This window comes from Sus scrofa, chromosome 14 (genome assembly GCF_054392235.1).
Source record: "Sus scrofa isolate SSC_HxYL_T2T_F1_AM1 chromosome 14, Sscrofa_HxYL_maternal_Yorkshire_Landrace_v2.0, whole genome shotgun sequence".
Classification (NCBI taxonomy): domain Eukaryota; kingdom Metazoa; phylum Chordata; class Mammalia; order Artiodactyla; family Suidae; genus Sus; species Sus scrofa.
The window spans coordinates 44,063,848-44,203,208 of record NC_139396.1 but is presented as its reverse complement, the minus strand read 5'-3'; the positions used below and the strand labels follow the sequence as shown (position 1 = coordinate 44,203,208).

Below are 139,361 nucleotides of genomic sequence, written 5' to 3'. Positions count from 1 at the left end.
AGTCCGGACTGAAGGTCGTTCTGGCCTGAGACCCGGAGGAGGGAGCATGGTGGCTACAGGGCAACAGGGAGGAGGATGCCCTCAGAGAGGATGCAGGAAGGACTGGGATCGCTGCAGACAGACAACAAGATAGGGAAAGACAAACAGAAGGTGAACAGGAGCTGGAGGGGGAGCGGGATTGAGGGAGTGTGTACACAGCAGACCCCCTAGAGACTGCTGGCTGGGGGGCCGTGGGGTCAAGGTGAGGGATTTCAGGGCCAGTGCAGGAAGCCCAGAGGAGCCTGGCAGCTGGCCCCTCGAGGCCAGGTGGGCTCATGGTGAATCAGGAAATGGGTGGTTGCAGTGTGTGGGCTGGGGAAGTCCTCTTCCAACGGCCCAAATAGGAACAAGGTCATGAGAGGAGAGCAAAGATGGGCCAGGAGGTACTTGACACTGGAGAGGAGAAAGGAGACAATGCGGTCATAGCTAGGGGTGGGGTGGGGGGGAACTGGGGCAGAGAGAATAGATCTGGGAAATGCAGGGCCCCTGGACACTTGGCATTGTTTTCATCTGCCCACAGCCTACTGCAGCTGAATGTTGCAAAGAGCGGGCAAAGGGTTGCATTTAACCAGAATTCTGGATGTTCAGCAATGCAAGATGAAGGGAGAGAGCGCTAGGAACTCGAGACATCTCTGCAGGAGTGACCATGCAATTTACCCAGGGACAAGGACGAAGAGCAGCACTGGCCGGGAGAGGAGGGGGAGAGGGACGTGGGGTCCTGGGTGAGGATGGAGGGTTGTAACTGGTGCAACAGAGGCAGCAGGGATACAGGACGAGGGATTGGAGACAGGTGCTTGAAACAGGAGCTTAAAAGAAGATGAGGTAGAGAACAGGAGGAGGTCTGGACACTGGAGTATATTCTGGAAGGGTCACCTCTGTGGTCCCTGAAATGCCCAACGGGGGTGACTGAAGTATAGTAAACAAGTGTGGGGAAGCCAGAAGCTGAACGCCCTAGTGAGGGGAAGCCTGAGTCGGTGGGCAGCCCAGATGTGGGGGGCGGGGGGCAGGGGCAGTAGGCCATTCCAGATGTGGGGGAGGCTTCATTCAGGAGGAGGGAGCACAGAGCCACACCGTCACACCAGTCACTTTGATTATGTCCAGTTGCCAGGGACCCAAGATGCTGCCCTGCCCCAGCCCCTTCCACCAGGGAGACCCACGACACCAAGAGCAGCAGACAGACACCTGGAGGGTGCCAGAGCCCACGCGGCAAAGGCTCCAGGCTCCAATGAGCCCAGGCCTCCAAACCTGGAGGAGTCTGAGGTCACTGCTACCCACATGGATGGCGGAGAAGTGGTGAGGAACTGGAGTGTCCCCAAAGCCTGGTTCTCTGAGGCCAGAACCAGGGGAAGACAGATCCCACTCACTGAAGACCAGGGGCCCCACACTCCACAATGCGAAAGATTCTAGATCCATTATGGAATGGTGGCTGCACCTTTCATGAAACAGAGAAGCGGGTGCTATTAGCCCCTGAAGCACCCTTCTGTGCCTGGGCAAGTCCCCATTCCAGAGTGCAGGTGGTGAGGCGCAGCGCCTGTCTCCCACTATTTACACTGACAGGTCCTGATGCCACCTCTCAACCCCCCTAGGACTCAGCTCTACCACCTTGATGTGTCTATGCCAAGCTTTGAAGCAGAGCAGAAGCTGTGCTTTATAGCAGTTGTGGGCAGTAAATGGTTAACGCCGAAGGTCCAACTAGTCCCTACCCTGCAAGTTCCCCAAGGTCCTCAGGACTGGCCCTTGCCAGCTCTGGGGAGGTGACCTCTGAGCCCCAGGGAGGTCCTGCCTGCTAAGAGAGTCTGTTTACCTGGGGCCTTGGGCCACTCCCGACTGTCTCTGCTGCAAAGTGACTTATGCTCAGGCCTTTGGCCACATGGCATATGTTTGACCTCTGGAGGGGCAGGAGGCTAAGGTCAGCCATGTGAGCAGGCAGCTGTGTCTACTTGACCAAACCCAAGGAGAACCCTGGACCCCAAGGCTCGATGACCCTCCCTGGTCAGCAACACCACACACTGTCACCCCACACGGCTGGGAGAATCTTCCCTTTGCAGATTCTAACCTGTGCCCTTTGCTGCAATAAACGGTAACACTGAGTATAACAGAGTCCTGTGAGTCCTAGCAAATCATCAAACCTGAGGTTGCTATTGGGGACCCCCCCCAAACCTGAAGTGGGTTCCAGAAGTGAGGTTGTCAGCATTCCCACTGTGGCACAGCAGGTTAAAGAGTTGGCATTGTTTCTGCAGGGGTGCAGGTTTGATCCCCAGCCCCACGCAGTGGGTTGAGGATCTGGAGTTGCCGCAATTGCGGCCTAGGTTGCAGCTGCAGCTCAAATTTAACCCCTGGCCCAGGAACTTCCATACCCCGTGGATACAGCCAAAAAAAAAAAAGAAAAGAAAAGAAAAAGGAAGTAATGTTGTCTTGGGGACCCCACACAAGTAGGAAATGCTGTTGCCAGGTGTGTGGCATCCAGAGCCAGCGGCAGGGGGGCAGCCGAGAGCTCTGCCTTCAGAGGCAGCCATGGCCACTCCACACCAGCCTGTCCCTGGAGCACAAGGAACATGCCATGGTCCAGCTTCTGACCTCCCTATGTGTCTTCAGCACCTGTGAGCTAACCAACATTCATTGTACTAAGTTAATTTCCTGCATTGGAGTTCCCATTGGAATCCAACAAGTATCCATGAGGATACGGGTTTGATCCCTGGCTCTGCTCGGTGGGTTAAGGATCCAGCGTTGCTGTGAGCTGTGGTGTAGGTCATGGACATGGTTCAGATCCCATGTTGCTATATGGCTGTGGCATAGGAAAAACAACAACAACAACAACAACAAAAAAAAACCTTATTTCCTGAATAGATGATCCAGAGTCTATTTCTGCTGCTCCAAATCCAGATTGTTGACTGGATCCAAAGGACGCAGTGCTCACTGGACCCGAGACAGGACAGCTGCAAAGGGTCAGTGTCACACCAACTGCCATGCCACCTGCAGACCAGGAAGCCAGTAGATGAGCAGCCCCTGAGTGGGAACATGTGTGCTGAGGCAGCGATCAGCACCCAGGTGAGCCAGACAGTCTTGCTCTTTGAGACGCAAGAGGGGAGAGACATGAGGTCCAGAATGGGCTTTCTCACAGAAACACCGGGAGGTTCAAGGGCTAGTCAGGCCCCCCGCAGCAATGCTCAGATGAAGGCTGCGCAGTGCGACTTCATCCCAGGTCAGGTCAGTTATTTTATCTAAACCCTCCCTTGTCACCTGCAGTTTGGGGGTCCCCGGGACCACCCCCACTGTGACAATCCCACATACTGTGCCTTCGCTTACTTGTCTGTCTCCTGCAGGAGCAGCCGCAGGGGGTGGGCGGGGATGCCCTGGGTCGCTGAGCTGCTGGTCCTAAGCACCTGGAACTGCCCATTCCTATTGTGGAGTGATGCAGGGAGGGAGAGAGGGCTTGGTGAGGACTGGGGAAGGTGGGGCAAGGAGATCCCATAGTTCAGACCTCCCTGACTCCAGGCTGGTAAGGAGACAGAGCTCAGCCAGAGAAAGTTCTGGAAGGTGCACACCATCACCTGGGGACTTGCTAAAGGCCCATGTGACCAGCAGGTGTGGGGTGGGGCCGGGTCTGCCTTGCTACCACGTGGCCATGGGCAAATGTTCCCACCCAGCATCCCATACCCCAGGATGAGGTTGCCCCAGATTTCCTGTCAGCCGCATAGTCTGGGTGAGGCACCTTGGGCACTAACCCAGGTCTAAGGCATTGGCATGTGGCAGAGCTTGTAGCACTAACCCAGGTCTGAGGCACAGCACATGGCACATCCCACCACATGACCAGCCCTGGGATGGGCACCACTGGAGCCAGTCTGAGATGAATGAACCAACCACAGCAATTAGGAGGCTGCTGGGACAAGAGCTTCCTCTTCTAGGACCAATCTGGGCTGGCAGGGCCAATGCCTCCTCTCTGCTCCCTGCTCCTCCACCAGGCAAGGCTGGGGGCCTGCAGCTGTTAATCACAGGTACCTCCCCCTTCCCTTTGCTGCCCTGAGCCCTCCCAGGGCTCTGTGACTGGCTCCCTGAATTCAGCTCCTCTGTTTGGATCCCAGGAGGCTCCTGAGTGATACAGATTCCAGCTGCAGCTCCGGCGAGAAGCCTTGCAAAGATCCACCTCTTAGCAGCCAGCCCCCTTCCCACCCACCACCAGGGCCACCACCTTTGTCCTGGAAATGCAGCCTGGAAGGGCTACAGAGGATCACTCAGTGCTCAGCTCCCAAGAGAAGAGCTCCTCCACCAGCTCTGACAGAAAGAATTGATCAGATCAAATCAGAATTGATCTGCTGAAGAGAATCCATCGAATCAGTAACAAGACATTAACTCACTGGCCGATGCCCAGAGCACATTCAGAGGTAGGCGCCCCCATCAGCCCAGGCAATCTTTCCAGCTACATCCTGGTACCCACTGCATCCACTGTGGGCCCCGGGGCTGCTGGTGACTGAGAAGCCAGCCGAACCTTGAGGCAGGGGCCACAGCTGCTGAGCATGGCTGAGCATGGCCAAGTGTGGCCAACCTCGGCCAGGGGTCCCTTCACAGAATCAAACACCTGGTAAGTCCTCAAAAGTTGAAGTGCAGCTTGTTTGTTCTCAGCTTAGAAAGGCATCAGGAGGTCTCTGGGAGGTGACAAATGATATCCTCCAAGCTCACGGCCCAGGAAGCCGGACCACCCAGCAGGGCCACCCAAAGGGGAGGCTGGTCCTAGGGCCCCCTTGGCTGACTAAGGGATGCAGATGTCTGGGTCTGGGAGGTCAGACTGTCTGTTCCCAGTGTGTGGACACATCCCAGCAGGGAGGGTGCTCAAGGCAGGCCCTGCGGGTATAATCACAGATGCCCCGAGTGGCCCCCCCCAGAAGGCCCCCCAAGAGGGTTCCTAGGAGGCCAGGCAGGGCTGAGCAATCCTACTGAGAAGGAGGGTTAGCTCAACTGGCTCGGGGTGCAAGGGACAGTGAGGGCCACCCTGGACCCCCTGGAGCCAGCATCCCTCCTCCAGGAGTCTCCAGAGTCTCCCCCCGCCACTGCCCCCTGACCCCAAGACCTGTCCTTTCCCTCCTCCTCCTGGCACTGGTCAGAGTATCTGAATAAAGAGCACTTCATGCTCACTGCAGCACCGCATGTACTAAAACTGGAACATGCAGAGAAGATGAGCGTGAACAGTGCACCAGGATGACAAGCAAATTTGTGAAGCATTCCATATTTTTTGCAATTTTTTTTTTCTTTTTTGGCTGCCCCACAGCATATGGAGTTCCCAGGCCAGGGATCAGATCTGAGCCACAGTTTCAACCAGCACTGCAGCTGTGGCAATAATGAATTCTTAACCCACTGTGCCAGGCTTGGGATGGAACCTGCATCCCAGTGCTCCAAAGACGCTGCCAATGCCTTTGAACCACAGGGGGAACTCCTGCACATTTTTTTTCTTTTTAGGGCCACACCCACAGCATATGGAAGTTCCCAGGTTAGTGGTAAAGTCTGAGCTGAAGCTGCCAGCCTACCCCACAGCTCACAGCAACGCAGGATCCTTAACCCACTGAGCAAGGCCAGGGATTGAACCTGCATCGTCATGGATACTAGTCAGGTTCTCAACTGGCTAAGCCACAGCAGGAACTCCTCTATATTTTTAAAGTATATGTATACATGTGGATGACTGGGTCACTTTGCTACGCAGCAGAAAATGGAACAACATTGTCAACTATCTATACTTTAATAATAAATAAACAAACGAATAAACCCTTGCGGGGGGGATTCTCTGAGGATTTCATTGGTTTTCTTTCTATAGCATAAGGAGTGAGTAGAACACTCTAAAACAGGAGAGATTGCAACTGCTGAACATGCACTGGGGGAGGTGGGGTGGGGTTGGGGCGGTGCTGACAGGTGCCTGGGGTCCACCCCACCCGCTTCTGGTGGATGAGCAAGGGCCAAGGGTCAAGAGCAGGGCAGGCTTATGTCGATGGCTCTGGGCTCACTGAAGACCCGGCCCCACCCCTCAAGGGCAACCTCATAGACCAGGCCAGGGTCCCCACAGCCTGCTGAGCACAGAGGCCAGATGGATGATGGCCTTGAAGGCCAGGCCCACAGGTCAAAGGGCAGGATGTTCACAGCTGGCGAGGAGCCACAGGGCCTGGAAGGGGGTGATTCCAGTACCCAGGAGAGGGGGCTGAGCTCTCCCAATGGCGCCTCCATCCCCTCCTCGCATCCTTCAGGGAAGGTTTTCAGGGCTTCGGACCCCCAACTCCATGAGATGTCAGGGGGCAGGTGTGGAGGGTGGAGGATGTGAATGTGGCCGGGCTCCAGGGGGGGTAACCTCAAGCTGCTCCCACTTTGGGGGCTGCAAGCCTGCTCTGACTTCCAGGCTGGGACCAGCGTGTGCTGGGGTCTGTCCAGTGACTGGGGAACATGCAGGCCTGAGGGTGTGTGTGTGTGAGAGAGAGAGAGAGAGAAAGATGGTGCTCCACTCCTGACCACCTGCCCCCAGGCTGACCCGAAGCTCCAGTCAGCTCACCACCCCTCTCTGTAGGGCTACTGGCTCACCCTCTTCAGCCATGGAGCCCATGCTGGCTCTACCTCTTCCAGAAACGTCTAGAATATGGACACATTTACCCATAAGGAAAGAGCTATGAAGATAACTTCAAAAAGTGAAACCACCAAATCAGAAGGGTCTGAACCATTGCCAAGTTGCTCCCAAGAAGGGCCATTTCCAAGTAATTTATCTGCTGACTTCTGTCTTGGGCCCCCATGCTGAGTGAGCGGCCCCAGGTTACCACCCATCAAAGTGGCCTGTTTCCCTCAGTCACAGAGCCCGACTTGTCCCTCCATGGATGGCAGCTGTTACATACACATACACATACATATATGTATGTGTATGTATATTGTCTTTTTAGGGCTGCAAGTTCGGCATATGGAAGCTCCCAGTCTAGGGTTCGAATTAGAGCTGAAGCTGCCAGCCTACACCACAGACACAGCCACACGGGATCCAAGCCACTTCCAGCAACCTACACCACAGCCACAGCAACGCCAGATCTGAGCCACATCTGTGATCTACACACAGCACATGGCCACACTGGATCCATAACCCACTTAGAGAGGCCAGGGATCAAACCCACGTCCTCATGGGTACCAGTCAGGTTCATAACCTGCTGAGCCACAACAGGAACTCCTCTCCTCTTCTTATAAAGACCCCAGTCATTGGATTCAGGACCCAACCTAGTTCCTATGACCTCATCTTAACTTTGCTACATCTTTGAAGACCCCATTTTCCAATAAGGCCACATTCTGAAGTCCTGGGGGACACTGTCCCACCCAGCACATTGTCTCCCGGAATAATAGCCGGAGTCCTTTTTTTTTTTTTTTTTTCCTGTCTTTTTGCCTTTTCTAGGGCCGCTCCCACAGCATATGGAGGTTCCCAGGCTAGGGGTCTAATCAGAGCTGTAGGGATCCGAGCCGCGTCTGCAACGTACACCACAGCTCATGGCAACACCGGATCCTTAACCAACTGAGCGAGGCCAGGGATCAAACCTGCAACCTCATGGTTCCTAGTCAGGTTCATTAACCACTTAGCCACGACGGGAACTCCAAAATTGGAGTCCTTATAAATGGTCTCGGAGGCCTGTTCCCTCAGCCGCCCCCACCTCAGCATCCCCCCCACCCAACACTGTGCTCCAGCCTTGGGGTGTGGCCAACACTCAAGCTCATGTCCACAGACCTTTGCACTGGCTATTCCTGATGATCTCTGCGCTCCCTGTTCCCAAGGCTTGCTCCTCACCGAATTCTCATATCAGCTTCCCTGATCACCCATAAAACATGACAAACCAGCCGTCCTGAGTATCCTCAGCCCCATTGCAAGGCCCTGGCCACCACTGGCAAACTACCAACTTTTGTCCTCTGACTGGAAGGCACCCCCATGGTAGGCTTTATCTCTGCTCACTGGGGAACCCCAAGTACCTGAATAACGTCTGGCACAGGGTACTTGGTGGGTCCCCCAGAGCAGGTCTCAGCAGCCGGGGCCTCTCCTGCACCAGGCAGCAGGAGGATGGCTGATTTAATGGAATCCAGAATCCCCGCCACAAGCCAGGCAATTTACACCTGCAATTTGCTGAGCTGAGCAGGAAGATTTTTTTGGAAGTCCCCAGGCTAGGGGTCAAATTGGAGCTACAGCTGCCGGCCCATGCCACAGCCACAGCAACACAGGATCCAAGCCCAGTCTGCAACCTACAGCACAGCTCACGGCAACGCCAGATCCTTAATCCGCTGAGCAAGGCCAGGGATCGAACCCACATTCTCTTGGATACTAGTCGGGTCTGTTACTGTTGAGCTACAACAGGAACTCCCAAATGGGAGGACTTTTTTGTGGTCAAAGGCACACTGCCAGCAGCGGCTTGATTCTAGCTGACTGGCTCACCCTGGCAGTCTGCACTGCAGGTTTGGGGGCGCCCGCTCCACCCTGCCCTGCTCCAGTCCCAGCAGACCTCGAGGGTTAGGACAAGCAGCCAGCCAGTCTTGGCTGTTCTCTCAGGCCTGGTCCTTGGCCTGAATAGGAAGGGTTTAAGAAAAAAGCTGTCTTGATACTCAGTTGTTTCAAGTTCATCCAAGGGACTGAGCAGAGACAGGCCCGCCAGTTGGCTGAAACAGGGCTCTGTCTGCAGAGTAACTGGCGTCCCCAGATGGGTGTGTCAGAGCCCCCAGCGCGGGCACCAGGCAGCCATGAGGCTGGCACCTGCCTTCAGAAGGCTCTCTCCCAGCTCCCGTGCCCAGAAGTACCAGATACTCAGGCCCCCACCCCCAGCGGGGAAAGAGTACTTGGCAGAGGGAACAGCAGCATAAAAGCCCAGGGAGGCCACGTGGCAGGAGTTCAGGGCAATGGGGACCGAGGAGGCGAGAGAGAGCTAGGGCCTCCCAGGCTGTTTATAAAGACGGCCTTTTGTTCTGGGAGAGGGTGTGCTGGGTGAATGGGGCCCCAGAGCTGCCTACTTGTCTGACTCCCAACTTCGACAGATACACCCTCTGGTCTCTGCTCCCTCCTCATTGAAATCAGTAGTGGGAGGCAGGGGTCTGGGTAGGACCCCCAGAGGAGCAGGTCGGGCAGGAAGTAGCGGGGGTGCTGCTCAAAAGAAAGGGAGGGAAGCTGACCAGTGCAGGGTCTCTGTGCAAAGGCTGAGGGCCAAGGACAGAGGGCAGGGATGCGCCTGGGGGCGGGGGTGATCAGCCAAGAGCAGCCTGAAGAGCTTGCTGCCCTTGGCATTGCACCAGCACTCTGACAGACTGCGAGAGGGAAGACAGCCATTTATTTGGAATAAATACGGGTGTTTGGGGCTTTATAGGTTATGGCTTCATTTTGATTTTGATTTTTTTGTTTTTTAGGGCTGTACCCGCCACATATGGAAGTTCCCAGTCTAGGGGTTGAATTAGAACTACAGTCACTGGCCACAGCCACAGAAACACCAGATCCAATCCACGTCTGCGACCCACACCACAGCTCATGGCAATGACGGATCCTTAACCCATTGAGTGGCACCAGGGATCGAACCCACATCTTCATGGATACTAGCAGGGTTCGTTTCCACTGAGCCATAATGGGAATTCCAGGTTATGGCTTTTTAAAGAAAATTCTGGACGTGTGTTTTCACAGGTACATGCCTCTGTGAATGGTATGTGTGTGTGTGTTTGTGTATGTGTGAATGGTGGTAATAGTGTGTGATGTGCGGCGGGGGGGGGGGGCTAAGATTACGGGGTGTGGCACACCCTTCCTGAAGTTCAGGACAATAGAACAATCAAGGAGTTCCCATCGTGGCTCAGAGCATTACCAGCCAGACTAATATCCATGAGAATGCGGGTTCAAGCCCTGGCCTTGCTCAGTGGGTTCAGGATCCAGCATTGCCATGAGGGGCGGCAACTAAACACTGCAGCTAAACACCTGAAAGACAGCTAAACTCTGTCGTCAGACTCCAGACACCAGAAGCTCTCCTGCTGTGGTTGCCGAGGCCTCCCCTCCCGACACCCTCATCCCCACTGTGCCTTCCTCTCCAGCTCCCAGACCCCAGGAGGATGAGGCTTATGAGCTGCCAGCCTGACCCCATCATGTCACCCCACAGAGGCTCTGGAGCACCCCATCTTTGTGAGGCCTTAGCAGGAGGACTGTAGTTCTCCCTCTGTGTGAGGCTAGACATTCTTAGGGACAGAGGGCAGGGCCATGTCCTTCTGCCCCCTTGGCAGCCACTCCAAGAGCCCTGGAACAGGCAACTTTCCCTGTCTGGGTTCTGCCTGCTGTCAGCACCCCAGAACAGGGCCCCACACACAGCAGTCCACAGCTGACACTTGCCAGGTGGGGAATGAATGAATGAGTGACCAAGTGAATGAGCAAATGTGTGAATGAGTGAACGAATGAGTGAGTGAACACACAAATGAGTGAACGTGTGGATGAGTGAATGCATGAATGCATAAACACAAGAATGAGTGAACAAAGGAATGAGTGAACGCCTGACTGAAGGCATCAGCCCCGCCACCAGGGGATGCTGTCTGTGGTGGACACGGACCTCTCAAGGCCACTGAGAAAATACGTCTTAGCTCTTTTCATGTCAATGCTGGTGTCGTTCCAGCAGAGTAAATATGACCAGCCACCAGCTGAAGGCTGGCCTCCTGCCTGCTGCCCCGTGGAGCTGGCTGGCCTCTGCTAAGCGCTGCTCTGGCCCCCGTCCCCTCCCCTTTGCCATATGGCCTGGAAGGAGGACGCAAGCCTCTTTGGACCTTGGCACCACAACCTCCCACTGAGAGATCTCAGCCAGTCGCTCTGCCTCTCTGGCTCCCATCTTCATCCTAAGATGGGTGCCAACCTCAGGGGCGTCTCAAGAGTCAGGGGAGGAGTTCCCACTGTGGCTCAGCAGCATAAGAACCAGACATTGTCTCTGTGAGGATGAGAGTTTGATCCCTGACCTCGCTCAGTGGGTTAAGATCCAGCATTGCTGCAAGCTGCGGTATATACAGGTTGCAGATGCTGCATGGATCCTGCGTTGCTATAGCTGTGGTATAGGCCAGCAGCTCCAGCTTCAACCCCTAGCTGCAGGTGCATCCCTAAAAAGAAAAAAGAAAAGAGCCAGGGGACATTCGGATTAAGTGCCCACAGAGCACCAGCAACCAGTCAGCAGCTTTGTCGCTGCTGTTACTCGGATACCTGGCGTGAGACCTTTCCTCCTTGAATCAAGTCCACATGCAGGACATGAAGGAGGGGACGTCCCATTCACTCACACAGACAGATCCCTTGTCTTATGCCTGAGCCCTGGGAAGGTAAGCAAGATGGGTGTGGCCTGCACCCTGGGGAGGAAGAAGGGGGGAAAGGGCTGGGCAGAGGAAGAGGTCCAGCTGGGAGCAGGTCAGAGATGGGAGTGATGTGGCCACAAGCCAAGGGACACCTGGAGCCTCCAGAACCAGGAAGAGGCAGGAAGGACCTCCCCCGCCAAGACTCTGGAAGGAGCAGGGCCCTGCACACTCCCTGACTTCAGACTTTCAGCCTCCAGGATGGTAAGAAAACTTTATTTATTTATTTTTATTTTTTGGTTTTTAGGGCTGCACCTGTGGCATATGGAGGTTCCCAGGCTAGGGGCTGAATCGGAGCTGTAGAGCTGGCCTACACCACAGCACAGCAACATGGGATCCAAGCAATGTCTTCAACCTATACCACAGCTCAAGGCAATGCTGGATCCTTAACCCATTGAGCGAAGCCAGGGATCAAACCCGTGTCCTCATGGATACTAGTCAGGTTCATTAACCACTGAACTACAAAGGGAACTCCAGAATTTCATTTATTTATTTATTTATTTATTTTGCTGTTTAGGGCTGCATGTGCAGCATGTGGAAGTTCCCAGGCTAGCCATGCCCCAGCCACAGTAGCTTGAGAGCTGAGCCTGCATCTGCAACCTACACCACAGCCCACAGCAATGCCAGTTCCTTAACTCACCGAGCAAACCCACGTCCTCAAGGGTAGTAGTTGGGTTCAGTTCCGCTGAACCACAACAGGATATCCCATTCCTGCTGTTTTAAGCCACCAAGTTTGTGGCTCTTTTTTACAGCAGCTCCAGGAAATAAATGCAATACTCCAAATCTACCCCTCCCTAGCAGCCTCTCCTTGAGAAATGAGAGCTCCTTCTCCCTTCACCCCACCCCAGCCCCGCCTTCTGCTGCCTGAGTTTGTAGCGGCTTGGGCTGGCTTCTGGCCTGTATTCCTTCCTTCCTTCATTATAGGAATTAGGTCGTGTGATCACGGAGGCTGAGAAATCCCAAGCAAGCTGGAGCCCAGGACAGCAGTAAGGCAGATCAGCCCGAGCTCTAAGGCCTGAGAAGTCGAGACACCAGAGGTATAAACCCCATCAGGGCAGGCAGAGGTGAGATGCGATGCTCTGGTCACCAGTGAGGCAGGAAAAAGGGGCGCCATCCCCTCTGCACCTTTGGTTTTATTAAGGGCCCCCTGGACTGGGGGCGGGGGGGGGGTGGCAGCCCACACGGGAGGCATCTGTGGCAGAGGCTGCCATTCATATGCTAACCTTGTCTGGAAATGCCCTCACTGACCTTGAACAATGTTGCCACTGGGCACCTAGTAGCCAGTCAAGCTGACACCTCTCCTGCATCAGGGACTGGACAGGCGGCATCCAGGGTGTGCTTCCGAAGGGTCACTCATCTCACATCCTCCAGGCACCCACTGGGCATAGAGGTGGTGTCACAGTAGTGACTGGTAGTCACATGCCCCACCATGTCCCACCATGTCCCACACACATGCCCCGCCATGTCCCCTCCAGCCCCTCCCCCCACTGCCCACCCAGGAGACACACAGCTTACCTCCCTGACCTTCCCCAGGAGGCATACAGCTTACCTCCTACAGGAAAGGCCCTTTCTCTGCTGGCCCTACCTTACCCTTTAAATACCCTTATTTCTCTCCGTGGCACCTGACATGACCCACAGCGGGCCAGCGGCGAGCAGCTGCAGCCTAGGCCCAAGGGCGCCGCACCCAGTAGAAACCCCAGCCCTGTGGTTGAGTGAGTCTGAGTAGGAACATGCGTCCCAGCACTGGGGCATTGTGGGAGCCCAACAACCTGTGGTCACTTCATGTGTCCCCCACCCCTACCCTGGCCTGGAACACAGTGACCGGACCCAGATGGCACTGTTGGCAGTCATAGCTGTGAGTCTCTTTCTCCTGGAATGACTTTGTATGGCAGATGGTGTGTTCTGACCCCTGCCACGGGGACTCTCCATGAGAGATGCCCAGGAAAGGAAGCCAGCTTTGCAGAGGGTGTGGGGAAAAGTTAACCCTACTCAGAGTGAGGGCTGGCCTTTGTCTGGCTCCAGGAGGGAGTACTGTCTGCTGGGCTGGGCCATCAGAGTCCCTGAGGGTGTTTAGAGCCAGGTTTTGGGCCACGTAGCATCTGTTCCACCTCCGGAGAGGCTGGACCCTGGGGGCAGCCATGCAGCCCCGAAGCCTAGTAAAGACTGGAGGCTGAGGTGTCCCCTTGGTTTTGCAGCAGTAACAAACCTCACTAGTATTCAGGAGGATGCAGGTTCAGTCTTGCTCAGTGGGTTGCTCAGGTCTTGCTCCATGGGTTAAGGATCTGGCATTGCCATGAGCAGTGGTGCAGCTGGCAGACATGGCTCGGATCCCAAGTTGTTGTGGCTGTGATGTAGGCCAGCAGCTGCAGCTCTGATTTGACCCCTAGCCTGGGAACTTCTATATGCTGCAGGTATGGGCCTAAAAAGGAAGGAAAGAAAGAAAGAAAGAAAGAAAGAAAGAAAGAAAGAAAGAAAGAAAGAAAGAAAGAAGGAAGGAAGGAAGGAAGGAAGGAAGGAAGGAAGGAAGGAAGGAAGGAAGGAAGGAAGGAAGGAAAAGAAAGAAAGAAAGAAAGAAAGAAAGAAAGAAAGAAAGAAAGAAAGAAAGAAAGAAAGAAAGAAAGAAAGGAAGGAAGGAAGGAAGGAAGGAAAGAAAGAAAAGAAAGAAAGAAACAACAGACAGACTGGAGGCCAAGGCAGGGAACCTCGGGCCAGCTGCACCCTGTGTGTGCTGTCGCATGTCATCGGAGCCAGGGAGTCATCTCTGTCTGCAGCCCCACAGGGAGGACACTGAAGGCTCATGTTTGGGGATCTGCTGGGTCTGTCCCTCCCCTCCAGTAGGCCTTGACCCTGAGAACAGAGCTGGTGGGGGAGGGCAGGAGGGGGTCCTCCAGGGGGGTTGTCCAACCCGAGGGGATCTCGGAGACCCTGGCCTTGCAGTCAGTGTCAGAAGTAGGGGTCTTGTGTGTACCGGGCTCCCAGAACTTTGCAGATGGCTAATTCTCACAGAGTAACCAGAACAACTGCTCCCCAAACTCAGCAGGGGCACCTTCTGTGTCTCGCCATATCCCAGTAACTACAACAGCACCCGGCACAGAGCAGGTGCTTAACTAATATTGTTTGGAATCAGTGAATTGCCTGGTTTGCTGTGGTGATGGGAGAGAAGCGGGGGTGCCTTCCAGATTCCAGGGCTGCTACATGGGCCTAAGGATCTGGGCGCTGGGTCACAGTGACAGAGAGAAAGCCTGGGAACAGGCTGACCCTCTTGCTGCTAGCATCTGAACCCGCCCCCCCTCCCCTGCCCCGCTGCCTCCCTGGGAAAGTGTTTGCTCTGTGGGAATCAGAGGTGACCTTCTGGATCACCCATGTGGATGGTGGATCCTTCCCAGGCTGCAGGAGATCCTGTTCCAAGAGTTCTATCCTGGTCCTAAGTGTGCCAGGTGGCCTTTATGAGCCAAGGGCCCCTCGGTGCACAGAACTGCCCTTGACCGAGGCCACCGATCACACCCAGGGGACCTACACCCAGCCCACTGGATACTGGACTGTACCCTTGTTCTCACAGCCTCTGCCTTCACCCAGTGCCACTTGTGGGGTCCCCTCCTCTAGCCTTCACCCAGGCCTCTGTTTGCCTTTTCTGGGGGGCGGGGGCACACCTGCTGTATGTGGAAGTTCCCAGGCTAGGAGTCAAATTGGAGCTGTAGTTGCTGGCCACAGCCACAGCCACAGCCACAGCAACCGTGGGATCCGAGCCACATCTGGACCTACACCACAGTTCATGGCAACGCCAGATGATCCTTAACCAACTGAGCAAGGCTAGGGATCAAACTCGCATCCTCATGGCTAATAGTAGGGTTCATTACTGCTGAGCCACAACAGGAACTCCCCAGGACTCTGTTTAAAGACATGCCACTCCCCACCCCCTCTTATTTAACAGTGACCTAACCCCTCTACCCCAGCCCTGCCTTTGCCAGTCCTCTCTACTGACGCTCACCCTCATGGGGTGGGAGTTGGGCTGCCTGCCTAGGACTCCAAACAGGGCCCACCAGCTGCCTGAGGCCATGGGAGAGACGCCCACCTGGAGTGCTGCCCCCACTCCCACCCCCATGGGCCCCTTCACTGGGCTCCTGGCCTCCAGACTGAAGCCAGGAGACCACATGCCCTGTGGCAGCTGTGAAAGTACCTCCACCCTACAGGCTTTGCCAAAATCAATCTTGTTTGAGGAATTCCTGTAGTGGCTCTGCAGTATCGAAAAGCCCGACCAGTATCCATGAGGACCAAGGTTTAACCCCTGGCATTGCTCAGTGGGTTAAGACCCAGCATTGTCATGAGCTGTGGTTTAGGTCACAGATGTGGCTCGGTTCTGGCGTTGCTGTAGCTATGGCATGGGCTGGCAGCTGCAGCTCCGATTTGACCCCGGGCCTGGGAACTTCCATATGCTGCAGGTACAGCAACCCCCCCATCCCCCCAAGAAAAAAGGCAAAAAAATCTTGTTTGAAAAATAACACAAGTTGAGTTCACCTACTGGCAGAGGTGCCGCGCCTCCCCCCCTCCCCACCCCGCCTCCGGAGGTGGGGGTGGCTCCAGGAAGGCAGGAGCCTCTGTCAGCAGCTGCCCTTCCCCGCCCCCTCCCCCGCCGGCAGGCCCCAGAAAGGCCCCAGGGTCAGCCCCCCCCACTGCTGCTTCCCCGCCCACACATGGTGGCCCCGAGGCTGTTGGGTGGAGAAGGATTGGATTTGTCAGATGAGTAACATTGCTGATTAAATTTGCTGGGCTGGCTGTTGGCACAGCGCCGCTGTATCTCCCTGGTGGGCAGAGAATCTGTTTGAGGTCGTTAAAAAGACGGTAATTGAAACGTTCCGAGGATGAGATCCAGCTATGAGAGTGCGCAGCCTCCAAGGACAAAATTCAGCTCCAGACCCCGCCCCCCCCCAGGGGGAGGGGGGTCATTACAGCCCAGGAGTAGACGACTAGGGCATCCTAACAGCTCCCTTTGTGTTTTCCCTGGAATTTCTCTGCTCCACCCTCAACATCCTGCTAAGGGTAAGGGTGGGGGCCTCTGACTGCCACTGAGTCCTACCCAAGGGAGCACCAGCAGGACTGCAGGGACAGATGAGAGCGGGACGGGTGTTGGTTCTCAGTGTCCCCTGCCTCAGCCCTCGACCTACCTGGGCCACAGATCCTGCAGGTGCTGTGCCCACACGGGGGCCTTGCCTTTCCCGCCCCTCGAGTCTGTCCTCCACACTTTGTGCCCGTGTACCCTTCCCTCTGCGCTTCGGCCCCAGGTGGAAAGGGCTCCTTCCTGTGCTAGTTCTGTACCACCTGTGGACTCACGGTGCTCCAAATACACCTGCCTCCCTTTTCAACAGAGCAATCACACTTCTCAAAAAATGAAAAACTGTGTTGGAGTTCCTATCTTGGCTCAGGGAGAATGAATCTGACTAGTATCCAGTGAGGTTGCAGGTTCGATCCCTGGCCTTTCTCAGTGGGGTTAAGGATCTAGCGTTGCCGTGAGCTGTTGTGTAGGTCTCAGACATGGCTCAGATCCCACGTTGCTGTGTGTAGGCCAGCAGCTCCAGCTCTAATTCAGCCCCTAGACGGGGAACTTCCATATGCTGCAGGTGCAGCCCTTAAAAAGGAAAAAAAAAAAAAAAAAAAGTTTCGTCGCCGCCCTAGAGTTTGCAATATGCATTCATAATGATGCCAAGTCCACTTTCAATCATACTGAAGGGCCTCAAAGAGAGTGTCAGCCCCTTGGGACAAAATGTTGTTAGTTCCCCCCTCTTCTCCAAATGCTTCCTTCACTTACCCACCAGTTATAATCACCCAGTACCTTGTTTCTGTATCTTTTGAAGGAATCATTATCTGTTAGGACAATTAGAATAAGCAAAAGAATGAAGTTCCCATCGTAGCTCAGCGGTAGCAAACCCAGCTAGTATCCATGAGGATGCAGATTTGATCCTTGGCCCCATTCAGTGGGTTAAGGATCCGGCGTTGTTGTGAGCTGTGGTTTAGGTCACAGATGTGGCTTAGATCTGGTGTTGCTGTGTAGCTGTGGCGTCAGCCAGCAGCAGCAGCTCTGATTCGACCCCTGCCTGGGAACTTCCATGTGCCACAGGTGCAGCCCTAAAAAGGAAAAAAAGAAAAGAAAAAGAAAGAAAGGAAAAGAGAGACAAGAATATTTTTATGGACGATTAGAATAAGATAAAGGAAACATTTTATTCTGCCTTCTTGAGCTCCTTCTAGAACACTCTTCTCTTCTGCAGATCTGAGTTCTGACCTAAATCATTCTCCATCAGCCTGAAGAAACTCTTCCAAAATATCTTTCAAGGCAGCTTCCTGGTGCCCGTGTCTCTTTTTCACACCATCCTCAGAGGGCCCAGTTGAAGGGTGCCCGCCTGATTCCATTTCACTTAAACCTATGATTTCCAACAACCCCATGACATGGGCAGGATTATTCCTGCCCTCCAGATGAGGAAACTGAGGCCAGGACTGCTGCATGCATGGCATTTGAGCTCATTCACCCCCACAACAGGGCAGGCTGACGTCAAAGCTGAGCTCTGAACCTATGCCCAGGTTCAGAACACCAGGGATCTGTGAAAACAGAGCTTCAGCTGGTTCCAGCCCCACCCCACCCTCTGGGGGATTTGGGAATCCTCCTGCCTCCTGGCTGTACTGCAGCCCCGCCCTCAAGCCTGGCTCCTTTCTTCATCAGGATGCAGGACGTGGCCTCTGGTCCTCTGAGAGGCCGGTAAAGTGCCTGCCTAGCTGCCAGCTGGCCCAGCTGTTGCCATGGAAAAGCCCAGAGCGCGTGGGCTGCCTGGCAGCCTTACACCTGCTCCCCTGGGACCCCTCAGCCAGGCTGCTGGCCCAGTGCCCAGAGCACACATGTGGCAGGAGACCTGCTCCCAGTGGGCCTCAGTGAGAAGCCAGAGGCCTTCCCTGGGGGAGGGATATACTGAGAACCACCCCACCCAACTCCTGCCTCTGCTCCCCTCCCCCCCATTTGTCAGAGCCACTGGAGCCCCACTGTCGGGGGATGGGCTCTTTCTGCCTGCTCACCTCCCTCCCCTTTTTGCGAATGGCACTTCAATCTGTTTTGAGGAGCACCCTCCCCCTGTAAGTACAGTCTCAGGGGCCCTACCCTCACCTCGGTCAAATCCAGGACTGGCCAGTCAGCTGTGCCATTCCCCATCCCTCCACCCGTGTCATAGGTTGATCCAGGTAACCTTAGCCAAACTAGTGACACTCCTGGATCTGGGCAAACACTCAATAAAGACAAACAGCTGGTCACAGAGCCAGGGAAACCCAGATGTGTTGGCCTGGATTGACCTCTGTATCAAGCCATACCTGAAGCCAGAATCCCTGATATCTCCAATTGCCTGAGGTAACAATTGCATTTTTACTCATGCCTGATGAGTGGAGTCTTTGTCCCTTTGGGTGAGAGTCACTTTTGTCACTTTTGGTGAGTTTACTGACAGCCTTTGGGTCCTAAAGAGATTGCTTCTGGTGGGCTGTATCCTGTCTCAATACTGTGTGACTTTGAACAAATCACACACACTTACACCCCAACTATCATCACCACTCCCAGGAGCTTTGGTCTTTATGCGTCATGGGGGCTGATACACGCAGTGGCCCCTCACTCCGAGCATCCTCCACTTTGGGGCCATAATGAGGACCCCAAAAGAATTTCCTTGTGATGTCAGCCTCTCCTTATCTTCAGAAAAAGGTCAGGACACACAGGGAAACAAGAAGGGCTGGTCACCAGCTTTTCAACAGAGGTTTGAGACTTCTGCTTCTATGAGGCAAGCAGAGCCTGTCTGTGTGCATAGCCAAGAAGGTCTTTCTTATGTCCTTGCTTGTGTTCCAACTTGTGTCCAACTGTTTGCCCTGAGACTCACTCCTTGTCCAATCTTGACCAAGCAGGTGGAGCCTCCCAGGCTGGCTTCTGCCTGGGCTTGGCTGGAGGGAGTCTCTGGTGGGGGACTGTGTGTCCATCACCCTGGATAGGAACTCTCATGCCCCTCAGGGCTTCCTGCAAGGCCTGGTGTGGGTGTTCAAAATGGGGCTCAGGGGCTGGGAAGGGATCACCCCACATCCAACTCTGCCTTCTTGGAGGAAAATTCTGCAACTTACTCTAACTGTGAGCAAGTTCCCCATCACGTCTCATCTATGAAAAGTGACCCACCAGAGATGGTGAAGACAAGATATGGATCCTTCAGCAAAGGCTTGTCCTAGCTCTGATGTTTTCAACATGTTCCCCTGACACTCCCCCCACAGGTAAGCATTCTTGCCTGACATCTGGGCTGGAGACCCCTGTGGCCAGAGAAATCTTCCCCTCACCCCTCCCCGCTATCACCACCTCCGTCTCCACTTTCACTCTTAGGATGTTGATGTTGGTGGTAGTGACAATGATGAGGAAGATGAGGATGAGGACGGGGAAGATGGTGAAATAGGTGATGATAAAAATGATGGTGATGATGGTGATTTGGGAACAATAATGCCTGGGTTCAGGCCTTGTTCACATAAAGCAATGTGATTTGGGTAAAGTTATTCAACCTCTATGTGCTTCAGTGTCCTAATTTATAAAATGAGGATTTAAAAAATTGATCTTATTGGGTTGTTATGACAAATATCTAGATAGAAAGATAGTTGGCAATTGATGAGCCCTCAATAAATGCTAATTGGAGTTCTTGTTGTGGCTCAGTGGATAAAGATCCCAACGTGGTCTCTGTGAGGATATGGGTTCTATCCCTGGCCTCATTCAGTGGGTTAAGGATCTGGCATTGCCACAAGATGCTGTGTAGGTCATAGGTATGGCTCAGATCCGATATTGCTGTGGCTGTGGTATAGGCCTGCACCTGAAGCTCTGACTCAACCTCTGGCCCAGGAACTTCCATGTGCCACAGGTGCAGCCCTAAAAAAAATAATAATAATAATAATTGCTAACCATTATTATCATTGTCATCATCCCCCTGGTCACAGTGTTTGATCAAGGATGGGCAAAAAAACCAAGTGAATCCAATCAGAGTGAATCCTGGGATTCTACTAGGATGGTCTTGCTGGGGTCACTAATCTGGAGGAGTGTGATGCGGGAGCTTTAGTTCCAGGCCATTTTGCCACCCCCTGAGCCTCAGGGCCAACAGAGAGGACAGCAGAACTGATGGAGGGAGACAGGGTCCTGGCAGGTTATCTGAAACCCTAGGTCAAGCTGTGTCTGCCTTTACAGCTACATGAATAAAATCCTTTCTTTTTGGTAAGCCACTTGGGTTGGGTTTGGGTCCTTCACAACAGAAAGGGCCCTGGTGGGGTCTTGTGAGCCTTTACAGAGCCCTGAGGACAGATGATAACTGAAGCATGAGCCATGCAAAGTCTGAAGAGTGTGATAAGGAAGGAGAGCAAGACCTGGCCATGGGCAGTGGCTTGAGCTTCCTCACAGCATGGTGGCTGGGTTCCAGAACTGGCCCATGTCTTATTCTCCGCCAGATCAGGGTCTCCATGGACAGTTACATAAGTTGCACACTGCACAACTCCAGCAGGCACCAACCTTCAGCACTCAGGCTTTCCAGCCTGTATTTAGAGTGATAACTTGTGACCTAAATCTCTAAATGTTGGCTGGGATTGTTATCAATTCCTTGGAATTATCTGAAACTAGGCTTAAAGAGTAACCCAAACAACTGGATAAGGAAATCCAGAGGCAACAAATATCTGTGGAGACAGACAGAAAATGGATGAGTGAAGCATATGGTGGAAGGGAATAGGGAGTGTTGGGGGCTATGGCAGGGAAGGGCGAACTCTGCTTAAAAGGGTTCAAAGGGGGATTTCCTGTCGTGGCACAGAGGAAACGAACCATAGTATCCATGAGGATGCAGGTTCTACCCCTGGCCTCATTAGGTGGGTTAAGGACCCAGTGCTGCTGTGAGCTGTGGTGTAGGTCACAGGCACAGCTCAGATCTGGGGTTGCTGTGGCTGTGGCGTAGGCTGGCAGCTTGCAGCTTCAATTAGGCCCCTAGCCTGGGAACTTCCATATGCTGCTGGTTGGGTTCAAATGCCTTGTCCTGCCAAAAAAGTGAGCCCACAGCAGAATTCAGGTCAAGTTTGGAATCTTTGAAATAGAGACTTTGGGTCTTAAGCAGGGATGGTGTCTTGTGTCTCCCACTGAGAGCCTGGCATGGGTGCTCAGGAAATAATGCCAACCTGGATTAACCTGAGACTCAAGACCTCACATGATCTCTGAAGACCGGAAACTAGGGCTTCTGTGTACGAGCCCAGAGAGCCATAAACATAACAGCTGGTGAGTATTGAGTCCTGTCTACACTCCAGTACTCTTTTTTCTTTTTCTTTTCCCTCTTGCTCTTTTTTTTTTTTTTTCTTTTTATAGCCATACCTGCGGCATATGGAAGTTCTCTGGCCAGGGATTGAATCAGAGCTGCAGCTGCCAGCCTACACCACTGCCACAGCAATACCAGATCCAAGCCACATCTGCAACCTATGCTGCAGCTCATGGCAACACCAGATCCTTAATCCACTGAGCGAGGCCAGAGATTGAATCTGCATCCTCACAGAGCCAACATCAGGTTCTTAATCTGCTGAGCTACAATAGGAACTCCTACGCTCTAGTACTCTTAAACACTGTTGGGAAGACATCTACTGCTGACAAAAAAACCTGTGTGCCCTGCTCTTGCATTTTGGAGACCCATGTGGTCATTCTACCCTGTGTCACTTTAGGGCCACTGTGTGACAAGTAGGGACATCGTCTCCCAGTTCCCAGCTCCCTCTTACACTGTTGGGGCAGCCAATAACATTCCAGAAAGTAGACCCTCCACCAGCCTGGATCCCTGAATGACCACATGGAGCAGAACCTCAACACCATCCCTACCAGGTGGCATGGCAAGGAATAAAATAATATTGTGGACTTCCAGAGATTGTTATTTACAGCATAACCTAACCTGTCATGACTAAGGCCTGAGGGTTTTCCAAAGAGCAGAAGGCAACACAGAAGGAAAGGGTTCTGAGACCAGCAGCAGCCCCCGTGGAGCATGGAAGTGGTTTGAGCCCACATCCCAGTGGCTCCTGAGGCCCTCCCCCACCCCATCCCACTCAGCAAATGTCTGAGTGAAGGAAGCTGAAGTCAGGTGTCTGCCATTTGCAACAACAGCCAAAGAAAACCTGACAGAGCCAACGATATCCTGCTTATCTCTGGGTTTTCCATACCGAAGATAAAGTCTGGAGTACCAAGGAGCTCAGGAAGTGTTTGCTGAATAAAGAAACATGTCAGGCAGCATGGTGCCTGACAGCTGCCAGGGCCAGACTCCTCAGGGGCCATTTTCTGCTGGAGCAGGTGGTTGGGGGCATCAGCCCTGACTGAGGGGCAGCCAGGGGTCTGGGAGGGAGCATTAGCTTCAAGGCACAGGGAACCAGAGAATTTGGGCCCCAGCCCCTCCTCTGTGACTTTCACGGGCTTTTGACCCATAAAGGGGTCATTTCAGAGGCACTCTTTCAGTAAGATGTGGCTTGTAGCAAAAGATTCAAAGTAGACTAAGCAAAAAGGGAGTATAGTGAATTGTGTGATGTGAAGTGCACTCATAGATCTTATCCAGAAGTTAAAAACATCCCTAGGTCTTAGTGCCCTTAGTTTCCTTGTCCAGTTGTCCTCCACGTAGGATCCATTCTCTGGCAGACACTCGCCTTGTGATGGAAAGACCCCAGCTGACACCTGCCTGCCCCCAAGACCTGAAGGAAAAAAGAAGCCTCCCCTCCATGGTTATCACCAGGGCCCTGGGTCATGTGCCCACCCCTGGACCAATCAGCGGGGATAGAAATGAGATGTCCCAATTGGCAAAGCTGGATTGGCACTCTCGTACCTGGAGCCAGAGATGGACTTAACACCTCCCCTGTGTTTCATGGACTGAAATAGAGAGGAGGGAGTCCCAGAGGAAAATCACGGTGCTGTTACCAAACACACGATGCACCATGTATGATGGACAAGGCTCCCTGTCCATCACATAGCCATCCATGTCCTTCTTCCCAGCTCACAGAGCCCCATTTTGTTCCAGGAGAGTCAGAAACTCCTGGCCACGGGAAAGACACCCCTAACCTCTAGCCTTATGATGAATCATATTTGGTCTAAGACAGTCTTTTTTTTTTTTTTTTTTTTTTGGCTTTTCTAGGGCCACTACCATGGCATATGGAGGTTCCCAGGCTAGGGGTCTAATCAGAACTATAGCTGCCAGCCTACGCCAGAGCTACAACAACAGGAGATCCAAACCGCATCTGCAACCTACACCACAGTTCACAGCAACACTGGATCCTTAACCCACTGAGCAAGGCCTCATGGTTCCTAGTCAGATTCATTAACCACTGAGCCATGACGGGAACTCCAAGACAGTCATTTTTAAATCCATCCCCTTTGTCAGATTTTCACTTTTCCAGCCTCCTTTACAACAATTAATGGACATGAGACACTGTTCTGGTCAGAACTCCTGGGGCTGGTACCACTGTTGCTTTCCTCTCCGCATGGGGCTCTGGAGTGAGAATATGATAGCTGGAGCTGCAGCAACCTTGTTGTATCTATAAAACATTAGTAAATGGAATAAAAGCCAAAGCTGTGGGTAACATGGAACACAACATTTTGCGAGAATTCATTGAGTCCTGAATTTTTCTACCTGGGGACAGTTAAGAATTGCAATTAAAAGAGTTCCTATCCTGGATTGCTCAGTGTGTCAGGGATCCGGCGTTGCCATGAGCTGTGGTATAGGTTGCAGACACAGCTCAGATCCTGCGTGGCTGTGGCTTGGTGTAAACCAGCAACTACAATTTGACCCCTAGCCTGGAACCTCCATATGCAGCTGGTGCAGCCCTAAAAAGACAAAAAAAAAAAAAAAGGAATTTCAATTAAGAGATGGTATCTTGTATCAAGAACACTTACCAACTAAGAGTCTTACATGAGCTCAACTAAAGATTAAATGAGGTAACACAGGAAAGGTGTTTGGAACCACATCTGATAGATAAGTTCTCAAAAAGTGAGCCAGTTTCCTATTGTGGCTCAGTGCATTAAGGACCCGATGTTGTCTCTGTGAGGTTGTGGGTTCGATCTCTGGCCTCACTCAGTGGGTTAAGGCTATCCAGTGCTGCCAAGAGCTGCTGCTTAGGTCACAGATGCAGCTTGGATCCAGTGTGGCTGTGGCTGAGGCATAGGCCAGCAGCTATAGCTCCAATTCGACACCTGGCCTGGGAAATTCTATATGTCATAGGTGTGGTCGTAAAAAGAAAAAGCAAAACAGTGAGGGCTATTAGTATCCTCCTCCTTATCATCATCACTATTGCTGTACATCGTGCTTCCTCTATGGGAAATTCTCTTGGCTCTATATTCCTCTCCAGATACCATCCCACCCCATGTTCCCCTTCACCATCACACTTGTTGCAAGAGATGTCTATGCTTCCTAAGCTCACACCCACAGCCAATCAGCTATGGCTTCCACCTCCTTATATGGCAGAAACTGGTAACTTGGAGCATAATGTCTTGCTAACTACCCACCACCACGTGCTGACTACAGGCCCCAGGGGGCCAGATCTGTGCCTCTCGAGGTCACGACTACCTCTGCTGCACACCGTAGTTATTCCAAAAAGTCACTGCAAAACTAACAGCTTGTTCCCGCAGGCTGGCAGAGCAGAAAGATTTCCATTCCTAACTGGTGGGTGCATCCCAGTCTGTGCCCGAGGCACCCAGCCATAGCTGAGGAGCTATGCAAGGTCTTCTCTGAGCCTAGCTGCATGGCCCCTCCACCCTCTTCATCCCCATCTGCATCAGTCAGCTAGTGCACAAAGTGCTGTGTAACAGACAGCCCCAAGATCCTAGCCTCTTCAAATAATAAGTATTTATGGCTCTAGTATTTGGAGATTGACTAGACTGCTCATTTCTTTTTTTTTTTTTTTTTCACTTTTAAAAGTTTTATTGAAATGGCGTTGCTTTATCACTTTGTGATAACTTCTGTACATACGGCAATGTGATTCAGTTATACACATACACACATCCATTCTTCTTCTTCTTCTTTTTTTTCCCATATAGGTTATTACAGAACACTGAGTAGAGTTCTCTGTGCTATACAGCAGGTCCCTGTTGACCAGGCTTTCCGCTGACCTGCTCATTCCGAGTGGACTCACTCTTGGATGGGCATGCCTAGAACCATAGCCAGAGCACTCATTCCCAGGTGTGTCTCTTGGGTCCAGTGGGTTAGCCCAGGCATGGGCAGAAGGGAGCAAGTGTCTCTTTACTCCAAGCTCAGAAAGGGAACTTGGTCACTTCCATCCCTCCCATGGACCAAGGTGAGGTGTAGGGGCCCAGGAAAGGGTGCTGGTAGGGGCAAAGTAGCAGTCTGTAGTCATTTCCTGAGGCCACAAACTGGGTGGCTTAAAGGGTCAGAAACTCATTCTCTTACAGTTATGGAGGCCAGAGAGCCTAGATCCTATGCTCCCTCTGAAGACTCTGTAAAGACTGCATGGAGTTCACTGGTGGCTCAGCAGATTAAGGATCTGGCATTGTCACTGTCAGGGCAGGCACAGGTTCAGTACTTGGCCTGAGAACTTCTGAATGCGGTGGGCAATGCCAAAAAAAAAAAAAAAAAAAAAAAAAAGAAGACACCATCTTTACTGTGAACCTGAACTTAGCAGACTGACAGGGCTGCACCCCTCACGTCCCCAGGTAAAGCCAGGCTGAGTCCAGCCCCACCTGAAGCCCAGGTGGACATCTGAAGTTCCACAGCAAAATAAGCCAGTCCAGGTGTGGGTTTTTGTCAGCTTCAAGTGGAAGAGCCCCAGTTGTCCTGTGGCCCGCCCCTCCTTCCCTCAGGCTGCCCCCTACCAGCTGGACATACTGTTTAGGGCCAGCTGGTGGTGGAGGGAACCACTCAGACTGGACCACCCCGTCTTGCAAACACTCCTGTCTTGCATGAGCCTCCATTCCTCCCCCAGGCTAGACCTGCTAGAAGACACCCTCCAAGGAAAGTCAGGAAGTCAGAACGCCTGTGATGCCCCAGCCAGTGTTCTCAGCCCCCACTGTGTGCCAGCACAGAGTCAGGCCCAGAGCTGCACTTCTGGAGCTGATGTGCCCGTGAAGGAGAGGGGACCACGAGGGCAGGTGGGTACCCATGCTTGGAGAAGCCTCGGGCCCAGGCAGGTGACTGTCAGTGGGACTGTACAAAAAGCCTGATTTTCCATGATAGGCCAGTAGCGGTAGTGGGGACAGCCCTTCTGGGCATTGCCTGTGTGTCTGTAGGGTGGCAAGGGGGCTGGGTGGCAGCTGTAAAGTCACAGAAGCTGGACAAACTGTGCCTGCAGGATGCAGCCATCCCACGGAGCTGAGCCCCTCCCTCCTCAGGGCTGGCAGGGGACAGGCAGAAGCCCCCAGGGTTGCAGTCTGGAACTGCCTGAGCCTGTCGGGGGATGGGGGTGGGGCTGTGGATCATCATTCTGATGGGCACCTTGCAGGGGGTGGGGTGGGGGGGTCCTGGAGGTGAATTGACCACTCTTGCTCTCACTTCTGCCTGCTGAGCGCACACGGATTGGCCACGGGGTGAGGGGAATTCTGAGAAACACTCCCATTCTGTTGAGTCAACCCAGCACAAAGCCACCAACAGTACTCCAGGGAGAAGTGACATCTGAGTTAGGGCTGTTGAAGAGGGAGGGTGTGGACAGAGGAGGGTGATGGCGGTGGGGGTGGGGGTGTCGGGACAGTTGGGCAGATCCCAGCGGGAGTGGGTGGAGACCAACCACAGAGCAGATCCCCAAGGAGCAGAAATCAGGGCAAGGGGCACATTGGGGTTGAGTACACCCCAAATTTCAATCCCTCAAGACAGACTCTAACTTCAGGCACAAGCCAGTGAATTGGCATAGGCTGGGCCACCTGAATCTAGTTCCCAAATCTTTACTTCCTGGGAGTTCCCTTGTGGCGTAGCAGAAATGAATCCTACTAGTATCCATGAGGATGAGGGTTCGATCTCCAGACTCACTTAGTGAGTGGGTCAGAGATCCGACATTGCTGTGAGTTGTGGTGTGTAGGTGGCAGATGTGGTTTGGATCTGGTGTTGTTGTGGATGTGGCATACATCAGCAGCTGCAGCTCCAGCTCCATTTAGACCCCTAATGTGGGAACTTCCATATGCCTGCCACAGGTGTGGCCCTAAAAAGCAAAAAAAAAAAAAACAAAAACCTCTTTGCTTCCTCTTTACAGTAGGACCACACCCCCACTCCCACCATGTGACTAGGGTGCCACCCTCCCCCTCCCCTCCCCCCAGAGAGGAAGAGATCAACTTCTTGCCCCGTGAGGGTGATAGTCTTGGCCGAGTGACTTGCTCTGGATGTGATGTGAGCAGAAATGATGATGATGAGGTTTAAAGCCCAGGCCTTCATCAGGCCTGTGTGGTGTGGCTCAACCCCATAGTTGTATTTTTTTTTTTTTTTTGGTCTTTTTAGGGCTGCACCCACAGCATATGGAAGTTCCCAGATTAGGGGTCAAATCGGAGCTGTACCTGCTGGTCTCCACTACAGCCATAGCAATGTGATCTGAGCTGTGTCTGCAACTTATACCACAGCTCACAGCAACGGCCAGATTGTTAACCCACTGAGCAAGGCCAGATATCAAGCCCACATCCTCATGGATACTAGTCAGGTTTGTTTCCCCTGCGCCACAGAGGAACTCCCTGGCCCCTTGAGTTTTGCCAAGAAAATGCCTCAGGTGGTTCACCTCTTGCAGCCTAGTTCCCAGAGAGAGATCCTTTTTTTTTTTTTTTTTTTTTTTTTGCCATGCCTGCAGCATGCAGAAGTTCCTGGGCCAGGGATCAAACCTGCACCACAGCACTGACCCAAGCTGCTGTCATGACAATGCCAGATCCTTAACCCATTGAGCCACCAGGGAACTCTGAGAGATCCTGGAAACAGACTGGAACCTGACCCACAGTCTGAAGCAGGACCCTCCAGTAGCCTGCAGCGTGACGAACAAGAAAGAAATAGATGATGTTCTAAGTCACAGAGATTCTGGGGCTGTATGTCATAAAGCATCACCGCAGTGGGAGCTAGGACACCTGCCCACTCCTTGGCTGGGAGCTGTCCACCCCTCCTAGACTGCATCCACGGAAGTAGGCTGCGTCCAAAATACACTGAGCTGCCATTGCCAGAAGAAGGTAGCAGAGATACTGGGAAGGCTGAAACCAATAGACATTTCTCACCATGGCAGAAAAAAAAAACACCAGCTCATAAATATGGCACCAGGGGCTGGCCAGTTAGCCAGCGCTCATTTTCTGGCTGTCACCCTACAAGCCAAAAGGATGTTTGAACCCCAAAGGAGCAGCTGGCTTCAAGGATTTATAGGGCCTGAATCGGATCTGTGAGAGCAAATTGAATTTTGAATACAATTCCATGTCAATTAACTTTGCTCAGAGCCTTACAGAAAAGCAATGACTCGAAAGCTGCCGGGGCTGCTGGGCTAGCCTGAAAGTAAACAATTTTTAGCAATGCCTCTCAGGGGGGCTGCTGGGGAGGACCTGGCTGGGCAGCAGGGGGGGGGGGTTAATTAGGTGAGGCCCTGGCTCTGGGATGGATGGCAACCCCAGGTGAGTGCCTGAGCTGCAGTTGGTGACCAGGTAATGGCTGGGCTTCAAGCTACACAGCAATAGCCCAGCAATTGCAAGGCAGCTTGGGGGTGGGGAGAGGTTTCTCCGGCAGCATCCTGCCCTTGGGAAGGGATCCCATGTCCCCTACTGGATTGGGAAGGATGAGTCCTCTGGGCTGGCATGAGGCACAAGGAGCCACCTAGGCTGGCTGTAGACCAGAGAGCAGAGCCCCAGGGGCCTGGGAGGGAGCAAGTGGGAGGGTGGGAAAAGAGGGAGGGGAGCAAGGTCACCAAGAGCCGGGGCGAGCATCTCCAGCATCTTGCTGCAGGAGGCAGAGCAAAGCCCTAAGGAGCCCGTTCTTAGGGACCCTGGTTGATGCACTTGAAGTGGGGCACTGTTGGGGCACCCAAACTGTTGTCCCCAGACTCAGAGGCCAGGCTTGTCCGAAATGCAAATTCTCAAGCCCTGAGCAGGAGGAGAACATCTCTGGTATGTTAAGAAGCCTCCTGCCCATGGGAGACTCTAGGCCAAGGTTCAGACTACTCCCCACGGAGCTGCATCATCACAGCCTGCCCCATCATTCTCTGTTTTATGGAAGGGACAGCTGATGCAGAGAAGTTAGATCATTTGCCCACAGTCCAGGCAATGTGGTCCTAGAACTGCCTTGCCCAGCACGTTAGCCACCAGCCACAAGAGGCTATTTCATTTCAGGTGAAAGTTAATAAGTAAAATGGACAATTCAGTTCTTCCTTTGCATGAGCCACACCTCAAGGACTCCAGAGCCTTGTGAGGCTGGGAGCCACCGGACTGGACAGCGTAGATCTAGAAAGTTCCCACTGCTAGTGTGAACGTCTAACCCCGCCTTGTCCACTGGTGGTGTCCACTCCCCAAAGCCCCACATGCCCTGCCGGGGAGAAGAGGGCAAATGTGTGTGCAAAAGAACAAGTCAAAACAAGAAGCACAGTGGCCCTGCCACCCCGTAAACCAGCAGGAAGTGGAGGAAGCAGAGGATCCGTTGCACAGGCTCCCGCACACCCTGGGGAAAACGTTCAGAGCTCTGGGAGGGGTAACCCATCATTCTCTGCATAGTTGGTGGGGGATGAGCACAAGGCAGGTAATCAGGCTTCTGCCTCAGATCACTCCACCCTGCCTCTCTGCAGAGAGGAGTTTCCCTGTGGCCAGAATCCTGAGGATATGGTGGCTGGTCCCTAAAGCACTGGCCAGCCACCAGGAAATGAATCAAAGGAGGGAAAAAAGGGAGTTTCCCTTGTGGCTCAGTGGGTTAAGAACCCAGCTAGTATCCACGAGGATGCAGGTTAGATCCCTGACTCCCCTCAGTGGGTTAAGGATCCAGTGCTGCTGTGGGCTGTGGAGTAGTTTGCAGATGCAGCTTGGATCCTGAGCTGCTGTGGCTGTGGCTGTGGCCGTGGCTGTGGCTGTGGCCGGCAGCTGCAGCTTCGATTCTGTCCCTAGTTTGGGAACTTCCATATACCACAGGTGCGGACCTAAAAAAAGGAACAGACGAGTAGACACAGTTGTACTTGAAAACTCCCAAGCATTGTTCTAGGAGGGTGGGGAATGGGTGACAGAAAAGGGCCCATAGGAACCCCCCTGCAGTCCTCACGATCAGCTCAGTGACCCAGGCTGCAGGTCTTTGAGACCTTAGCAGGCATGGAGCCTGGAGGCCCCTCTGGGTCCTGGCAGGGCAGGCCCAAGGGCCTGTATCCAAATGACATCCTAAAGTATGACCTCTGGGGTTCCCCTCCCCCGCAGCTTACACAGTTTCTGGCCTCTGTCCTCAGAGGCGAATTAGGGTAGCAGGAATGCAGAGAAAGTTTTCTGTCTTCCTAACAAGGCTCTTTAAAAATCAAGAGATGCTGCTGCTGGCAGAGTCAGAGAGAGTTATAACAAAATCTGGAATGGGAAGAGGAGGAGCGGAACCCTGCTCCCAGACAGGGGTGGGGGGGGTTGTGGGGGGTTGTGGGGGGTCCGGGAGGGTGGGAGGGCCCAGAGCAGAGAGAGCGCCTGATAGGATGGGCCTGGGTGGGCTGGAGGTCCAACTGCTTTGGGGGCTGGAGCTCTCTACCCCTTGTATCCAGAAGTTTGTAGAACTGCCTTCCCAGGTACCCCCAGGGACAACCCTGCCAAGAGCCTTTGACAACCCAGACCACACACCTCCTTGCCCTGCATGCATGGGGCCCTGGGGTGGCTGGCTCCTTCTCATCTGGCAGGTCTCAGCTCAAATCACCACTACTTGGAGTGGCCTTCCGAGACCACATCTGGCCCACTTCCACACCTCCCTGTTCAGTTTTCTTGTCATTCTTTGATATTGCTATTTGGCTCTGCATTCATGTTCTCTCTCACTTCTTAAAGGGCCATCTGTCTCCCTAGTGACTGCCTCACAAACAGTGCTTGGATGTAGGGCATTTGGTAAATATGTGTTAAATGAATTGATGACCTTTAAGATTTGAGGAAGACAGCCTGCGGATCCCCACCTGCAGTCCATCCTTACTGCAGTCTCCTGTGGGTGAAAGAGGAAGTTCCTCTTTATAGCTAGCTTTCAATTCTCCAGGTGCCCTGTCTCATAGGTTCCTGCCCTGATGAGCCCAAAATGCCCAGCGGCCCCTGCAGTCCAAACGGGGCTGTCTCTATACAAACCAGGCACCCCCTACCCCAACCTCCCCAGGACCTCCCACCAGAGTGGTGAGGTGGGGAACTTGACCCAGGAGAAGGGAGAAGGGATGAACTTCCCTGTAGAACTCGGAACCAGCCTGCAGGGTGAGGGGGGCAGGAGACAGGTGACGAAGTCCTGGATAGAGATGCAGGGTAATGGGGGGCTGAGAAACCTTCACCCAGCTTTCACACACACCCACTCCGGGTGTAGGAGGTCTGTCCCCCTTCACGACCGAGTAATACCTTTATGTCCCTGTATCAGGAGTGAGTACCCCCACCCATGACCCCCTCATCAGGGATGGGGACGAGGACCCCCATCGGTACTTCCTCGCTCCCAAAAACGGGCGGGAGGGGGTGATGGTGAGCATGCCCCCTCTGCCCATGTTTGGCTGGAGATGCCCACTTTCCTGCTCATGGGCTCCCATTTAAAGATTCTTCCGTAATGAGGCCGAGGCTGGGGAGGCTCAAAGACTCCCCCCAAGCCCGCAACGGAAAGAGAGCAGAGTTCCAGCACCCCCAAACCGCCCACGTGCAGGGACTCGAGCCCAGGTGCGAGCCTAGGGGCGGGAAGAGGCGCGGCCTCCCAGCTCCCTCCCCCGAGGGGCGGAGCGGGGGGGGGGGCAAGGCCGGGGCTGTAGAGAGCGGCCGGGGCGGGGCCAGGAGGGGCGGGGCCGGGGGGGAGTGGGTGGGACTCGCATCGGCTCCGCTGGAGCGCCCACTTCCTCTGGCGCTGGCTGCCTGGCGGAAGTACGTCAGTTGTTATCCGCTCGGGGCGCCGCTGCCGCCGCCACCGTCGCCTCACGAGCCCAGGCTCCTCAGCTCCGGTCCGCGCCGCGCCCGCCCGCTCGCTGGGCCTCTTCCCAGCCTTTGCCCGCCGCCAGTCGCCCATGGGGCGTGCCCGCGGGTCCGCGGCCGAGAGCCGCTGAGCGCTGGCCGTCACGCTGATGTGCGCGGCTGCTCGCGCCCGGGAGCCCAGGCCGCGCCGGGCCCGGGGCTGAGGCCACCCTCGCGGCATGTCCGGCCCGGCCCGCCGCCCGCCGCCGCCCAGGGCCCGAGTCCGCGCGGTCCGCACCGAGCCCGGCGGTGCCGCGTAGCACAGCGGCAGCGGAGCGGGAGCCCGACGGCACGGCCGCAAGGTCACCGCGCGCCATGGAGGCCAAGGTCCGTCAGAGCCGGCGCTCACGCGCGCAGCGGGACCGCGGCCGGCGCCGGGAGGCGGCCCGCGAAGCCCGCGACCAGAGCGCGTCGTCGGGTGACGAGCCAGAGCCCGGGCCGGGCAAGGAGAACACGGGCCTGCCCCGCGCACCCCCACCCCGCGCCGCCGCCGCGCGCCCCCCGCGCCGCCGCCGTCGTGAGTCCAGCTCGCAGGAGGAAGAGGTCATCGACGGCTTCGCCATCGCCAGCTTCAGCACGCTAGAGGCCTTGGAGGTAGGTGGGCCTCCACGAGCATGCTGCCGCCCGAGTCGCGAGCGGGCCGCCGCTGGGGCATGGGCACACCCACCCCTTAGAGCTGCCGGGGCTGTGTGGGCCCCGCGCGCCTTGTGGGTTGCTGGTGGCGGACCCAGCAGTCTGCGGTGGGTTCAGGGGTGTGAGTGTCTTGAGGTTTTTGGAAGAAAAACCTCTAAATTACATTGTGCAAACTGGCTACTCAGTCGGCCTTTTGTCAATTGCGTTTCTGTTGCCAAAATATCACTTGATTCGGCTCAGGATGTACTCGGGAGGTGGACACTGCCGGACTTGGTAGAGGCGTGATTAAATAGATACTTGGGAATTCTTCCTGTTTCACTCCTCCCCCTTGAGGTTTCTGTTTAGACGGGGAGAGGGAGGGTCGCATTTTAGTCCCTTCTCTGCCGCCGCTGTTTACTGCGTGCTTAGTAGCTTGGCAAAAAATATTGCTTGTCTGATTGAGTTATTGTGGACAATATTGGTTGAGCAAATACTTCCCTTCTCGCCTGAAAACAAGGGAGTGGAGAGGGAAATGAATGCTGTCAGGGTTGGCAAGTGGACTGGATTGGGAAGCTGCTGTCTCCTAGAATTGGCCTGGGTAGAAATGCCAGTCAGGCTCCAGAGTCCTGTGAGCCTCAGCCTGGCCACCCTCTGGGAGCCCCATGCAGCACTTATTTTAGGGGGGCTGGCATCTGCCGAGTTGGGGGTCCCAGTTCCCCTTCCTTTTCCTGGGGCTTGGGGGCCAGTGGCCTAGGACTCCACAGTCTCAGAGACTGAGCCTTGGGGGAGGGGAAGTCCCCACACTGCAGGTCTCTGTGGTGAGCCCCCTCCCAGGGGTACACCGAGTCTGTGAGGAGCCTTGGGGTCAGGTGCTGGCAGCAAGGGGGAGGTGGCCGGGGGACACGTTTGCTGCTTTTTGTCTGGGCATGTGGATGCGCAGAAGTGAGGCAGCTGTACCAGGGTTTGCGCTCGGACACAGTGCCAGGATCCGCTGTTGTGCACATCTGGTGGGGCCTGAGATGACCCCTAGGCCAAGGGGTCCTCGTCTAGCACTGGTGGGAAGGAGTGGCCCCAGGGCCGAGTTTCTGCCTTTATAAAAGCCAGGTCCTGTCCTGCAGCCTCTGAGAGTGGCTACACCACCCACCTTCCGGATATGTAACTTCCCTGTCAGGTGGGGAAAGACAGAACCCAAACTGAGGCCTCCAAGGCTCTGTGCCCCATGAGCTGGCCTCTCCCATTGGACATCTTGTCACACTGGCACATCACCCACTTTCAGGTTCTGCCTCAGGGTCTGCGTACTTGCTGTTCCTTCTGCCTGGGTCACTTGGCAACTTTGCGTCTCAGCGCAGATGTCATTCAGAGAGGGCCTCTCCTCCGTGGCCTGAAGCAGCTCCCTTTCCCCTAGCTGCCCATCTCCCCGTGTTACTCTACATACTTGCTTTGCTGTCAATTACCTCTCTTTCTGAAGCTGTCTTATAATTTACTCATCCTGTTTCAGTGCTCTCCTCACCAGAATTTGTAGCTGAAAAAAGGCAGGTGCCATGTCTGTGTGTGTGTCCTCTGTGGGGTCCTAGTGCCCCATCCATGTTTGTGGAGTGAACGAGTAAGAGGAGCAGCTGAGGTTCAGGCAGGCTGCGCTCAAGGTCACTCACCACGCCCTGGTGAAACAGACCTGTCTACGCACTGCCTGCAGTGACTTGGGCTATACCCATCCCGCGTCAGGGGACACAAAGTGCAGTGGTTTTGGGGGACATCTGCAAGCTAAGACCAGCCCTGGTGGGCGATAGTGAGACAGCTTGCTTTCTGCCTGGCATTTGCACAGTTGCATCACCCCAGGGCACTCCATGCATCTTTCTCTGCCCTTCTGAGCCAGGGAGGGGTCTGCCTGCCTTGGAAAGTACGGGGCTTCTGGAGGAATTGTAAATCAACCCACTTGTTTGGCCTCCGTTCTTACTAAAGTGTAGTGGTTTTCCCCCAGAGTTAAGATAATTTATATTGAGTCGTTAGCGATGGCTACCGTGCAGTGAAAGAGAGCTCTACCAGGTGCTGTTCTGAGCCTTCTTGTCTCCACTGCATAGTTGGGGAGACTGAGGCCCAGCACCCTGAGTGTCATGGCCCAGCCTGCCCAGTCTCAGAGCTCTGCCTAGCCCTCAGGAGTTTGCCTCAGCCTCCACATGGATACAAGCTGCCACCCCTGGAGCTTCAGCAACCAAATGTCAGGTGTAGACCTTCTCAGGAGGTGGGACCTGTGCAGAGTGCCAGTGTCCCTAGGGTGCAACCCCCACCCCAACATCCCAATGGGCTCCCTACTCCCTGTGCCCTGGGAAGGCCTTCCTGTCCCTGTGCCCCAGCCCACCTCCCAACCCTATGTCCCAGGCAGGTCCCAGGCCCCCTTAGCCTCCACTTGGTGTACCTGTGTCTGCCAGGAGGGAGGATGAGACACTCCCTGCCCTAGGGCAGCTGAGGCTCACTGGTTCTATTGAGTGTGGCAGACACTGGCAAGCACTCCATAATGTGGCAAGGGCGTAGTCAACCAAGGAGGGACCCCAGGTCTGGCCTGGCTCAGGGAATAGTCACAGTCCTAGCGATAGACTTGTCTCCACTGGAATCCTGGGTCAAATGGCTGGAGTCCAGTGTCTGAGCCAAGGGTGTGTGGAGGCCACAGTCCCAGCATGGGGTTGCACACCTGAGCTCTGGTCCCCCATCGACTTTCCGATTCTACATGTATTTTGTGGGGGGCAGTGGGACAGTCTTGTGGTTTGGGTGGGACAGGGACTCTTTCTACTGTTCTCATTTGGGACAGACCATTGGATAGCTTTTGCTATCCCTCTGGTTCCTGTGATGTCTATGCCTCCCAGTGTGTTGACCAGAGGTGATGGGAAGACCCTTGGGGGACAGGCGAGAGCAGCGCTGTGGCTCTCTACCCAGGTCCTTCTGCCCCTCCTTCCCTATGACAAAGGATGCCCTCTGCCGCAGGGTCCTGGGGGAGATCCACCTTGCAGGCAGAGTCAGGATGTGCCTGGCAGACCTACTGTGTGCCTCCTGGCCATGCACCAGCCCCTGCCTTCAGTGCTCTGTCTCTGCAGTTCTGGGAAGAGAACAGGTCTGGAAACCACCCTTCTGGTTTGGCATCCACATGATTTTTTTTGTTAATTTGCTTTTCAAACAGTAAAACACTTTTACCTGGTTCAGAAGTCAAGCTTTATGAAAAGGTGTATTTTGGAAAAAGTCAGCTCAAAACTCAACCTCCCTCAGTAAAGTATTCTCACCAGCTCCTGGCCTCCTCAGCATGTTACACAGCTATAACCACACAGACTTACCATCTTGTCTCTCTCCTTTTTTGCAGAAGGAAAAATTATTCACTATATATGTACACAAGTCTGGGAGGTGTGTACCTGGGAATAGAGATGGAAAGGAAAACACCCAAAATTTTACCTGTGGTCACAAGTGACTTCCTTTCTCTAATTCTCAGTTTCCCACATTCTGATCAACATGTGTTACTTTTACAGTCTGCAAAACACACATCTGAAACCATATGTGCCCTGATCTGCAGAGAGTTGAGCTTGAGAAGCTGTGCTCCTGCTCCCCACACCATGTCAGCAAGTGGATATGGTATGTGGGTAGGTGGTCCTGGCCCAGCCACCCCTATCTGGGGGCTTGCTGTGCATTTCTGCTGAAAACAGTGGAGCTCTTCCCAGCTTTGAATGTGCGTCTCAAGTCTGCTGACCGTGGCTGAGGGGTGGGTTCAGGTCTGGACATGGCCTCACGGTGAGTGGGCTTGTCTGTGAAGGGTGCCAAGACTCCCCCTACTGTGGGCCACACCCAAGAGGCTCGGTAGTGGTGGGCTGTCTGTGAGCCAGGTTCAGTGTTCCTCAGGGGCCGGGGGCACATGATCTGTGCTGGCTCTGGGTGCTCGTGACCGGGGGGCGGGGGGGGGCCTATGACACAGACCTACCAGCCCTTGTACGGAAGCCCATGCTGTTGATTGGCCTTGGGTGGGGGGCATGTGCCCATGCATCCCTGACAGAGGGGGAACAGATCTGAGACCACGCAAGGGATGGCACTCAGTGAGGTGGGCCAGCAGCAAATAGGTCTTCAGCTAGAAAGCATCTGAGCCTCCAGGCCAGGGCACCTCTTCCAGGCTGCCTTCTGCTCTTCAGATGTGGGACACTGAAGCCCACAGAGGGGGTGCTCTGCCTACTATCAGAGGCTGGAATTGTGGTGCTGAGCTTGGAACCTTCCTAGACAGTGTCAGGCTGCTCCCCTTTGCCCCACAAGGGCCCAGAGCTGGGGACAGGGGGGCTCTGCTCCCTCTAGGGGGGGACCTTGCCCACAAAAGAAAGCAAAGCTATTGCCAAACCTGTTGGGCCCACCTGGGTGTCTACCACCTCAAGGCAGCAGCAATTTTGCTAATTGTGGGAGGGCTCTGGGCCCAACTCGAGCCAGCACTGAGGTCCCTGTACTGTCACCATCTCCTGTCATGAGGAGACAAGCGTTGTGGGAGAGCAGTGTGACAGCAGCTTCTGAGGGCATGTCTTGAGGACTCGTTGTGCTCACATACCCACTTCGTGGATGAGGATGAGGCCCGGGATGGCGAAGTCCTTGCAGTACCAGTCCGCAGGAACCACAGGTTGTCACCTGAACTTGGGCTTATCTTTCAGACTTTCTTGGGGAAAAATCTGAGCTTGAGCAGAGGGTGGCCTTGCGCGACATCTGCAGCCTTGTCACCCTGGGCTGACTGAGCAGTATTGTGGCCCTGGGCTGACTTCCTGACCTGGGAAGGGCCTTCCTCTCTGGGAAGAGCACCAAGGGTATTGATGCTGGCTTGCAGAGCCTGCGGCTGCATGCATCTGGGCAATATCTACTGCATCACCTGCCACATGTCCATTGTAGACAGTAGAGTCACAGGGTGAATGCTCAGAGGTGACACACAGCAGTGGAGGCAGCCACAGCCCTGATGGACAGTGGCCCTGTCTCTGCTGGCCAGCCTCCTTATCCTCAGCCTCCCTGAGCTCCATGTGGTCAGAGGTTGGCAGGGGGGACGTCTCCTGGGTTCTGACCCTCTAAGGTGTCCCCTGCCCCCTCATGGCTGGGGGTTGTATGCATGGCACTTGAGGCCTCTGGTCTCAGTTTCCCTGTGTGTCCCACCCACACTGTGCCCCAGGCCCAGTGAAGGCCATGATAGCAGTGAGGGTGGCAGACCATCTGTCTTCCCGACTTGTACCCCTCTACTGAGCACCTGGAGGCTGCACCAGTTGTTGGAGGTGGGGCGGCGTGGGCCATGGGGGCTCCCTCGTGGCAAGCAGCGCCTGTTTTCCCTCTGCCCCTGCTCTAATTTCTGGGCAGAGATGCGGGTCCATAGTGTGTGCAGGTATGCACCATACATGGGGTGGGGGCTCCTTATCCCAGGTAGGTGCATACATATGTGTGTACACACTCACAAGTGTTATGTGTGGTGGGGCCCTGTCTGGGTATGCATGTGAACCCCCGTACGTGTCTGTGTGCTCAGGACCTATGTAGGTCCAGGTAATAATCAAGGGAACTATGGGCCCCGCTGACTGGAAGCCCAGTCAGCAAGGTACCCCCCGCCCCAGCAGGGCAGCCTGTGTGCTGGCAGGGGCTCACTCCCCAAACACTGTCCCATTGGGTTCTGCTCCAGTGATGGTGGTGGCCCTCTGGAGGAAGGATGCTGGAGTCTGGAAACCACAGAATCATTGTGGGGGGGAGCTGGGGGCAGCCAGGGTAAAAACAATGGCACACAGTGATTGGGCAAGACGCCTGCTAGGGGACACCACCATCCTAGCATTGACCTGTGCTGTTCACATGTTCTGTGGAGAGCCCTGAGAGGAGGAGACCAAGGTCAGCCCTGGGCAGATGGAGAAGCCAAGGCCTGGGCCTCTGCTACTGGTCTAGGGCAGAAGTCCTACTGGTCAGGAACAGGGCCCTGGTGCCCTGCTATGCTGTCTGCCTCCACTCCTCTGCCTCTTTTTCTGCCCAGCTTGGTGACTGGGATACCTGCTGGCCCTAGCACCCCTTGAGGATATATCCCTGGGTGCAGTCTTCATGAAGCCTTGGGGCTGCTGGGTCAGAGGTCTCGACGCCATAGGGGGTTGCACAACTGAGCTGTGGCCTCCCTCATCCAGCCCTTGGCAGCCCCCTCTCGCCTGGACTATTGCTCCAGACAGTTTCCTGTTGCTCTCACTCATTGGGGCCCAGGCAGTGGTGGCCCCGGGCAGGCCAGGCCAGGCTTGCATGGAGCTGCCAGGACTCTCAAAGTGACAGCTGATCTGGGAGGGTGCTGATCCTTCCTCCCTGACTCACTGAGCCCTGGCTGTGTGCTGCCCCGTGCCGCCTATGGGCCTTGTTCCAGCTGGAGGCGACAGACTGGTAACTAGATGAGCGCAGGCTGAAAGGAGATGACTGGGCAGGTACTGAGGAGGAGCGGGCCAGGTGGGGCTTGCAGGTTGAGATCCCTGGGGAAGGTCAGTGAGGCCTGGAGGGGTGGCTGGGCAGGGGCGGGGCAGTCACTGAGGTTACCCGAGGCACTTTCTCCCTCGGAGTTGGAATCTGAAACCTGCATGCAATCAAGTGCTTTGAGGACTTGGGGCAAATGTGGTATTTAGTTGTAGTTCTGTGTGGAGACTTCCACTGCCCCCGTTTGCCACAGTAGTTCAGAAAGGAACACTCCTCGAGTTGCCCCCTTTATTCAGCACACCAGGACTCTGTGTATGGGGGGAGAGCTGACTCGACCCTGATGCCAGCCCATGCTGTTAGTGTGCACACATGGTAGGGATGTTGGGAGGCACCCAGCCTGGGGAAGCCCCGGCTCCATGTCTTCCTTGGAGCAGCCGTTTGGGGTGGTCACTGCCCTCTGGACTCTGCACAGAGCTGTACACAGTGACCCAGCCCCAGACAAGGGAGCATCCTCTGATGAGAGCTTAGTGTCAGCAGGCGATTGTGGGGAGCAGAGCAGCCATCTGTGCAAGGCACACATGTGGCCCTGGTGGCTGCCACTCACACACCATTGCCAGGGAGGAGTGGGAGGCCAGAGCACGGCCTGATAGGTGCAGATGCTGAAAGTCACAGAAATAAGAATGATGTCATTCAGGGCCTCAACTTGATTCTTCCTCACAGCAGCCCCTGCAGCGGGCGCTTGCAGGTCCCATTGTGTAGATGCTAAGACACGAGGGTTAAGTCACTTTTCGAATCTCTATGGCTGGCAAGTCACAGAGCAGGATTGGAGCAAGGTGTGGGATCTGTGCTGTGTGGGGGCATGGGAGCCAGGTTGGAAGCCATGTGACCAGAGAGCCGCAGGGCTCCCACCTGTCCAGCCTGGGCTTCACCTCTCTGGCCTGGGGCTGCATGTCTGGCCACCCTGCCTTTCCTGTCCTTGGCAGGGCTTCACAGTTTCACAGTTTCAGAAGTTTGCCCTGTGAGCTCTGATCCCCCCTGGGCTTCAGGTTCCTGGTGGGACATCCAGACCAGCCTCCATGGAACCTCCAGCCCTGTGTGGCCATCAGCCTTGTCCTGACTCCCTTCCCCCTGCCCCCACTCCACTGGTCACCCCAAATCTGACATTGTGCCACCTTGAGTGCCTGGCAGCTGGCACTCTCCCTACATACACACTCCAGCCTTGAGGGGGTATGTGTGTGTCATGCTCATGTGGCCCCAGGGCTCGTGCTTTTCAGTGAGAGCCAGTCCCCACAGGGCACTTATCCAACCTGACACACCACAGCTGTGCCCTTTGACCCCAGCCCCAGCCCCACACGTTGTTCCTCTGACCCTGGCAGGCCCCCAACCAGTGCTTTTCCCACTTGCTCCATGGCCCTTAGCACTTGGCTCCCTCCAACCACGGCCCTAGTGAAAATTTGTCAGACATAACATTCATTGTCTCATCTCCTGGATAACGCCTGGGGCCCCCTGGCTCCTGAGATCACATCTCTGCCTGACCCATATCCCCCAGGGTCTCCTGTCTGTCATCTGTGAAATGATCCCATATTCCCCTCGAGGCCTGGCCCTGCCCACCTTCTCGCCTCAGGGCTTGTGCTCTTGCCATCTCCCAGGAGCAAGTTCCTCCCAGCCAGCTGAGGTGGCCGGTGAAGCTAGCCAGTATCTCCCCCTCCTCACATGAGGCCCCAGTTTCCTGTCTAGGGGTGACAAAGCAAAAGTGCTGGTCGTGTGCCCTCCCCATCTTCTCTTCAAGGCCCTTCTTCCAGCTGATCCTGTGGCTTGTTTCTCCTCATCCCCCGCCTGGACAGAAGGCAGACACAAGATGCCTCAGCCACAGCAGCTCTGGCTCCCAGCCTCCCTGGGCAGCTCCCCCGGGTGGGGGTTGCAGGAATTGAGGGGCAACTCCCAGCGTGGCGGGCATGGGACATGCTGCCTGGATGTGGAGGAGCTGGCAGGCTGGGCCTCTGGAGTCAGAGCTGTGCTGCTTCACTCAGTGTTGTAGCCAAGGGTGACTGGACAGAGACTCATCTCACAACGTAACGGTCAGGGCAGTGGTTGTGAACCTTAAATCTCAGTTAGTGTGGCTCAGAGGGTTGCCCAGGCAGTCACTGTGGGGTCGCAGTGGGGGACCCTTGTGTGGACATAGTATTAGGCAGTGGCTCAAATGGATCCACTGGATGCAAACCTGGACAGGTGGCCCAGGCCTGGCTCGGATGCTGCACCTGCGTCTTCCTCCACCTTCAAGCCACCTCCTCAGCAGGGGCCTCCGCTTTCTCCTAAGTCCTTGGCCCACATCAGCCATCTGTCTGATTTGTCTTCAGCCACAGGGTGGGTCTGTCTGTTTTGTTTCCAGGTGACTCTTCCCTTTGGGGGCAGCACATGGCAGGGGCTCGATGGACTGAGCCTGGGAGGGGCATTCCTCTGGGAGGGGGGCCCCCCAACTCACATGCTGGGGGCTAGGGACTTGGGAAGCACTGCTGGTGCTGGCAAAGCCTGTGCCTGTCCTGCTGGAGGTCGCCCTGCAGCTGACTCCCTGGTCTCTGACCATCTGCCCTCCAGTCTTGCTGGCCCCACCAGGTGTCCCAGTGCCTGGAGTGCACTGGGGGCGGGTGCTTGGTGTCAGGGTACTGAGGAGGGCTGCAGCGAGGCCTGTGTTGGTGAGGCCTTTAGAAGGTTCTCAAGGGCAGTGTGACACTCAGGCTGCCATGGTACTGGTGGGCTGTGCTGGGCCAGGAAGTAAGAGACCTCTCAGGCTGGATGCTTTGCCAGGGGGGTTGGCAACCTGGCCATAGGGTAGGGGAGAAGACGAGTAGGGCCTGGGTAGTGTGAGTGTGAACTTAGGAGGCAGACAGGTCAGGGAGGACAGTCCATCCCAGCAGCATAGCTACAGGAGGTGACTGGACCAGTCCCCATTCTAGGGTGCAGGCAGCCAGGCCAGCTCCCAGTTCAGCATTTAACCTGGACAGTGGTCAGTGGCAGGCCTTAGAGGTGCCCCAGGCCTTCCTGCACCTGGATCAGAGCCTGGGGTGGGGGTTCAGCCAGGCAGAGGGACCTTCCCACCAACTCCAGCCTTCAGTACGGGCAGCCAGGGGGGCTGTCTAAATGGAGGAAGATACTGTTGCGGTTCATGGGGTCTCCCTAGTTTCTTTGGGGCTTCTCTAATTTTAGCACTGAAGCCCCACACCCCAAGAACCCTCTTTAGTTCAGGCAGACAGGGAGAGTTAGTCACTTGGGGTGGGGAAGCACCAGTTGCTGGTGGGCAGTGCAGAAGCTACCTCCTTTCTGGCCATGGGGCTAAGGGGAGAGGGAACCTCTTGGGAAGAGACCCTGCGCTAAGCCATGTGTCCCTTGGCCTGCACATGTAGTCTCTGCCCCAGGGTACACGCCACAGCTACACAGAGCAGGTAATGAGCGGAGAAGGTGGGGCAGGGCATGGGGGCTGCGTTTTTATTCTAGTTGGGGTGAGGTGGGGGTGGGGGAGAAGTTGAGCCAAAACTTGCAGGTAAGTAGTGCTCTGAAGGGCATCCAGGTTGGGGGATGACAGCCTGCCAGGTGAGCCACAGGTGAGGCTCTGAAGGTAGAATGGGTGGAATCCACACTCAGACTGGACATGGGTGGGATTTGGCCTGAGCCCCTGGAACCATGGAGAGTGGGTGTCTGAACCATGAGTCAGGGAGGGCTGCTGGGCCTTTGGGCCCAGGAGGTTCTGAGAGTCAGGCAACCTCTACCACCCATAGCCTCCTGGCCCCTGATGGGGAGGGGGCTCCAAGCCTGACCCTGTCCACTAGTGACATGGTCATGCCACAGGCCTCCCTCCCACACAGGGCAGGAAGTGGAGGGGCAGGTGCGAGGGGAGCGGTGATGGGGTCTCAGATGGGCTGTCTGCTGGGGCCAGGCCTTCTCGTCCTGTTAGGGGGACCAGCAAGAGCCACCCTTGTTTGATGACAAGCAGCTGGGGCCCAGGTATCAGGGAGAAGGCCCAGTGTGGTTGTCAGTGGACCCCCCACCCCCGCACCTGGTCATAGGGGTGTGGCCACGCCTTTGCCTGCAGTCTGGGGACCTGGAAGGGCCTGACCCATGTGGGAGCAAGCAGCTTTGGTCCCTGTCAAGGGAATGGTTCTGTCTCTATGTTTGCTTGTTATAATTACCTTCATATCTCCACGGTTGGTTTACTGAAGTGAAGTTAGAAATTTCATTGGTGCTGGATAGTAATGATGTTTAGGGAAGCTAAAAATAGTTACGTAAAATTGCTACAGGAAAATCTTATCTGTGACTTCGAAACAGCACGCACCTGCCCCCCAGGGAGGCTCCAAGGGCCTGGCCACTGCTGGGGGTGCCAGGGCAGTACCTGCTCCATAGGGCCCCCTGCATGCGGATGTGGGTGCCAGGGGTCTGCGCATGTTCACAGGTGTATCTGTACCTGCACATGCACAGGTAGATCTGTCAGGAGGAGTAGCCCAGGGCTCTGTGTGACTGAGGCCCTGCCTGGATGCCCCCTCAGGTCTCCTCGTTTGTGCATGGACACCCTTTGGTGACAGCAGGAGCCGGCCATCCCTGGGAATGGTGGGAGGATCCTGGGGCACCAGTGGACATGTCCTCAGACCCTGGACTAGAGCACTCAGCCTTGTTCACCCAGAATCACTGCAGCCTGGGCAGCGCTTTAGTTTCCTCATTCGCATACTGGAACACTTATGGCACCAACTTTGTGGGCTCCCAGTGTGGTTCCACAGGCAGCTGTTGGTGAGCCCCCACACACCTCAGCCTCGCTTCTCCCTGAAGTTCCAACCAAGGCTTTCCGACCAGAGCTCTACTTTCACTTCCTGAGCACCCAGCCCAGGCACAACTGCCACCCGGTTCACAGATGAGAAAACAGAGGCATAGCAGGACCAGTACTGCCAGTGCCGGCTCAGCAGGCACAGAACTGTGGCACTGCAGGACAGGTCAAACACGCCCTCAGAGCTGGCATCACAGGCGAAGGCAGCCCTGGCCTTGGGTGACAGGTGAAGGGCTGGCTTGTGCTCACCAGCTCTGTGGTGCACAAAAGTCCCAAGTCACCAACGCCCTGGGGTAGGAGTTGTTCAGTCCCCTGCCGAAGGCCAGGTCTGTTCCATGAAGCCCAGGAGCTCAGGTCATTCTCAGGACAGTGACTTTGTGTGGGAGTGGCTACATCTGGGCCCTGGCAAGCTCTGCTCCAGAGAAACCCTGCTGAGATGGTGATTCTCCTTCCAGGAGAGTAAACTAGTGGGGCCTCTGGCTTAGAGTTTGTCCTCTGGAACCTTCAGGCAGGAAACACTGTGGGCCTGTCTTGGAGCCAGGATGTGTGCTACATGAGGCCTCCTGCCTGCATGAGCCAGGAGTTGAGGAGAGAGCCTGTGGCCTTGCCATTCCCCGCTGGCCCCTCTGTCCACACGAGGTCCACGCCTGCCACGCACTGGCTCACCTTTGGCCTGGTCAGGGCGGGCGGCTTTCCTGCTCCCCTACTTCTTCCAGATGCAGTTGCACCCTGGGGCCCCACCTGCCACCTGGGCTGTGGTCAGGATGGAGCTGGACTGACTCCAGTCTAGGGAAGAGGCACTGATGTTTTAAGGATTCTGATAATCTAGTTGTTTTGAACGAAAAAAACAAAGAATGCCCAAAACAGGTTCATGGGAAGTATGACAAATGAAAACAGTTTGTGGTTGACAAATGCATCCTTTTTACCACATGAGCGATGCAGTGGCTGGATGTGTCTGGAGAGATGGCCTGGCATTTTCTTGGGGCCCTTCTAGAACCTGTGGAAGGGCCAGGGTGGGTCTTAAGAGGGAGGGTCCGTCTGCATTGCCCACCATGTAAGTCACCACTTGCTTGCTGCATGTCTGCCCTTCCCCATCTGTCCACCCCATTTTGTGTTCTTTGTTCACAAATGCTTATTAGAAAGATAGTTCCCATCCCCACCAGGTGTCCCCTGGGCAGGCTCTTCCTGAGGTTTTCGTAGTTAGTAATGGAATGTTCCCCACATTCTATGCGTTGGATCAGAGCTCAGAGGCCATCTCTGGGCTAGAAACAGTTGTGACTTTAGCCAAGGTCAGCAGTGTCCTCAGACAGCCCCAGGAAGGCCTGAGGAAGGTTTCTGCTCCTTCCCTCAGAACGGGTGGCTCCCCTCTGAAAGTGAGGCTACCCCACAGTGCCGGTGGGGAGTGCACATCACAAGATCTGGTCACACTGTAGACTAAGCAAAGCAGGTGACCTTCTGCGCGTGGTCAACCTTGCCTGGTCTGCTGAAGGCCCAACTGGAACAAAGGCCTGTCTTCCCCTAAGCAAGAGGGAGCTCCTCCTGCCTGGTGGCCTTCTGAGCTGGGGTTGTGGAGTCTTCCACCTTTGGACTCGGACAATACTGTCAGCCTTCCGGGATCTCAAGGCTGCTCACAGCAGATCTCAGGACTTCTCAGCCTTTGCATTTGTGTAGCCACCTCCTCATAATGAAGGTGCTTCTCCCATAGACACACCCTGTTGGTTTGGTTCTCTGCAGAGCCCTGATTGATGCAGCCCTTACAGCATGTTGCCTGAGGTCTTTCTGTTTCTTCTCCATGGGCCTCTGACTACAGCCTGCTAGGCCTGCCCTCTGGCCTACGAAAGGGCTAGGGAGGTGGAGACCCCCACAGGTGGGCCTGGGGATTCTGAGGCAACAGACATGCAGCCTGGCGCCCTGTGGTCAGGAGGTGACATCCAGGGTGGACAAGGTGGGGACTCTGGGGGACCTCGTTGCTCTCCAGGGCCTGTGTGGACACAGCCTATCAGCAGTGAGAACCTTGTGGGCTAGTGACCAAGGATCCCACTGGACCTCTCTGGGCTTTGTCCCCTGTCTGTAAGGGGGATGGCATTCTTTATCTTGAGCACCAGGAGTCAGTCTGTATGAACCCTTGCACATGGGGCGCGAGCTTCCATCTTCACTATTATTTTCACATCACCGGAGGGACAGCCTCAACTTTCTTCCCTGGGGAAGCCTGTGGCTGTGCTGGGCCAGCTGCTGAGCTGGAGCCCCCTCCTGGCATCCCTGTCCCGGAAGGTAGGCACCAGAGCAGGAGCTTGGAGCACCTCAGGGACTTTGCCCTGGCTGCTTCCTGCAGGGGCTCCCCAGGCTCTGACTGAGGGTCTTCCCCGAGCAACTCTGAAGTGGCTCCTGCCCTGCCTGATGGTCTGGCTCCCTCCTGAGTGGGTCCCAGGTGCCTGGAGCCAAATGATAGCCTGATGCCCGTGTGCAGGGTGGATGCTGGGAAGTCCCTCGGTCAGCAGGCTCCATTGTCAGGGTGTGGGGGAGAGTGGTGCTTTGGGCTGAGATGAGCTGGGGCCCTGAGGGCTTTGGGAGCAGAGTGAGGGCATCTGACCAGGGCTCCAACAGAGGCTGCAGAAGTGCAGGTGGCCTGTGGTGTCCCTGGGGTCTGATAGCCCAGAGCGTGAGCGTCAGGAAGGGTCTCTCCTGCATCCAGGGAGTTGAAGTCCCCTGATGCTCAGATGGAAGCCTGTGGAACTTTGGCAGATCCAGGTGTGTGAGCTGAGCAGGTCATCAGTTGGGACCTGAGTTCCAGGCTGGTGGGACTACTTCCCCCCTACCTGTGGCCTCATGGCTCAGCTGACATTTTCGGAGCCCCCAACCCCAGTGTCACCACCATCCTTTTCCCTTCCCAGTGCCCCTTAGTGGACACTGGGGATGGGGCAGGGATGCAGGGCTCACAGCAAGATGAGAACACCAGCACTTGCCATGGGGCTCAGAGGTCAAAGGGTGCTGCATGCCCCCTCCTGAGAGGCCTTCCCCCCCACCCAGGTCCTGCTTGGGCCCCAGGTCTTTGTGGCCGTGGATTTGGGCCCCTCCACGGCTGTACAGGGGACTCTTGGGGTAGGGGAGGAATCTGCAGCTGCTGGGCCAGGTGGTCGTCAGCCTACAGCTTTCCTTGGCTCCTCTCAGGTGGGCTGTGGGCTGCACATGGCCCAGCAGTCGTGGGGGCTCCTGTTCCTGGAGGGCCAGCTCCAGTCTGGCCAGCCTCATAAGTGCCCCTCTCAAATTCTGGGGAGTGTGGGACCACCTCAGTGGGTAGGAGGAGGGACATGAGGAGTCATCTAGAGGTCACTCCTGGCACTACTGGATGAGAGGACCCCATGGGGCAATCCCAGCACATCCCTTTCCCTGCTGCCAGTCCAGGGGACCACAGCAGACTGCAGTGTGGGTCCTTCATGCCACCTGTTCAAGTGGCCCAAGGCCTCAGAGACCAGAGGCCAGCTCTGAGAGAGGCTGCTAGTCACTGCTGGTTTTATTGGCCAGATCCCCTCAGGTCCTCAGGAAATACTTCCTGTGGTGGTATGTGAGCAACACTTGGGGACACTTACTGAGGGTGTCACCTGGGGACACTTCCTGTGGAACTGTGATTGTGTCTCCTGGGGAGCCGTGAAGGTGCCGCCTGGGATGTGTCACCATTGCCCTCATTCAGGCTTTCTTCCTCCCCTTCTTGTTGGACACATGCTTTCAGAATCTCCTGGGTCCCTTGCTGGCATTTCCTTACCTCTCTTCAGCAGCCCAGTGGAACTGGTGTTGCCCCCCAGCTCCCCTGGGAACCCAAGCAAGAGGCCAGTGGGTGCCACTCGCCTGCACACCATCAGTAAGCATCAGGCCATCCTGGGCTCTGGGCACGTTGGCAGGGCTACAGGTAAGGGTGGGTCCAGAACCACCTCTGCATAGTAGGAGCTATGCAGAGGCCTGGCCGCCATCATTGGCATCGGTGTAGCCTGTGTTTGTTAAACACCAACTGTGTGCTGAGGCCCAGCTCTGGGCTCTGGGTACGGCTGTGAGCATGGCAGGCACAGATCCCTGAAGTTTTGCACACCTGCTGAGATGGAAACTCCTTTCCCAAGCCAGGCTTCCATCGTGTCAGGATGCCAGGCTTCCATCGAGTCAGGATGTAAAGTTGGATTGATGAGCCCGTGGTGGCTCGGGACCTGGGGCAGCTGGAGCTTCAGCATCTCTGCCTGCAGCCAGCTTCTCTGGTGACAGTCCTCAGCCCGGGGCTCCAAGGAGCACCCTAGGGAGGGCCTTGCTGCCCCAAGGCCAGCACAGGTGCCAGGCTCACACCTGCTTCTGCCGAGCTTGGGCAAGGCTTCATGCTAGGCCAAAGATCAGGCCCGCATTCACTGGCCAGGCTCCTTGGGAAACTCACCCCTGTCACCCTCCCCTCAACCCCCAGTTCTGATGGCTCACCCACGCTCATTTCCCCTGTCTGTCCCCACCCATCCTTCCATCCCCCTTCATTCCCCCTCAAATGTAGCCCTCCCAAGATGGGGGCTCCTTCTCAAGGTCTGAGTGTCAGCCTGACAGCCCATGCCCCACCCTCACACACAACAGGGTCTCACATGGTGTCATTGGTATCTGTGTCACTGGCACTTAGCTGGTTTTGTTCTCCCTCACCCCACAGAAGGACATGGCCCTGAAGCCACATGAGCGGAAGGAGAAGTGGGAACGTCGCCTCGTCAAGAAACCTCGCGAGTCAGAAAACTGCCCGACTGCAGAGCCGAGTGAGAACGGGCGGCCCCTGGAGGCAGGCAGCTCTGAGCAGGACCTGGAGCCCACCTGTGACCGAGGGAAGAAGAAGGTCCCATTGCAGCCCACCAAGCAGGTGAGCACCGGGCCCCACCCCTGCTCAGAACCAAGGGCTCTGTGCCCCCCTTCCCCCGGGCAGCCTCGGGGCCACACCCGCACCTGGACACCACCCGTCGGCATCTGGGCCTGCCTGGCAACGCGCTCCATCGTTGTTGGGCGTGGGGTATGGGGCACACGTGGACTGGGGCCAGGGGTAGCTGCCCACTGAAAATCCGTGAGTCCTGAGCAGAGGCAGGAGACCTGCCTTGCGGGGGTTGGGGGGTCACGGCCAGACAGAGGCCAAACCAGACCAGGATCCTAGGAATTAGGGGCGGGGTGCTCGGCTCAGGTGGAGCAGGAAGGTGCACCTGCTGATAGGCTGGCCCCGTTTCCCCTTTGCGTCTGCCAGGCTCCGCCGACTCCAGGGTGTCCAACATGACTGTAACGTGTGGGGACCAGGCTCATTGCTGGGTGCCCTCCATCTGCTAAACTTATGTGAAACGCAGTGTGTCTGCGAGACAGGGAGGGAGTCATGGCACTTGTGGTTGGTGATCCAGGTGCAAGGAGCAGCCCTGCCCGGGGGCCTTCTTCTCCAGCCGCTGGGAGCAGGCCCCCAGTGGAAGGGGCCATCCTCGCTGTCCCCCAGAGCCCAGCTGGCATGGGGCGGGGAGAGTGGGGCCAGGGACCTTCTCCCAGAGGACAGGGTTCTGTCCTAGGTGTCGGCTCAGTACTGCAGCTGCTTTCCTCTCGGGGACTCATTGGTTTGCGCCTTCTTTTCAGAGAGGGGTTCTTCTTGGTGTTTCACACTCCACTCTCAACTCCCTTGGGGATTGGAATGCTGGTGAGGGGGCAGCATGACTCAGGGACCCGGGCTGGATGGGGGGTCTGCAAGCACACCTGCCCAGGTGGACACGTGCTCTTTCTTCCATGCAGGTGTGCTCCCCAGAAGGGGGGCCGCTCCCAGCCAACCACTGGGACCAGAACGGCCCGGCCCAGCACCAGCAGCAGCTCCAGCCCAGCCAGCCCCAGGGGTCACTCCCAGCCCCGTGTCAGCGCTGCCAGCCCCGTCGGGCTCTCCCGGACCCCGGGCAGCCCTGCCAGCCCCAGCGGCCACTCCCAGGTCAGCGCGGCTGGCCCCAGCGGTCACTTCAGGGCCCAAGACAGCCCTGCCAGCCCCGGCGGTCACTCCTGGGCCCAGGTCAGCCCTGCCGGCCCCAGCAGCTGCTTCCAGCCCCAGATCAGCACTGCCGGCCCCAGCGGTCACTCCTGGCTCAGCCCCGCCAGCCGCGTTGGGCGCTTCTAGCCCCCAGGCAGCGCTGTCGGCGCCTACGCTCCCTCCTGGCCCCATGGCAGCGTTGCCGGCCCCTGCGGTCCATCCTGGCCCCATGTCACCTCTGTAGGCCCCTGTGGTCCGTCCTGGCCCCATGGCACCGCTGCCGGCCCCTGCGGTCTGTCCTGTCCCCATGCCACTTCTGTCGGTCCCTGCTGGCCCTCTGGCACCGTTGCTGGCCTACACGGTCATGGATGGCCCCGTGTCTCCGTGGCCAGCCCAGCCGGGCATCCTCAGGACAGCGGTGCCGGCCCCTTAGGTCACTGCTAGCCCAGTGCCAGCGGTGCCAACCCCCACAGTCACTCCTCATGATGCGTCCACGTCGCCGGCCCACCAGCTCACTCTCAGGCCAGTGCCGCTGTCCCCGGCGGGCATTATTGGCCCCGTGCCAGCCCCGAAGGTCCCTCTTGGGTCAGCCCAGCCGCCCTCGGCGGTCACTGCTGGGCCTCAGCCAGCCCCAGCAATTAGTTGAAACCCCAGAGCAGCCTGGCCCCCCCAAGCCTTCATTGCTGGGCCCTGGACAGCCATGCCAACAAAAGCGGCCACTCATGGACCCAGAACAGCCTCACCCACCCAAGCGGCCACTCCTGGGCCCAGAACAGCCGTGCCGACGAAAGCGGCCACTCCTGGGCCCGAAACAGCCCTGCCAGCCCCTGCGATCACTTCTGGGCCCGAGCCAGCCCTGCAAGCCCCAGCCGTTACTCCCCATACCTGAGCGCCCGTCGCTCCTGGGCCGGCCAGCCCCACCCCGCCGGCCTCTCCTGGGGCCCCCAAGCCAACCTCGGCAGTCGCTGCTGGACCTGGCTCGGGCCCATCAGCCCCAGCTCTCCCTCCTGGCCCTGGGCCAGCCCTGCCGGCCCCTGAGGTCACGACGGACTCGATCCTCCACCCCTGCAGTGGCCCGCCAGGCCCCATCTGTGAGCCCTGGAGCCTGATGCCTGTTTTTCCAGACCACCCCAGGTGTGGCTGTGCTGGGCCGGGCCAGGGCCCCTCACCCCGCGGCCTGAGATGTGTTGTCAGACTGGCCAGAGGCCTTCTCCAGACAGGCCAGGCTACTTGCAGTTGGAAGCTGAGGCTCAGCAGAGGCGGGAGCCCCTGCAGGGCCGCCACAGAGCCAAGGCCCACCCACGCCAGGAAGAGAGGAGAGGACCCGCAGCATCTTCCCACCTCCCCGCCACACCCGCCCCTGCCGTGCCCACTGCTTTGTGATGTGCACGCTCCTGGGAGAGAGAACACAGCTGTCCCCCAAGGGCTCAGGCTTGTGGGGGCTCCCTCAGCATCTTTCTGTGCCTCTAAAGTGCCCACATGTCCTTGTATGTTGGAGTTTCCGTGTATACCTGCCCCAGGTGTGCTGCCTGGCGAGTGTGCATTTGTGTGTGCACGAACGCGGTGTGTGGTCTGCAGGTGTGCGTGTGTACATGGTGTGTGTGCAAGTGTGATTTAGGGGACGTGCCGCTGTGGGCCTTGCCCTCCTTATGCTTCACCCACCCGGCCAGTTCTGCATTTACCGCCCTCCCAGGCAACATGTGGGCACAGCTAGAGCCAGGCCTGAGGTTCTTCTTGACTTCCTTCTGGCAAAGGGTGATGTGTGTCCATCTCCAGGGTCCTTTGACTGTGTGGAGGGGACACGAGGGGTCCTCAGGGCCATCTCTGGTTGAGTTGGAACTGCTGGTGACAAGGCAGGTCCCCCTCAGGACTCTATTTCCACCCCAGTGGCCCAGGACTGAAGCAGAGGTAGGGGCAGAGTCTCCCATCACCCCCCCAGCTTTGGATCAAGAAAGCCTACAGGGCCCAAGGCCATTATTGGAATGTTCCTTCTCAGCCTCCTTTTCATCTCCTGCAGCTAGCTTTCTGGCTGTTGGTCCCTGGGATGTCGCCTGTCAGGGCAGACCTCACACTACTGGGCTTTCTCTGCCGCCCCCCACCCATCTCACACCTGCGCTTAAGGGTCACTCCCCTCCTTGCCCCAGACCTCGGGTTCAGAACCGCCCCACATTGGTGCTCCAGGAGTCCTGGGCACAAGGTGGGAGAGCACCATCAGCCACCTGGGGTGCCCTGGCCAGGCTCCCCCCAGGGCTCCGTGTGCCCAGTCTCACAAGGTTGTACAGCCACCCCTGTACCTCCCTGGTTCACGGAGGCCACAGAGGTATCCCCTCCCACCCCCCGCATACATACACCCATATCCAGGCCCAAGCCTTCCTCCGTGCTTATTCATGAGGACCCTGGCCCTTCTGGGGTCCTGACTGGCCAGGGAGGGGTCTGCCCTACAGCCTGACACCCAGAGTAGAGCCTCCGGATACCTGGTCTCCTTCCCAGAAACATGGGGCTTATTTTTCTGATTAAAGAAAATAAAAAGCGCTGTGCCATTATTTTTATAACAGCATCAGTGTTTGTAATTTAACAAAGCATGTGTCCTACAGAAAGTGATATATTCCAACAGGTGATTTTCTGCACATCTGGACTTGCCTCTCGTTCATTACATTCCAGCTGAGCTGCAGCAGAGCAGCCAAGGGAGGGGATGCCTGGGGGTTGGGGGGGGGAGATGGTGTGGTGTGGGCTTTGGGGGATTCCAGCTTGCCGTAATCAGCCCCCAGCCACCCTAGCAGCCCACTGGAGGGACAAGCTCTTCCTGTCCTGTTTCTCAGAGCCCCTGCTCTGAAAGGGGTCTTTTTCTAGATGCCACTGAAGGTGCTTCTCGAGATCTTGTCATTGATCCCTCTGATACCACTGTTGTCTTCATGAGCTGAGGGTGGCAAGGCTTCAGGCCACCCCTCCCTCCCACTTCTCTGAAATCCTCCCAGTCTGAGGGGCAGTGTGAGCAGATCTGCCCCCTGGGCCCAGCGTGCACGTTTGGACATGTCATGGGCAGGCCAGGACTGGACCTGCAGCCACTGCCTTTCTAGGCTTCTGTGCCCTGGGAATGTCGGCTATGGTGCTTGGGTGCCACTTAGTGGCAGAAACAGAACTGTGGGGACACCAACTGACAGAAGAAGAGGGCTGAGCCCACAGGGTCCCCGCGGCCAGGGCCTGGCTGCCTACTTTCACCCATAAGGGCCCACTGTGGGTGAACTCCATGGTGAGTGGGTGGGGCCTGTTCCCTGTGTCGTCACTGGCTGAGGAAGGGGATTGGGTTGCATTTGAACCCAGAGGGGCCCACCTGTGGCCACGGCTGGCCTTGCGTTCAGAGTGCTGGGACCCCGAGAGGTGTGTACTTCAGCTAGGCACCACTGGCCGTGGGGGGACTAGACTACACGCATTGCGTCCTGGGGGACCCACGATGCCAGGAGGAAATATAGGTCCTGCGTGGCCAGATTTCTTTTTGAGAGCAACTGGAAAGCTGGATTTTTCTGTGGGTTAAGTGATATTGAAACATTGGTGACTAATTCTAATTTGATGACTCACTTTGCTGGCCAAAGGGCACAGCTGTGTGGGCGCAGCGTGGCCTGGTGGCAACTGATCTGGCCCTGAGGCCAGGGGTGTGAGGTGTAACCCACCCTTCCCTGGGGAGAGTGGGGCAGCCCAGCCTGATGGGTGAAGATAGAGTGAGTCTTTAGTGGGTGTTATGGGGGCCTGGGGGATGCCCCATGTTGTCCCAGGGCCCCCCTGGGATGAGACAATCCTAAGCACAGTGCTTCCGCCAGGGCCTCTCCTCTGAGCCTCTGTAGACTGGGCTGTAGGGGGATGTGTGCCACCTGCACATGAGCCCCTGCCTGGTCCCTGCTAAACCTGTGATGAGAAGGGCAGCAGTCGTGGTCGTGGTTTGCTGTCAGGTGGAGGGGGCGGTGACCAGGTTGGTCCATCCAGGAAGTGGCAGGTGGGGCTTACTGTGAGGGGGCTTACTAAGAGACCCCTTGGGACCCCTCAGTGAATGGCGGGGCAGCCCTTTGGGAGGGGCACGGTGGGATGGGCAGATGAACCCTGATGAGGCGACAGGTTCCCTGTCCTTGAAGGGGGTTAGCGCGCCACATGCAGTGTCCACCCGGGATGCCTGGTTCAGGCTGGCAGTTTCCTGGGGAAGACAGCTTGTCTGTCACCATGCACCTGTCTCCCATATGTCACGTATGTACTCGCGCATCTCTCCTGAGCGCAGAAGTGCTCCCCAGGTGAACATCCACTCACTCCCAACAAGCTCTGCTCCTCCATGATGGAGATGCCCTGGGAGGATGAGCCCCTGGACCAGCCATTCCTAGCATGAGGACTTCATCAACACCTAAGTCACTGCTTCCTGAGCAAGGCGGGTCATCTCTGCCCATGGAGTCTCTGTTGTAGCAGGCACAGAATGTGACTCAGTCCCTTAGTACATTAGAAGAGGCAGGTGTGCATTGTGCAACGTCTGCATTCGCGTTTGGCTGGGCCACAAAGCCAGCTGGCCCTCCTCCTGCAGCCAGAGGTGGCAATGACCGAAAAACATTTATCCCTAGTGGCTCACCAAAGGTGGGGGTGGGGTGTCTAAGGAAGACAATGGCCATGTCTGCCCATCTGCCCTTGCCTGGGGGCTTGGCAAAAAACCTGTCCCAGGGTGAGATGGGGCTGGCAGGGGGTGGTGCAGCTGAGACTGAAGGGGGCACCAGCCCAAACCCTGGGAGGGGTCCCAGGGGTCTTGTTAAAAGGCAGGTTCTGACCATGCCTGCAAAGCTTAGAGCAGTGCTCTTTGATAGGACTGTGATGTGAGCCACATTAGGAACATGAAAAGGAGAGGCAAATTGAATCCTGATGTATTTTGACTCCATATACCAATAACTATGTGTATCTGTGGGTGCAGAGGGCTAGTGGGGCCACGTCATTTTATACAAGGGACTTGAGCATCTGTGGATTTTAGTATCTGCAGGGGTGTCCTGGAGCCCAATCCCCCATGGATACTGAGGGGCAGCTGTATTCAATATGAAAATTGTCAGTGGAATATTCTGCTTTATTTTCGTACCAAGTCTTGGAAAGGCAGTGTGCAGCATTCTCATACAGCCCTTCTCAATTGAGACTAGCCTCAGGCTGGTCCAGTGGGACTCAGAGCAGGCAGGCTGGGGAACATCCAGAGGTGCCCTACCCAGTTCGCTTTCTCCTCACACTGCTAATCCTGTTATCTTTCTCAGTCTTTTGTTCAGCCAGCCCTTGGTTTGAACCCCCAACACAGGACCGTGAAGCCCGGCAGGTGTCAACCTAGAACCTCTCCTCTGAGTATCAGGCCTGCATATCCAGGAGCAAGGCACTCTGCACAGATGCCATGGCCCCTCCTTGAGCATGAACAAGCCAGAATGCATCAGCTCCAAACCTTTCCCTGGTTTCAGTGATGAGCCTGGCGGCTGCCCTGGGAATCAAACCAGAAACAGGGAGACATCTTCCACTGCTCACTCCCCCAGCCCAGGCCAGGCCTTTGCTTCCACCTCCTAATTGTCCCTCCAAATGGGATTTTACTAGAAAGTAATTCAAAGCAAATGAAAACTCACCCTATAGAATGTGTGCAGTGCTGCTAAAGCAGTGTTCAGAGTGACACCTCTAGCTTCCGTGCTCATGTTGGAAAAGAAAATGGGTTCAAGATCAGTGACCATGGGAAGCTAGAGGAAAAAATCCTAAAGAAGAAAGGAGAGAATGCAGATGAGAGTATAATTAATGAACAAGAAATAAATAGTGAAAACTAACAAAGCCAAAAAGTGTTTCTTGGAAAACATCAATAAAATTGAGAACACCCTAGATTGAAAAAAACACAGGTTCCCAGTGTTAGGGATGAAGAAGGGAATTCCACTGCAGGTGCTACGGACATTGAAAGGATGGGGCAGAAACAATTTTATTCTGGTAATCAAATGGCTTAGGTGAAATGAATGCAACTTAGTAAAACTGACTTTTAGTGAAATAGAGGATCTGAATAGTCCTGTATCTATTAAATTGAATTTGTAGTCTGGATGTCAGTGCATACCCATCACTGCCAGCCCGCCACCATCTTAACAGCTAAGAGAAGCTGACCTTCCATAGTTGTCCCAGGCATTATCTCCAGGTTTCACCGAGTATGGTTAGCCTGACCACACCCTGTCAGACAAGCCTGTTTTTCAGATGAGGATACTGACAGAAAAACAAACAAATAAAACCAAAGAAGCATCCAAGTAACTTGCCCAAGACAAGCAGAAAAAGCAGCTGAGCCAGGGTTCAAACTAGGTGGCTTGGCTCCAGGATCTGTGCCCTTGACCCTGACCTTTCCCTGAAAGACTGAAGCAGTGGCAGCCACTGTCTCCTGTCTCCCTGCCCTTCTGCAGGCTGTGAGGCTCCTCTGAGGAGCCCATCTGAGCATGCTCTTGCCCTGCTGAAAGCATTCCAGAAGGTTCCCTTCATCTGCAGACAAAGTCCTGGCTCCTGGGGATGCCCCATGAGGTCCTTTGGGGCCTGACCACCCCATCCCCCAACCTGCCTACTTTCTGGGTAACTCACCCTGGGGTTCAGCTTCCCCACTTCCATGGTACGATTGCCCACTTTTTACCTGCACCCCAAACCAGGCCTGGTAACCCCAAGTCTGGCAAGGCCTGGGCCCCTGGAGCCCCAGTAAGTGCTGAGGGAGTGACACAGAGTTCGGCCTGTCTGTGCTCCTCAGCATCACATCTATTTGCCGGTTCGTTGAGGGCTTTTCTCCTCACTCACAAGACAAGTTTCCAGACTGGGCTGGCTTGAGTCCTTCCAGAAAAGTCACCCTGGCCTTTGGCAGATGAGCATCGTGGTAGCTGACACTTGTTAGCACTGTGGCCTTGGGCGGGTGACTGCCCCTCAGTGCCTCAGTTTTCTTATCTGTACAGGGGGTTAATGACACTCCTTAGGGGTTTTCAGATTCAGTGAGTTCATTTAAAGTCAGAACCCGGGAGTTCCTTTCGTGGCTCAGTGGAAACGAATCTGACTAGTATCCATGAGGACATAGGTTTGATCCCTGGCCTCACTCAGTTAAGGATTCAGCGTTGGGGTGAGCTGTGGTGTAGGTCGCAGATGCAGCTCGAATCTGGCATTGCTGTGGCTGTGGTTTAGGCCGGTAGCGGTAGCTCCAATTCAACCCCTAGCCTGGGAACTTCCACATGCCGTGGGTGCAGCCCTAAAAAGAGGAATAAATAAAGCAGAACCAAGAGTTCCCGTTGTGGCTCACCGGGTTAAGAACCCAGCTAGGATCCATGAGGACGTGGATTTGATCCCTGGCCTCACTCAGTGGGTTAAGGATCTGGCATTGCTGTGAGCTGTGGTGTAGACTGAAGACGCAACTTGGATCCCACTTTGCTGTGGCTGGCGTAGGCCAGCAGCTGTAGCTCCAATTTGACGCATAGCCTGAAAACTTCCATATGCCGTGTGTGTGGCCCTAAAAAGACCAAAAAAAAAAGAACCATGCTGGCTCCTGGCCAGCCACTGTACAAGGTCTGAATGGTTCCTCCCACCTGCACCTGTCCTGAGGCCTGGGCTATAGCTTGAGGGCAGCCGCATGGGGCTGCTCTGGGTGACTCTTCAGCCCTCCTCTTGCTGCACCAGGCTGTCACTGTGCCCGCCCCACACAGGAGGTTTGGCTCCATACAAAGACGCCTGCCCCTGCTGCCTCCATGGCCCCAGGCCAGTGACTCCTCCTTTCTGGGCCAGTTTCCTCATCTGTCAAGTGGGGCCTCAGGACTACTTGTTTCTCAGGTGGTTGAGATGAAAGACTCAGCTGGCTTCACGGCCTGTGCCGTGCTAGATCCACATGTTTGCTGTTGTTATTGCACTTTCTGCTTTATCATGTTCTTCACAGCATAATGGTTTCTCCCGCTTGGCTTTGGCCTCCTTGGCAGGCTCCCCTGGTTCCCTCAGGCAGCCATCCTGGCAATGCCCGTGGGCCAAGCCCTTGGCCGTTCTGCAGCTTGGGCACCTGGGCTGGGGCCTGGGGCCCTTAGGGACCAGCAGGCTGGGTCGTGGGGCACAGAAGCAAGGCTGCTCGCAGCCCAAACCCCCGCCCCAGAAGTGGCCCTCATGACTAAGCACCAGGCCCATGGGGCGGGGAACTTGCTGGTGGGCACAGCTGGGAGGAGGGTGGCAGGGAGCGGATACCTGGGCATGGCAGGCACCCACCTCTCCTCCCTGTCTGGCATGTTGTCAGCCCATTGGGCTCTGTTGTCACCCCCTGTCTGAGTCCTGGGGTGCCAAGATGACTAAGACAGATGACAGTCCCTGCTCTCAGGGAGCTGAGTTCCAGACAGGCATGAAATGAGTCGGGGATTTTGAGGTGACAACAGGCCTGCCTGGAAAGGGGGCTTCTTTAGATCAGGGGGGTGGGAGGCCTCTCCCAGGGGATGGACCCAAGCTGAGGCCCAAGTGACAAGGAGCCCCCAGCCATACGCCTGGGAAGGGGTCACATTTCTAATGACACAGGAGGAGGAGGGCTGGGTAGGTGTGTGGACCGCCAGGAGGAAGGCTGTTACAGTTGGAGGGAGGTGCTTGTGGCTTGAGTCAACTGGACAGATGGGGACAGACAGGGACAGTGATGGAGCAGGCTGAGCGGCTAAGCCAATGAGAGGAGGTGAGATGGAGCACAGAGGACCCTGCTCCAGCTCTGGTGGCACACACACCTAGCGTCCACATCACAACTGTGGGGCAGGTCCCAGCTGCACCGCCCCTGTTCCCCAGCAGAAGGGAGGACCACACAGGCATAGGTGGGGCAACCCGACGCACACACTTGCTCATGTGCAGATGGTGTCCCCAGAGCCTGCTCCTCGGGTGGTGGCCAGCACCCCCTGTGCAGTCTGTTGTCATCTCCATCCCATCTCTGTCCATCCATCTGTCCACCTTTCCTAGAGGAAGGATGTGGAGCAGTTGGAGGGGGGTGGCCAGCCTCAGGGGGCAGCAGCTCGCTCCCTGACCCCAAGCTGACTGTGGAAATACTCGGTCACCCACGAACCACCAAACCCCTCATTGTGCCAGGCCCTGTGCTAGATGGTGGGGATGAAGGATAGCCCCTGCCTGATGGGCACCAGCAAGGACACCTGGGGCCACAGCAAATGGTCCAGCAAGGACACTTGGGGACAAGGAGCCTGAGGGGCCTTCATTGGCCTGGTTGATGCAGGAATGAAGGGAGGGTCGGGAGGCACCCCAGGAAGGAACAGGGCCCACGCCCAGCCACCCCAGAGGACAGGGGACACCAGGGTCTCCTTACTGTTGATTCCCTCATCCTGGAGCCTCCATCCCCTACTTGCATCCCTGAGGACCCCCCCCTTGCCACCCCTCTCACCACCCTGGGCACCGACAGCTGCATTACCACGCTTCACCAGCAGGCGCTGCTGTCAGCTGGGTGACACCTGCCTCAATGCTGAGCCTCAAAGGGATCCTTCTCCACCCTGACCTACAGAGGGGTTGTCATGTGCATGCAGAGGAGAGGCTGTGCAGGCAAGTTGGGGAGGAGGGCCCTGGCCTTCCTCACACACTGCAGCATCTCATCTGCCCATCAGCCCCCTTCGTGGGTGTGTTTGCACAGTGTGCATGAAGTGTCTCCTCCCTGGGGGGCCTTGTGCCTCCCTGGGCTGCTCTGAAGCCCAGGCTCCCTGAGACAGCTCCCACCCAGGTTCACCACAGAGCACACCTGGGGCCAGCGAGCTGCCAGGCCTGGGGAAACTCAAGGGGCTTCCTGGGCAGAACTAGGTTTACAGCCCTTGGGGCAATGATGTAGGGAATGATGGAGGGGCCAGGGGCTGAGGTGCCCAGGAGGCAGTGGGGTGGTCCTCAGCTGTGGCATAGACCAGGCCTCGGACCATGCACTGTGAGGGCTTCAGGTAGATGGGACAGGCTGTCACCTCCCACTTAGCCATGCCAGGCACCTGCACCAAGGGTTAATGGAAGGCCACAGAACACACTGGACATGGGGGATCAGCTGGAACAAGCAGGGACTGCGGGGTTGGGGGCAAGAAGGCAGATGGTTCTCATGGATAAACGCAGCTCCGTCTCCTAGGCAGCTGGCGGGGGCCCAGTCAGGGCCATGGGCTTGACCTTTGGCTGCTGAGTCAGCAGGGGACCTCTTGACTTTGGGGTGCATACTGGAATACCCAGGGGGCCCAGGAAGGTCTCTGAGGTGAGACCCATAATATCTGACCCCTGAGGAGGCCCAGGGGCTTTAACGGTTTGCACAGGGGCCCCGAGAGGAAATCGGGGTGCCATGAGGAGCAGGGGTGGAGATGGAGTGCAAGGAGGAGGGGTCTCCACCGCAGGCTTGAGTTGCCACATGGCCCCAGAGCAGGGAGGCAAGTGTGTGTGCACATGCATGTTTGCTCATGGACACAGGGTAGGGTGCTGTCTGGAGCCTGTGCTCGGTTTCTGCAAGGGCACCCTGGAGGTGGCCAGGGGTGGGCACTGATCCAGACTCCCTTCTCACCAGGACAGTGGCCCAGCCAACTGGGGGCGAAGGGGTGGTTTCTGGTGCTTGACGGGTGCCTGATCCTTCCTCCCGCCCCAGGGCCTGTCCCCCACTGGTTTGAGGGAGACCATGGGTGGCCTCAGCCACCGCCCCCTTCTCAGGGTCCCCCAGGGGCTGCAGCCAGGCCTTGCCCTACCTCTTCCCTTCCCAGGCCTGCAGGTGTGGAGGCCAGTGTGGTCCAGCCATGGGTCTGAGAGCACCTCCCACCCCTGGGCTGGGCTGGGCTGGCATTCAGGAGGAGAGGCATGAGTCAGGGCCCAGAGCCCCTGAGAATGTGTGTGAGCTCATGTGCCTGCCTGAGAGCTCTGTGGGATGATGCTCAGGAGGGTGAAACTGGCTAATGAGCTTCTGCAGGGGTTACCACGAATGGCCATTCTGGTCTCACACTACGCAGCTCCAGGGCCACCAATCCCACTGTCAGCACAGGCGGTGTGAGCATTGTAGGCACAGAGCGGTTTAGGGAGGGCAGCGGTTTCTGCTCGTCTGCGCACAAGGGCTATAAGGGTCGTGGGAACCTCGTGTGCACCCTACTTCATGTGGGGGTCTTGGCCAGGTGGGCAGGTGTAGGAGTAGGCGGGCATCGTGTCTGGACGTGGGGGCCATCTGGGATTCTCGGTGCAGTTCCTACAGTGTGTTCCTGCAAGTGCTGGTCTGTGAAGGGGTGTGTGGGTCTGGAGTCCCGGTGAGTTTGCTCGCTGTTGGGGTGAGGGGTGCCAGGGCGTCCCAGGCACAGATGGGTTCCTGTCCCCAACCTGTGCAGCTTGTGGGGCAGCCTTGGGACACTGCAGTCTCCTGACTCTTGGGCCCCTTCTCAGCCACACCCCCTGGGCTGGCCGCCAACCCCCCACACCCTGAGGGTCTGATCACCAGGGGGGAGTATGCATTACCTACCTACACCAGCCTGGGAGGCAGATGCTTCCTCCTGGGGGTGCAGCTGAGCCTGGGCTGGGCTGCCCTGCTAAGGAGGCGTTTCTCTGTTACTGCCAGAAAGCCCAGGGCCTCAGGTGCTCCTCAGATGCCTCAGTCAGAAGGTGGTGTCCCTAACCCTGCTGTTCTGATGGCAGCACCCTAACTATGCTGATCTAAGGGAAGTGTCCTCTCTGTACCAACTCCTGCCCCACTGCTGAGGTCCGTGACCTGCCCCTGCCAGGTTGAGGGCAGTGCCCTATTTGCACATATCCACCAGTCTGAGGGCAGAGTCCTGGCCCTGCCAGTCTGAGGGCATGCTGTGGCGGTGTGCCACCTTGCAAGAGCTGATTGTTAGGCGTTCAGGAATTTTCCATACCTCACAGAAGCCGCAGGTGCTCCATCGTGGGGCTCTCGAGGCACTCCCCCAGGGACCCCTGCTTCTCCCTGCAGTGCCACTCCTTTTCTTCTCCATAGCTCTGGAACCTGCTGCCTCACCTTTCAGAAGTATTGCCTTCTCAGTGAGGTCCTCGCTGGCAACCCTGGCTCTGCTCTGCTGTTGACTTTCCAGAGCACCTGTGGCCATCTCCTGACCCCATGCAGGCCTCTTCTTTGTAGGCTTCAGGAGGACAGGGACTTGTGTCTGTTTGTGTTCACTGCCCGGAATAGAGCAGGCGCAGAGGTACTCAGTAAGCCTCGGGTGGGTGGATGTGTGATGGTGGATAGTGGGAGGGTGAATGGATGAATGAGCGGGTGGATGAATGGACGGTGGATAGTGGAAGGGTGAATGGTTGGATGGGTCAGATTACAGGGGGGTGGATGGGTGGGTGGGTGGACCATAATGCCCAGAGGTAGGGGGCACAGGCACAGGAGCTCCCCACTGCTCTCCCAGGACAATCAGGGCCCGGGGACTCTGATCTTGTCTCTCCAGCCCCAGCTGGTATGGTGGCATGGCATCTCAGGCCTCCTGGCCTAGGTGGCCAGCAGCATTTCTGAGCCACTAGGAGGCAGGCAGGATAGCCAGACCCCAGCTTGGACTGTTTGGGCTCTTGGCCTAGGAACAGAAGCAGGTGACTAGTGTGTCCAGAACTGGGGTGGTTTCCAGGGCACAGGACTTGGTTTTATAAGATTTTCTGGGAAATGGGGCTTTCAGAGCTAAAACTGGCCACCTGAAGAGGGACGACAGACCCCAGCCTGCCCCATCCTTCAGGGCACCACTGAGGAGTCAGGCCCAGCTCAGCGAGAAGACAGCTTGTGTGAATGTCTGAATTGGAATGTGGCATCCTCCCTCATCACATTTCAGCTGTGTGCGTGTTGTTCTTCAGCCCCTGCTTCTCCACCCCTTTTGCTGGGTGTCCTTGTGCAGTGAGCAACCTGCACAGCCATACACAGCAGCCTTGCCCCAGACCTTTCCTCTCTCTGCAGTGTCTCTGGGCCCAGCCTTCCTCTTCTTGAGCAAGGACCCTGCCCTGAGTCCAGCCCAAAATACTGCCACCCCCAGCAGTGAGTGTGGGGCTCACAGGGATGATTAGTAACAATCAGAGCCATCTCAACTAGAGCACCCCCCACCCCAAAACTTCCCCAGAAGGCCTGATGACACATGATTCATGGTTCAAGTTTCAGATTCAGCAAGTCTTGGGGTGGGACCTGAAGATGTCTTGCATTTCTCACAAACTCCTGGGTGCTGCCGATGCTGGTCCAGGGACCCCACTTTGAAAACCATGGGACTAGGAGATTTGTTTTCTGCAGAGGCTCCCTGCCAGCAGGCAGTGAGGAAGGCCCCACCCCCACCTCAGGCACTAATCTTCCCTCCTTTTGGTGAGGCCTGTCATGGGGTCCAGGGCCCAGAAAGGCTCATCCCCCAAGGGTAGTGAGAGCCCGACTGGTGACAAGAGTGATACCTGGTGGCTTCTCGGTGCTGGCTCTGGGCTCAGGCTCACAAACAGAAGTGCCTGTGAGGCACATCCCCATTTCACAGATGAGGAAACTGAGGCTCGGGGACAGTTAGAAGGGGCAGCATTGGCCCAGGGTCTACGCATTCACCACTCAGCTGAGCAGGATGGAGCTAGTGAGGCTGGGGTCCCTGGGACGCATGATGGGGGTGTTCCCGCCTAGGGTAGGCCTGGGGCCCAGCCCTGGGCTTCCGCCACCACCCTCCTCAGGTGTGCGTTCCAGCTTCCCCAGAGGGTTTGCCTCACCTGGGCCCTTACCCCCAGGGCTCTGAGCTGTAGAGAGACACTGGATCTGTGTTCTGTCATTATACTTGGCTGGCCACCCAGGGCAGGGTCCTGTGGCTTTGCAGGTTGTACCCCCACTTCAGGGCTTCGAGTGGCCCTGGGGACCAGGGACTCTGAGAGGCTGCCTCGAGAGAGGCTTCTGGCTGAGCCCACCATGGGGTCTGCAGGAAGAAGGACTCAAGCCATGAGAGGGTTTCCTGGGAGAATATTCCAGAGTATAGCTAGCACATCTTGCTGACCCGTCCTGACCTTCCACCCTAGCTGGTGTCTCTAGGGCTGAAGGATGCTTACGGCAGAATGGCTGGGTGTGGAGGATGGGGCCTCACAGACCCTGGCTGTGGGGCAGGGTCTAAGCACTCCTGAGAGCATGTGTGCTGGGCTAGGAGGCCTGGAGGGTGGAGGGGAGGGCAGGCCATTCACACACCCTCTGGTGTCCCTTACACTGTCCCACAGGGACATTGGCAGCCCCCGGGGCAAGGGTCACCGGGTGCTAGGCAGCATGCGGGCCAAGAACCACCTCCTTGGTCTGCTGCTAGGAGACAGCAGACACACAGACCAGGGCTTGGACTGTCAATGCACATCCAAAGCCATGGCAGTGTTCTAAAACAGAGAGGTGAAGGGTCGGTAAAGCTCAGTGGTCCCGGGGCGAAGGCCTGAGGGCAGCCTGGAGCCAGTGTGGTTCAGGGCAGTGACTTCTAGGCCTGGGGGGGTGAGGCTCAGGGTCTCTGATGTGTGTCCTTGCCCTGCAGCTTTGTGAGGTTTGAAATTATTTCTAGGAGTCCCATTGTGGCTCAGTGGCAATGAACCTGACTAGTAACCATGAGGATGTGGGTTTGATCCCTGGCCTCGCTAAGTGGGTTAAGGATCTGGCATTGCCCTGAGCTGTGGTATAGGTCCAAATGTGGCTCCGATCCTGAATTGCTGTGGCTGTGGTGTAGGCCAGTGGCTACAGCTCCAATTCCACCTGTAGCCTGTTTAACTTCCATAAGTCACAGGTTCAGCCCTAAAAAAGCAGAAAGAAAGAAAGAGAGAGAGAGAGAGAAAGGAAGGAAGGAAGGAAAAGGAAGAAAAGAAAGAAGGAAAAAAATTGTTTCTAAGTAAAAAAAAAAAAAAAAAAAAAAATGCAAGCAGGACTCTGGGTCCACTTCCTGCACTGTCACTTAACCTCTCTGGGCCTTGGTTTCCTCTTTCATAAAGTGGGCACAAAGCGCTTAATCAGGGCTTTTGTGTGAGGAGCCAAGAGCTGAAGGCTGGCCCTCAGCGCAGCCAGGTCCACCAAAATTCTGGCAGATAAATGACAGAACAGCACCTGCCCTAGTGGCTATTACTTGCTTCAGTCCACAGGTGACAGAACTAAGGCACAGAGAGGTTGAGTGATGGCCCTGGGACCCACAGTGAGGAGTGGCTGGTTCACACCCAGCTCTGCAGCCCTCGCAGCCCTGACTGCTTGTGGTGAGGACTGAAGGAGGCCCATGCGTGGTGTGTGTGCAGGAAGCAGGGCTGAATTCTCTTGACACCTGATGACCGGCCTGACCTGCGGCCAGTGGAATGGTCAGAAGTGGTGGGGAGGCCACTCCCCATCCAGAAGTCTTTTAAGTCATCTGCTGTCTGGAGGAAAGGAGGACAGAGCTGGCAGTTGATGTCACCATGCTGGCTCTTAGCTCTCCTGGGCAGTTCTTTCCCATCCTGGGTAGGAGTGGGTGTTACAGAGGGCTTAGCTCTGCCTCTTCCACCCCCTCCCCGGGTTTAAGGACAGAGGTGGGGTTCAGGGAGGAGCCTGAGGCCCCCCCCCGCCCGCCCGCTGAGCCCATCTCTCCCTGTCCCCAGATGAAGGTCGCGGTGTCCAGAGGGGGCGACCACAACAGTGACGGCGACAGCTTCCGAGAAGCCAGCAGCTCCCGGAGGAGCAGTTCCCGGGACCAGCTCAGTGACGTGAGTACCCCAGCTGCTCACCGGAACATTTCTGAGTCCCTGGGGGGACTGCCAGGCCTCAGCCTTCAGCAGACACTGCAAACCCTTTGCTTAGGGCCTGGTGTCTCACTTGAGGGTTTTGGGCTCACAATTCCCATTCCCCTTCATTAAAACGTGGTTTTTTACCAATTAGGACTTCCCCATCTGGAGGGCTTTAAATGGGGACCAGGCATTAGGCCTTCGGGCAGGGGTGTGGACAAGGAGGCAGGGCTGCCAGGAGACAAGCCCGGTGGGAAGTGCCTCCGGCCCGGTGAGTGGGTCCAGGACTGCGCATGAAGAGCTGGAAGCGCTCCCACTTGCCCAGGCGGGCTGACCCTGTCAGCTAGGGTGTCTTTTGGTTCGTGCCTTGATGCTAAGGTGGGCACTGAGGGCTGCATGGAGGGAGGGTGCCCCACTGAGGCACAAGGTGGCCTGGGTCTGGGGACACCCTGTAGTGTCCTGTCTAAAAGCCAGGTCCCTGGAATTCCTTTTGTGGCTCAGCGGGTTAAGAACCCGACTAGTATCCAAGAGGATGTGGGTCGATTCCTGGCCTCACTTAGTGGGTTAAGGATCCAGGGTTGCCATGAGCTGTGTGTAGGTCACAGACACAGCTTGGATCTGGCATTGCTGTGGCTGTGGCTGTGGTATAAGCCAGTGGCTGCAGCTCTGATTCGACCCCTAGCCCAGGAACTTCCATATGCTGCAGGTATGGCCCTAAAAAGACAAAAAAAAAAAAAAAAGATAGGTCCCTGAGCTTAGGTCCCTGAGGGCTGGAGGGGCTTGGGGCCCAGGGTAGGGGTGACCCAGGCAACACACAGGGGCTCCCACCAGGATTCGGCCAGTGATGGGGGTGCTGGGTAACCCTCCATGGCCTCGGGTCTCCCTAGAGCTTAGAGAAGGGGGATGGGGCGGTGTAGGGAGCTTGGGCTTGGGGTGGGGATGGAGGGGCCCTCAGGGGGCGGGAGAAGAGGGAGGGAGGACTCAGGCAGAAAGGTCCCTACGAGGAGGCGAGGAGGCGTTGCTCGGGGAAGAGGCTTTGTCTTCTTGACCCCCAGCTGCAGAAGTGGCCGCTGAGCGGAGATGGGTTTTCTACGGGGCTAAATGGAACGAGTCGTCTCTCATTATCATCTAAATGGGGGCTGGGGGAGGGCCGGCGCGGGAGGCCAGGAGGAGGGCCTAATTGCCCAGCTCCGATCTTGTTGCCACAAGATGGGAAAATAGGCTGGTAATTGTCTGGGGCCGCGGGGGCTGCCCTAGTTCCAACTCCTCTAATTGCCGGCCGGGATGAACGGAGGCGGTTCTGAGCACAGCACGGGCCGGCGTGAGGGCGCAAGCTTGGGGGCGGTTATGGAACCCTACCCACCTCCATGGGCAGGGCCTGGGGGTGGGGGACCCCCTCCAGGGTGAGCTCTGCCTGGCAGACCCCCCCATAAGCTGACCGCAGGCCCTGGTAAGGGTCTGCGTGGGTGGGGGAGGGGCCCCCTAGCCCTACTCAGCAGAGTGGTCTGGCTGCAGTGGTCACCCACTCTCCCAGAAGAATCTTGGTATCTGGACCCCCCCCCCCCACGCAGACCTTGGTCTGTGGGTCCCACACACCTGAGGCCCGCCCTCACCCAACCTGCCCAGTCATCTGTCCCCCTGTGCCTCGGGTGTCAACCCTGGTGAAACACACCTAACTGGTTTCTCCCATCAGATCTGAAATGCCCATTTGAGCCCAAGCAAGCTCGTCAAGGGTTATCGGGTCACCCGCACATGGCCTCCAGGCCAGAGCTGACCCTGTCTGACATCTGAGGCCCCAAGTTTACCTACCCAGCTCCTCCTCCAGGAAGGCTTCCCAGGGGTTCCCTGCTGGACCCTGTGACCCTGGAAGGCTGGTGGGTGACAAGGGACAAATCGACCTGGGCCCCCAGCCCAGAACCACATGTGGAAAGGGGGTGGGAGGCTGGCCAAGGGCTGAGCCCATCCCTCAGGAATGTGGGGGCTTTGCCCACCTCTCTGTTGGGGAGACTCCTCTGGGGTGGAAGGGTTCTGGGGCGGGTCCTCAGGCACAGCCCAGGCTGTTTGGGGCTCTGTGATACTCGGCTGTGGGGCCTCCAGTCCTCAACCCCCACCTGCCCACAGTCCCAGCAAAGAGCTGGGAGTGGTCCAACAGGCCTGTCTCAGGGTCACAGCATCAGCACCCCCAGCAGGTGCTCTGACTCCCCTGGTCATCAGAGGCGAGGGTGGCCTTTGGGGCCACAGCCCAGTTCCTGACTGTCCCTCTTCCTTCCCCGCAGAGCTCGGCGCAGGCGGTCTCAGGCAGAGGTTACTCCGTAAGTCTCCTGCCCCCTTCTGCTGTCCTCTCCCCGCATGCCCCAACCCTCCACCCTCGGGGTCCCCAACTGTGCTGAACGCTGCCCCCAGACTGGGAAAGGGGTTTGTAGAGGGGTGGGGACGGGGCCAAAGTGGGCAGAGGTGCAGAGGCAGCGCCGGTCCTGGGTCCTGCCCTGCAGCCCTGGCCTGCAGGAGTAGGGGTGGGCTAGGGCAGTGGCCTCTGGGTCTCATGGCGCAGCACTCGGTTTTGGGAGCCCAGTCCTGGAGCAGCCTGTGCCCTGACACCCCCTCCTGCAACCCCCTTCGACCTGGCCAGAGGGGGTGGACAGGGGCAGGAGGGAGCCATCCTGCTGCAGCCTCCTTCTCCCCCAGCCCCCTCCTCATGACTTTATTTCATTTCCCCTTAAGTATCAGGAGGAACGTTAATGACACCATAAAACCCAGAGCTCCATAAAAGCCATTTCTGCAGATTTACAGCCGTTTTGGCTCATTGGAGGGCAGGGGCCTGGGCTCCGCCCGCCTCATCCCTGCGGTCTCTGATTTACTGTGAGTTCCAGAGTTCCCGGGTTTGACAGGCTGGCTCTCTAAATCACAGTGGCTTTTTATAGGGTGTGTAATTAACCCATTAATTCCCTGGGTGGCAGGGACAGCCATGGATCCCTGGCCCTCTCCCTCCCCTCCCCCAGCTCCCTGACCCCCAGGGTCTGTCAGCCAGGCAGCTGCGCCTTCTGCCTCTTACCAGGCCAGGCCATAATGTCTTCCAGCCTTTGATCTGAGGGGTGCACCCTTCGGGGCAGTGGTCCCAAGTGCCACCAGAGGGATGTCGTCCTGGGAGAGACTCTGCCCTCCTTGGGCAGCCTTGGTGCTCTCATCTGTGGTCACAGTCATGGTTGGTGGCCCTCTGCTGCTCCTTCCTCCCATGGGCCTGGGCAGCCCTGACATGCCAGCTGCTCCTGGAGTTGACCGAGTTGACAGAGCAGAATTCAGGCCAGGCTAGGCCAGCGCCGGACTCCAGCAGGCCTGTGCTGTGGGAGGCAGCTGGTAACATGCTGCATGGTGCAGGTCAGGACTGGGGAAGGCTGGGACAGTGATGGGGAGAGGGGGCCAGAATGCCCACCAGCACGCACTGGTCCCACGAGGCTGCGACTCTTGCTGTGTCTGAGATGCCCAGGCCAGCTGGGGTCTGTCTCCCTGCCCCGGGCCTCCTTGCCAGAGCCACTGGGCGGCCCTTCTGCTTCCAAATCAGCATGTGTCATTCGTGGTCTTCTCCCCAAAATGCTGTTTCGAATGTTTCCTGGAGAAGAACCTGTAATTAACATGCCAGCTGCTTGCAGCTTAACCCCCCACTGCCGCTGCACAGGAGTGACAGATGGTGGTGGGCAGGGGCCCCGCCTGCTGCTCAGCTATGGGGGGCTCCTGAACCGTGTCTGCAGGCAGCCTGTGTGTGTGCACCAGGCCCTGGTGCGAGCAGGTGTGTCTGCTGGTCCCTGACATGTGCCGGCCGGCACTTCAGGGCACACAGGGTCAACCAACCCTGGTGGCCCTCTTGTCTAGTTGACATGGTGGCAAGTGGGGCTGCCCCTGTGGCTGGAGGAGTGGGAATGAGTCCAGAGGACGCTTGCCAGCAGACAGGCTTGCGGCTAGGGGCAGCTCAGGGCGGCTGCCATCCTGCCTCTGACTTGACGGTAGAGCCCTCAGACAGCTCGGGTGTTTGTGGCTTTCAGTGAAAGGGGAATGTGTGTACCCCTGAGTGTTGACATGTGTCTGTCACATGCCTGTGTCCGAGAGGTGGTGTCCCTGTGCGGCCATGGCGGGGCTGCGCGCCTGCATGGGAAGCATTACATGTTTCTTCCGGGTACCTCTGTAGGTGTGTGACGGTGATTCTGCCGTGGGTATCTTGATGTGACCTGTGGCTACATGGCTTTGTGTGTAGGTGTCAGCCTGTGTGCCCCTTGCCGCCTGTGCATGTCTGCGCTTGGGTCCTCAGGCCCAGCAGGGGTTATGCTTATCCTTGCTTCTCCCAACAGCGTCCCTGCACTTGCTCAGCGACATGAGGCGTTTGTCATCTGACCTGGTTTATAGGCGTACTTGAAGGGGTTTAATTTGCTGAGATTTATCCCCAGCAAATCCCCAATTATTGCTCATCCTCAAAAGCGTCTGTCCCGAAAGCTTGGTGCAGCCTCCCCAGCCCGCCATCAGATGTTCGTTAGCGCAAGAAAATTAGTTAGAAAGTAATTTTCTTAATTTGGCTGCTTGCAACCAAGGACATGAGGATTCATCTCCTGCCGAAGCAGGGGACTCGGGAGTTTTCTTTATTAAAGAGAAATGAGAATGGAGACGCCTGCCGAGGCGGGGAGCCGGCCCTGCCCCCACCCCACGTGTGCTGAGTGGCTGCCTGGGGACAGGAGCAGAGGACACAGAGCAGCAGCAGTGATGCCGGCCGTGACACCAAAGCAGTTCTCAGGGGACCGGCCTGCGATGACCTGGGCAGGGGTCCTCACAGCTGTCCCCAAGGTGGTCATTGCCACCATGGTGATGGCTGCCCACCCTCTGGATGAGGACACTGAAGCCCTTGGACCTGAGAGCCTGCCACAGGCGCCCTCCATCAGGAGGGGCCTCTGCTCAGGGATGTACTCCTAGCCAAGCCCCAGGCGGGAAGGCTGGCCCTGCTCCTGACATGCCCCTTTGTCCCTGCCAACCTCTTCCACCCAGCACCACCCTCCACAGGCTCCTCAGCACCCACCTGACCCCTCCCCAGCCCTCGGCAACAGCGCCCACTTGGCTGTAGGCCTCAGAGCACCTCTGAGCCCACCCCCTCTCAATTGCTGGGATGGGTCTCAGCTGAGCCCCCACCCTCTCCTTGGCTTAGGCACATCCAAATGCATCTCTTCTTTCCTCCCTTCGTCAAACCTGGATTGAGCATCTGCCCTGCTGTGGTCAGCCCTGCTGGAGAGGAGGCAAAGCCAGCATCCCTGCCTCTGTCCCTGTGCCCAGGGCCTCTGGGTCTGGGAGAGAAGGTGCTGAGTAAAACAAACAAGTAGCGTCCTCCGTGGAGGTGGCGAGTGCTGCTGAGAAAGAGGCGGGCTTAGGGGGACGCTGGTGTAAATGGTGGGGCCAGAGACCTCACCCAGACATGGCGGGGGTGGGGGGTAGCCCTGCAGAGGCCCTGAGGTGGGAGGGAGCCACCACATGCGTGAGGAACCAGAGGTGAGGCTGTAACTCTGCACAGCAGAGCAGCGAGCAGCGCCTCAGAGGCCTAGGGCTGTGTGAGAGGCGGCCTCCAGCCCAGTTGCCCAGAGTTTACCCCACCTGCCAAACCTGCCAGGGCAGACACACACACACACACACAGACACACACACACACACACAAACACACACACACACACACACACACACACACACTCACATACATACCACGTAATTATATGATTGGCTTCATTGCACTCATACACACACACACAAACACACACACACACACACACACACACACACACACATTGCATAATTAGCTGATTGGCTTCATTGCCTTCAGGGGATTTCTGGAAATGAATTCTAAGTTGTTGGTTGGGCCGCAGACAGCTAATTTCCCAGCTAGACTGCTAATCTCCTGGGTCTCCAGGGCCTCCACACCTCAGGCTCCTGGCCCAAGTGGGTGCCGTCAGACATGGCTGAGCCCAGCTGGTGCCCTGCCACAGGACCGTGGAGGGAGGCTGCTGCGGCCTGGGCGTGCCCCTGGCCAGTCCCTTCACCTGAGAGCCCAGGCAGTGGGGCAGAGCTAAAACTAGCAGCTGGCAGGGCCCAGGCAGAGCTGACAACAAGGGGTGGACTTTCCCCTCAGTTGCTGAGGAAGTCTGAGGGGGCAGGGTGGGGTTCGAGGCTCCTTGTGGAACTACCTTGACATCTGGGGGGGTCACAGAGGTCTCCTTTACTCCCCTGTCTGGAGCTTGATGCCAGCTCATGGTTGGTGGCCTCAGCTCCCCCAACGTGGGCATCCCCATTGTGGGCTGGTTGGGCTTCCTCACAGCATGGTGGCAGGTTTTCAGGGTCCTGAGAGCAAGTCAGGAGGACGCGGTAGCAGTGATGTGGCTGAGGCTCCAGGTTGTGTGGCATGGCTTCCTGATCCTCTATTGTCATGAGCCCCCGAAGTTCACAGGGAGGGGCTATGGACCCCCCACCCCATGTCTGTGAGAGTCAGCACTTTGTGAGAGGGACACGGGCAACTGGGCAGCCCCAGGAAACACACGCCACTGCACAGAGGCCTGCCCCAAAAGGCTTCTCAGATGGGCATAGCAGCTTCTGCTGAGACACAAGCATGCCCACGCGTGTGACCGCTAATATCACCCCACAAACATCTGCCAGGCACCTGCCGTGGGCCAGGCCCTGTCTGGCACAGTGATGGGCCAGGCCAGCCGAGCTCTAGCCAAAGCTCTGGGCAGTAGCCCGTTGGCCCCAGCAGCTATTTGGCATACCTAGAGGCTGAAGGCCATGCAGCCGTGTGTGCTGACACGCGTGTGCCTCCCGCCACCCCTTTCTCCTGGAAGTGGTCCTTGTGGCTCCTGGCTCCACTGTCACCCACTCTGGCAGAAGGGGCACAACCCTGCCTTCTGGGAGCTCTAGGTCTGGGGCTCAGGAGGGCAGAGCAGGTGACCCCCTGTGGTGGGGTACAGAGCGCAGGGTATCTGGGTGGTCGCATGCAGGTCACCTGCCAGCTTTGCCCCCAGGAGCTGGGGACAGTGGAGGTTAAAGATGAGGTGCAGCACATGGTGGGGGACTCAGCTTTAGTGAAGCATGGGAGGACTGACAGGTGCCGGGGGTGCCCTGAGCCGTCCTGAGACCTGCCTGCCACCCACACACCCCCATTAGCAGCTCAGTGCCCATAGCCCCTGAGCCACAGAGCTGTCCACTTGCTCCAGGCCTCTGCTAAGCCACCCTGTGCAGCCCTGTGGCACAAACTCTGTCTTTATGAGGCAGGTTTATGACATCCATTACCCTGCTCCTTGGGCCACTTCCGAGCAGCTATAATTTGTACAAAAGCAATAAAACCCGGCCAGCCTCTCCCTGGAGTCGGGAGCTGCATTCTCCTCCCGCCTTGGAGCACAGGGAACTTAAGCCGGAGGCTGGGAGGTGGCCGCTGCTCAGAGGTCGGCAGGGCTGGCGGGTGACCATCCCTGCCTGACCTGCTTCTCGTCAGAGGATCCACCACCCACTCACCTACTCTGTTCATCCATTTTTCTGTCCACCCGTTCTTCACCAAGCCCGTCTCTCAGGGGCTCTGGGGGTGCAGCCGTGGCCCACATTTGAGAAGTTGGAGGACATAGAAATCCTTTCCTTGGGGCTGGTACAGAGCCTGTGTCCCCCTGCCCCTGTCATCCATCCAATTCCTCTCCTGGCAGAGCAGGGGTGGGGGGTGGGTGCCGCTCCCTCAGGCTGGTTGTCAGGTATTTTGAACGTGGCATGAAGATTGGTCCGAGGTTGTTATTCCCAAGGAAGTGGTCCCTGATGTGGAGATCAACATGGGGGTGGGGTGGGGGTGTTGGTTTACCTTTGGGAGGAGGGACAGGAGGGGACAGTGCCCAGGACAGCCAAACCTTCCTTCATCATCACTGTTCTGAATCAGTGGATGTGGCACTAGAAGGGTCATGGCCTTGGGGGCCTCCACTCCTGAGCTTCCTGTGGCAGGCGTTGAGGGAGTTGGGGGGACAGGGACGAGCACTTCTGGCAGCAGCTTCTTAAAGCCTAAATGGTGCAGGAGGAGGGTGCTGGGTATAGAGGGAGCTTTGGGCATTGAAGAGTTAGCCCTTGGAATTCCCATTGTGACCCAGGGGTAATGAACCCAACTAGTATCCATAAGGATGTGGGTTTGATCCCAGGCCCCGCTCAGCGGGTTAAGGGTCCGATATTGCTGTGAGCTGTGGTGTAGAGTCACAGATGTAGCTTGGATCCTGCATTGCTGTGGCTGTGGTGTAGGCCAACAGCTGCAGCTCCAATTTCACCCCTAGCCTGGGAACTTCCATATGCCACATGTGTGACCCTAAAAAGCCAAAAAAAAGCCCAAAAAAAAAGGAGAAGAGTTTGCCTTTGACTTAGCAGGATGCTTAACCCTCTGGGGTTAATAAACGTGCTGGCTCCTGGCTTTACTCTATCAGAAACACTGGCAGAGCTGCCTCTGCAGGTCGTGTGGGGGCCCCCAGGGCCAAGTGGGGAAGGGGCATGGATGGCAGAGCCAAAGTCCACTAGTCCCTGCCTGCCAAGGCTCTGCAAAGCCCTGCAGGTGGGAGAGGGGCTGGCTGGGTAGGGTCTAGGTCGAGAGAGGAGGAGGTAAAGGCACCGCCAAGCTGGGCACCACCATTTGCTTCAGTCCTCTGTCTGCAAGAGGTGGAGCCTCTTAGAGTGATCTGCCCCACGGGGCATCTGCTGTGACTGCCAGCCCCATCGCTCTGCAGTGTGGGGCAGGTCACTGTCACCTACCACGTGTCTGCCTAGAGCATCACTGAAGCCTGTGGCCTCTGCACCGCCCACCCGGGGCCCAGCTCCACTGGCAGTACAGCTGAGCAAGTCTTGAGGTCCCTGTCCTAGTGGGGAGACAATGGGAGAAAGCTTCTGTGGGGTACCTCTGGGTACAATGTGCCACTGGTCAGGGGCAGCATCCCAGGAAGAGCCAGCAGGGGGTCAGGCTGAGGGCAAATGCAGTGTGGGGTGCAAATGTGCCAGGGTCCCAAGAGGGGGCAGGGAGGGGCCCACTAACTTGTGGCTTCAGCAAGGCTTGTCCCAGACACCCAAACACCGTGGGGTTGCCCCATGGGGGAGCTTTGGGGGGTGGTCAGCAAGGCGGCCCGGATGCTGGGAGCCCCCAGACTGGGTTGTCCGGGCCCTGGGGGTGATGGCCCAACCCGTGCATACCTTGCGCTGTCATCTGAACGAAGGTTGGACTTAGGGCAGGAGGGCTTTTTTCCAAGAAAAGTCCTCCAGTCTCCACAGCATTTTGTAACTGCCTTTGGAAGCCTCCCCCCCACAACCATTATTTTATTTCAAACTGGAGCAGGTCCATGAAAGAGGAGGCACCAGCCCATCTAGCAGTGCAGAGCCTCTGACCAGAGCGCCCCCTCCCCCTCCCACCCCCTCCCCCCCACACACATGCAGGGTCAGAGTGGCCTCACTCACACCCCTGTGTTCTGGCTGGGGATGGACCCACCTTCTTCATGGCAGCTTGAGACCCTCCATGAGGGTCTCCTGTGGGGTAGTGGGACAACTCGGGGCTCTCAGAGGGCAAGGAAGCCATGGAGGTGGCTGGCCTGGTGGCACATGTGCCATATTCCATTGGTCAGCTCAGCCATGCCAGCCCAAGTCCAAGCAGAGGGGATGGGCCTCAGGCCTGGATGGTAGAGTGACCAAGAGGGTGCCCCACTGTATTGCGGCCCAGCACCTCGGGATCCCACCCCAATGCCCACCAGTCTCGTAGCTTCTTTTCACTCTGTATTGGTCATCTGCTGCTGGGTAACCAGTTGCCCTGACTTAATTGCTTAGGACAGCAGTGTTCATCATAACAGCTTCTGAGGGCCAGGGGTTCTGGAGCACCCTCTCCAGAGGGTGGCCTGTGGAGGGACGGTGAGGCTGAGCCTTGGACAGCATGGTCACTCCACAGGGTCCTCTTGGCTGGGATCACACCCAGTGTGGACCCTGGGACACAACCCCCTTGCCTGTGCTGGCCCTCCCCAGCCTCCTCTCACTGGACTCTGCAGGCAGGGGACATCTTCTGCCCTGGACCCGCCCTGCCAGCCCTTCTTGGCCTGCCCCTACCATCTGGGGAAGCTGCAGGAGGGGAGGGGCAGCAAGCACCCCTTACTGACCTGGCCTGGGGTGCAGCCATCCCTCCAGTGGGGAGCTTCCTGCCCCTGTGAGCCCCCAGGGCTTCCTCACCCCTTGTATCACCTGACAGGTTAATTCCTCTCATTCAGCTGCTGGTCAAGGCGGTCCCTAGGTGGGTCTGCCTTCCTGCCTATCCCCTGACCACAAGTTGCATAGAGCAACGCAGGCCCCCTGGGGGCCTAGGCCTGCATGGCCTCTGCAGGCATGAGCCAAAGGACTCCTGTCCAGTCAGGTGACTGGGCCACCATCCTGTCCCTGGAAGCTGGACACAACACTCTGGACGGGCCTGCAGGAGCCCTTCAAGGCAGTGGCCACATGTGCAGGAGCCACAACCAGGGGGAGGGTCAGTCCAAGAGCAAGTGGGTGCCAGGCTGGGCCCCTGGGATCCCATCGGAAGCTGAAATTCAATTATGCAGCGCAGGCGGGGCTGCGGGGACACAGAAGGTTAGGAATTAATGTTAACACTGTTCTGGTTAAGACTTTCTGTGTTGATAAATAATTCATAAGGCAGTTAGCGCCCCAAGTCTGACAACATGAGAATATATTAATACAGTCGACTCCACGAAAGGTCAGCCGCGTGCGGCGGGCCAGGGGCCGTCTTTTATTCACGCTCTGACATGGGCTCGTTAATTATGCCAGCCCAGCAAGCACTGCACCGGGAGAGCCGCTAATGAGAAAAAGGGAGAGTGGGTTCAGTGTGCCACGCTGTCCACGGGTGTGGAGGAGGAAACGGACCGAGGCCCTGGTAAGGCCCCTGAACCCGGAGCAGCGGGGCCCCGCCTGTCCCCCTGCAGCTCAGGCAGGGTAGTGGAGGGAGGCATGGGAAGAAATCCACAGGGATCCCCCCAAGCATGCAGTCCTAAAGTGGTGACTGTTGGCTGTCCCCAAGTATCTGTGGCACCCTCACTGTGAGCCAGGCGCCACTCAGGCCCCAGGATCAGAGGATTGAAGATAACCCAGAAGCCCCTGCTCTGGCGGGGGCCGCAGAGGGAGGGGCAGATGGGAAAGAGGCATCAGAGGTGTGGTGTGTCAGCAAACATGCATAGAGCAGATGGGGATGTAGGGGGTGCCATCCGGGAAGGGGCCTGGCCTCGGGGTTCCCGGGACACTGGTGTTCCTCAGGGGAACAGAGCACATAAGATCACATGAGTGAGTGTGTGTCAGTGCGGAGGTGTGTGTGCAGGCATGTGTAATTATGATCACAATGTGGCTGGGGGGTTGCCAGGTCAGCTGGTGGCCCTTGAACCCTGTGCAGATTTGGGGATGTCTTGTTTGTCCCGAGAATGAGATGGGTGTTGCTGGCTGCACCGAGCAGTGATGTGGCTGCTGGTCTGTCACCAGGAGCTGCTGGCGAGAACAGATGAGGCACAGTGGGGACAGAGGGTGGAGGGACAGGCAGTTTCGGCCCATTTGGGGCAGTGGATTTGCTTCTGAGCTGGACAGAGGCTGCAGGGGGCTTGGTGGTAGGGTGAGGGGGCTCCCTGGAAGGACAGAGCCTCGCTAGCTGCAGTGGGGAGATGGCAGCTGGGTGGAGGTGCCCTCCACGCCAACTGTCACAGCAGTCTGCATCAGGCGTCACCATGGGGGCCACAGAGCCCTCAAATTGAATTCAACTGCACAGCCCTCGATGAAACTTCTGGGAAGAGAGAAGTCTGGGGAAAATGACCCCATTCAGAAGGCGAGTCCCCCATAGAGCAGAGGCTAAGGGGTGCTCCCTGCACATCCTTGTCACTCTGGGAAAAGTTACCCACGGAGCGGTGTCCCAGTTTTTTCCATACCTGTGGTAACTGCAGCCAGAGAAAATACAAAGTGATTTTGTGTGGTTTTTTTTTTTGGAGCCACACCCACAGCATATGGAAGTTCCCAGGCTGGGATGGAATCCAAGCTGCAGCTGCCAGCCTACACCACAGCCTCAGCAACACAGGATCTGAGCTGAGCTGTGACACCACAGCTCATAGCAACACCTGACCCTTAACCCACTGAGCAAGGCCGGGGATCAAACCCACAACCTCATGGATACCAGTCGGGTTCATTACCCCTGAGCCACAACAGGAACTCCAGTTTTGTGTTTTTCATAACAGGGTCAAAGCTCCAGTGATACTAACTAAGCAGCTTTTAGCTTTGTGAACTTCGTCTGACAGAACATTCCAGAATCCTGTGAGGTGCACAGGCAGTGCCCCCACTCTGTGCAACCCAGAGCACCCTCTGGAGGCCACTCCCTCAAGACCCCTTGGGGGGAGGAAGAGGGTGGGGCTGTTCAGAGGTCAGTGGTCAGAGCCCAAGTCATCCATCTGTTCATTCTTTCGTTCATTCCCTGCCCCCCGATCCAGGTCTGTGTGTACCCCATAAGTCATTCATTCATTCCCTGCCCCCAATGTCCCAGGTCTGTGTGTACCCCCAGGTCATTCATTCATTCATCATTTTCTGCCCTCCTATCCAGGTTGTCTGTGTACCCCATAAGTCATCCATCCATTCCCTAGCCCCGCTGTCCCAGGTCTGTGTGTACACTCCATTCATTCATTCATTCATTCCTTGTCCTCACTGTACTGTAGGAATGACATCTTTGTTCCTTGAAACTTGGGTTTCAAGCAGATGAGACTTATGACAAACAAATTAGCAATTAATTGAAGATGGCTGCAGGGCAAGGTCAGGACTGAACAGGTGCTACGTGGGTTCTGCACCACATTGAGCTCAGAGAAGGCTGAGGAGGCCAGACCGGCAGCAATGTGAGGGGTTGGGGAGCAGGCAGGTCACACAGGCCAGACATGGGGAGGAGCAGAATTCTGTTCCAAGGTCCTCTTGAGAATGGCAGGTTAGGAGGGGTGGCCTTTCTGCACCAGCCTTCCCTCTGGCCAGGCACCAGCTCCACCCTGACTCTCCCCACTGAAGAGGGACCATCAGCTGGCTGCTCATAAGCCGCGTGTCCACAGCGACAGCTCATACTCAGGGCCTGGGGTGATGCCACCAAGCCTTGCACCGTGTCACCATGGGCTTTCCTCAGAGGCTGCTCTCAGCCATGTCTGAAAATGCAGGAGGCCGTGGAGGCAGGAGCAGGGACCTCAGCCCCTCTTTCCCACTGCCCCGCCCTGGCCCGCCAGATTCCTGCCCCTCTGTCCCCGCTGCCTCACCTGTGCTGGCCTGCGTTTTTGCTCAGCGGGTCTCCCTCACCTCTTTGCTTAAGGCCAGCTGCACTCTGGCTATCAGGATGCACTAACTTAATTGCTCATTAACTGGGTAATTAGTGCTTTGTTTTGCTTTAAAGCCTAAACACTCATAAAAAGTGAATTAGCTGAGTAAACAAGAATGGGATCTTCTGAATCTGCCATCCGGGTATCGTGCATAATTAATCAGGCTCAACTGTGACTGTGCTTCCTGGGCCAAGGTGGCCTGGGGCCCTGGGAGGGGCAGTGCTAGGACTTCAGTCCAGTTTCAGCCGCCACAAGGGAGTCACCGGCGTGGGGCCTGACCAGACAGGCCAGGTTACAACTGTGGGTTCTAGAGTCTGCTCACCCACCCTCCAGCCATGCCCTGTGTGGGCTCCCAGCCGCTCTGCCTCAGTTTTCCCATCTGTAAGCAGTGGGTCTGTGCTGGGGGCTAAGAAGTGTGAAGAAGCCCAAGCTCCACTTCTTGGGCCTTTGCTCCTCTCCTGCCCCTCTCCTGCCCCTCTCCTGCCAGCCCTGTAGTCTCAGGGTCGACACCCAGCAGAGCCCAAAGCCCTGGCCCTGGGGTTTGTCTGGGGTCTAGGCACAGGGCCCTTTGGGGCCTGGACCCAGCTCTAGGCCCCTGCTCGGTGGTCACGTGGCTGTAAGCAAGCCCCTTTTTGCCTCTGCTTTCTTATCTGCGAAATGGGGCTTATACCTCTAGGCAGCTACCCTAGAGGGCAGTATGGTGCCAGCCTTCCCCAGCCCTTCGCCCGACTCTTCAGACAGTCGCCCAATGATCCCACAGCCTCCCCATTCCACAGATGTGACAGCTGAAGCCCAGCACTGCACTCCTGGTGCCCCCGCCACCAGGGCCCCCCAGGTCTACCTCTCCCTGGAGGGGAGCCTGGCTGAAACCCTCAGCTGCTGCGGTGCTTATTTACACAATTGAGCTGAGCCCGCAAGATAGTACCCAGCCCGTGGCAGGGGTTCCACAGTCCCTCATTTGGCTTCTTATTTTAGCTGAATCGCTTAATTGGCATGTGATCAACATCCCAGTGGAACATTTGCAATAGAAACGAAGGTGACACCTCATGCCTTTATCAACGGGGAAGGATAGATTTCCACCTTGAGGAGGTCACTCTGCTGCCCAGATGCAACGCCCCATGCTTCTCCCCTAGTTCTTCTAAGGAGGCGCCAACAAGCAGAGCGAAATGTTTAATGAGCTGGAGCCCCTGCAGGGCCACAGGAGGGCGGGAGCCCTAAGCACAGACACAGACCATCCACACAGCCAGTGTTCCTGGGCCTCACTTGTGGGGCCCCATGGCCCCGTGGCAGGTCACCCTCATTGGGACACCTGGCGGGACACCCTGGGGTAGAGCCCCCTCTGGACAGGATGCCCTGATGCTCACGTGTGAGAAGCTTTAGCACAACTCCCCAAGTCTTGGCATGCACACACGTAGCACGCATGAGCTGTGAGAACACAAACAACAAGCACTGCCCACGCCAAGGACTGGTGCCATCTCCCAGGTGGCCCCAGGCACACCTCCAGCCGCAGAGCAACTCAGACCTTCCTTGCCCGCATGCTCAGGTGGGATGTTCTAACGTTTTCTGCTCACACATAGGCCACAGGTACCATAGCCTTATTTGGTTCGCAGCTGCCCAGGCCTTTCCGGATGACAATGCCCATGGGAAGTGCAGCCCAGGCTGGGGAGGAAGGGCAGGCCCCCTTTCATCTCTTGGCAGCTCTGTCGGCAGGGCCTTGGTGGCACTCGGCTTTGGTGGCACTTGCGCAGCTCATCCCCGGAGTGCCAGGCAGTGTGCTGCCCCTTGCCCTCTTTGACCCCTGGCTGGAGGCAGGGCTGCCTGAATGAGAAGCTGGGGACAGAAGCAGAGCCGAGGTGGCTTCATGCCTTCCCCAGCAGCTCCCTGCAGGGCACCCTCGCCCTCCATCCCCACTGCACAGTGGGGGCTCCACAGTGGTCAGGGGGGACCCTCCCTGTCCCCAAGGGTGTCTCTGGGCCAGGTCTGGATGCTGGGACATTGACGGGGAGTAGCAGGCCCAGAAGCAAGGTCTCCCTGCCCATGAATTTTTCATCCCTTTGTTTGAGAAGTGGGAGACAGACAGGCTTCCTCCGAGCTTTGCTGGGAAGCGGTAATTAACGTTCACAACGAGAGAGAATAAAAAGGCCCATTCCTGTGGCTGCTGAATGACCGGGTTGATTCCTGCCTCTCCGGTTGTGGAGGGTGAGGAGCAGCCCCACCCCAGGCAAGTGGCTGCCCAGGTTGCTGGAAGAGGCTTGATGACGGAGGCCAAGTTCTCCCGACCGCTTGTGCAGGTGCCCCTGGGGAACAGGCACTATCAGGTCACAGATGTGTGTGCCTGGGCCCCGTGGAGGACTCAGATGGTGGTGGCAAAGGTGACGATGGTGGCAGTATGATGGTGGTGATAATGGTGATGGTGACATTGGAGAAATTGACCAAAGGTGAAGGTCGAGGTGGTGATGATAGTGCTAATGGCAATGATGACACTGACAAGGTGATGATGATGACAGAGGCTTACATTTATGGATCCCAGACTGCCAACCACCTGCTGTTCTGAGCACTCCACATACACTGATTCGTTTAACCTCAACCCCCGACCCCCGTGTGGAGGCCCCACCCCGTCTCTGCAGATGAGGAAGCTGAAGCTCAGAGAGGTGAAATGGAGCAGCCGACGTTGCCATTAAGTGGAGGAGGTGGGACAGAGGCCCAGGATCAGTCTCCAGAACCGACTGTGTGGCTGCGTTCCCAGCATGTGACAGGGACCAACACTTGGGCCCTGCATGTCAGGAGAGGCAGGGATGGGGCACAGCAGGGCCCCCAGGGAGCACTGCCCAGCACTGGGCAGAGCTGTCCCTTGGACATGTGACTCCCCATTCTCAGTAAAAGGCAGGATTTCATGAGAAATCTCCAGATTTTTAAATGTTGGCAGCAAAAGAATTTTTAAAAAATGGGGGCAAACCAAGCCCATCTGTGGCTCCACCACCCAGCTTGTCTCAAGCTGTGTCTCAAGGCCACGTCCACCCATGGGTGGCGGTGAGGGAGAGAAAGCTGTCGATTGGGCCTGGGAGGTACCAGGCATCCCTCGTCAGGTCCTGTCCGTGCACAGGGGTGACCTGCCGTGACCCTCGGGTGTTCCCACGTCACATCTGTTAGTGTGGGTGACACATAGTGGCCTGAGGCATGGAGGGGCTGAGCTTTTGGCCTTTGGGATGTGGAGCCCTGAGCTCACATCTGCCTCTGACCTACGCTGAGTAGTCTTGGGCTTCCCGGTGGTGTGCCTTGCTTTAGCCACCCTGGGCCATAGGTTCAACACAGCCCCTGGGCAGGAGGGAGGCACTGAGCCCGGCGGTGGAGGACAGCCTCGCCCCAGCCACTGGGCAGAGTCACCTGGGCCCCAGACGCTCGGGTGTAAGAGCTTTGGGGTCCCTCACACGAGCGCTCAGGACTGTAACCCCCAGGGTTGGCAGAAGGATGGGCAGAGAGGGCAGCCCTGGGAAAGTGATCATACTGGTTGTTTGCTGGCCCGGCCAGGCTGGGAGGAACTTGCGGGCCAGTAGAGGTCTGTGCTACCTGCTGGGTGGGATTGGAGCATGAGGCCAGCAGGGAAGGAAAGGACTGACACGGGGTTGTCATCAGGGCCAAGGAGGGCTCACCTTTGGGGCATCTGCTGTCAGGGTCATGGACAAGAGCCGACACTTCCAGGGCTGGGAGACACCCTAAAACTCTCAGGTTTGGGCATTCAGCCCTTCCAAAGGGGAACCCTTCATTCTTGGCCTTGTTGGAAGACAGTGATAATTCTGCTGAGTGATGGTGATAGTGATGGTGGTATTAAAAATACCATCATAAAAATACCATCATGCTGTATATTGAAATGGGTACAGACCCAGCACTGTCCTTGTGTTTTGCATGTGTTCACTCATATAAGCTGTACACCAATCCTGTAGGTGGGCTGTTGGCTCTGTTTTACAAAGCATAACTGAGGCACAGAGCGGTCATAGGACTTGCCCAAGGCTGCACAGCGTGGGTGGCAGCACAGCATCAGATTAGGCGTCTGCTCCAGAGCTTGTGTCTTGGGCTCCCCACCATACCCAGCCCATCCCTGGGGGCCTAAGATCTGTCCCCTGCTCTGTGGACTCCGGGCCTGGACCTCCCAACCCTTACTAGGGTGACTCTCTCCAAGGCTGCCTGAGCCCGTGAAGGTCGCCTTGCTGAAGCAGCTCCCACAAGACAGATGTGGCTCTTTTTCCCTCCTTGTCCTGATTAATTGCCTCATTCAATTCCGACTCTATTGCAGTTAAACATTAATTCAGTAGGACTTAATAACGTGAATTCATTTACGACATGGCCTGTGCTGGCTGAAAATGGTGAGCTCTTTGGTTAATTATAGGCTCCGTGAGCTCTCACCAGGGGCACCGTCCAGAAAGCAAGCCATGGGGAGAAATGTGAAACCAGACCTGGGGTGCAGCGGGGCCAGGCCTTAGGGGTGCTTCCAGGCGCCCCAAGGGAGAGGTGTGCCGCCTGCAAGGCTCAACCCCCCCTGACAGTTTGATGGGATTGCAGTTTCCACCTCAGGGGCTCAGTGCTGCTAATTAAGCATGAAGAACCCGACTGGGGGTCTCCGGCAGCTCCTGGCAGCTCAGCTATTTCTGTATCAGCTGCAGGGTCAGAGGGGTTCCTAACCCCCCACAGCCCTCCCCCTCTAGGCCCCCCCAAAGGCCACAACCCCCGGTTCCCCTACCCTTCTCTCCGGGCACAAAGAATGTCCTGAAGTGCCAGTCACGTGTCTCCACCACAGAGCTCACCATGCAATGAAACTTGGCATATTCCGCATGTTCTGGCCACTCACATTTCCAGCCTCATCACCCATGCTCACCTTCCTGCTAAGCCTTCCGCTTACGCCGACCAGCCATGAGAGGTGTGTCTGACCTCTTACCATGGTTGTTTGCCCAGGAGACTGGGCTCAGGGTCTCTTCTCTCCTTTTCGAAGGGACACCCACCCTGGAGGTCTCGGGCCAGGCCCTCTGGGGGGAAGAAGGTCCCTGGGGCTGCTGGACCAGGAAGGCTGTCAGCCTCAGGATGACCCCCCAAATGCTGGGGTCCCTGCTGTCCCCAGAGTCGCTTTCCGGCTGCAGTGAGTGGCTGACAAAGCTCAGGACAGGTCAGCACGACTCTGTGAAGTCTGTCATGGAACCACTCCAGGGCTGGGGGCCTGTGCCCCATTGCCTGCGTAGGTCTGGTGGAGGACACCCCGCACGTCTGCCTGGGGCCCCAGGAGATTTATTTCCAGCGGTACAATTCACTTGACACAAATGTGTCACGACTGCAGTTGCTGGGAAGGGATTCTTTTTCCTTTATGTTCTTTTAGGGGGACAATTGCTGTGGTTTCTAGAGCAGCCTGTCTTTTCAAAGCCCTGCTTCCTGAAAATGGAAAACAGAGATTTGTTTGCACGATTATCACAGTCTTTCGTTAACCAGCTGTGCTAGTGCGGGAGCGCGCTTTCTATTGGTGTGTCCACAGAGGGTGGGGCACCTGCCACCCCAGGCTTGTCCTGATGGCCTGTCTTCAGCAGGGGTCCCAGCGCCCTGCCCCTCCCCCCATGCTGTCCCTTCAGGAGAGCTCAGGCTGCCCCAAGGCTGGGCTTCTGGGCCTCCCTGCCCAGGCAGTGACTCGTCCCTGGAGACCAGGTGCCCTCCCCTGAGCTCTGGTTCATCAGCCTCATAAAGCATGCCCTCATGCGGGTGCAGAAGGTGCCACCCCAGGAGCTGAAGTCAGCCACATTTCACCTTGGAGGGGGGTGCCCAGGGAGTGGGGGGCTGCTCCATGTGTTAAGTGGGGTTACCTAGGCGTGGGAGGCTGGTCTGCATCTGATGCTCAGGTGTGTTCCTTTCACCTCTGCCTTACCTGCCCCTTCCCCAGCCCACCCCTCTGCACCCTCCCAGGGCCTCCATGGAACTCCAGCCCAGGGGCTTGCCAGACCCCTCCTAGCTCCCAGTACCAGCACCCACGGTTCACCATTGTGGGGGCTGCCCCAGCTGAGACCCCTCCCACACTCTCACCTTCTCTAGCACCCAGCCTGCCCATGGGGTGCTGTGGGGCGCTGACTCATCCTTTTCTCTCTCTCTCTCTCCCTTGCAGTGCGACAGCGAGAGCGACGGGGATGACAAGGTAAGCCCTCTTCCCCTTCACTGTCCCTTCTGCTGACCTGGACCCCAGCTAGTGGGGCCCTGGACACCACGCAGAAAGGTCATGGTTCTCCTGTGGGGCATGTGGGGGGGCGTGTGGCCTCCCTAGGGGTGGAGGCCCTGACTTCACCTGGCCAAGGACCAGATGCAGAAAATGTGTCATGCTGGGATGCTGCCAAGGCTCTTTGGGACCACAGGACCTGCCCAGCTCCTGGGCCGTCGGCAGCTGTCTCTGTCCAGGGTTCCCTGGGGTGGGACCTCCGTGGGCAGAGCAGGGGCCACGCCTCCTTGGGCCAAGTGCAGCCTCCAGCATTTCCAGGCTGTGGGCCATAAACATCACCCCAAAATAGAGACTCCAATAATAGCAGCCTACCCCTTGCAACCTCCCCCCACTCGCTGCTTCTCAGGAACAGTGAAGTTGCCTCTAATTTGCATGTTAGCACAGGGATAATCGAGGTGCCTTCAGGCCTCCTGCCTTCCTTTCCAATCCTGATTTGCCCATTGGGATTCAGGAGTCCTCGGTCCTAGTCATCTACTGGGCCCTGTGTCCTGTGGGGAGGGGAAGAGGCCACCCAGAGCTCTCCGCCCAGCTGTGGGTCACCTACTGGGTGCTGAGCTCCATGCCAGCAGGGATACAGCAGGGGTCACCACTCAGCGACAGGAGTGAGACCCACACTTGTCTGCTTGTCCCAAAGCCTCATGGGGCAGGACTCTGGCAGAGATCATGGCACAAAGAAGGTAAGGAACTTACCTAAGCTCGCACAGCTGGAACCTGCACAGGCTGGGCTCACAATCCTTGAATAAGCCAGCAGCCCACTTGAAGAGTCTTAGGTGGCAGAGCCCCTGCATTCTCAGGGCAGGACCCCTCCAGTGGTGGCACTGACCACCAAGGAGGATGAGTGCCCAGGCAGTGGGGACAGTGTGCAAGGGAGGCTGACAGAAGGGCTCACTGAACACTTGCCGGTGTCCAGGCAGGTTTTTGTGAAATGGAGGTATGTGTGGTGTGTGGTTCTTGGTTTCCTCTTCCCGGTGTGTCCTGGCCTGTGTGGGCAGGAGCCATGGATGGGGACCAGTGGACCACCAGCCCCCTCTCAGACAAAGCTCATGCTCAAGTCCTGCTCAGCTGATGAGGTGTGAGCAATGTGCAAAGGCCGCTTGGCAGGGGGTGAGCGGGGTCAGGGCAGGCCTGCAGAGGATGCCTGGGGTCCGGGTGACACTGTCACTGCTCTGGGCCAAGCAAGTGGCTCTCTGTGGCCCAGAGAGAGTGTTTTATCCCAAAGGCCTGGGAGAGGGGCAGGTGCGGACAAGATGAGTTCTAAGGACAAGCCAGCCAAGATGAGTGGGCCCAAAAGCCCTGTGTGGGGTCACTGTCGTGGTCTGGACTGTCCTGGGAAGGTGGCCAGAGGGCAGAGCAGCTGGGACATGTCTGTGGTCCCGAGTGCCCTCCCCTCAGCCATGAGTGGCCAGGGCATCAGGCCACCAGGGCACTGGGACAGGTGCCGTGCCCCCCTGGGATGTCTTTAAACCGATTAGATTATGGCTTCTGGTAAAGTGCTACGCCAGCCCCAGCACCTCCAGCACCTCCTCTCATTGGAGACCAGTTTCCCCAAAACACTCTCTGAAGCCAAGGGCTGCCCTGAGGGAGGGGGTGGGGAGGGGCTTCTGAGACCCTGAGGCTGCTGACTGCTTCATCCAGGGGCCCTGCAGCCTGGCTCCTTGGGCAGTGCTAGTCCTGGTATGTTTCTCCCTTACCTCAGGGCCCAGCCCTCCTGCAGGTGCGACGACCCTGGGAGTGGAGACCGGGGGCGTTGGCAGGGACAGAGCCAGGCCACAGCCCCAAACAGCAGCCTGACCATGCACGCGAGAGCAGGCGCGCACTTCTGCACATGGCCGTCGACCCTGGGCAGGTCTGGAGTGGGTCTGGAACTGCTGGTTCTGGTCTTTCTGGCGATTCTCTGTGCCACCTGAGGGAAGAACCCACTCTAGAGGGTTTTCAGGAAGGGGGAGGTCTGAGTTCCAGGACCCTCTACTGGGAGAAACTGGCCAGGTCTGCATTGGGGCTGACCATTCTGCCTGGCTGGGCACTGGCCCAGACCCCCTTGGAACTTTTGCTGGGGCCTCGGTGGCTCTGGGTCCTGGGGAGGAAGGGCGGGGCCCAGTCTTTCTCACGCTGCGACTGGACTGCACAGGGGACGCTCCAGCTCTGCGTGTGACAGCCATGGACTCCATTGGGCAGCCAGCCAGGGCAGGGATAGGGAGCAGAGAAGCCTCCCACACCCCATGCCTCAGTGTCCGCAGCTGTCCTGTGAGTGCTGGGGGTGCCTCTCGTGGGTGGTGGTGAGCTCTGAGTGAGTTAGCCCAGAGTAAGGCAGCCCCTGTCTGCCACTGCTTGTTTGTGGGGGGACCAGTCCCCTGAAGTGGGCAGAGCTAAGCCACAATTCAGAAAGCCCCTTGGCTGGTGAGCCAGGAGAAGGTTTCCTCCCTGGCCTCCCAAGGTCGCCTTCTCTATGAGCACATGGGGCTTCAGTGACATTAGGGTGAGATGGAAGGCAGAGGGCAGAGGCCAGATGCCGTGCAGTTGACTGTGGTGCAGCTCAGCCCGGGTGGAAGGGGGTCTGGACTGAGCCCAAGGGCTGCCTGATTTGGGGAGATCTTGGGGCTTCCTGGAGCAGCCACCTGGGAAAGGGGCTCCCCCTAGGGCCCCAGGGCAGTTCACCAACTAGCAGGGACAAACTTGGTATTTCTGCCACTGGGACAGGGATGTGGGTGGTCAGCACAGGCTGGACTGTGAGGACTCAGCGGGCCCTGCATGGCACCTGGGCTGCAGGTCTGGATGCTGCAGCAGCCCCCACCCCCACCCACCACCGTCTCTTATCTGGGCACCACTGTTTCCTTGCTTATCTGCTCACATCTCTGCCATTACCAGAAAGATGCAGATACCTCTATTATCTACACAACAAACCCCCACCTCTGTCCTGGCTTTCAAGGTGCAGATGCCGACTTTCCACCATATGTCCCTATATCATTTTGGAGCTGCATTTTACCATTGTAATGAAAACTGGACTCAGTAGTGGCTTATTCTCAACCAAAAGTCCAGATGTGGGCCTTCCAGGCTGGCCTGGCCTCTCCATGATCATCAGACTCCTCTGTCTTTCTGCTTGGCCATTCTTAACTTCCTTCCCTTCCCTCACAGTCACCTCTTAATCCGCAGAGGCAGCTGTAGCTCCAGCCGTCACATCTGCATGCCCCCTCCCACACCATTGACCATACAGATCACCTCCTGCATAGTGAGGCATGATGTTATTGGTGCAAAATGTCCAGTGGGGCTGAAGCAGAAGGAGGGAGGGAGGGGATGAGCTCAGAGGGGCCACATTGCACTGCTGGAAGTTCAGATGTTCCAAATGCAATGAGGGAGGTCCCTGCCACACAGCCTTGCCCTGGCAGCGCTCCCCAGGGACACCAGTTATGCACCATGGACATTATCTGAGGTGCAGACCACTTTGTTTCCTTCGTGCCTGGGACACCCTGTTACTCGAGGCTGTTTGGTTCTGAGCTGGGGAGATGGGAATGAAGAGTTTGGGTAGAAAGAGACGGAGTTCCTTCTGTCCTCCTTTACCTGGGCTGGGTTTCAGGGTGATGAGTAACTTTCTCCAGGCCCATCAAAAGGCCAACACACAAAAGAAGAAAGGTAGGGAGGGAGAGAAGAAAGGGAGGAAGGGAGAGTTCCCTGGTGGTCTGGTGGTTAGGAATCTTTCACTGCCACAGCCCACGTTCAATTCCTTGTCTGGGAACTGAGATCCCACCCACATCAAGCTACTGCTGCACACCATGGCCAAAAGAAAAACGTGGGGGAGGGGAGTTCCCTGCTGGCTCAGCGGGTTAAGGATCCAGTATTGTCACTGCCGTGGTGCAGATTTGATCCCTGGCCCAGGAACTTCCACATGCCACGGACACAGCTAAAAAAAGAAAGGCAGGTGCAGGTCAGAGGGCCAGGGTGGACACTCATCTGGGGCCTCCGCCAAAGTTGCCATCCCTCCCCTTCCCTTTCCCCCAATGCAGTGGGCAGGAACCTGCTCCCAGAGGCAGAGAGAAGGGCCCCTGCCCCTCCAACCTCCTTCCTCTGGGCGCAGAGCCAGTCAGGGAGGAAGGCGCAGCGTCTCCACAAGTTTCCAGGATGGCGAAAGTCCTGACCTCATGAAATTACCAGAGCGAGGGCGGGAGGGCAAACAGTGTCCGCTTACAGCAGTGCCCTGGCCTCACCTGGAGCCTGGCCATGAACCCATACCTAGAACAAGCTGGCAGCAGCATCACACGGGGTGCCTTCCAGACTGCAGAGCTGGAACCAGCTTGACCTGCCACATTCCTGGGCGCACAGTAGACTGGAAGCAGCCAGTCAGAAGCCACCTGGGCTGGTCTGGGAGGACAGATCAGTGGAGGAGAGGCAGCTGCATGTGCAGGGGCGGGCAGCAGAGAGAGCAGCCGCAGCTCCCTGCCCTGAATCTAACTCCACACATGTGCTGGGCAAGCCCCTCTGGAAGTCCCCTCCCAGATGGCACAGCAGGAAGAGCCTGGCTCCCCCCAAACCTGCCAGCACCCAGAGTCAGACATGCATGCACCTTCAGGGAACCACGGTTGCCTCTCCCGCGCCACCCCCTGGGTTCCTGCAGCCTACCTGCCTCTCACCCCCTGGCCTTGGACTCTGCCTCTGGCTCAAGACTCAGACACACTGAGGACATTGTGCCTGCAGATGCGGGCAGACAGTTGGAGAACAGCAAGGCCTCTCCCAGCCAGTCTAGCCCAAGACGGACCTGCAGACAGATAGACAGGAAAATCTCTGCATTACCTCCCCTTGCAAATGCCCTCCCCGCACCTCTGAGGGACCAGGGCAGCCCATGCCCGGGTACTGCTGTCCCCCTCCCCTATCCTTGAAGCCCTCTTCCCCACATAACCCCCCCAACGTGCTTCCCCATCCCCACCCCCCATCTCCAGCCCTGCTCTGGGCACTTGCCTGCTGGCGGGGGAAGCAGCCCGTGCTGCCAGAAGGCTCGGGAGCCGGGCAGCCAGATGGCTGCGGTTGGTGTCTAACTGCTTTTTTATTGGAAAAATATGGGGTGAAAAATTGTGTGGGGCTCATTAGACAGCCCGCTGGCCCAGACTGGCTGCCGTCTGCCTGAGCGGCCCCTCGAGGTGGCTGGCTGGCCAGCGCTCAGCCCTCTCTCAAGAGATGTGTGTCTGTCTGGCCTGTCTGCCAGGCTTACCCATCCCCCCAGCCCACACCCCCACTACACACGCACACTCCGCCAGGACGTGCTTCCAGCGCTGGGCTGCAGGAACGAGGAAGGACTGGGATGGGGTGGGCAGGCAGCTGGCTGCAGGGACGGGGTCCTCCACGGGTGGCAGCACAGGGTCAGACACGGCCTGAGGGCCAGATTCCCTCTGAGCCCCGGTTTCCTCTTTGCTAAATGTTGTGAACAGGCGGTCAGGGTGGTCTCTGAAGCTTGGGGTGGAGGCAAGGGTTCCAGTGGAGGGGGAGGCAATGTGAGCCCCTGGCCCTGAGTAGCCCCACTGCTGGCCACTGAGATGAGCTGAGCCAGTGTCCGCCTCCCCAGCACATCCTCTTCCCAGGCCCCAGGTCAGCCTTGTCCTTTCTGTGTCCTCAGTCTTCAGTGGGCACAAACTCTGGCCCAGGCTCCCCTGCCTGACTAGGGCCCCATGAACTCCATCCTCTCACCTCTGAAATGAGGCTCACCAGGTCTACCCCTCAGGCCTCCGTGAATTGGCAAGGAAAGGGTGTGTATCTTGCTACCCTGCACAGGACAGGTGCTCTCTGGATCCCAGGCCCCTCTGGCAGGTGTTTCCACTTGTCCCCACCACCACCATCACCACCACCACCACCACAGCTGCCCCTCAGGGCCTCCCTGCTTACAGAGGTTTTCCTCTATGTGTCTCTCCCAGCCCCACTCCTGAGAACAACCCTCACCCCCACCCCATCCCCTCTCTCCCAGCTCTCAGTCAGCTGCAGGGCCCCCATCCCAGGCCGGTTGCCATGGGGACAGAGGTAGGAGCCTTAGATGGCGCGGGGAGTGCCTGCACAGGGCGAACTCACAGAGGTCTCGAAGGTGGACTGGCTTCAGCAGCCCCTCCCCCAGCCGAGCGCTTTGACCCCTAGGGCTGCTCTGCCTTCCTGTGGATCTGCCTGAGGGAGGGCCTTCGGCAGTTGATCATGAGAGTCCTGGGCAGGCATTGTGGGCAGTGTGTAGGTCCCAGCAAGGACCATGATCTGATGACTAAAACGTAGCCCACACCTCCTGGGCCCTGTACACATCAGCCAATTCAGCCCCACTTAACCCTCTGCAGTGGCCTCTGTCCCACAGCCCCATTCTCAGCGAGGAACCCAAGAGACAGGAAGGTTCTGTCATGTGCCCAAGGTCCCCCAGAGTGAGGATCTGCCAGGACTGGAGTCCGCAGGGAGAGTGAGGCACGGTCGGGCTCTCAGGCTACTGCAACTGTCCTAGCAGATGATGGTGCGGCCTGGGCTGTATACACAGGGGCAGGGGTGGCTAGTGTCCTCAAATTGCCAGCACAAAATGCCACAGACTCCATGGCCTAGAACAGCTCAAGTTTATAAGGTCAAGAGGTCAGAAGCCCAAAATGGCCACTAGGCCAAAATCTAGTTGGGCTAGTTCCTCCTGGAGGCTCCAGAGGGAGCATGGTTCCTCACCTTTCAGCTTCTGGAGGCTGTCGTGTTCCTGGGCTCCTGGCCTCTTCATCACTCTGACCTCTGCTTCTGTGGTCATGTCTCTTTCTCTGAGTGGCCCCTTGCCTCCCTCTTTTTTTTTTTTTTTTTTTTTTTTGGCCACACCCATGGCATGCAGAAATTTCTGGGCCAGAGATCAAACCCACACCACAGCAGTGACAACACCAGACCCTTAATCCGCTGCACCACAGGAAACTCCCCTGCCTCGCACTTATAAGGACGCTTGTGATCCCATTGGGTCCCCCAGGCCAATCAGGATAACCTCCTTGTTGTAAGACCCTTAGCCTTGTCCACAGAGTTCCTCTGGCCACATAAGGGGACACATCACAGTTTCTGAGGATTAGGACATGGACATCTTTGAGGACTATCATCCTGCCATCTACAGGGGCAATGCCCAGGTCTCAGGTGGCAGACCAGGGGTGCTGAAGGAGCAGGTCAGGGTAAGGGAGGTGACGAAAACTCAGGTCACAGTAGCCTAAGTAGGGAAAGTTACTGGAAGGAGAGTGGGTTTCCTCTGTGCGGGGATCAGGGCCTCACTGATTACCCAGGACCGCCTGTCTAGGTGGCAGCCCCAGTGCTGGCTGGCCTGCCCCTCTGCCCCTCCAGAGCCCATGCTCCCATGCTCCTACCCAGCTCTCTGGGTGCTTGTGGGACCCCAGTTGGATGCAGTGGGATGGGAAAGGGGCAGGGAGATTCGGGGGGGCGGGTCTCAGACTGGGAGGGTTGGGTCTAAGGAGCCTGAGGGATGTCCCAGCACAGGTGAGACAGCTGTGATGGCTCAAACTAACTAGGAAGGGCCTTTGGTGGCAAAGATACCCCCTGGAGATAGAGAATTGGAGGTGAGCACCCACCCCCGGAGGCCCCCATTGGCAGGCACCACGTGGCATGAGGCCCAGCACAACAGTAATGATGGGCGAGCCTGCTGGGCTCAGCAGGAAGCTGGGGTGCAGACTTGGGTCACGGGACCCAAGTGCAGGGAGGGACTTGAACCTGCACCTTCCAGCTGAGTGGAAATGCTGAGGCTGAGAAGCAGGGAGGCAGGAAGAGGCTAGAAGACCTCTGTGGCGGGGAACTGCCTGTCTCTCCCGGGGTGGATGGGGCGAGGATTAGAGGGCAGCCCAGACACCCACCCTGTTCCCCCTGCATGCCTGGACTCCCCCACAGTGGAGGGATGGATTAGCATCCACAGGGCTGTGCCCCATGGGTTTCCCTGCAGGACCAGAGGTGCCTCCCCAGCCCGCCCCACCCCCATGGGACCTGCAGCCCCCTACCCCCAAAAGGAAGGGCTTGACAGCTGTTCTGGCTGAAGAGCCAGGCCTGCCTCCCGCCTCCACCATGCTGATGCTGTCAGGGGACAGGGAGCCGCCCTCGTATCCCTGCCCTGCATCGCACACTCGCACACAGACTCCCATGCTCACGCCAACGTGTGCACCCCCTCACACCAGAGAGTGTCACATACACATGCGCTCTCAGGCACTCACGTGCACACATACACCGGTGTGCTCAAGGCCCATGCACCTTCATACACGAGCTGAGGACACACTACCGTCAGGACTGGGTTGGTCAGGGTGCCCACCTCATGTCCCTTGGACTCAAGTACCACACACTGGGCGGCTTGAGCCACAGGAATGTATCCTCTTCCGGTTCCAGAGACTGGAAGTCTGGAATCAAGCTGTGGGCAGGGCCAAGCTCCCTGGAGTCTTCCTGCTTCTGGGGACTTCAGGCTCCCTTAGCTTGCAGCTTAATTGTTCTGTCTCCACACCCACCCCAGACCCCTTCTCTGTGTCTCCTCTGTGCAGAAGGACACGGTCCTAGGACTTGCCCTCACCTCCAGGACGTGCTCACATCAAGATCCTTATCTGAGTCACAGCTGCAAAGACAATTCCAAGTGCTGTTCTTTCTGAGGTTCTGGGTGTGTGTATCTTTGGGGGCCACACTCAGCCACCTCAGGAACAGCACGAGCCACAGAGGGCTATTGTGGCCACAGCTCTGAGGACGGCAGAGGGCCCAGGGCCTCCGGTGCCCGGGACCGTGGCCTTAGAAGCCCCTCTTGGTCCCACTCAGCATCCGCGTGGCTATTCTCCAACCCCATCAGATCCTCCCTCCTCCAAGCTTTCCAAAGGGTCTTCTCAATAATTGCATGAAATCCCCATCTTTGGCACAATCTCCGTTTTCCCGTTGTAGCTGTTTTGCACCAAATTTGCATTTTCTGGGTGATAAGGAGGGCAAGGCGGTGTTGAGCAGGATCTGTGTTCATTAGTGAGCATTTGTAGGTTTTTCTGGCCTTTGCTTCTTTCCCAACACCATGGGGCTCGACCGCTCTGGACTCTGCCCCACCCCCCAGGCCCTTCCCACAGCGGAGCCTGCCAGCCTGGTGGAGGGGGTCTGGGCCCCAGTCCACACCCACGGCGTTGCTCTGTGCAGCACGGCAAGGACCAACCAAGGCTGGGGAGCCTGTCCCCCACCCCATCTCCCCACAACCCCCCAGCCACACTGGCCTCCTCACACACATCTCGGCAGGTGTGTCTGTCACACAGCCCACGTGCCTTCTTCGTCTGCAGCCTCTGCATTCACGTGCCCTGCAGAGAGGCAGCCGCAAGGGAGCGGGCCGGCTGTCACCGCCATGCCTAGCAAAGGGTTGTCTGGTGATTGATGTGGCTGAGTGGCAGTGGGGTGGGCGCTCCCAGTGCCCCCCAGCTGGGGTGGAGCCCCTCCACGGACCCTGTGATGACACCTCCCGCTTGCTCCGCGTTACATGACAGGTGCGGTTATGATACTGGCTCTTGAGCCATGAGCTGTGGGTAACTGTGGCCCTGACCTCTGCCGTCAGACTACATCATTTGGCCTGGAAGTCTGACATTGATGTCCCTGTGCTCTCTGATAGCTGCCTTTTATTCCTCCTAGTAATCTACTCCCACTCCATTTCCTTCTAGATTTCTAACCTCATTAAATCTTTCATATCAAGCTCCTTTCCTTTCTAAACAAAATTAAAGACAGACCGGCTCAAAATCTAATTTTACTCCCAAACCAGAGGGTGGGAGCGTGGCTCTAAGGTAGCGTGGCAGGGAGTACAGCCTCTTCAAGGACAGTTGGTGCCACGGTGGTCTCTGAAGTATAGCCATATCATTACAGGAAGACGGGCTCCTCTGAGATCTGAGGCTGTGGCAGCAAGGAGAGGCCCCAAGAGAGGAGCTGGGGGCCCAGGGAGACCTTGGCCGTGGCCTGCTGGCCAGACTTGGAGGCTCGTTCTGGATCAGAGTGACAAGGTCAGGCTGGACTGGCGAGGCGCTGGCAAATCTCCCAGCTGCTCTCCCCACCCCCACTAGCTCCTAAAACCTGTCACTGCCCTGGTGGGGTCTCCAGGTAGCTGGGCAGAGACTGGGTGCAGCTTGGCTGCTGGACACCAGCCCCAGCCTGGGCCCCTCATCTGTAGGACGCATATGGGCAGCCCAAGGGCTCGGTAGTTCTATTTGGGAGGAGCCCCTGACTCCATGCATCAGGGTCATGGCCCCACCGAGCTCTAAGCTCTGTGACCAGCTACTGGCTGACATCCTCAGGGTAACAGTCCCTGTCCTCATCTCAGGAGAGCCCACTGCCCACTCCCTTTCAACCTGCTTGTCACAGCAGCTGCTGACCCAGCCCCCTGCTCCCCGGCCCTGTGGTGGATCCTACAGAAGGGTCTTCAAGACTTTATCATCTCTCCTTAAACCCCCACTCCCAGCTCCTCCTGCTGCTCAGCACAAATGCCCAAGCTCCCTCCTGGCCCTCGAGGCCCTCAGCCCCACCCCACCTCCCTGGATGGCCCCTCGAAGTTGTTTCTGCCTCAGGGCCTGTGCACTGGCTGTTAGCCATCCCGGAGGACTCTCCCCAGAGCTTCTTCCCCCCAGCTTGGTCCTTCTCATCCTTCAGGTCTCAGCTCAGATGCCCCTCATGGGAAAACTTCCCCAAATGCCATTCAGAGCAGTGCCCGTCACAAGTTTTCACATCGCCCTTTACTGTTCCGCCTACCCAGTCTTGCACACGTCTTGCCTGTCGTCCCCACTAGGCTGTGAGCTTGACTCGGGCCTGGCGATGGGGGCGGATCGGCAGCTCTGCGCAGCCCAAGGGCCTGTTCTTCTGCAGTCCATCAGGGGCCCAGATGTGAGTGTACGTTGAATGTGGCTGCTGTGACAAATGAGCACAAACTTGGTGGCTGAATACCACACATTGATTACCTCTCAATGTGGAGACCAGAAGTCCCACAGGAGTCTCCCTGTGGGGATCAAGGTGTGGGCTGGGCTGGTACCTACCTCTGCAGCTTTGGGGAGAACTCACCCCCTGCCTTTTTGAGCTTCTAGAGGTGCCCACATTCCTGGGTTCCTGGCCTCTTCCTTCATCTTCATAGCCAGCCAGGCAGCCTCTTCCGTCTCCCCTGAGCAAGGACGCTGTGATGAAGCTGTGCCCACCTGGGTTGTCTCCCCATCTCAAGGTCAACTCATGACCAACCTTCCTTCCACTTTGCCATGTAAGGTGGCTGTTCACAGATTTCCAGGGTTAGGCCTCTTGCTGCCGGCAGCAGAACCGTAGATCACACAACCCTCAGCATGACCATCTTTCTTCTTCCTGCCAGAGGCCTTGGAGCTGGGCCCGAGGGTGGCATAACCCCCAGGTCCCCGTGTGGTGTGCCCAGGAGCACACAGACCCACAGACACCCCCACCCCTGAGACAAAGGTGGCCCGAGAGTTGGGATTCTCCCAGGTCCTAGGTCCAGCCTCTGCTGCCTTCCCGGAGGAAGAGCGTGTCTTGACTAAGCCCATGGGTCAGGTCAGATTGCCAGGGTTCACATTGCGGCTAAGCCACATACCAGCTCCATGGCCTCCAGCAGGACCCTTCACTTCTCTGGCTCAGTTTTCTCATCAGCAGAATAGGGGTGTTCTCCTGTGTCACAGCAGGTTAAGGACCCAGCACTGTCGCTGCAGCAGCTTGGGTTACTGCCATGACTGGGGTTCAGTCCCTGGTTTGGGAACTTCAAATGCCATGAGCAGGGCCAAAACAAATCCCCAAAATGGGGATGACAATAGTATGTCCCCAAGAACAGACGTAAGGGCCCAGTGATTCCATGTTTAGAAGCCATTTAGTGAGAGTTCCTGTTGTGGTGCAGCAGGAAACAATGACTAATTTCTGTGAGGACGCAGGTTCTCTCCCTGGCCTCACTCAGTGGGTCAGGGATCCCAAATTGCCATGAGCTGTGGTGTAGATCACAGACCCAGCTCCGATCCTGCGTTGCTGTGGTGGTAGTGTAGGCCGGCAGCTGTAGCTGTGATTCAACCCCTAGCCTGGCAACTTCCATATGCCGTGGGTTTGGCCCTAAAAAGCAAAAAAAAGAGGAAGAAGAAGCCATTTAGCAAGGGGCTTGACATCCAGCAAGTGCTGCACATGCACTCTTTTTAATGGCAGGAAACAGGATTTGGGGTTAAGACTTCAGGGAGGGGTAAAGGGAATGCATACAGTTGGTAAATAATTCAAATAGAACAAAAGGGTTTTAAAAGCCCCACCTAGAGACTGGTACCATCAGTCATTTCTTATGTAAGGTTGGAGGTTTCCTGTGGGCCATGCAAGTGCATGTGTTCGCCTGTGTTTTGCCACCTCTTGAAAAAGAAACACTGGCCCAGTGCATACGGTTCTGGAGCTGGTTCCCACACCACTGAATGGACCCGCCTCTGATCACCAAGCCTCGGGCAGGTGTTATGCAGGCCCTGAGCTGGGGTCCCTGGATGCCCTCACCAACGCTGACCTCCTGGTGCCTCCAACCCACTACAACTTAAGGGGGGGGGTCCTCAAACTCCTTCCAGGCACCCCTTGGTCCCCTTACCCTGTGTGGATTTCTTCACAGCAAATTTCACGATTGGGAGTGGCGCTGCTGGAGTCCTGGTGTTGCGATTGTGCTCCGGACTGAAATGTGCCCGCCCTGTGCGCCTACACTCAGCCTTCTCAAGGGGCAGTTGTTCCCCCTGGATCTGAATTCGGTTTTGGCTCACGGAGTAGTCAGGTGGATCCGGACTGGTGGTTAGGACTGGCGCGTGCTGCGAAGCTTGCAATTACACTAACTGCTTAGACCCCCTTTCTCCCACTTTGCATCTCCGTTTCTCAGATGGTGAGACCGAGGGCGGAGCTTTCAGCGGACGGAGATGGGGGCTCTTGTCCTTCCTTAAGTCCCCGCTCCTTGACCTCGCCGCTCTGTGACTCGGTTTCCCCCCTGTAAAGTGGTCGTAGGCCATCCATACTCGGTGCTGTGAGCTTTGGAGGAGACGGTCCATAAAGTGTTGGGTATAGCTGGCACCGCGCGCCCTGACCTGGTGGCGGGGATGAAGCAGTGATCCCTCGAACCCAAGCCCGCCGCCCCGCGCGGGTAGATCCGCGCCTCGGGGCTGGATTAGTCGGGCCTGCCCGCGCCCCGCCCCCGCCCCGCCCCGCCGCGCTCCCTTGCTGCCGCCTGCGCGCCCGCCAGCAGTGCGCCCGCCGCCGCTGCTGCTGCTTCAGGGCCCCGCGCCGTGCCCGACGGCACCCGGGACCCCTGAGCGCACCGAGAGCCAGACGCTCCGAGAGCGCCGAGACGGCGCAGCGGACATGCGTGCTCTGTGCGCCCCCGGCCTAGGCTCCGGCTAGGCACGGTGCGCCGGGAGAGGGGCCACCTCGACGGGCGGAGGCTGGCGGGAGCCCGCGCTCCGCCGCCCGCGTCCATGCTGCCCGGCTTTGGCTCCGGCTCCGGCCTGAGAACTAGCAGCGATCGCCTACAGAGCGCACCGAACCCGGATCGCCCGCACGGTGAGTGCGCGCTAGTGGCTCCGGGGAGGGACTCGGACTTCGGGGACCGGGGTTGAGGGAGCTGCCGCCCCCTGTAGAGGAGCGGGCAGCAGGAGAGGCCCCCGTTGCTCTGCTCACTCCGTCTCTCTTGGGAGCCAGGCGCACGGAGACCCCACGTACCTACGCCTGCGCCCCTGGGGCACACGTGGCGGCAGATCGGCGTGGGTGCAGCCCCCGCAGAGGGTCCCAGGCCTTGGCCAAGACGCTGGGGGGCCTGCGGCGGAGGCGGAGCAGAGCGTCGCGGAGGGCGCGCGCCTTTGTTTGCGCCCCGGCGCGGGCTCGGCCACCCGTGTTCCCAGCGCCCGCCGCTCTCACCTGCCGGGAGTTGGAGCTCTTTGTCTGGGGCGGGGCGCGGCCGGCGGAGATTGTGCCGCGTGTCTGGGCCGAGGCTGCCCCTCAGGTCGGGTCCTCGCAGACAAAGCGCGCTGTGACCTACGCCCGCGGCCGGGATTGCGCACCTCGGGGGACTGAGTGCTGGCCCTGACACTTGCCCTACCGAGCGTGCCCCCTCCACTGGGACCCTGAACCTGCAGCTTGAGGATCTCCAGCCTGTAGTTTGGCTTGAAGTGACCCTTTCCTTCCACCCCCACACCGGCTCAGTGCCAGGCTTGAAGGATGTGTCTGCCTCCGCAGCCTGGGTCACATCCCGGGAGCTAATCCTCAGGAAGTTATATTAGCACAGGTCTGTTGGTTGCTTCGGGGTCTGCCCACCCGCTGGGTCAGCTGGCCAGCTCCAGATCCCTGGTCCTGGAAGGGAAAGAACCAAGGGGATCCTGAGCAGGAGCAAATCCCAGCGGGGGTGGGGAGAGTTAGTACCTGTGCTGGGAAGAGAGTTGGAACCTTCCAGGCTCCCAGAGGCCCTGCGGGTGTTTGTGGAGAGCCTTCTCAATGGGCGAGGCTGTGCCCTGCCAGGTGTCCAGGCCCTGGCTGTGCCAGTACCTACCCACGACCCCTGTGGGGACTTGGATCCCCCAACTTCCCTGAGCAAACTTTAACTTGTGCAGTGTGGGTGTGGGGACCTGATGGACATGGCAGAATGGCTTTCCACCTGCCACCTGCCTTGGCCTGGGTAGAGTCCCAGGGGTCGGGATGGGTAGGGAAGACACTCCCTGTGGCCACAGCTGGCCCCCTCCTCCACTCGCTCTCTCCTTTACTCCCCTCCACTTTCCCAGTGTCTGGGGCGCCACCTCCTGGCCCTAGAGCTGGTCCTCCTGTCTGGCTGGGCCTCTTGGGCCACACAGGGGCGCCTGCAGCCTTAATTGAACTTGCTGCTGGGACCGAGGGCAGTCCTGTCCCACAGGAACAAACTCAGAGTGACAGCCCTTGGGGGAACCAGGGCTGCCCTGCCGTATCAGAGGCGGAGGTTCCAGTGAGGCTGGTGCATATGGTGTGGGGGAGCCCCCTCCCCCTCCTGGTGGCCAGGGACCACGCCCCTGGAAGGTAACGACAGCTTTGAGACTGAGCCCCTGCACTCATTTCACCTGCTGATGACAGGGGACCCTCTTGGCTGCGTGGGGGCCTCGGTAGAGGGGGGCAGCTGTCCCTGCTCTGGGTCATTGCATCTCAGGGGAGGACATGGCTGGAGCCACTGGGCCAAGGGGCGGGGGTTGCTCATGTGAGGTCAGGGCTCAGACAGGCAAGCTGGGCACAGCCTTTCAGGGGCTGGGGGAGAAGTTCAGGCTGTAGTTTGGGGCAGTGGGAAGGCACCAGAATGTTTTCAGTCCTGGGGTGACTTGTTCTGCTTCGGTTTTTAGAGATACTCTTGGCTGCTTTGTGGAGAACTGACTTGTGAGAGTGTTAATGAGACCAGGTGGTAATGACAGCAACTGCTGTGTGGTCTCAAATGGAAGTGACAGCAGGACCCCTCCTGGAGTACTGTGAGGGCCCAGTGCTATTAGGCCTGGGGGGTCTCTGGTGGGCCCTGGGCCGGTGGGAGGTAGGTGACCCCTGGGCCTTCTCAGGAGGGTATAGGATGCTGGGTACACCTGGTCTCACACCTCAACATGTGACTTAGCCCCTGGCGGAACTGGGACAGTGCCTAGTGCAGAGCAGACAGCCGTAAACTGTCCTCTTCCTGGTCCTGAGACCTTGCTCTGCCACCCGGAGATCTCGGCTGGGGGGTCCTGGCCCTGAGGGGTGGGGGGGCACCACGCCGCCGACCCTACCGTCCTGCCACCACAGACCCCCCCAGCCCTGGGGAACCCCTTCATTCCCATGGGGTCTCCTCAGAGGTGAGACAACGACCCAGGCTCTCTCACCACACAGAATGCCTGGGGATCCAGCACAGGAAGGGGTCACGGCCACAGCACTCGAGCATAGGACGCGCCCGGCCTCAGCCTCTCTGTTCTTCTGGTTGGCACCTCCTAAGTCCAGATTCGAGTCCAGCCCAGGGCACAGGGGCCTGTGTATTTGAGCTGCATTTGCCACTTGTTTTCTTCCAGTGCAGGTTTTCAGGGCGTGATTAGGAAGGTGACCCCACTCCTGCATGAGTGGGAAGTAGCAGGGCGTCCTGTGCAACGGGGTTTTGCACTCCCTGTTTCCATCAGTGGCATTGAAGTGATGCTGGCCCAGGGAGCCTTCCTCCAAGCGGCTCCCGCCCTTTCCCCAGCCTGGGTCCTGGCCTGTGCTGGGCCTCATGTGTGCCTGACTCTTTCCAGGACTCTTCATTTCTGTCCCATCCCACCTATCAGTCTGTTCTTGCCTCAGTCCCCATCTTATAGGTGACTCCTGCACCACCATTTACCTGCAACAAAATGGGCCTATTTGAAGTGTACAGCTTGATGCGTTTCGACAAACATTTAACGCTACATACCCACCACCACAGTCAGAGAATGTTTTCATCATCCCAGAAAGCCCTTTTGTGCTTTATTTATTTATTTATTTTGTCTTTTTGCCATTTCTTGGGCTACTCCCTCGACATATGGACATTCCCAGGCTAGGGGTCGAATCGGAGCTGTAGCTGCCAGCCTATGCCAGAGCTACAGCAACTCGGCACCCGAGCCAAGTATGCGACCTACACCACAGCTGACAGCAACGCCGGATTATTAACCCACTGAGCAAGGCCAGGGATTGAACCCGCAACCTCATGGTTCCTAGTCGGATTCGTTAAACCACTGAGCCACAACAGGAACTCCTCGTGCTTTATTTTTTAACTTTGTTATATGTCATGGTGAGATACACATAACAGAATTTACCATCTTAACTGTTTTAAGTGTGCGATTCAGGGGTGTGAAATACAGTCATGTTGTTGTGCAAGCCTCACCACCATCATCTCCAGAAACCTTTATCTTGCCAAACTGGAGTTCCCGTTGTGGCACAGTGGTTAACGTATCTGACTAGGAAGCATGAGGTTGCGGGTTCGATCCCTGCCCTTGCTCAGTGGGTTAATGATCCGGCGTTGCCGTGAGCTGTGGTGTAGGTTGCAGATGCGGCTCGGATCCTGCGTTGCTGTGGCTCTGGCGTAGGCTGGCAGCTACAGCTCTGATTCGACCCCTAGCCTGGGAACCTCCATATGCTGCGGGAGCGGCCCAAAGAAATGGCAAAAAGACAAAAAAAAAAAAAAAAAAAGTATCTTGCCAAACTGAAACTCTGTCCCCATTAAACAGTAACCTCCCATCCCCCTCCCCCAGCCCCCACCATCCTACTTTCTGTCTCTGTGGATTTGAGCCTGCCAGGAACCTCACATGATCGGGAAGGATCTCCTGTGTCTGGTTTATTTTCCTTAGCATAACGTCCCCAGGGTTCATCCACGTTCCGACGTGTACCAAAATTTTCCTTTTTTTTTTTTTACTTTTTTAGGGCTGCACTTATGGCACATGGAAGTTTGAATCAGAACTGCAGCTGCTGCCCTATGCCACAGCCACAGCAATGTAGGATCCGAGCCTCATCTGCCACCTACACCACAGCTCATGGCAATGCTGGATCCCATTCCATTGTGCAAGGCCAAGGAACTAACACGCATCCCCATGGATATTGGTCGGATTAGTTTCTGCTGTGCCACAATGGGAAGTCCCCCTCCCTTTTTAAAGGCTGAATAATATTTCACTGGGTGTAGACACCCCATTTTGTTTATCATCCATCCATTTATGACCGTTTGCATTGCTTCAACTTTGTAGCTGTGCGTTTAATTTTGTGAGGAACCTCCGAACTGTTTCCCACGGTGGCTGCACCATTTTGCATCCCCACCAGCAGTGCATAAGACTTCCAGTTTCTCCACCTCCTCACAGAGCAATGCAGGATCCGAGCCGTCTGGTACCTACATCACAGCTCACGGCACCACCAGATCCTTAACCCACTGAGGGAGGCCAGGGATCGAACCCGCAACCTCATGGTTCCTAGTTGGATTTGTTTCTGCTGTGCCATGATGGGAACGCCTCTACTATCTTTTTTGATGGTGGCCATCCCAGTGGGGGAGGCCTCGTGCTCTTTGATAGTTGCCCCACACCCCAGGAAGCACTGGTTGCTTCCTGCCCTGGATGTCCAGGATGGGGACACTGAGAGCACAGGTGTGGTGCCCCGGGCTGGGGGTGACAGAGGATTGCCGTGATGAAAATGTTCTAAAACTGACTGAGGTGATGGGTGCTCACAGCTATGAACACACTAAAACCACTGGCCTGTGTACCTTCAATGTCCGTGTTATATGGTATTTGAATCATCGCTGTGAAACTGTTTGAAAACAACACCAACTAGAAAGAAGAGGTCTGCTCAGGCCAGCCTTACCGGACTCCATACTGTGAACCAGCAGGAGGGCCACACTCTGTCCCGCTTGTCCTTACCAAGGCCCTGCACACACATGGGTGTCTCCCCAGCAGGGGAGGGCCTGAGCAGGGGTAGGGGACCCATCAGAAATGGCCACACTACCCCCTGAATCGGGTTGTTGCCCGCTCAGAGTGGCCCACTCCACCCTGGACACTCGTGGTCCCCAGACCTAATACTCAGGTGGTTTGAGGCGTGGTGGGTGGTGACCTGCAGCCTGAGGCTGGGGGAAGGGGGCATCCACACTCCACTTCCCCCACCCCACCACCTCTAGTGCCAGGCCTGGTACAGCCCTTGGGATCCCGGGGCCGGCTCTGAGTTGTGGTGCCCAGATTCCCAAGACTGGGAACCTAGCGGGGACACTGAGCTCTGCACCCCCTGCTGAGTGGGGCATCTCTTGTTTCCCAATAACAGGCCGAGTGACCTGTGTCCAAATACCTGCATCTGGGCCTGGGTTTGGTCCCCCTCCTACATGGGGGCCATGGGCTCAGAAGGACGTGTTTTGCCAGGCTGGGCTGCCCTCATGCACATGGGACCTGCCCAGACCTGTTTCTGGGGTGCCAGGGGTGGGGTGAAGGCCAGGTTCGCCCCAATCCTGTAAGGCCCTCTGGCCTCTGACTCTCTTCTCTTTTCTTCCAGGCATCTGTGGGCTCTGAGAAGCTTTTTGCCCCAGCAGCGGATAAAGGTAAGTGTGTCCCTGGGCTCTTGGCCTCTAAGAAGGGACAGGACACACTCCTGAAGTCAGTGGCAGGCTCCAAGTTAGGCCCTGTCTAGGGTTTCAGGTGCAGAGCCTGAGGCAGGAGTTAGGTGCTGTGACTTTCTGAGGGATGTGACCCCGCACCCCACTTCAGAAAACCACAAGGAAACAGGGGAGGCTAAGAGTGGGGCCAGTGTCTCGGCCTGAGTCAGGCAGCTCTGGAGCTCTGGTTCCCAAAGTGGGGTCCCTGTACCCCCTAGGGACCATTAGGAACGCCTTTTCCCCAGGCCCTCCCCAGAATCATGGGGTCAGGTGCTCTGAGGATGGCCAGCAGCTCATGAACCACCCATGCTGCCATGTGGCATTGGTCCCACTGAGGCCAGGACAGGCCTTTGTAACTCCACCTGTCGGTCAAGACTGTGGCCCGAAGCAGGTATCACTGGACCTAGAGCACAGAAGGGGCCTCAGGATGTGACTGAACAGGACAGGCTTTGGTGCCCCTGCAGCAGTGCATCCTGCCTTCAACTCAAGAAGCCCCTTCCTCAAATCAGAGCCTTGCAGCAGAGCAGACTCCTGCTGGAGAGTCAGGGTAAGGACACCCCCCCCCCCAAGAGGTCCAGGAGGCACCAGCTGGCATTTCAAACAGAACTGACACAGGGTGTGTATCAGTTTCAACAAATGACCATAAACCAGGCCACTTGAAACAGCAGGCATTCACCTGCTCAAGGTTCCAGAGGCCAGAAGTCTGGAAGCAAGTGTGCACAGGGCTGCACTCCCTCCAGAGGCTCGAGGGGAGGGTCCTTCCTGCCTCTTCAGCTCCTGGGATTGTCTGCAAACCTGGCGTCTTGGGCCTGCAGGCTACATTCTTTCCATCTCTGTCTCTGTCTTCATGTGGCCTCTTACAAGGACACTGTCACTGGATTTAGAGCCCACCCTGATTCCAGACTGATCTCACCTTGAGATTCGTACCTTGATTACAAAGACCCTTTGTTCATATAAGGACACAGCCACAGGTTCTGGAGATTACAGTTCAGCAGAGTTCAGGGAACTGGCCAAGGATTTGAGGCGCTCAGAGAGAGGCATAAATGGGGTGATCAGTAGCGATGCTTACACTTTCACAGTGGCAGGAGGCTCTAGAAGGTTCCGGGAGTCTACAGAAGGGCTGGGGCATTGGTGGCACATGTCGGGGGTTGCCTCCAGGCCTGCATAGCCCTCTCTCCATGCTGATGGCTGCTCTTACTTTGTGAAGGGTTGGTATGGAGATGTGGGAGGGACAGGAGGGGAGAGAGGGCCAGTATCCTTGGGCAGTGGTGAACAGTGGTCTGAAGCCACTGGCCCTTGCTTCCTGTCCTCACTGCAGGGGTGGTGGCAGTGGCCTTCTCCTGTAGATTTGTCCCTGAAACAAACAGACCCAAGGCGGAGGCTGCATAGGGAGGTGTGGGCCTAGGGAAGGAGAATTCCTAGGGGGTCCAGACGTCTTTTAACTCTGCTAGTCTAGGTCACACCACCCTGCAGCCACAGGGGGAGGCTGTGGCCAGCGCTCCATTTGCAGTCCCTGGGCCTGGAGGAGGAAGTAGGGTCTGCCAACAGCCCAAACATAAGTCATAACCTGAATTTCCACTCCTGGGAACTGGGTTGTCATCCCCTGAAGGCAAAGCCGCTCACATAGAAGGTGGTGGACACGTGCTGACCATCTGGCCCCTAGCATGTGACCTGAGGCCCTGTAGCAACCTTAAAAGGAGAGCTTAGAATGAATAGAGGGGCTCCCTGAAGGTCTGGGCCTGATGAGGGAGGTGGGTGGGGAGAGGGTGGGTCAGTGTTGGGGAGCAGCAACTTCCTCCAAAGGGAACCAAGGCAGGCTAGTCATCCAGAAAGTGCCCCAGGTCAAGGGCCCCAAAAGGGCTTAGGCTGGGGTCACCTGGGTCTTTTTTTTTCTTTTAGGGCTGCACGCATGGCATATATAAGTTCCCAGGCTAGGGGTCAAATCCAAGCTATAGCTGCCAGCCTATACCACAGCCACAGCAATTCGGAATCCTAGCAGCTCTGCCACCTACACCACAGCTCATGGCAAGGCAAGATCCTTAACCCACTGAGTGAGGCGAGGGGTCGAACCCACATCCTCATGGATACTAGTCAGATTCATTTCCACTTCACAGTGTGAACTCCCTCACCTGGGTCTTTGCAGAAAGAGCAGCTGCAGATACAAGTGAAGCTCCCACAGAGGAAGGAAAGGTGGTGGGTGGGATGGGCTCACAGCCCAGCGTCCTGCTTAAGCCACTGCCTCAATCTCCCTTTGTAAAATGGGGCCCTAACAGCACCTGCACAGGCAGGAGGTGCAGGACATTCCCTGTTGGTGGGCCCTCTGGACGGGTGGCCTCCTCCCTAGGAGTTGCATGGGACCCATGGTGTTGTGACCAAGGCTCCAGCGCCCCCTGTTTCCCCATTGGAAACCGTGGGTCCTGGATTTCCTGGGTTCACTGTGGCCCCTCTCTCCGCAGGGCCCACGTTGGGCGAGAAGTCCGAGGCCAAGGCCGGGGCAGCACCCAAGGTCTCCGGTCTGGAGCGCAGCCGCGAGCTGAGCACCGAGCCGCCCTTCCTGCCCCCTGTGCGCAGTCCTGTGCCCGCCCTGCCCTCCGGTGCCCCGGCCAGCCCGCTGGTTAAGAAGGAAGCCCCGGCCCTGCCCCGCCTCGCCCCACAGCCGCCTCCTGCGCCCCCGCAGCCCCGGGCCCCGCTCCCGACGCACGTGCCTCTACCCCCGGGCGCCTTCCCCGGCCACGGCCACGGCCACGGCCCAGCAGCGCACAACGGCCTGCACAGCCTCAGGTGGGCGCGGGGCGGGGCCTGGCCGCGCGGGGCGGGGCGGGGGCGGGGCGCGCGGCCGGGCACTGAGCCCCCCTCCCTGCAGCAGGAGCAGCAGCGCCAGCAGCGGCGCCAGCCTGGGGCTCGCGAAGCACGCGTCCCTGTCGCCTCACGGGCCGGGCCCCCACCTCTCTACCTCACACTTGGCGCTCCGCTCGCAGGCCCAGCACCAGCACCACGCGGCGGCCATGTTCGCCGCGCCCCCGACACTGCCCCCGCCCCCGGCGCTGCCGGCCAACAGCCTGGTCATCCCAGGACACCCCGCCGGTAGGTCCCCTGGTGCGGTTGGTTGGGCCGGGGTCCTCACCCCTGGGCGGGAGGGACGCGGCCCCTGGGAAGGGGGTGCCGCCTCGGAGGTATAGACTTCTCTCACACCGGCCGCTCCAGACCCCACCGGTCGGGTGGCAGCGCCCCAGCAGTACGCCTTTTCCAGGGCAGAGGAAGCTTCCCGCCAGGGCCTCAGTTATGCATACATGCACACAGATATATGGGTGCGCACATGTGTACATGGACACAGACACGCTCTGCTCTGTCTTGAGCCCTGGTCAGGCAGTCTAGGGTGGGGAGTTGTTGAAGCCTGGCGCTACTCCATCACCATGATGACAGCTCCCAGGGCCTGCTTTGCCTCTTCCCATCCCTCATCGTTAGGCTGAGAGGGTGTGGTGGGTAGGGCTGAATTGTGGGTAGAGGAGCCCCAGGTGAGCAGCGGCTGGCCCAGCCTGGCCGCTCCCTCCCTGCTTGATACCAGCAGCTGCCCTCTTCCCTCTCGGCCAAATCTTAGGTCACTAAGGACTTCTCCGTGGGTCTCCAGTTTTTCTCTAAGATTCTGAATCAGCCCAGCCCCAGTTATGGGCAGCTTGGTGCCCCAGGATGGGACCAGGATACTGATCTGGAGGTGGCTGGGATGGGCTCCCCCCCCCCCCGGGTGGCAACCACCATGGGCAGGGCTCCCTTGCAGGGCTGTCTGGGGGCTCCCAGGGTGGCTCACGGTGTTCTCTCTTGCCTTTAGATGCCAGCCTGTTGATCTCATTCAGCCAGCCAATCATGTATTGCCAGCCTCATTCGGGGATTCTGATTGGTACTTGGTCACAGGCACCTCTCTTACCTCCACCCTGGGGCCCGCACGTAGCGAGCGGCCACCACGGCTTGGCCTGCCGAAACCGGGAGTGCCAGGTGACTATCCGCCTCGCCCCGCCGGGAGCCCGCGGCCGACGTGCCTCTCTGTCTCTCTCTTTTTCTCTTGTAGATCACGAGCTGCTCAGGCAAGAGCTGAACGCGCGTTTTCTGGTCCAGAGCGCCCCCCTGGGCCCGGGAGCTCTGCTGCGGGCGGAGTTCCACCAGCACCAACACACACACCAGCACACACACCAGCACCAACACACATTCGCCCCCTTCCCTGCCGGGCCACCCCCGACGCCGCTCCTGCCGCCCGCCGCACCCCCGCCGGTGCGTAGGCTGCGTGCCGGCGGGCGGGCGGGGGCGGCCCTGGTGCGGGACATGAAACAGGCACACGCAGACGCTCTCCGCACGCACGCAGGCTGACACCGCCCCTCTCGGTCCGTCTGTCCGTCCAGCCCCTTCCTCCTGTGTTCCCCACCCCGGGCCGTTCCATGAGGTTCGCCATTCTGGGCCTTTTTTGGGGGCTTGGGCATATCCACACAGCGTGTGACACGGCCCTGGGGCCAGTTACACCCATGTGGGATTCTCAGCGTCTCTGTTGGCAGCAAGGCAGCAGGTCTGGAGGCTGGACGGGACTGAGGGGCCACGGGAACCAGGACTCCTACCGTATTCCGGGGCCTCAGGGTCTCGTCCCCTGAGCTGCCAGCGGCTGTGGGACAGAGTCCCCTCTACTCCCACCCAGCTTCTGCTTCGACACCCACTAGTTTGCCCGGGGGCCTAGATGTGTCCCGCAGCCTGATCACCAGTCCTGGGCTCCATGCCCCCCTCCCCCATCATGGCTGCAGCCACTTCTTGGCCTGAGCCGGCATAAGTAGACATCTAGGTGGGCAAGTCTGCACTTCCCATGCTGGGACCATTGAAGCAGGGAAGGGCCGTGCCCAATCTGAGAACCTGGGCCCCATGGAGCGGGTTCAGGGCTCTGGGGCAGCGCCCTTGGGGATCCTGGGGGACAGCTAGCTGAAGGCCATCAGCTTCAGGAGACAGGATGGCCATTCTGGCCACTGCCTGGCCCAACAGGGTGGGTAGGTACTTGGCCGGTAGAGGGCATGGGCATGGTCTGGAGACCTCACTCTGTGCTGTCTTCCCTTCCAGTTTGACAAGTTCACACCCAAGCTGGACAGCCCCTACTTCCGACATTCCAACGTGAGTGTCCCTGCGAGCTCTGGCCCCCACAGAGTCTGCTCTGGACTCTCCAGGATGGGGTGGAGGTTGGGAGTGTGGAGGGCGGGGGCTGCATCTTGTCCCTGTAGCCTCCCACCTAGTGCAGGGGCAATGGGGTGGGGACCAGAGGGCTGGGCCCAGAGCCCCTGCCCAGGATGACCAAGCACTGGCCGAGGCCCCTGGAACGCCCCTCCCACCTTCTCTTGCAGTTTTTCCCGCCCTTCCCTCCGGCCGTCCCAGGACTGCCCGCCCCGCTCCCACACCCAGGTCCCTTTGGATCCCTGCAGGGTGCTTTTCAGCCCAAGGTACCAGCTGCCCCCCGGAGGGGGTGGGCACAGTGGGTGGGGCTGCAGGACCGCCTCCCGGGGCGGCTCCTGCCACCTCGCCTGTGGTTGTGCTTGTTGTGATCCCAGGGGGCCCCCCCAGGGGCCTTGACCTCAGTGCAGAGCATCCTGAGCCTCGGTGGGTTAGGAGGCCTGACCAGGGGCTTGGGGGAGCCCTGCTGCACACATTCCCCCTCCTCAGCTGGGACCACTGGGGTCAGGGGTGGGGGGAGCAGTGCCGAGGTGTGATCTGGATGGCAGCAGCACGGGGCTGTCCACTCGCACAAGGCCCCAGCAGGAAGGACCCCTGAGGCCCTGGGAGCAGGGCCTGGGGTTGCTTCACTCACCTTCCCTGAAACGGGACTGCCCTGGCCCAGGAGCATCAGTCAAGAGCTGTTTCTTTCTTCTCGCCTTTTCAGAAACCCCCGGACTGAGGATGTGGTGGGAGGCCAGGCCTCCCGCCCAGGAGGCGGTGTGCAGGGCCCCACAGGCAGGGTGAGGCGGGCACAGGCGCCTGGGGTCTCACGCCCTGTCTCTCTCTCCCCTCAGACTTCAAACCCACTCGAGGTAACGGGCCGGGCCAGCGCTGTTCACACCCTCCTGCAGAAAGCCCCAGGGGTAGGTGGCAGCTATGTCCATCCCTCCCTCCTCCCCCGGGGAATGTCCCAGCCAGCCAGGCCCCTGGTGGAGAGGCACACATAGGCCTGGCCCTGTCCCATCCCCCACCTCAACTGCTCACAGAACCTGGGCCTAATGCTTCTTCCTCTGTCAATGGCAGGTGTCCGACACGTACCGGACAACAGTCAGGGTGAGTGTGGTTGTGTGTGTGTGTGTGTGTGTCTACATGTGCATGTGTGTGGGGTCTACATGCATGCAGGTGTGTGTGGAGGCATGCCTCACCTCAGGAGGAAGGGGCCTGGCAGGACTTCGAGGAGGATCTGAGTCTGGGTACCTCCTGGATGGCCAAGGGGGTATACTGTGACAGCAGGAATCCAGATGACAGGGGGCGGGACAGGGAGGTCCTGGCCTCAGGCTGAGCCTGTTGCCTGCCCTGTCGCAGAAGCCCGGGAAGTGGTGTGCGGTACACGTGCAAATTGCCTGGCAGATATTCCACCATCAGCAGAAGATCAAGGTGAGCCAGACTGCATCCTGCCCACTAGGCCCACGGGTGAGAGCGTCCCCAGTACACCCTGTGGGGGCCGTGTCCTCCCCAGCATTCACATTGCGTGTGCACACGGGCACATGTGTGTCTGAGACCCTCAGCCCTTTGCAGTGTGCCCCTTGCCTGGGGCCTGGTTGGGGCGAGGGAGGAGGCAGGGCAGCCGTGTGTGGGAGACTCAAGGTCATGCCCCCCCTGATCACTAAGCAGAGCTTTGGGAGGAGCAGACCCTGCAGGGGTGACCATGGGCACCTGTGCTGGACCTGTCAATCCCATCCTTTCCCCCAAGTGTTTGTTAAGTGTTTGCTGTGTGCCTGGCTTTTCAGCAATGGACAAAAGCGACTAAACGTGCTTATGGAGCCTGAGCGCTCTTGGAAGGGACAGGTGGTGAACAAGAGGCCGGCTCGGGGCTCGAGGCTGTCCCCTGCCGAGCAGGTGCTGCCAGGCACCCTAGGAGGCCTGGGGACCCACAGCCAGGGGCATTGGGCTAGGGCACTGAGGAAGCAGGGTAGGCCCCTCACAGGAGGCCAGGATGGGGACCACCCTCCGCCCCCAACCCCATGTCTCAGAAGGGTATTAACACCCTCATCTGCCATCTCAGCATGTTACACCCATGCACGATATTTTAAAATCATCTCATGCTAAATGTGCTAAAAAAGGACAAGTCACTTTATTGTTAGAAATGCCAAAGATTACTGGGTTCTGACACGCAAATGATCGGATGGGACCCCCTAGGAGGCACAGGGAGGGAGCTGGGAGGGGGCACTCCCTGCTAGGGCCAGAGCACCCCTTGGTCATTATCGCCAAAGCAGGTAGACCCAAGAAGTACTTGGTCCAGCCTTAGGCCTCCTGTGGCCCTTGTGACCAAGGGACTGGCTTCTTAGTTTTACTTAACTTCAATAGATTTAAAGTTTGGAGTTCCTGTTGTGGCTCAGAGGAGCCGAATCTGACTAGTATCCATGAGGACACAAATTCGATCCCTGGCCTCACTCAGTGGGTTAAGGATCCAGCATTGCTGTGAGCTGTGGTGTAGGTCACAGACGTGGCTCGCATCTGGTGTTGCTATGGCTTTGGTGTAGGCCGGTGGCTACAACTCCAACTTGATCCTTAGCCTGGGAACCTCCATATGCCGCGAGTGTGGCCCTAAAAAACAAAAACGAAAACCTGACTAGTATCCATGAAAATGTGGGTTCCATCCTTGGCCTCGCTTAGCGAGTGAAGCATCTGGCATTGCCACAAGCTGTGGCATAGGTCGAAGATGTGGCTCAGATCTGGCATTGCAGTGGCTGCGGCATAGGTCGGCAGCTGCATCTCCAATTCCACCCCCAGCCTGGGAACTTCCAGATGCCACAGGTATGGCCCTAAAAAGAAAAAAAAAAATTAAATCTTAATATCTATGCTAAATTTAGTTATTGGAAAAGTAGAATGATTAGGGTACATGAATGTACTTTTTTATCTCAATTTCCCAAAACCCAAACACAAAGTATGTGTAATGAAAATACAGCATCCAAATTGAGAAGTGTTTTAAGTATAAAAGACACCAGCTTTCAAAGACCATATAAAAGGGAGTGGAAACCTCAGTTAATAATCTCTGTTATGGGAGTTCCCGTCGTGGCTCAGTGGTTAATGAATCCGACTAGGAACCATGAGGTTGCGGGTTTGATCCCTGGCCTCAGTTGATGGGTTAAGGATCCGGTGTTGCCATGAGCTGTGGTGTAGGTTGCAGACGTGGTTCGGATCCCACGTTGCTGTGGCTCTGGCATAGGCCAGTGGCTACAGCTCCAATTGGACCCCTAGCCTGGGAACCTCCATGTGCGGCAGGAGCGGCTCTAGAAAAAGCAAAAAGACAAAAATAAATCTCTGTTATGGATCCCATGTGACTGAGTCACCCTGAGTCACTTGAAACATGTTGAGATAAACCTCACTTTTCTCTCCACTTTCTGGGCTAGGCCAGTGGACCAGGTGGAATCACACCTTGTGTAGGCTGCGGGCTTGGTTCTTTGGGAGGACTGAGTGCCCAGCCTTCCAGCAGGCAGCCCCTGCACATGCTCTGTCTCGGCAGATGCAGCTGGACCCCCACAAGCTGGACGTGGGCACCAAGCTGGACTTGTTCAGCAGACCCCCTGCCCCAGGCATATTCGCTGGCTTCCACTACCCGCAGGACCTGGCCCGGCCCCTCTTCTCCAGCTCGGGTAAGGCGGCCGGCCTGGCCCACGGGAGGTGGGGGACCCAGCCACTCTGCCAGCAAGGGGGTATCCAGTGGGCAGAAGCCACCTTGCCTTTCTCTCTGGCTGGTGCGGGAGCAGGAGAACTCTGGCCACTTGGGCAGTGTTTCTCAGTTGGACCTGGCAGGTCAGCCATCCTTACGCTTCACCCCCACAGACACTTCGTCACAGCTGACCAGTGCCCTGAGTGTGTGCCCTTGCCCAGGCACCCCCTCACTGGGACTTCATTTCTCATGCCCCGCCCCCAGGAAGGGTTTGGCTTTTCTCAGGATGGCGGGAAACTGCTCCCATGAACCTCTAAGCTCCCCACTCACAGCCACACCACAATCTTGCTGTTTCAGGGTCCCTGGGGCCACACACAGGCTAGTAGCACTCCCAGGACTCTGGACAAGTCACATACACATACACACAGAGCTGTATGTGTTGCAGTGAAGGGACCCAGAGCAGTCGGCCAAGGAGGAAGGGTGGAGGGTCAGAATCAGTGGGCCCTTCCTGACTGCTGCCCTGAGGGCCAGAGCAAGGAGCCGTGACAATACAGGGGAAGCTCACGGGGCCCCAGCACCCAGGATGTTTATTGGGGGCCAGCTACATAGGCCCTCTGTCCGCACAGACCAAACTCCAGACACACAGAAGGAAAGCAGGTGCTAAACATGAACCACGTTGTTGGCACAAGAAACCCCAGTTGCCACCAGTAGGGGGCAGCCTTTCTGAGGTCAGAGCCCAAGGTGGAAGCTCCGCTGTCAGTTGCCCACAGGTCTGCTGTTGCCCCTTCCCCAGCTCTCAGGCCCTCGCAGGAGGCCATCCCTCAGAGAGCACTTCCTGACCCCTCCTGGCCCTCCCCTTTCCCTGCCCCAAGTTCGTGTATGCTCACCACTGCCCGCTGCCCCCTTGCACGTGGCTGTGGGGTTCTGTGAGGGCAGCCTGTCATCACACTGGTGTGACAGGGTCACACTGGCCAGCCTCTGGAGCATGACAGCTCTTCCCAGCCTTGGCTCCACTGCCCTGATGGCCTCCAGACCCCAGCCAGGGCAGGGTGGCCTCCAGGTGTCAGGGTCCCTCAGAAAGCAGAGCGCCTCTATCTGGGCCTCAACCCTGACAGCCAGCAGCTCCCCACCCACAGCCCAGTCCTGCCTTGTGTCTGCCTCCCCCAGCACATGCCCCACTGAGATCAGGGCTACGCCATCTGTCTGTGACGCCTAGTTGCTCACCCTGCTTGTCTGGCTGTGCTTGCTCCTCCTATGTGTTTTCTTTCTTCCAACTGTTTTCATCCCTGAGAACATCAGTTCCTTTTTTCTCGTGGTGTAAGCTTGTTAAGGTGACACATTTCCCTAAGTGCACCCCACAGTGCTCCCATGCACGGTCTTCATTAGTTTTAGAGCCAGCTATTTCCTAAACACTCTGACTTCTTTGAGGGTCACTTAGGAGTGAGGCTACGTTTCTAGTTGGGAGCTCTGTGCAGATGAGAACCTGCGCGTGTCTGGATGGAAGAGCCCACCTGCTGCACCCACAGCAGGCAGGCAGGAGCATGCAGTTGCTGGGGTCTCACCGGTAGAGGGAGCTGGAGAGACAATGGGCACCAACTTCGCTGGTCCAGAAATTTCACCTCTAGGCTGAAGGGTGGGTGCCCCACCCTAAGTGGCTGGATCGGCCCTTGACCCAGCAGCCCCTTCTCAGGACTGGGCCCACTCGGCTGCCCTCCACATTCGGTTCTGAGGGGCATCAGGGGAGCCAGGGCTGACATCAACCACAGTGAAACCTGTAGGCCGTGGCTGGCAGCCAGGGGACACCACAGGGGGAGCTGCCGTCTTCAGCAGCCCTGACTTGGGCCAGTGTGTCCATTGGCACCCAGGCCCCCACTACTATAGGAAACCTGGATCACTTATTAGTTGTGGTTAGGAACTCCAGGGTCTCTGGCTTGGGGAGTAGCCCCTGGAGCCTCAATCTCAAAGACTTTTTCTTTCTGCCCCCTTTCCTCTGGGTGCTCCACTGCCAGCAGCACCTCCCTCCCTGCTCTCCCTCAGGGTCCCTCCAGATTCTAGGGAGACAAAAGCCCACCTCCTACCTATTACATGCCTGGAATGGGGGCTAGGGCACCCACCCTGAGAACAAGCCACAGACAGGCCCCAGGTGCACTCAGGCTGCCATCAACCTGCACCTTGCCCCTGCCCTCAGGTGCCGCCCATCCCACTACCAACCCGTTTGGACCCTCAGCCCATCCTGGCAGCTTCCTGCCCACTGGTCACTTGACAGGTAGGTGTCTCCTGAGGTCCGTGTGGTCTGGCTGGTTCCTGCCGTCCTCAGAACTGAGGGGATGGAGGTGAGTGGGGAGGAGACCTGGAGAGCCAGAGCACCCTTCAGGTTCTGGAGCCACGGGATAGGGGTGAGGGCCTGGTGGGGACATGGAGATCTCTGAGCCTTGTTGCTCCCACAGACCCCTTCAGCAGATCAAGCACCTTCGGGGGCCTGGGGAGCTTGGGCAGCAACGCCTTTGGAGGCCTGGGCAGCCATGCGCTGAGTGAGTGACCGCGCCATCTGCTTTTCCCCTGCATGTGCCCTCCCCTCACACACAGGTGCCCACACCTGTGTCCTCCACACGCACCTGTGCATGTGTGGGCTGCCCGGACGCCACACGGACTCCCTCTCTTTGCCACCTCCTTTGCTACGGGCCTGGGATCAGGAATCCGTGCTTCTCCCTGGCTGCCCGATGGTTCTGCGGGGGACTCAATGCGGGCGGAACAGTGGCCCAGCCTCACCATCCCACTGCCACCCCCCAGCTCCCACAGGCGGTATCTTTGCCCCCAAGGAGGGCCCCACGCTGCACGGCCTGACCAGCCCCCATGAGGCCTGGAACCGGCTGCACCGGGCGCCTCCCTCCTTCCCCACGCCACCCCCGTGGCCCAAGCCCATAGACACAGAGCGGGTCTCAGCCCTGACCAACCACGACCGAGAGCCGGACAAGGGCAAGGAGGAGCGGGAGCGGTGAGTGGGGTCCTGTGCTCCCATCCTGCCTGTTTCCTGCCCCCCTTCACCCCGGCCCCCACCCCTCCCAGCATTTGCACCCCCCCCCAGCCATCTCTGCCAGCCCTGGGAGCCCCTCGCACCTGGCAGACTCAATTCTGCTCTCTAGACCTCCTTGGTTGGGAGAGTGTGAAGGCTCCACTCTCCATCCTGCCCGCACAGAGGACCCTTGCTGGGGCAGGATCTGGGCAGGTACTACCCAGGTTCTGCTCCCTCTCAGACCCCAGCATGAATGGTCTGCTCTTGGGTCACAGCAGGGCCTCTGGAGGGAGCTCAGATCAGCAGGGCAGAAGATGCTGTAGCGCACTGGAGGGTGCTGCTGAGCCACTGGGGGCGGAGGGGGGGTGCCTGGGAGGTACACTTGTGGGGCGCCCCCTGGGCTGGAGGATGGGGCTGAGCTTGTCTGTCTGGGTAACCCCCAGCCCTGCGGGGCCCCCCCCCCCCCCCCCCCCCCCCCGCCCAGGCGGCAAGGCTAGGCTGTGGCAGGGGAAGTGGGAGCCACACTACCAGGTCAGCAGCAGAGTCTAGCACTTGGGGGTTCTTGCAGAGTCATGGGCCAGCTATGTGGACAGGACCCCAGTTGGGCTCCCTGTCTGGCCCTATCACTTTCCACCCTTCCAGAATCCTGGATTTAGGATATTTCATTCATGGGCATTGCAGTCTGTGTGCCAGGACTTGGGGTTCACAGGGTGGGGCTCAAGAGAGCAAAGCAGAGGGCAGCCTTGAATTAGCATAGAAGCAGCTGGGACCATTTTGTCATAGAACCCAGAGAGCAACCCAGGGCCTGCCCACCTCCTACAAGCCCCTTACACACACCCAAGGACCTTGAGGTCCCAGTAGCAGACCATGGCCTTATGTTGTTAAGATGGGAACCTGGTGGCAGAGGAGCTTGCTGCAGGGGTTTCCTGCCTGGCTGAGCCAGGTGTCTTATCGCTCCCAGGGACCTCCTGGAGAAGACGCGCCTGCTGAGCCGGGCCTCGCCCGCAGCCCCCTTAGGCCACCCGGGCGGCAGCCTCCTGCTCCGCGGCCAGGGCGAACCGGGCCGACCCGGAGTCCCCGCCGAGCGCGAGGCCGAGCCCCGCGTCAAGGAGAGCCGCTCCCCAGCCAAGGAGGAGGGCGCCAAGCTGGCCGTGCGCCCGCCATCTCCTCTCAGCAAGGCGGCCCTGGGGGACAGTCTGCGCCTGGCTGGCCTCCTGGGGAAGCCGCCCGAGGCGCCGGCCGAGCGGCCCCAGAGCGACGTGAAGGTCAAGGAGGAGCGCGGGGAGGACGGCGACGCGCCCCCACAGCTCGCTCCGGGCCCCGCGAGCCGCGAGCGCCTGGCCTTCGCGTGGGAGCCGCTGCGCGACGCATACCGCGTCCTGGAGCCGCCCCGCCGCGGCCCGCCCGGCCCCGGCGCCCTCTTCGAGCCCCCCGAGCGCCCCTACCGCGACCGCGAGCCGCACGACTACAGCCCCGAGCGCCTGCGGGAGGCGCGCCGCGACGAGCTGGAGCGCGCGCGGCCCCCGCACCTGCCCGCCGGCCCTGCCCTGGACGGCGCGGCGCTTCTGCCCGCGCTGGGCGCCCTGCACTACCCGCGCCTCGCTCCCGCCGCCGCCCTTGGCGCACCGCCCCCGCTGGTGGCCGCGGGCGGGCCCCCCACGCCTCCCGGGCCGCCGCGGAGCAGGACTACGCCGCTCGGGGCCCGCGCGCCCGGGGAGGCCCGCGACTACTCCCCGTCCCGCAACCCCCAGGAGGTGGAGGCGCGGTAGTCCCCGCGGGGCCGCGCCCGCCGCATGTACAGAGGCCCCTCCACGAAAGCACTGCTGTCAACTTTTTTAACTGTACGTTGTTTCTAGAACCTAAGCACAGTTCCATCGGTCCTGGGGTGACGCCCGCTCCTCCACCTGCAGCCTGCGGAGCCAGGGATTTCAGACACGGTTTTGCCAGGAGTGATCTTTTGCTTTCCAAGCTCGACATTAGGCAATTGGAGAAAAACTTCAAGTTTGTACCTTTTTTCCCACAGGTGATAAGCGTTTTTAACAGATTTGTATTTTTTTCAATTTTGTGCTCTTTAGACGTTTAAAAGAAAAAGACTTTTGCTTTTTTATTTTTAGTTTGGATTTGCAATTTAATGGCCTCAGATCCCTCTCCAGAGCCCCAGGGGTTTTTTTTGTCTTATTTATGAAGAAAAAACAAAAAACAAAAAAACGGTCATTTTGTCCAACGCACTGTGAGGCCCCCACTCAGGCCCGGCCCTGGCCCTCCCTTGGTACTTGGAACAGAAGTTACAGATATATATTAAGATAATTAATAATGTACAAAACTTTTTTTGCCTTATTATGCAGAAGTGTAAAAGGGTTTCCTTTTTGGTTTGTTTTTTTTTAAAAAAACAAATGAAACCGTGTACATAGTCTGTTAATATAAATATATGATGTTATTAAATTCTTAACCTAGGTAGACTTTATAAAAATCGTTTCTAGAAATTCCTCTGGTTATTTGTTTAACACGGTCACAAAAAAAAAAAATTCACTGGCTGTCAGTTGGAAACGCCCTCAGATGGTTGACTGCAGCAGCATCCTTCAACTATGCAAGCGCTCGGGACGGCCCGGGCCTGGGGGACCACGGCGCGCTCCCTGGAGTGTCTGCCCTGGTGCTGTCTGTGCAGTGTTCACAGAATCACACCAGACAAGACTGGGGAGGTGAGGAGTCCAAAGGCTGATTACAAGGGGAAGAGTAGCTGTCTCCTCCGCGGAGCCACCGGCAGACATGGTCTCATGTTCTCCCACCGGCCAAGGCCTTGGCGTTACTTCCTTTGGGTTCTGGTTTGCTTTCATGACCCCGTGAACGTCACTGTGCCCTGTCATCAGTGTTCCCTGTTTCCTGACGTCCATACCTGTGTCCTCAGCGTTTGAACCTCAGTTCACCCATCTCTAGCCATTTGCTTTGTTTGGTTCTGTATTTCCAACCCCACGTTTCCACTGTAGGCTCCGGTTATTTTAAATATTTTCACATCAACCAATGAAGATAAATACAGCCTTGATTTTGGATGAAAAGGTGGTTGTGTGTTTTGTGGGGCTTTGTGGCAGGTGGGGGTGAGCACCCACCCTGGGTTCCTTCCCCGGGTCCCATGGCTCCTACCCGCTGGAGTGCCCAGCTGCTCTGGGAGGAGCCTGGGCTGTGAGCACCTTCCCGGAAGCAGAGCACCAGCCTCACCTGGCCTCGCTCCCTCGGGCTTTGGCCTGGCATCTCCATCTTGCCCTCAAGTCTGCTCTTGTCCTGTGGTCCCCATGCTGTCACCTGCAAGGTGTTCTGCACGGAACCGGTTCTGAGTCTGTCTTCTCTGCACTGCACATTGGGCACACACCCCATGGGGGGCTGGCCTTGTTCCTGATGCCCTAGCAGAGCAGGTGAGCCATTTCTGGAGAGGTGAGTGCTCAGGAAGGGGGAGGGAAATAGGGCAGAGCAGGCCACCCCCACTCTCTGGAGAAGAAGGGAGGGACGCCCACCCTGCAGTGGCCACCACAGCTACTTGCGCTTAGCACTGGGCCTTTACCCCTCCCCTGGCTGTGGTTTGGAAATGGGGCCCTGGCATTGCACCCCAATTGGATTGGCCTTCTCGGGTGAGCGGCCAGGCCCAGAACTGCCCCGTGCCTAAGCAGGGCCATGAGCTCATGGCTGTCCCCATGGAGGGATAGGGGTGCCCTTCATCCCCAGGGAGAAGCTCCTGGTCATTGTCAGGGCCTGGATCACCAACCAGGGGGCTTCTCCATGGGGGGGTGATTCCTGGGGGGGGGGGGGGCGGCCCCTCCCAGCTGCTGTGACTGCTCTTGCATTTCTTGGTTTTCCCCCCTGGGGCCGCTCTGCCCAGCGACCTGGGCTGCACCCCACCCCACTGCAGGGTCCCTGCAGAGCAAGCCAGGAGAAGCAGAGGCCCAGCCAGACTACCGCCCAGGGCTCTGAGACCCTACAGGTTGGTATAGTTGAGGGGTGGGTACAATTCAGGATCTGCCCTTGACCAAGACCACTTGGGAGTCCAGGGACATCTGAAAAAATAAAATACTTGGGTTAAAAGCCAGACAAAGAGGGAGTTCCCGTCGTGGCGCAGTGGTTAACGAATCCGACTAGGAACCATGAGGTTGCGGGTTCGGTCCCTGCCCTTGCTCAGTGGGTTAACGATCCGGCGTTGCCGTGAGCTGTGGTGTAGGTTGCAGACGCGGCTCGGATCCCACGTTGCTGTGGCTCTGGCGTAGGCCGGTGGCTACAGCTCCGATTCGACCCCTAGCCTGGGAACCTCCATATGCCGCGGGAGCGGCCCAAGAAATAGCAGCAACAACAACAACAACAACAACAACAAAAAAGCCAGACAAAGAGGTCTTTCTCATTTCTTTCTTAGGAGTTCCCTAAGTTTGTGGCTCAGTGTTAAGAATCTGACTAGTATCCATAAGGATGCAGGTTTGATCCCTGGCCTCGCTCAGTGGGTTAAGGATCCCGCATTGCTGCAGGCTTTGGCACAGGTCACAGACTTGGCTCGGATCCCGAACTGCTGTGACTGTGATGTAGGCCCGCAGCTGCAACTGCGACCCAACCCCTAGCCTGAGAACTTCCATATGCTGCACATGTGGCCCTAAAAATAAACACATATTTTAAAAATAATAAATGAAAGCCAGAAGACAGGGTCTGCATTGAACCGTAGGGACAAGGAGGCCTGTACTGCCAGCCCCTGTCCCAGAAAAGGTTCCCTGACGAACACCACCTTCAGGAGAGTTTTGGTGTCTGCACTGGGCCAGGTCATCCCTAAGAGACATCGTTTTCAAGGGGTCACATCCTCTAATGGAGTGTCACCTTGAAGGGGATGACCGAGGGAGCCAAGTCAGTACTGGAGTCCTGCCCCCTGGGGAACACCCTCCATGGTGCCACATTACCCAATAGCACCCATAGCTACACCAGTGGCCCGTAGGGACCCTTATCTGTAAGGCACACCCACCTCCCAGCACCCTCAATACACACTGGAGCACAACCCCTGGGAGGCTTCTTGGAAATTAAAATATAGGATTGTCAAACAATTTTTTTGATAAATTAATTAAAAGATAGAATTTATTAAATTTATAAAATCCCTGGAGTTCCTGTGGTGGCTCAGCAGTAATGAACCTGACTAGTATCCATGACAATGGGGCTTCAATCCTTGGCCTCACTCAGTCGGTTAAAGATCCGGCGTTTCTGTGGCTGTGGCGTAGGCTGGCAGCTGCAGCTCTGATTCAACCCCTAGCCTGGGAACTTCCATATGCCATGGGTACAGCCCTAAAAAAGGCAAAAAAAAAATTTTTTTAATAAAATCCCCTAGAAGATAAAACAGAGAAACAGAGTTGAAAGATGTGAGGAGTTCCCCCTGTGGCACAACACAATCAATGATGTCTCTGCAGCTCCAGGATGAAGTTTCAATCCCCGGTGGGGCACAGTGGGTTGAAGGATCCAGCATGGCCACGGCTTTGGCGTAGGTCACAACTGCAGCTCCATCTGATCCCTGGCCTGGGAGTCCATATGTTGCAGGGCATCTTCTAAAAAAGAAAGAAGATGTAGAAAAGGTGAGAGACTTAGCCTTTCTAGCTAGGAGGGCCACCATCCGACTAATAGAATTTGGGGGAAAAAATAAAGCTAAAGTGCAGTGGGATATTTTATTTATTTATTTTTGCCTTTTTTTGCGGGGTGGGGGCGGCCCGCACCCACTGCATATGGAAGTTCCCAGGCTAGGGGTCAAATTGGAGCTGTAGCTGCCGGCCTACACCACAGCCACAGGAACTCAGGATCCAGGCCAAGTTTGCGACCTACACCACAGCTCAAGCCAATGCTGAATCCGCGCCCCACTGACTGAGGCCAGAGATCAAACCCGCATCCTCATGGATACCACTTGGATTCATTTTTGCTGCGCCACAATGGGAACTCCAGTGGGACATTTTAAAGAAGTGGGTTGTGTTTTTTTGTTTGTTTGGGGGTTTTTGTTTTTGTTTTTAGGCCACACTTGTGGCATGTGGAATTTTCCGCCAGAGATGGAAGCTGTGCTGAAGTTGCAACCCGTGCCACAGCTCTGAAAGTGCTGGATCCTTAACCCACTGCATCACAATGAATCTTCCAAAGAAGCAATTTTTTTGTTTGTTTGTTTGTTTTTGTCTTTTGTCTTTTTACGGCCACACCCATGGCATATGGAGGTTCCCAGGCTAGGGGTCTAATCAGAGCTACAGCTGCCGGCCTACACCACTGCCAGCCTACACAACAGCCACAGCACCACAGCCACAGCAATGCCAGATCCAAGCTGTGTCTGCGACCTACACCACAGCTCACGGCAGCGCTGATCCGTGACCCACTGAGTGAGGCCAGGGATCGAACCCACAACCTCTGATTCCTAGTCGGATTCACTTCTGCTGCGCCATGACAAGGACTCCCAAAGAAGCAATTTTAAAACATCCTGGCCAGGAATTCCCATCGTGGTGCAGCAGAAATGAATCCAACTAGGAACCATGAGGTTGCAGGTTCAATCCCTGGCCTTGCTCAGTGAGTTAAGGATCTGACATTGCGATGACTTGTGGTTAGGTCACAGATAGGGCTCAGATCTGGCGTTGCTGTGGCTGTGGTGTAGGCCAGCAGCTATAGCTCTGATTCGACCCCTAGCCTGGGAACCTCCATATGCCATGGGTTTGGGCCTAAAAAGCAAAAAATATATATATAAATAAATAAAAAATAAAACATCCTGGCCAAATTCCAGTCCAGGGAAAAACGCTGCAGATACACAAGGACTCAGACACACATTCCTTCTCGTTATGCATATTCCTTTATGTGTTTTAAGCCTTTAATAAAGAAAGTTATGTGTTCTTGTTGGTGGTTGCGATTGCACAGACTAGCTCCTTGCTCTTTATCGTCCTCCCTTACCGTGGCAGACGTTATAGTGCCAGGTAACAAGTGTCTGCAATGCCCTGACCTTCCCAGCACACAGTGGAACTGTTCCCCGGGCCCTTTGTGTCTGGACAGGGCTGTAGGGCTCATCCTGCCCCTCGTTGTCCATGGAAGGAGGCATAGGTTGTCCTGCCTTTTTTTTTTTTTTTTTTTTTTTGTCTTTAAAGGGCCCCACCTGCACCATACGAAGTTCCCCAGGCTAGGGGTCGACTACACCACAGCCACAGCAAGGCAGGATCCAAGCTACACCTGCAGGCTACACCACAGCTCATGGCAATGCCGGATCCTTAACCCACTGAGCGAGACCAGGGATTGAACCTTCATCCTCATGGATACTAGTCTGGTTCGTTACCACTGAGCCACAATGGGAAGGAACGCCTTCCTAGAATTTTGTTTTGTTTTTTGTTTTGCTTTTTAGGGCCGCATCTGCAGCATATGGAGGTTCCCAGCCTAGGGGAATCCTAGGGGAATCGACCTAGGGGTCGATTCGGAGCTACAGCTGCCAGCCTACACCACAGCCCCAGCAACTCCAGATCTGAGCCATGTCTGCGACCCACACCACAGCTCACGGCAATGCTGGATCCTTAAACCACTGATTGGGACCAGGGATCAAACCTGCATCCTCATGGCTGCTGGTCAGATTTGTTAACCGCTGGGCTACAATGGGAATTCCCCTTCCTAGAGGGTTTTTTTGGGTGTTTTTTTTGTTTTGTTTTGGTTTGTTTTTTTGTCTTTTTAGGGCCACACCCATGGCATATGAAGGTTCCCAAGCTAGGGGTCGAATCGGAGCTATAGCCGCTGGCCTACACCACAGTCACCGCAGCTCAGGATCTGAGCTGTGTCCGTGACCTACACCACAGGTGACGACAACACTGGATCCTTAGCCACTGAGCAATGCCAGGGATTGAACCCGTATCCTCATGCATACTAGTCAGGTTTATTAACCACTGAGCCAAAACAGGAACTCCTGCTGGAGTTTTTAAAACTGTCTTTCCTCCAAGTCTTCATCGTTTTTCATGCCTCTCACGCTGATTGGTGTGTCCTCTTTGTCAACCAGACTCTCACAGGTTTGTCTATTTTATGACTTTTTGCAACCAAACCTTTGGGGCTTCCCTCCCTGGCTCCCCAGGGGGCAGCCCCTGCCCTTTCTGCTCCAAAGAGGACCTTCCGGGGACTCTGGGCTCACTCCTCATGGGTCCCGTGGGGCCACCACCCACCCGGAGGCTCTGCTGCCTGTGGTTTCCTACTCTAACGGCCAGCTTTCGTCCCTTTTGCCATAAATAATGCAAAGCACGCGCTTGCTCTCCCACCACATTATTGAAACCATAAAGCACTTCCGGGGGGTGGTTGCCCTGTCCTGTGGCATCTCAGGGATTAGCCGCCCAGACGACTTAATCTAAAAACAACAACCGGGGAACTGACACCTCTTGCTATTTCTAATCAGCTTTTGGGGGGAGACCACGCACAGTAAGTGCCTCCAGGGATGGCCACCAACCCCCTGCCGCTTGTTGCCAGTGCTAAGCAGGGGTCAGGGCTCCAGCCGAGGCCATAGTGGAGCAGAGAGCAGCCCCCTGAGCACCCCCTCCCCTGACCATCGCCCCCACCTTGGCCTCACATCCTAGAGAACAGCTTTGTTTTACTGTCCACTTGAAAGATGGCACTGTCCGGTGACCACCAGGTGGAAAGTGCAGCGAGGGGGGCGGCTTGGACGGTTACAGAAACAGGTGCCAACTTCTTTTGGCGGGAAGGGGAGGGCAAAAAATGTTTATTTGGAAACACGATCTGTGGAAGAAAAAGGAGAGCAGGGCTGAGTGGAGAACAGTTTCGAGCTGGGATGCTGTCCGTGGAATCCTGGGACAATCTGATGGGGATCTCTGGAGAGGACGCGGCTCGCTCAGGTCCAGAATTTGTCATTTTCCAGCCCTGTTTGGTAAAAGGATCTGGACTCCCAGCAAGGGTGTGGCCGTAGAGAACCCGGTTGAGGCAGACTCCCCCCGCTCTGCACGAGTGGCTGGCAGATCCTCCTTTGGGGGCGAGTCAAGTGGTCCATCTCTAAGTGGTTATAAATGAGCTCTATTCATTTTCTGCAGCTCCTTGCTGGAGATCTTAAAATATAGTAATTCTTGGAGGTCTTGCTCTGGCACAACGTGATAAATGACATCTCTGCTGCTCCAGGATGAAGGTTTGATCCCTGGCCTGGCGCAGTGGGTCAAAGGGTCTGGCGATACTGCAGCTGAGGTGTAGGTTGCAACTGCAACTTGGATCTGCTCCATATGCCACAGATGTGGCCATTTAAAAAAAAAGTTCTTCTTTTCAGAAGGTAAAAATCAACCCAAAGATTTCCATTTCCATGGAGTTCCCATCATGGCTCAGTGGTAACAAACCCGACTAGTATCCAAGATATGCAGGTTCAATCCCTGGCCTTGCTCAGTGGATTAAGGATCTGGCATTGCCATGAGCTGTGGTGTAGGTTGCAGACACAGCCCAGATCTGATGTTGCTATGGATGTGGTGTCGGCCATCAGCTGTGGCTCCGATTTGATTCCTAGCCTGGGTGTGGCCCTAATAAGGAAAAAAAAAATTCCATTTCCAGTAATGAAATGGTAAAAGAGCTTGTCCTCTTGTAGATTACAGTTGAAACCCTGTGGGTCTTGGAGGGTCTCCTGGGGAGACAGGGGTCCACTGTGGCTCACAAGGACACCAGTGGCAGAGGCCCCAGGGAACATACAAGAGCCGGCGCTCTCCCAGAGGTCACCAGCTGGACACTGAGAACGGATACCAACACAGATGGGATGGCCCCGGGGACACCAGTTCTTAGCCTTTCTTCATCCTAGATCCCTGTTAAGATGTCAAGAGTTTGACTCAACAGATTTTGGAATCAGACTTACAGTTAGCAAAGGGGAAACGTGGGGTAGGGAGGGAGGGATAAGTTAGGAGTTTGGGATTAACAGATACACACTACTATATATGAAATAGATAAATTATAAGGACCTGCTATATAGCATAGGGGACTCTAGTCGATATTCTTTTTTTTTTTTTTTTTTTTTTTGCTTTTTAGGGCTGCACCTGTGGCATATGGATGTTCCCAGGCTAGGGGTCTAATTGGAGATGCAGCTGCCAGCATACACCACAGCCCATGGCAACACTGGATCCTTAACCTACTGAGCAAGGCCAGGGATCAAACCCGAGTCTTCATGGATCCTAGTTGGGTTCATTAACCACCAAGCCACGAAGGGAACTCCCTCAATAACCCATAAGAGAAAAGAATCTGAAAAAGAATGGCTATGTGTATATGTATAACTGAATCACTTTGCTGTACACCTGAAATTAGCACAACATTGTAAGTCACCTATACTCAATTTCTTTTTTTAATTCACGACAAAAATGTCAGGAGTTTGATGAGTGCAATTTCCATTTGGGAAGATGAAGTTCTGGCACTGGACAGCAGGACTGTCCCACACAGTGTGAAGGCTCTTCATGTCCCTGAACTTATGCATGGCTAAGAAGGATTCTTTTTTTCTTTTACAGCCGTGCCTGTGGCATATGGAAGTTCTCAGGTTAGGGGTCCAGTCAGAGCTGCAGCTGCCCGCCTAGACCACAGCCACAGCAACGCCAGATCCTTAACCCACTGAGTGAGGCCAGGGATTGAAGCCACAACCTCATGGTTCCTAGTCAGATTCGTTTCTGCTGTGCTATCATGGGAACTCCAAAAAAAAAAAAAAATGCTTTCTATGACTACAGAATAAAATGCAGTCTGGCAAAATAAACAAATAACAAGCCAGGAAAATTGTGGCCCCATTTCCCCCCACTGACACATTTTGCATGTGATCCTGAGGGCTCCTAGGCATTCATGGGGTCTCCCTTGAGGACGAGGATGCCTGGGCGTACATTCTGGGGACCATGTCATTCTCCACAAGGGGAAGGTGCTCCTGTCCTCCCTGGGACTCAGGAGTGGTGGTGTGAACTGCATTGGACAGAGTCACCTGAGTCCTTTCTGCAGGGCAGCATCTGGGGCCAGCCCCCACCCCGCCCTGCCGGGCCTCGGGGCCTCGGGGATGGTGCTGCCAGCAGGGCCACGGCCAGCGGTGACACCTGTGAGGCCCTGTAGAAAGTGATCTTAGGGTCAGCTGTCACTCTGCACAGCTTAGCTCCTGCTGACAGTGAGTATGGGGGGCTTGGAGCCACCAGCTTCCCCTGCAGGCCCCCACGTGGCCTGCCAGCAGATTCCTCCTGGCCCTGGACCCAAGGTGGTGGATCCTGGGTCCTCCCCTGAGGAGCTTTCTGTCTGTAACCAAATCAGGGCAGCCCAGGGTGGTGAGGAGGCCAGCAGGGGGCACCCAGGCCTCCTTCAAGCTGAGCCTCCAGGGGACAGATGAGAGGCTTCTCCGTGAACAGCCCCATCCTCTTCCTCTCACTTCCCAGGTCCTGGGGCCAGCAGCTCTTTCTGCCCATTTAAGGCGTTTCTAGAATGATTCGGCTGAACTGTGTCTCTCATGAATTCAAATATTGAAAACCTCAACCCCCAGGACCTCAGGATGTGACTGTGTGTGGATGTGGGCTTTTGAAGAGGTGATTGAGGGAGTTCCCTGGTGGTCTAGTGGTTAGGACTCGGCCTTTTCACTGATGCGGCCCAGGTTCAACCCTAGTCTGGGGACTGAGATCCTACATCAAGCTGCTGCATGCCACGACCAAAAAAAAAGTGACTCGGGGAAAACAAAGCCCTAATCTAAAATTATGTCCTGGAGCTCCCATTGTGGCACAGCAGAAATGAATCCGACTAGGAATCATGAGGTTGAGGGTTTGATCCCTGGCCTCACTCAGTCGGTTAAGGATCTGGTGTTGCCGTGAGCTGTGGTGTAGGTCGCAGATGCAGTTCAGATCCCGAGTTGCTGTGGCTGTGGTGCAGGAGGGCAGCTGTAGCTCCAATTAGACCCCTAGCCTGGGAACCTCCATATGCCGCCAGTGCGCCCTAAAAAGACAAAGGACAAAGTAACTAAATAAATAAAGAACTGGCAACTCTATTATTCATAATTGCAATTTTGTTTGGAACAACTTGGGCCTGTGAATCTTTTCAGCTATACAGCTTATGAAATCTAAATATAGATCAGATACCTCCAATGGAAACCAGGCATGTAAGTTGAGAGGAGTTGTAAAGTGTAGAAAATGCACTGGGTTTCCCAGATTTATTGCAAAAGAGAATGTGAGATATCTCATGATACTATTTTGGATCTATTGAGTTAAGTAAAATGTTACTAAAATTAATTTCACCTGTTTCTTTTTACGTGTGTGTGTGTGTGTGTGTGTGTGTGTGTGTGTGTGTGTGTGTTTTAAGGCTGCACCTGTGGCATATGGAAGTTCCTGGGTTAGGGGTCAAATCAGGGCTGTAGCTGCCAGCCTACACCATGGCCACAGCAACACTGGATCTGAGCCGTGTCTGAAAACTACACCACAGCTCAGGGCAATGCTGGATGCTTAACCCACTGAGTGAGGCCAGGGTTCAAACCTGCCTCCTCATGGATACTAGTCAGGTTCATTATCACTAAGCCACAACGGGAACTCCTCGTTTTACTTTTTAAGTGTAACTAATAGAAAATTTTAAACGAACCAGCAATTCTACTCCCAGGTATCTGCCCAGAACTGGAAACACGTCCACATAGAAACATGTACACGAATGTTCAACAAGGTGAGAACAGCCTAAATTCCATCAACAGGAGTTCCTGTCATGGCTCAGTGGTTAGCAAATCCAAGTACGAACTATGAGCTTGTGGGTTCAATCCCTCGGATCCCGCGTTTCTGTGGCTGTGGCATAGGCTGGCAGCTACAGCTCCAATTAGACCTCTAGCCTGGGAACCTCCATATGCCTCGGGTGCGGCCCTAGAAAAAGGCAAAAAGACAAACACATACATAAATAAATTCCATCGACAGGTGATCAGATAAACCTGGTGTGGTCCAGCCACAGTGCTCATGAAAAGGAAGCAGCGCCGACACAGGTGAAAACACAGATGAGCCTTTCATTTTTTTTTCCAGCTGCTCCCACAGCATATGGAGCTCCCAGGCCAGGGACTGAATCTGAGCTACAGCTGGGACCTACATCACAGCTGCAGCAAAGCTGGATCCTTAATCCACTGTGCCGCAGTGGGAACTCCCACAGATGAGTCTTGAAAACATGATGGGAAGCCACAGAAGCAGACAAAGACTGCATCATTACATGATCCCACTTGTATGAAACATGCAGAACATGCAATGCCAGAGACAGAAGGAGATGCGTGGTTGCCAGGGGCTGGGGGATGTGGGGAGAGATGGGGGTGATGGCTAAGGGGCCTGGGGTTTCTTTTGGGAGTGATGAAAATGTTCTAAAATTGACGGTGGAGATTGTTGTATAACCCTGTGAATACACTAAAAGCCACTGAATGGTTGAATCGTGTGGCATCAGAATCTTCTCTCAATAAAGCTGTTTCTAAAAATATAGAAGGAGGAGTTCTGTGGCTCAGCAGTAATAACCCAACTAGTATCGATGAGGACTCGGGTTCGATCCCTGGCTTCATTCTGTGGATTCATGATCCGGCATTGCTGTGAACTGTGGTGTAGGTTGCAGACGTGGCTCAGATCTGGTGTTGCTGTGGCTGTGGCATAGGCCAGCAGCTGCAGCTCCGATTTGACCTGTGAACGTCCACATGCTGCAGGTGCAGCCCTGAAAAGACAAAAAATAAGACAACAAATAATAACAACAAATAAATAAAAATATAGAAGGCATTCCCACTGCAGTACAAAAGGATTGGTGGTGTCTCTGCAGGTTCACTCCCTGGCCCAGCACAGGGGGTTAAAGGATCCACTGTTGCTGCAGCTTTGGTGTAGGTCACAACTGAGGCTTAGATCTGATCCCTGGCCTGGAAACTCCATATGCTGTGGGGTGGCCAAAAAGGAAAATAATAATAATAATAATAATAAACATAGAGGAGTTCCTGTCATGGCACAGCAGAAATGAATCCAACTAGGAAACATGAGGTTGAGGGTTCGATTCCTGGCCTCGCTCAGTGGGTTGAGGATCCGTCGTCGCCATGAGCTATGGTGTAGGTTGCAGATGCAGCTCAGATCTGACCTAGGCTGGCAGCTGCAGCTTTGATTAGACCCTTAGCCTGGGAACCTCCATATGCCACAGGTGCAGCTCTAAAAAGCAAAACAAATAAACAACACATAAAAGTGACCGTAGGATGGTTTCTGACCCCAGAGCAGAAGAAACGAGTGGAGAAGAGCCATGGGTGGGTGGGTAGAGGAAGAGCCACAGGAAGCGGGAGACCTCAGGGGGCTCGGGGCTGTGGCTGGCACTGGGGATGAGAAATTACTCACCCAGCCCACCCACCCCAGAAAACTGAGAGGTTGCTTTTGTGCCCCTGAGGCCTTGCCAGCCACGTGCTCCAAGGAGTTGGGTGCCCCAGACAGGCTCTCCTGGAGGGAGGGGGGCAGGTGTCCCAGCCCCCTTTCCCTTGAGAGTGCCTGGGACCAAAGCCTCATGGTGACCTCTCCTGGGTTCTGAATCCTGCCCAAGCAAGAGAATGACCCCCTGCCAGGTCCAATGCAATATGTCCCCTGAAATTCCTCAAATTCAAGTTCTCATCCCTGGTTAACCCGCAGGAGACCTGAAGCTGATAGGAAAATTGCTGATTTCCTGCTGAAAAGGGAAAATGCTAGGGTCTGTGGAGGAGCCACCCCTACCCCCCACTGGTCCCCATATCATCAGAGAAGCAGCACCAGAAGGCTGTGACATGCTGTCGTCGGACTGCGCCACCTGGTGGCCACCAGGGGCTGTGTTGGAGGAGCCGCATCCTCATCCTTTTTTTTTGCTGTGCTTTTTTAGGGCCACACTTAGCGGCATGTGGAGGTTCCTAGGCTAGGGGTCGAATTGGAGCTGCAGCTGCCAGCCTATGCCATAGCCACAACAACGAGGGATCCTTAACCCATTGATCCGGGCCAGGGATCAAACCTGCGTCCTTGTGGATACTAGACGGGTTTGTTTCCACTGTGCCACAATGGGAACTCCATGCACCCTCATCCTTGAAGTTTTCCTGCTGCATACCAGTGCCAGGTGCCTTTGGGGCTCTGTGGGGGCATCAAAGAAGCAAGCAGGCAAAACGCTGCCACGGTGGGTCCACAGCCCCAGAAGGGATGGTTTACAATGAAGCAGGCAAAGTGTCTGGTGCATCGCAAGGCCCTGATGGCTGAGGAGACAAGGAAGGGGGTTTTCAGGGTGTCAGGGAGGTCCCCACTGAGAATGTGACATCTGAGGACAGACTTGGGGGGGGCACTGGGGGGCTCTGGCTGGGAGGTGGGGTTGGCATCTGGGCTGAGGCCCTGCTGCAGGAGATCAGCCCCAGGAGGACCAAGGAGGTGGGCAGGATGGTGGGAACTAGGAGAGGACATGAGGCTGGGGACACAGATGGCAGAGAGGAAGACCCTGAGACCACGGTGAAGGTCTGGCCTCTACTCCCAGTGTCTCCAGAATATTTTAAGCTAAGGAGAGGAATCCTTCTGGTTTTGCCTTTTTTTTTTTTTTGTCTTTTCAGAGCCACACTCATGGCACATGGAGGTTCCAGGGCCAGGGGTCAAATCTGAGCTGCAGCTGCTGGCCTGCACCACAGCCTCAGCAACACCAGATCCAAGGCACGTCTGCAAACTACACCATAGCTCATGGCAATGCTGGATCCTTAGCCCACTGCGCGAGGCCAGGGATCAAATCTGCATCTTCATGGATGCTAGTCAGATTTGTTTCCGCTGAGCCACTGTGGGAACTGGTTTTGCCATATTTTTTTAAAGAATGAACTGCAGTCACCTGGGAGCCATGTCACACCCACTGGGGTAGCCAGGACCAAGGAGACAGACCAGAACACGTGTTGTCGTCCAGGGTGTGGACACACTGGGATCCTCACACACCACTGATGGAGGAGTGAAATGGCGCGGCACTTTGGAAAGTCATCTTGTACTTTCCTAAAAGGTGCGACGTGGAGTTACCTGTAAGACCCAGGGTTCCCCTCGCAGGCACAGACCCAGAGACTAAACAGCTGTCCACAGAAAGCCTGTGAGTGAATGCACACAGCAGCATGATTCACAGCAGCCAGCAGTGGGAACCCCTCAAATGTCTGTCTTTGGGTTACATCCAAACCATGGAAAACTATTTGGCCACAATCAGTGGGTTAAGAATCCAACTAGTGGGAGTTCCCATCATGGCTCAGCGGAAATATATCTAACTAGGGTCTATGAGAAGGCAGGTTTGATCCCTGGCCTCACTTAGTGGGTTAAGGATCCTGTGTTGCTGTGGCTGTAGTGCAGGCCAGCAGCTGCAGCTCTGATTCTACGCCTAGCCTGGGAACCTCCACATGTCTCCGTGTGGCCCTGAAAAGACAAAAAAAAAATTATTCGGCCACAAAAATGGACCAAGTTCTGCCACCCACACACTGTGGAGGAGACTTAAGAGGGCTTTGAGCCAACTTGTGAGAGAACCCAGACAGTAGGCCACGTGCTGTGAGGCCATCTGCATGGAGTGTAGATGGAGGCAGATCCCCAGAGACAGCAAGTGGATTCTAGGGGACTGGGGCTGAAGGAAGGGCATGTGGAGCGGAGGCTGGGTCCTGCCTGGACGCTTCCAGGGCTGATGAACTAAGGACCCAGACAAACCCCAGCCTCCTCCAGAGGACACTCAGGACAGAGCAGGGAGCCTTAAGTGACACTCCCATGGCCTGTGGGGGCGGTCCTCACACCTGCCCTGCCTCCCTCCCACACAGCCTTGGGTGTTTTTAAGGTCTGTTTCATGAGTGATATGAAAATGCAGAGACTTCCAAACACAGGTCAGATGTGAAGACAGCCACAGACGGATGTGTCCCCCCACAGCCAGAAGGCACCCCACTTCCTCCGCCTGGGACTGTTGCGGTCCCCGCCCTCCGGGCCCCAGCCCTGCAGCTGCTCAGCTGTCTTGGTCCAGTTGTGTCTTTTCTGGAGAATCATGTGGACGGGACCTCAAGCATGTGACCTTTGGGGCTGGCTCCTCCTCTCCACTCTGGTGGCTGTGCCGTCAGTGTCCTCCTGAGGGATGTTGTTTATCCAGTCACTCACCGAGGGACACCTGGTTATTTCCAGTGATGAGTGACGGATGAATAGACTGTGAGCAGGTTTCTACAGGAACAGCAACGTGGGATCCAAGCTAAGTCTGCGACCTACACCACAGCTCATGGCAACACCAGATCCTTAACCCACTGTGCGAGGCCAGGGATCAAACCCGAAATCTCATGGATACTAGTTAAGTTACCCCTGAGCCACTATGGGAATGCCATATGTTTTCAATGCAATTTGGGTAAGTGGGAGCAGAGCTTCTCAGTCTTAAGGTAAGTGTGTGCAGGAAGAGAAGAGAGGGAAGGGGGGGGGAGGGGGAGGGAGAGGAGGGGAGGGAGAGGGGGAGGAAGAGGGAGGGGGAGGAGGACGGGAGGACAGGGGTGGGAGGGTGGGAGAGGGAGGGGAATTTTTTAAACAGAGCCCAGAAAAACAGCCAGGGGTGGGCCGGATGGGCTCAGAGGAAGGCAGTTCTCCAGGCTTCCTGTGCTCTGGGAAGAGAGGAGCCGGCTGTGGTGTTTGCTCCAAGAAGCCACCAGAGGAAGTTTCCTGATAAGCCAGGACCTCTGCTCCAGGGGAAGGTAGGTATCCTACGGGCCCAGGGAGGAGGACGCATGACCCAGCACCCAGGGGTCTTTACCGGGTGGTCCTCACGGTTAGCGAGGTCAGAGGAGCCCTGCCTCTCTGGTTAACCGGGCCTTTTGGGACGCACCAACACGCTCCTTTCGGTGGGGGGTTTATTGATGCTCAGTCACACTGAAGCTCCAGCAGCTGCACCTGGTTTTCAGACACTAGTGGGTCCCAGGAGCTCTCGGCTGGATGTCTAATCCTGCAGGTGCTCATCGTCCCAGGAAGAGCCCCGGGAACCGTGTAAGGGGCTCCCACGTCCACAGCACCATCCGGAGTTAAACGCTCAGGCTCCGGGTGGTCTCCGGGGCACAGACCCGGGTCACATCACTAGAGGACACAGCAAAAATTAGCAAACACCCAGAGGGACTCCAGTCCACGAGTGGGAGCAGAAGACTTTTGGTGGCAGCAGTGGGGGTAGGGGCAACACCTCCCCTGGGCACTGACAGCACCTCCAGGCAAGGCTACCAGTGAGCTTCCTGCCTCACCAACACCTGGGGACTCGCTTTGTGGACCTGCCATAACCAGTGCAGCCCTGGGTGCTAAGGGACCAGAGCGAGCATCTGAGGACGCACTGGGCCAAGTCTGGCTCTTAACCTCTGGTCAGAGCCCCTTTATAATAAATTGGAGTCCAGTGTCAGAGCACAGGCCCGCACCCCCACATTTCACACCAGTGTCCTCTCCCAATGAACCACGTCTCTGGCCACTGCCTCATGTCCCCTGTCCCTACCCCATCCCCGCTCCCACACCCCCTCGCCTGCATCCCCTGGTCCCTTCCCCCATCCCGTCCCCCCATCCCCTCTGTCCTCATCCCCCTGCCCCCTGTCCCCATCTCCCCCTGTCCCCATCTCCCCTTGTCCCCATCTCCCCTTGTCCCCATCCCCCCCGCCTCCACCTCCCCATCTCACCACAGGCAGGCACTGGACCAGGACCCCCGTCTGAGGAACACAGCGGTGCTTGCTGACCTCATTCAGCCTGAGGCAGCACTTGCTCTGGCACTCGCTGTGGTAGGTACAATAGTCCCAGTTGGGCTGGGGGACACAGAGGTCAGAGGTCAGACACAGATCAGAGCCCCTGGGGCTCCCCTCAGGCCGGGGCTCGCCCTCACCTTGCGCCAGGGCACACACTGTAAGAAGATGGTCCTGGCCGTGCAGAACAGCAGCTTCCCGTAGTTGTTGGTGATGCAGCAGTTGCTCTGGCACTCTGAGTGCCTTGAGCACATGTATCCGTTTGGCTGCAGGGAGAGGAGACCTCGTCTTTCTGCCAGATCCAGACCCCCCTCCCCAGGGGCCACATCCCCACCCCCACCCCTCCCCACCCCTGCCCACTGGGGCAGGTGCACTTTCTGCCAGGGCAAGCACTTCTGGAGCACAGTCTGGGGGGTGCAGAACTTCTCAGGGCTCAAGCTGTTGGTGACAGCTGCTCTGGCATTCCCAGAGCTCCTCACAGGACTCCCCGATGCCCTGCCAAGCCGGGGCTCCATTCACCCACTCCCCAGCAAGGGCTCCTCCCCCACGCTTCCAATTTGGCTGGACTGCCAGACTCCTTCTGGAACATTCACTGACTGAGGTGGGTGGGGAAGCAGAAGGGTAAACTGAGGCTCAGAGCGCAAAGGGACCTGGTGAGGGGCCGAGCAGCAGGGCAGGCCATGCCACGAAGGAAGCTTCCAGGGTCCCCCTACACAGTCTCACATTTCCCAGCTGAGAGGTTGCGACTCAGAGAGGGTAATCAACTTGCCCAGGATCACAGAGCCCATAAGGAGCTGGAGCAGAAGCCACGGCTCCAGCCCACTGTTCACCCACCTTCTCAAAATTTTGGTCTCAAAATTCCTTTACAGGAGTTCCTGTTGTGGCTCAGTGGTAACAAACCCGACGAGATCCACAAGGTTGCAGGTTCGATCCCTGGCCACACACAGTGGGTTAAGGATCCAGCGTTGCCGTGAGCTGTGGTGTAGGTTGAAGATGCAGCTCAGATCTGGTGTTGCTGTGGCTGTGGTGTAGGCTGGCAGCTGTAGCTCCAATTTGACCCCTAGCCTGGGAACCTCCATATGCAGCAGGTGCGGCCCTAAGAGGCAAAAAAAAAAAAAAAAAAAACCCTCCATTACAATCTCAAAATTACCAAAGGCTGCAAAGAGCCATTGCTGTGGGTTACATTATTGTAGGTAAGCAACTGAAGCTCTTACTGGCTGAGAGTTTAAACCATCTGAGCTCAGTGACTGGAGGCCAGGAGCCACCCTGGGCAGCCCAGAGGGTGCGAAACAAGAAGACACAGGAAGGAGCCAATTTCTAAGTGTGGGGGCGGGGCTGCTGGGGCCCAGAGGAAACCAGAGGCCTTGGGGGACAGGAACCACAAAGCTAGGTGTTCACACGACCCCCTCCCTCCTGCCTGATTTCCAACGGCCTCCTGCATCCTGGCTATGCCCTGCTGGGCAGGGGACACCATGGAGGAGGCCAAGGGGATCAGGGACATGACACAGCCCCAGGACAGGCAGAGAAGCATGGTGTCTTTGCTGTCACGCCACAGTGCACCCAAGCTGAGCACCTGCTGGCCCTGCCTCCTCCCTCATCTCCTCCTCTGCACCCCCTGCCACTCTACCCCTTGCTGGGCCCCTGGAGCAGCTTCTGTCCTTGGCAGCAGGGACCCACTGGACCTGGGACCTGGCCTCCCGGCTCTGGCCATAAGTCAGCAGTCAGCCATCCTGGGGACCTGAGGGCCCTGGGGGTGGAGGTACTCAGAAGCGAGGCAGGAGAAGGAGCACAGAGCCCAGGGGCAGGGAAGGGGTGCCCTGAGTGGGCCTGGGTGATGCGGGCATGGTACCTTGTGGAACTGATGCCACCCAGTCTTCCAGGTGTGCAACGAGGCCAAGGGCAGCATGCAGGGCAGCAGCAGCAGCAGCAGCAGCAGCAAGAGCCCAGGGCTCACCATCACTCGGCCTGAGGGTACCCAGAGGGCTCTGGAGTCCCTGCCCCAGGCTCATGGCACCCCCACTTCCCAATCTTTCTCCATCAAAAGGGATTATTTTTTCCTTCTTTTTTGGCTGCACATATGGCATGCAGAAGTTCTGGGGGCAGGGATCAAACCTGCACTACAGCAATGGTGACCAGAGCCACAGCAGTGACAATGCTGGATCCCTAACCTGTTGTGCCAGAGGAGAATTCCCAACATGGATTTAAAAAAATAAATAAATAAACATTATTTTCTTTTTTTTCTTCTTCTTTTTTTTCTTTTTAGGGCCATACCCACGGCATATGGAAGTTGCCAGGCTAGGGGTCCAATCAGAGATGCAGCTGCCGGCCTACACCACAGCCACAGCAAGAGCAACATGGGATCCAAGCCTCGTCTGTGACCTACACCACAGCTCACAGCAACACAGGATCCTTTAACCCAGTGATCCAGGCCAGGGACTGAACCTGCATTCTCATGTGTACTAGTCAGGTTCATTATCACTGAGCCACAACGGGAACTCCTACCACAATTTTTTAAAAAAAGATCACAGGCCTACTCTCAGGGTCCCAGAGCAGTTTTCTCTGGACTTCGCAGCCCCCACTTATTTCTAAGTATTCTTCTATGTGTAGAGTCTCTCTTTTTGGATATCAATTTATAAATCTCTCAGGTCAGGTGTCTTCCCACAGTTTTGTCTTCCAAACATCAATGCCAGGGAGGATCCCTTAGTATCTCAATCTGTCAAATAAAAGCCTGATGCCAGGGAGTTCCCATGGTGGCACAGCGGAAATGAATCTGACTAGGAACCATGAGGTTGCAGGTTTGATCCCTGGCCTCACTCAGTTGGTTAAGGATCCGGCCTTGCTGTGGCTGTGGTGTAGGCCAGCAGCTATATCTCTGATTAGACCCCTGGCCTGGGAACCTCCATATGCCACAGATGCGGCCCTAAAAATAAAAAAATAAAAAAAATTTTAAAAGCCTGATGCCAAATTATGCCCAAAACTTTACTTATCCCAATAAATGATATTATAAAACCACAGTATAAACCCCTCATGTTTGGGGGCCCCACCTACCCTACCTCTCTCGCTTCCTAAGTGGGGAGGCCGGCTTCACCTCTGGTGCTGAGGAAGAGAGGTGACAAAGGGGCACCCTGCCGTGGGCCCAAGCAGGCACTGGGCCCTCACCCAGAAACTGCCACCCTCCGCAGGAAAACCCTCTCCAAGCTGACAATGGCTTCGGTACATGGTGGCCCTACCTTTTGTTCTTGGGTCCCACCTACTCCTCTGTGTGGAAGTGAGACTGGTCAGGCTGTGGCTTCTGGAAAGGTGCCCACCTAGGCGTCAGTCCCCAGGAGCCCAGGGCAGAGCTGCCCAGAATCGCTGGCGCAGCTCCCAGCCCCTCCTCTGCCCGTGCCTGCCCTCCACCTTCACCCTCACTGGCAAGTCATCCTTCCAAATAAGAGACAGAATGTACTGTGGCCAGGGGCCAGTGGCCAGGCCAAACCTGACGGTGGGCCTCTGGCCCATATGAGAATCATGAGGGACACCCCACTTCTGGTCAAGGGCCCCTAGAGACTTTCATTCTCAATTCCCGCCGCCCTCCCACCTGCCTGGGGGGTCTGTGGGTTCCCAGCTCAGTTTGTTCTCAGATGGGGGGTTTGCACACACTGTTCATTCAGTTAATATTCACTGACTTATTACTGACAGCTTGCCTTGTGTTCTCGTCGCACCCTATCTCTTAGGAAGGTTGTTTTTTTTTTTCCTTCACTTTTCCTTTTTAGCAAAACTGCATCCTCATGGATACTAGTCAGGTTCTTAACCTGCTGAGCCACAGCGGGAACTCCCTAGGAAGGAGTTCTTGGTCTAGAAATGGTCGAGGATGGTCTGTCAGCCTGTCTGTCAAACGGCCTGTCAACAGGTGATGGAGAGTGGAGGTTGCCTTTAGGGGAGCGGTGGTTTCAGAGGGGGGTTCCCCAGGTGGGCGGAGGCAGGGTGGGGGTCCAGGCAGAAGAGGAGGATGGGCCTGGGTGTTGGGGCGGGTGGGAGGGTCAGGCCTGGAGTGCCGGCGAGCCCCTTGAGCAGACTCTGGCTCAAGGACACAGCACCTGGGAGCATCTCAGAAAGCTCTGGGGCCACGTGGGGCAGGCGAGAGGCTGGCGCTGCTGAACCAAGGCCCACGGGGGTGGGGGTGGGAATTAGGAGCCAGGTCTGGGCACTGACCAAGGTGAGGGAGGTGAAGGCATGGGGAGTCCAGGGCCACCCTGGGTTCTGCTATCAGGGGGTGATGGGCTTGTTC

At 56.8% G+C, this 139,361-nt stretch overlaps 2 protein-coding genes and 1 pseudogene across 47 annotated transcripts; 2 read left to right on the top strand and 1 right to left on the bottom strand.

The window, feature by feature from the left end:
* Positions 1–5,170: 5,170 nt before the first annotated feature.
* Positions 5,171–5,267, top strand: LOC146396521 (U6 spliceosomal RNA; annotated as a pseudogene).
* A 27,119-nt stretch (positions 5,268–32,386) lies between these two features.
* Positions 32,387–119,507, top strand: FBRSL1 (fibrosin like 1). 45 transcript variants are annotated; one of them, XM_084993493.1, is made up of 21 exons: positions 32,387–33,070; positions 48,979–49,179; positions 50,076–50,262; positions 65,830–65,934; positions 68,229–68,264; positions 85,453–85,482; positions 104,494–104,539; positions 107,050–107,374; positions 107,457–107,677; positions 108,420–108,488; positions 108,657–108,856; positions 109,682–109,732; positions 109,960–110,055; positions 110,623–110,691; positions 110,852–110,881; positions 111,134–111,205; positions 113,295–113,424; positions 115,630–115,707; positions 115,889–115,972; positions 116,232–116,436; positions 117,398–119,507. In XM_084993493.1, exons 2-21 carry the CDS (start codon positions 49,001–49,003, stop codon positions 118,221–118,223), a joined length of 3,039 nt encoding a protein of 1,012 aa, XP_084849619.1. In that variant the 5' UTR covers positions 32,387–33,070; positions 48,979–49,000; the 3' UTR covers positions 118,224–119,507. The 45 variants fall into 45 exon arrangements, 41 of the variants coding, with proteins under 41 accessions (XP_084849619.1, XP_084849607.1, XP_084849613.1 ...); XM_084993481.1 differs by lacking the exon at positions 50,076–50,262 and having other exon boundaries at positions 107,460–107,677; XM_084993487.1 differs by lacking the exon at positions 50,076–50,262 and having other exon boundaries at positions 108,657–108,672; positions 110,493–110,691; positions 111,137–111,205.
* A 14,712-nt stretch (positions 119,508–134,219) lies between these two features.
* On the bottom strand, positions 134,220–138,519 carry LRCOL1 (leucine rich colipase like 1). 2 transcript variants are annotated; one of them, XM_021073241.2, is made up of 5 exons: positions 138,322–138,423; positions 136,941–137,056; positions 135,232–135,357; positions 135,032–135,154; positions 134,220–134,453 (listed from the first exon to the last, which is right to left on the bottom strand). In XM_021073241.2, the coding sequence occupies exons 2-5, from the start codon at positions 137,046–137,048 to the stop codon at positions 134,451–134,453; spliced, it is 360 nt and encodes a 119-aa protein (XP_020928900.2). In that variant the 5' UTR covers positions 137,049–137,056; positions 138,322–138,423; the 3' UTR covers positions 134,220–134,450. The 2 variants fall into 2 exon arrangements, with proteins under 2 accessions (XP_020928900.2, XP_084849664.1); XM_084993538.1 differs by lacking the exon at positions 136,941–137,056 and having other exon boundaries at positions 138,322–138,519.
* Positions 138,520–139,361: the final 842 nt, after the last annotated feature.

What these genes read in the sequence shown, in the direction of transcription:
- FBRSL1 (XM_021074104.2), top strand. Translation starts at nt 32,792, where the DNA reads ATGGAGGCCAAGGTCCGTCAGAGCCGGCGCTCACGCGCGCAGCGGGAC. An exon ending in TCTCAGGCAGAGGTTACTCC is followed by an intron (nt 68,265 to 85,452) that starts GTAAGTCTCCTG and finishes TCTCCCTTGCAG; the next exon opens with TGCGACAGCGAGAGCGACGG. An exon ending in ACCATCAGCAGAAGATCAAG is followed by an intron (nt 111,206 to 113,294) that starts GTGAGCCAGACT and finishes CTGTCTCGGCAG; the next exon opens with ATGCAGCTGGACCCCCACAA.
- LRCOL1 (XM_021073241.2), bottom strand. Translation starts at nt 137,048, where the DNA reads ATGGTGAGCCCTGGGCTCTTGCTGCTGCTGCTGCTGCTGCTGCTGCCC. An exon ending in GGTGGCATCAGTTCCACAAG is followed by an intron (nt 135,358 to 136,940) that starts GTACCATGCCCG and finishes CTCTCCCTGCAG; the next exon opens with CCAAACGGATACATGTGCTC. An exon ending in AGTGTGTGCCCTGGCGCAAG is followed by an intron (nt 135,155 to 135,231) that starts GTGAGGGCGAGC and finishes TGTGTCCCCCAG; the next exon opens with CCCAACTGGGACTATTGTAC.